The sequence below is a fragment of the Paramormyrops kingsleyae genome, chromosome 25, assembly GCF_048594095.1.
Source record: "Paramormyrops kingsleyae isolate MSU_618 chromosome 25, PKINGS_0.4, whole genome shotgun sequence".
Taxonomy (NCBI): domain Eukaryota; kingdom Metazoa; phylum Chordata; class Actinopteri; order Osteoglossiformes; family Mormyridae; genus Paramormyrops; species Paramormyrops kingsleyae.
In genome coordinates, this window is record NC_132821.1 from 2,493,535 (window position 1) to 2,637,713 (window position 144,179).

The following is a 144,179-nucleotide window of genomic DNA, read 5'->3' on the forward strand; positions in this document are numbered from 1 at the left end:
TGAGGTGATGTGCCATTCCGATTGGTTCATTGCATGTTACACCCACAACACACCTCTGAATAATTAAGAGAGTTTGGACAACCTTTTGTCTGGCTTTTCCATCGTCAAAATAGGTAAATGGATCTGGACTTGCCCACAAATGTTAGTTGCACTTTGTGCTTTACGTTTTGCATTAGATTGTCAAAAGAGAGCCCATTATGTTTTTATACCTAAGGAGAGAATTCTGCTTAACCAGCTTTTACATTTTCAAGTTTCACTTTACGACTCTGACAATATTTACCTTTCATAAAAATATATAGGAAAGTGTTTGTGTGAAATACATGTTTGGTTATTCACATCCTTGTTTCACATCCTTCTGCAGTTTCACTAGTGTGCTGATTTTCCAGTGTTTCTTTCAAGAAGAAGTTATCTGATTAAAAAAAAACTACCACTGACCACAGTGCTGTTCAGAATTGCAGAAGTGTTCCTTCTACTCTGTATTTCTAAATCATACACCTGGTCAAACACTTCAAGAACACAGACACTTGCAAAATGCCATAATTTCCCTATTCAAACTGTGTTAGTTTAGCTCATAATGGGTATTGTCTTGCTCTCAGGATAAAATGAAAATGTGGTATGATAGAGAAGTGGTGCCACGAGTTATTGCTCCTGCTGACAAGGTTCTCATGCTGCTACCTGCCTTAGGGTTTTGCTGGTTTTTACCCTTTTGAAAGCAAAATTAATTTCTTCAGTCCAACTCTGTCCTGATGGATGGAGAAAGTTTAGGCTTGGGTTGTATTACTTCTCCATTGTGACATAAACCTGGTAGGAAAGCCAACAGTACTGTAAAAATAGAGGATCGGATCTGATTATTATCAACAGCCAACAGGAACAGATGAGATTGGAAAATAAATCTATAATTTACAATATTTTACTACTTAAGCAAAACATAATAAAATGAAACAACAGGAACTTAAAAGGAGAACTAAAGAAATACTGATTGGAAGATCTCAAAATTCACCTTCCCTAGAAATTAAATTGAATTTACTCTCATGCGTAAATCAGTAGTCAACATTCAAAATCCATGAGCATGGTAACTATAATAACTGTAATAATGAGGATTGTGCACACAATGCTGCAGGAATAAAATTGTTAAAGAGCTGGAATGATGCCGGGTACTCTGGAAGGACGCTTTGGGTGTGCGAGAAGCTTAGTGCATGCGCACACAGACACACAGACACACACACATGCAGCTTCACAGTACGTCTGTGCTGACACATTGATTACACAGCTACCCAATCAGACATGCGCATGATGTATTTTGATAGTTTCAGACTAATGCAGCATACAGCTGTAGGACAACAACGCAGAAACAATTCAGTTGCCTTCTTATACATGCAGTAGCACATCTGTTTCCCAGCAATTGCAAACAGCTAAAGATAGCTAATCTCATTTACTGCCACTGACATGTGAATTGTGAATGACATGATAACTCATTGGTGTGGTGCAGGTTAATGATAGAAGACTGAAATGATAGGGGATGGGGGAGGGGATTAATAGATGGGATCTGACGGAGGAAGCTCACTCATTGGCCAGATTACCCAGACTGCAAGTCTAATAACCAGCCAATGTAGGCACATTATTGGTTGACTGAATAATTAATTTAAACATTACATTTTTACAAAATATTGGGTAGGCACGTGCCTACCTAAAATGATTGGCACAACGTCACTGCAGACAACGAGACCCAATTAAGACAAATTCTTACCCTGTCCAGAACTGATTTGGTGGGCAATTCCAGCTGTGGTGTTGAACCGATCCCTCACTTAGTCTCCCTATCATTCTGTTCTGTCACATGCTAGTCTTACATGGGCGACCAGCCTTTTATTTTGAGTTGAATGACTTGGTCTCTTGTACAGCTTCAATATTTGAGAAATGACACTCTTGGAATGACTTCTCTTCCAGAGGGTCATCCCATCAGTCTTTATCTAAACAACTTGACGTTACGGGGTTTCAGTCATGTTGGAAGGGCTCACCATCCAGCAAAATGCCTACCATTGTATCCTAATATATTGGGGTTGCCAAATATTTAAAAACATTTTGGAAAAGGGTGACCAGATTATCTATATCAGGAGGACACTTTGAGCTACTTCATGTTTACTAATTACGTTAGAACTGAAAGGCACCTGTGCTTTGATAAATAATTCAGTTCTCCTGTGTTGACTGTTTTTTTTTCCTAGACTCATCAAGCTCCTTTAATCATTTAATCATGAACGGAGAGGCAGGGCCATTTATGTAAACTGGACTAAATAATGAAGTGATATTTCAATAAATCATTCTGAAAATATCTAAACTGCCCTCTATTCGAACATGATCCCTTGTGATGGAGATATTTGTGTCCTTCTCAAGATCTGAGCCCACAGGGAGACGATGCTACCGACTGACGATAGTGTGGCTTGGGATATCGTGTTTCCTCCTGCTGACGATTGTCGTAGTGCTGCCTGCTTTTTTTTAAATCTAGGAGAAGGTTTAGATGGAGCAAAATGGGTATTTTTATTGCTGCTTTCTCATCTTTGCCTATATATTGATTGTATGCTACCAAAGTATGTATGCAGTAACAGATGGCAGAAACGAAACTTAATCTCACTTCACACATACGATGCTTTAAATATCATATAGACCACAAAGTGTTGAGCACTGCACATTACAGATAACAAAGCAGTACAGAGAGGAGCACAAGTACAGCTGGTTACTGCACATTGAAAGTAAAGATAGAAATAAAAATTCTAGTGATTGGTCCAGAACAATACAAACTATAATATGGATGAGGATATTTATGCTAATGCAGATATCATTGAAACATATTCAAAATGCACATCCAGCCAATGGGAACAGACTCCAAAGCGGACTCAACATTCAGGTATGGATACACAGATGATGATTAATAAGAGTACTATGAGTTTTTGTCTACCACACTCTAGTCTTTTTCATGTAAATTTAATCATGAGCAGGGAGGAAGGGCAATTTATATAGATCTGACTGAATGCTTAAGTGGTATTTAAATAAAATCACTTGGGAAACATCTCTAAACATCCCTCTACTCTCCCATGATCCCCTGTGATACATGTTTGTTTCCCCTCAGAATCTGAGCCCACAGGGAGACGATGCTACCGACTGGCTATAGTGTGTCTTGGGATATTGTGTTTTCTGCTGCTGATGACTGTCATAGTGCTGTTTACTTACAGTAAGTTTGTTAATAGTATTTTAATACTAGGCCCTACACTGCAAAAAATGAAAATCTAAGCAAGTATAACATTCTTATACCTCTCTGCCAGAACGGTTTCATTACAACCCTCAGTGCTTTCAATTTGCCGCATTCATTATTATTTAATATTATAAAAAATTACCTTTCAAATTTAAGATGAACTGTTTCTGTTTTGAGAAAAGAACTAAAACTAGCAAAATTATCTGCCAGTGCAGTTAGAAAAGAAAATCGTACTAGATAAGATTTCCTAAAATATGACAATATGCCTAAGTGCAAGCAAATTAATCTAATTCATTAGATGTTGGTCAGTTTATTAATAAAATTAGAATTTTGTCTAAATATAGAACAGTATATTTGCTTAGATTTTCATTTTTTCAACTTCCTTAGTGGCGGTCATGTGAATTAAAATAACACTGTTTCTGGGGGCCTGTATATGATTCAGCAAGTTATGACTCTGTACCGGTGAATGGAAACTGGCTGGTTCAGATTCTGTGGTTGGCAGAGATGCCCTTCAAAGCAAGGCCTTTATCCGTGATCGCTCAAGGGACTGGTGGACCCTGTTTTCACGATTGCAAGTCACTTTAGATAAATTCAATTTTATTTTTTCAAAACATTGTCTCAAATACAGCTGTCACAATTACTCAGTTAAACTTGATTACTTGACTATTACAAAGTATCAATTAAAAATTACCTTTTCCATTACTTGCCAATATGGCAGAAGGAAGTCAACACATAGCAGATGAGGTCCAAATAGAGAATGGAAGCATCTGTTGTGTGGAAGCACTTAACATTAAAATCAATGAAAATACAGTCCTATGTCAGTATTGAAAAGCAGAACTTAAATATAACCACAGCACAACTGCAATGCAATGCATCTTAAAGGAAGACATCCAGTTTGACAGACTCAGTAATGCAAGGTTATCACGTGCCATTTAGTCTCTCGGAGTTTCTTAGCCTGTCTTTGCCACCACTTTGACTTAAATTATTTTGCTTAGTTTACTTTCTATAATTCCTGTATGTCAAAATAACTGCTGCTAAAATAAAGGTGACCCCTGTCACTTAGTTGCGTCATGTGACATAATATGGTACATAACAGCCATATAATATTAAGGCAGATGCTATTTGCATTGTTATTATTATTATTATTGTTGTTGTTGTTGTTACTAGTATTATTCTCGTTATACCTTTTATATTTGTATCCCACTTTGGTGCCTTTAGCCATTGAAGTAACTTGCAACATGAAAGCAGCACAGCGTTGACATTTTTAGTGGGGTCAGGGGGCAGCGACTGAGGAGATGCTGGGTGTAAATAGCCAGACAGATGGACAAATAGGGTGCAAATAGCTACTCCGTAATATTAATTACAGAGTTATGAACAGACATAAAGCAGTGGCGACAAATCACTTGTTATTGCTCAACATCGTCTCTGTGGAATACAAAATATTTCCATGCAGTGGAAGATGAATGTCTTTTCATAACTAGTTCCTGTTCACTTTTCCTCTTCTTTACTTATTTTTATTTATTTTCTCACAAATGTGCCACACGGTCCATGATTGAGTCCAACAGCAAGGACGAGAATGATTATGATTGTCTCAGAGTACATGCAGAGCTCATGCAAAAGCAGTGGCAGTTAACTTAAGACTGATTTTTATTTAACATATACTAGGTAATGTTGAAAAGGATCCTTCATTACAATGACAAAGCTTGCTAAGTTTTGTTTCTTATGACTAAGTAAAAAGTTTTCGCGCAACTTACTGATGGTTTGAACCAAGCAGACTGTCACTGTCTTTGTGATGTGACAATTGTATGGGCATGAAATGCCGTGTCAATCTTGACAACATATCGTACAAGCCTTTAAAGTGAGGGCAGCACAGTGGCTTTTCGGCAGGTCCTCCAGCTTCCTTCTACTGTACAAAACATGCAACTTACATGGAGTGCCTAAACTGGCCATATATGTGACTGACTGTGCACCTTGCAGTAGTTGGTTAGTTTCTGCCTTGTGCCAGTTTATTTTAAATTATATGATATAAAAACGATTACTCAATTAATCATCAGATTAATTAATAGATTGCTCGATTATTGATATAATTGATAGTGACAGCTCTTGTCTCAAAGCCAGAGGTGACAGAGGCAAGGAAAAACTCCCTAACAGGAAGAAACCTTGGGAGGAACTATAGGCTCAAAGGGGGAGCCCATTTTCCTCAGGCTGGCAGAGGAAGTAAAATTAACAAAACAGGTGCTTGCTAAATTAATTTTTGAGTGTGCTGTGTGGCTTGACTCATCCGGTTAGTACAGTGTGTCTGTGATTAGAAAGTTGAACATTCAATGTTCCTCACTTAGGGTAAAAAATATCAGTGAAGTAAATAAAAAAGTGAAATGTTACTTACAGTGCCATCTGAGCTGCTAGTAGTGTGATTCTCTTTCCTTTTTTTTACAGATAATGGACTCAGAGAAGAAGCTAAGAGGAACAGAGCTGAAATGGCTCAGATATCTTCAAATCTCTCCTCCAATTACAGTGAGAAACTCAAGCTGCAAACCAGCTACAGCACCCTCACTGCAGAGAAAGAACAGCTACAAACCAGCTACAGCACCTGCACTGCAGAGAAAGAACAGCTGCAAATGAATTACAACACCTACACTGAAAATTACAGAAAAATTCTAAGTGAGTAATATATTAATAAAAAAGGCTTACAGAGAGCAATACTTAAGGTAATGTTTAGGGGTGCACCGATTGCAGTTTTCTGGCCGATCAACGATCACCGATCCTTAGGCAACCTTACCTGCCGATCTCGATTTTTTTTTGCCGATCTTGTTTCTTTCATAACTAAAAGACAGTTACTTCAATGTTTCCATTTTTATTGAGTAAATTGATATGAATACTCACAAAACATGAGGTAGTGTCCTCAAATATAAATGAACATATAAATGAGCATTGCTGTTTGAACTACAAAATCATATTTTTTCTTCCAGACTTTAATTTCTCTAATTTTGTAAAAAAAAAAATATATATATAGCTGTTATGACACACTTGTCCAAAAAATAGGGAGGGAGGCAGCCTGCACTGCACCTCTCTCGGGAATGGGAGAAAAGGCTGATTTAACCCTCTGGGGCCTAGGGGTAGGAAACACACTTTCACTGACTGGGGCATGATCACACATTTCAACACACTTAATTCATGGCAAATAAATTATTTCTTATATATTTGTTTTGCCATTACACTCATCTTTATTTTAATATATATTGTAAATATGTCAGATTTTTGTTAAGTTTGAAATTTGACATCAAAGTATAGACATTGCAAAATGCAGTTTGGAACACTTGCAGAAACATTATAAAAGTACATAGTAAGCAATGCTGGCAGTTTGTTTTGATCCCAGATATCTGATCACCAAAGTCTTGGCTACATGAAGATGACTAAATGGTGTAGATGCAACATTAATTTGGATAAATAAATAAGAAAAACCTAACTCATGTAACTATTTCTGGCTCCTTTCATTGAATATGTAGCAACTTTCATGTGTATGAATGAGCCATTGTCACCTGGCCACGTCCCCAACCCCCTTTTATGGCGCTGAAGGGGATGTATCTGGATCGCGTTTCACCGTTGCGCTGTTAATCAAATTACCATGCGAATGCGATTTGAATACGCGCTAATGCGGCTATTTAGAATGTGAATAGCGATCTTCGGGTGAGAGCGGTACTACACGCCCCCGATGCAGGTAAAACAAAGTAAGATGACATGGTTTACTTTTTTGCCGATTTAACCTAATTAAAAAAACTTTAATACTTCCGACAATGGACGTTTTGAAAAGAAGACAGATTACGGATTTAGCCAGCGTTTTTTTCATGATTATACATTAAGATTTCAGCGAGATATTTATAAACTGAAATAGACGCGAAAAGTACGCGAAAAGTACGCGATGTCGTCGACGACATACTCGACCCCAAAGAGTTAAAAGCATATAACTAAGATCGGTGGATCTCATGGGAATATGGTCGATTTCTGATCCCCTCAAATTAACGTGATCGAGGCCGATCGATCGGTGCGCCGATCGATCGGTGCACCCCTAGTAATGTTATAGCATTAGCTGTCAAGTTGCGTATTTTAAAGAATAAAAATGCAAAAGGTCTTCAGTTATAAAATCAAAAAATCAGAATTATTTTACCCCAAGAAATAAACACAATATGATCAACGTGTAAGCTCTCCTTGTCACGCCCCGCTCCGTCCGCTCCCGATGTGTGCCACGCCCACCTCGTTACCTCGTGTGATTTCCTGATTGTTCTCAGCTGTGATTCGTTACCCTTAGCCTGTCTCTTGTATTTAGTCCGTGTCTAAGTCAGTGTACCCCAGATCTGTCATTGTATTGTCCGTGGATGTCTCTGCGTGCTTGTCTTTTGCCAATTAAAACCCCGTTACCTGACTTCCTGGCTGCTGTCGCCTGCTTCCCGGCTCGCCTACCGTCCGATCGTGACAGAATGACGGATCTCGCATACATGGGGAGACGCGGACTCATATACACAGGACAAGGCAAAAGAAACAGGAAACAGCTGGGCACGTGACGGCGGCGCCCGCCGAGGTGCCCCCTGCTGGCCGCATGCTCGAGGTGACCGCGGCTGCGCCCCCTGCTGGCCGCGTGATGGCGGCGCCTGCCGAGGCGCCCCCTGCTGGCCACGCGCCCGAGGTGCCCGCAGAGGCGCCCCCTGCTGGCCACGTGACGGTGGCGCCCACAGAGGCGCCCCCTGCTGGCCACACACCCGCGGCCCTGCCTGAGGCCGCCGCTCCAGTCCTGCCCTGCTCATCGGTCCAGCCGGCTCCTGACCTGCCTGTTCCCGTCCTGCCCGCAGCTCCAGCTGCACCGCTTCCTGCAGCTGCTACCACTCTGCCTGCGGCCCTGCCCGAGGTGGCCACGGATGCGCCCCCTGCTGGCCGCGTGCTGGCGGCGCCTGTCGCGGCGCCCCCTGCTGGCCAGGAACTGAGGGTACCCGCTGCAGCTCCGCCCAAGGGCCTGGCTTCGCCTCTGCCTGCAGCGGAGGAAGCCGCTCTGCCCGTGGCACCCCCTACTGGCCGCACGGCCGAGGCGCCTGTTGAGGCGCCCCCTCCTGATCTGCCTGTCTCGCCTGTCCTGCCGGCGCCTGAACTGCCTGTCTCGCCTGTCCTGCCGGCGCCTGAACTGCCTGTCTCGCCTGTCCTGCCGGCGCTTGAACTGCCTGTCTCGCCTGTCCTGCCCGCAGCCCTGCCTGAAGCCGCTCCTCCTGTCCTGCCCGGCCCGCCTGCTGCACCGCCCGCGGCTCCGGCTGCACCGCCTGCGGCCACGCCCGCGGCTCCGGTTGCATCCCCTGCAGCCACGCCCCCTGCTCTGCCCGAGCCTACACCCTCGGGCACCTCCCTCCTGACTCCCTCGCCCTTGCCCCGACAAGGCCAACGCCACCCGGGACCCCGCCTTTCAGTGTCCCGTAAGGGAAGGGGACACAGGCGTCGGGCCCGGGTCCCGCCCGCCCTGCCCCCTGGCTCACCCGTTCGGCCCCTGGCTGTGGCTCGGTGGCTGCCTGCGGGTCCTGCGCCTCGGGGTCGGCGGTCTCCGCCGGGTCCCCCCCTGGATCCTCGGTGCCGGTCCTCGGTCCCGCCTCCGGCTCCGTGTCGGCCGCCTCCGGGCCCCCCTGCTCCGTCTTGGCGTCGGACGGCGCCTGCCCCGGCTCCGGCTGCGCCTCCGCCTGCCGCGGCTTCCCCCTCCTGCCTGCACTGGTGTTCCCTTCTGCTCCCTCCGTGTCCCCTCCGTCACTCCCTCGTCCCGTTCCCTTGGCCCCTGGGTGGTCCCCTTCAGCTCCCTTCTCCCTCTCGCCTGCGGCCCCTCCGGCTGCTGCCCGTCGCCCGCCTGGGCTCCCTCGGGCTCCCCTTTGTCCCCCTTCCGTTCCGCTCTGGTCTCCCCTGTCTGCTCCTCCTCCCTTCGTCCCGCCTGTGTCTGTTCCTCATCCCCCTCTGGTTCCTCTGTTCACTCCTGGCCCTTTCATGTCGCCTGTGGGTGTTCCTTCCGTGTCACCCTTTTCTGTCTGCCTGTCTGCGTTCCCTGTTCTCTGTCAGGTCTTGTCGTTTTTCTCATCTTTGTTCCTGTTCTGTGTCTTTGTCCTGTTTCCCTGGTCTCGTTGATGGTTTTGTTCTTGTCTTCCAGGTCCTGTTCCCCGGTCCCGTCCGTCGCCTCCTCTCGGGCTCGCCCGGTGTGCGCGCCTTTGGGGGGGGGGTTCTGTCACACCCCGCTCCCGATGTGTGCCACGCCCACCTCGTTACCTCGTGTGATTCCCTGATTGTTCTCAGCTGTGATTCGTTACCCTTAGCCTGTCTCTTGTATTTAGTCCGTGTCTAAGTCAGTGTACCCCAGATCTGTCATTGTATTGTCCGTGGATGTCTCTGCGTGCTTGTCTTTTGCCAATTAAAACCCCATTACCTGACTTCCTGGCTGCTGTCGCCTGCTTCCCGGCTCGCCTACCGTCCGATCGTGACACTCCTCAGATGACTGAATTAAAATCTGACCAAACTGACTAGCTCAAGGTCTTCAATCGTTATGCTAATGCAAACCGATTAACCAAACTCTGCCTTTGCCATCGTTGTGTCTCCTGTGTCCTCATAGAGCTGACATTCACTTCTTTCTTTTCCTTCAGCCCAACTCTGTCCTAAGGGATGGACAAGGTTTGGGACACGGTTGTACTACATCTCCACTGAGAAAAAAACCTGGCAGGAAAGCCGACAGGACTGTAAAAATAGAGGAGCAGATCTGATTGGCATCAACAGTCGACAGGAACAGGTGGGAGAGGAAAGTAGAACCAAGTGATACATCTGCATCATGGAAACTGTAATATTTTACAACTTTAGCTAAAAAAAAGTAACACATGTCCGAAGCTGCTGAAAAAGGAACTAAATAAGAATTATTTGGAGAGACATCAAACTCTCCTTCCCAAGAAACAAAATGCAGTTGTAATACCTAAATCTATGGTTATCTTTCAAAATCATTGATTGGTGTAACTGACTGCTGAATGTTCCATTTAAACATTTTCTCTTGAATATCTCCCACTCCAGAAAATAATAAAATTAGAGAGTGTAGGAATTATTAGCTCAGGTAAATTTTAAGATCTCCACCAATATGTTTGAAATTAATTAAAGTTTAATTAATTATTATTTAATGCTGATTATTAACCAATCGTTATGCCGAATGGTCGGCTCCTCCAAACTCAATTGTGGTATCCCTGTGAGCCTGTTAATGTGAGACTTAAATGGGATTCACTAATTACCAGTATCGCTTAGTAACCTGGGTTAGAAGGCTCGTCCAGCGAGCTGCATCACCAGGTAATGTAAATGATTGGTAGCAAAGCTCCCCTCACGGCCAATGAGAGAGAGTCTTGTGATATTTCAGGCGAGTTTGAGGTTTCAGAGCATGTAGCAAGATTGCACAAAGGCAGGGACTATTGTGAGCGAAGCTCCCCTCACGGCCGATGACAGAGTCTCACGATGTTTCAGGCGAGTTTGAGGTTCAGAGCGTGTAGCAAGATCGCACAGAGGCAGGGACTTTATTGCGAGACACTCAATGACGGAGGCTGAAGTTGTGTAAAAGACATGCATTTATTCCTAGCTAACACTACAACTAACATAACACAGATATTACACTTCACACAAACAACAAACATGAAATAACGGAATGGTAACAAACAATGTAATTATGGAAATGCAATGACCGGATTTAAATGAGTAACCTTAAAAGGAAATACTGCTCTGCAAAGCAAGCCCCGTTTGTGGAAACACGACCCTAAAGTCTTTTAGCAGGTTAACAGAACAGCTTAGGTTGTTAGAATGAAAGGAAGTTGGTTTACTTGGTTGCAGAGTGGGGGGGGGGGGTCTTTTGTAGTTGGTTGCGGAGTCTGGTGAGATGATGGCACTCAGGAAGGTGCGGTGTTTGGAGCAGTGGAGTGGAGCCCCTTGGATTCTCTCTCCTGGTGAAGCTTTGTCTTGGTTGCAGTTCTCTGTTCAGCTGGGCCTTGTTGGAGCACGGCGTCTCCACCGGGTCCGTGGATGAGAAGAGATTCACAGCTGACACGGGGAGAAGTTGCAAATCACCGGTTTATTGTCTTGACTGATTATAATCAGGGAGCGGCCGTCTGACATACATTCAGCATGTACAGGAGGAGGCTCTGCCATATGTATCAGCTGTATCCCTTTTAAAACCCTTTGCGCATCTCCCCCTTTCTCGGTACCTTCCGTGTACGTGACAACCACATGTGTGATTCCAGCCGGCTCGTAGTTCTCCTTCTGGAAGGCTAAAAGATAAGTAGGGGCCGCTGATATTCTCTGTCGCCCTCCCTATCTGTTCCGATTAGGTAGCCTTGCCTTGCCGGCACGCCAGTCAGTTCTCGTTTTGATTAGTTACAGCATTATAGAATCATTCCCTTTATTTTATTAATTATTCCCTCAATTCCCCCTTTTGATCTCCGCAAGGAGATCACCCTGATTATGCTGATTAGTAATATTTTCCCTTATTTATGAAATTTTGCATTCCCCTTTTGGTCTCCGCAAGGAGATCACCCTATTGGCGGGGGAGTCGTAGCTCAAAGCTGTCCAAATGACCTTTGCCCCTCTCCGGCCCGACAGGCAGGAGAGGCATCATCCGCGCATAGGTGCCATCCCGCTTCTCTATCATGGTAGTGATGAGACGAACTGACAGTGCATGCAGGCAGGGAATACAACACCCGCAAGCAACTAAAATCGCAGCAAAAGTAGCAAAGGATAATAAAAGCGAGCCCATTAAGCCTTTCCACTGTCCGAACGCTGAGGTCAGCCAAGCATCCCAGATGTTATTGATCCCTGAGTGTGCATGCATCGTTCTGGAGAGGGTCCGGAGACCCTTGAGTGCCCTGGTCACTGAGCCGTCTGGTGCTGTGTTATTGGGAATGTAAGTACAGCATACTTCCCCAAACATAGCGCACACTCCCCCCTTTAGGACTCCAAAGAGTTCCACACACAATCCTGTCCATCCAGCCTAGGAAGGAGGGCAAAAACCCTGAGCTTCAGGGAAATTCCACTCCCAGCCCGCCACAGGCGCGGCCCCCCTTCGGGGTCCATGGCTGGCATGGCTCACAAACCACTAATCATTAACACTTTAAGCATTTTAAGCATCACACAACACACTTATTTCCCCCAACATTCCCCTTTTTATCTTGATCTTCATCCTGGTCCTAGTGTTGTCTGGCAGTGGATGAGGTGCTTTTGTTCTTTCTGGTCGTTGGAGCAGGGGTGGACTACCCTGCTCTGGTTGCTCAGGTCAGGGGATTATTCTGCCCCTTCTGTTGAGACCTGAGTTGCATCTAGTTCAGCCGAACTGACGCTCTGGATTCCTTCCCTCAGGGCCTCCTGGATCTCTGCTGTGGTTCTCCCTGGCACCTCCGCAGCCGTGCACTGGCTCCAGTGAAACCACGTGTCGCCTTTGCCTTTCAGACGAGCCGCGTGTGACGTCCTCTCAGTGACCTGGAAGGGGCCCGTCCACCTGGGCTCTGACCACTTCCGTTTGATGACTTTCAGGAGGACCCACTCCGCCGTGTGTGGTTTGGCTGGCTGGTTCTCTGGTCTCGCCTCCTGGATCTGTTTAGAGAAATCTGCAACAAGACCTTGCAAACAATCATAATATGCCCTAGGATTTTGCTCCCCCTTCTCGTCGGGGGTCCAGGTTAACCCTTTCTGGGGTCCTGGGAACTGCCTGCCTGTCTGGAGCTCAAAGGGGGTGAACCCGGTCCCCCTGTTTATGGAACACCTCACTGACATCATTGCCAGTGGTAAAGCGTCAACCCAATTCATTTTGGTCTGCGCGCAGAGTTTTGCCAATTTTTGTTTTATTGTACAGCATAGGGTCTGTAAGATAGTTTGGCGAAGGCCTGGGGGAAGGGCTGGCTTCCCTTCCTTACTCTGCCATAGTCCCTCCTTTTTGTGCCCCCCTTTCTCTCTCCACATCGTTTTCTCCTCTGGGGAGGCCTTGTCCTGTTCGTGCTTAACTTTCTCCAGGGTCAGTCGGTAATTCTGGTGAACCTCCTCCTCTACCGTGATCATCTGTTTGGACACCACGTACCCTGCGACCCTCTTTGCTTCCTCATCTGCGGCCTGATTTCCTTTCGCTACCATTGTTCCTGACCCTTCATGTCCCTTGCACTTGACCACTGCCACTCTTTTGGGAAGCATCAAGGTCTTTGCCAATTCCCTCATTTCTGCTTCGTGTTTTATTGGCTTGTTTCCCGCGGTCAAGAATCCTGCCCTCAGCCATTGGCTGAGTTCCACATGCACTGCGCCTACAGCATATGCTGAGTCTGAGTATATGGTAACTTCTTTCCCTTCTGCTAATTTCAGGGCCTCGATAACCGCTATCACCTCGGCTCTCTGGGCTGACTGGGCTCCCCCCAGCCTGTCTGCCTTCAAGGTTACATAATCCTGGCCTTGTCTGGCCACCACTGCATACCCTGCCTGCAAACCTCCTGTGTCTGTTCTAAAACAACACCCATCTGTAAACCAATCGTCTGTTTTCTCTATTTTTTCTGCCCCTAAGTCTGGTCTGACTTTCTCCTCCTTCTGAACTCGGTACTCACACTCGTGTGGTTCTCCCCCGCTCATGTGGTCTGCCATGTTGATCCTTTCGTGAGAAAAATTCAGATTAGGTGCCTCTAGTATTTTACTAAGTCTCTGTTGCCTGAGTGATGTCATGGTAAACGTCTGTGAATTCACATAAGCCACCACACTGTGCGAGGTCAGAATGTGCAGCGGATGTCCCATCACTATGTGTGCTGTTTTCTGAATAATTTTGGCCACTCCCGCCACGTACCTTGTGCATGCGGGGTGTCTTTTTTCTGTAGTATTGAGTTTTACGCTGACGTACATCAGCACTCTCCTCTCCCCCCCTTTTTTCTGAAACAGGATGCCGTTGACGACCTCTCCTGTTTCCGAAACATCCAAGTGAAACGGGAGAGAGTAATCTGGGACGGCTAGGTCCGCGGCCTGTGCTAGCCTCTGCTTTAAGGTGATAAACGCCTCCTCAGATGCTTGGTCCCAGTTAAGGGGCATCCTGAGGTTACGTAGGCCGTGTTCTCGGACAATCGCCCTCAGAGGCTGTGTAAGTCCCGTGTAATCTGGAATGTAGGTGCGGCTGTAACCTGTGAGCCCTAGGAAAGATAACATGTCTTATACTGTGATGGGCTTTGGGTAATGCAAGATAGCCGACCGATGAGCTGGGGAGAGGCCTGTTCCTGCCCCCGACAACACTCATCCTAGGAAGGTCACAGCTGTCCTAGCAATCTGCAATTTGTCTTTACTGACCTTAAAGCCTTTTTCTGACAGAAGGCGCAGCACTGACTGGGTGGCCTGTAGGGCCGCCTCCGCTGTTGGGGCCGCGATCAAAAGATCGTCCACGTATTGGACAAGGGTGACACCGTCCGGGAGAGGACACCCCTGCAAAGCCTGCTTCAGGACCTGGTTAAAGATACCTGGAGAAAGGGCAAACCCTTGAGGCAGGCGGGTGTACCGCAGCTGGCAGCCCCTGTAAGTGAATGAGAATATGTCCCTACACTCCTCTGCTAGGGGCAAACAGAAAAAAGCATTTGCTAGATCAATGCATGTGAACCATTTTTGTTGCGGGGTCAGATTAGATAGGGCAACATATGGGTTTGGAACTGGAACAGTAGGGGTCAGCAGGAGGTTGTTTATGGCGCGTAAGTCGTGGGCTATCCGATATTTGCCTGTGCCGGGTTTTGCCACTGGGAGGATGGGGGTGTTCCACTGAGACGTGGAGGGCTCTAACACCCCGGCCCACAAGAGGCCCTCTATAGTCTCAGCTATCCCTTCCTCCACCGGTGACTTGTGCTGGTACTGTTTGAGCCAGAGGGGACCCTCCCCTGATTGAAGTTGGAACTGCACTGGCGTGCAGGATATTAGACCTACATCTGTGGGGCTGGTGGACCACAGCGAATCTGGCAGAGACGCCAGAAGGGCTGCCGCCTTTGAGTGGTCCATCTTTTCACACCCGTGATCTCTAGCTATCTGCTCATGTTGCAGGAGGGCTGTGTCCTGTGTTGTGACCTGTATGCGATAGGTACTGCAGGAGGGCGAGAAGGAGACCTGTGGGATCTGGGTCTGTACCCAGTCCTCAGTTTCTCTGGCCCGTTTCACCATCGGGCCCAAATCCTTGGCCTGGTGTTTAGGATGGAGGGCCAGAGAGACATGTGGGACAGCTTCCTGTCCCATCATGTACCAGGGCAGCTGTTCTGGGGTAAGCAGTGTGGCTGAGGCTACCCCTTCAGGACCCACATATAAGTTCTCAGAGGCAACTTGCCACTGCTGGCCTTCTAGTTGCTCAACAAACAGTTCCTCATACCAATCAGTACTATCCCTGTTGTAGGAAAGGGTCACATGAGGAGGGTCAGGTGGGGGCACATAGGGCTCTAGGAGCGAGATCCAGGGCCGCCACGCTGAGTAGGCCGCCAGGATGCCAGTCAGGCTGGGTTCTAGTAGGCCCCAATAGATGTCTGCCAGGGCCTGACTCTGGACCGGCTGTACCAGCCACTGTCCCATGCCCGCAGTGCGGGCGTCGCACAGCAGGCGAGTGCCCTCTGGCAGGGTGACCACCAGTCCGTCTGCACTACACAGGATCGAGGCCCCCAGCTTCACCAGCATGTCCCGTCCCAGGAGGTTTACTGGAACGGAAGAAGACACCACGAAGGGGTGGAGAAAGGTCTGTTTTCCCACCGCAACCTTCACCGGTTTAGTCACTGGCAGTCTCTGTTCTTCCCCCGAGAAGTCCACAACGGTCACTGTTGAGGTAGACAGATGATGTTCTTGTGGAACCACGTTAAGAGTGGAACACGTGGCTCCCGTGTCTACCAGAAATGGCAGTTCTTTGTCCATGACCATAAGGGACAGCATAGGGTCTGCCTCCCCTGCATCCCGGGCCACTCGCGGGAACCGTCATGGTGAGGAGGGGTACCAGTCCCACTCCCCTGCCTCCACTGCTGGATATTGTCCTGCTGTGGGAGCTGCTTGGGGGTTGGGGGCCATCACCTGTGGATCGGTTGACAGTCCCTGGACTCCAGGAGGTCCTCCCCTGCCACGTATACTGGCCGGGACAGGTGCTGGGCAATGTCTTGCCCAGTGTCCTTCTGCCCGGCACCTGAAACAGACACCTGACGGTGGTCCTCTTTGCGGCGAGCCCCTTCCCCAGCCCCAGCCCCTGTATCCCCGACCCCAACCGCCTCGGCCCCTTCCCCATTGCTGGCCCCACCCTCCCTGTTGTGGGTGGCCCGTTCCAAGGGCCGGGCGGGTATATGGGTGGTCCCCCTGGGACCATCTGCTTTCCATCTGCTTTCCCTGCTCTTTCCTTTTAGCTTCATTAGCCTTTTGCCTCGCTTCGCCCACCTGCAGCTTCAGTAATTGTGTCTGTAATTCCTTAAGGTTGCTCTTTTCCTTTTCTGCTTCCTCTCGTGCCCTCTGCAGATGGTGTACTACATGCCGGTCCCACACATGGGAGTCTGCTCCCGGGAGTTCCGGGTTGCCCAGTATAGCTGACCTAACTGCCTCTGGGACCCCCTCCATTACTGCCCGCCTAAACCACTCCCGCTGCACCCCTTCCTGCCCCGGGTGGCACCCGGTTCGACGGGTCCAATCCTCTTTACATTTATCCAAATATTCTCTAGGATGAACCTTAGGATCCCATGTAAACTTTGGGACGGCTGCTCCACTAGGGGCGGGGAACATCTCCCGCATGGCGTCACCCAAGCGCATCACCACCATCGTCAGACACATATTGTCTGCATATGTAATAGTCCCTGCTCTGTCTTCTATGCCCTGTAGGGAATGTTTAGTCAAGCAGCGGGCTGCCACCGCCCGGAAATCTCCCAGTGCAAGCGTCATGCCCTGAGTGAGTTGGTCTAACTTCTCCATCCATTGTCCTCCCCCCTCTGCCAGGGGGGGGGGGGGCATTTTATCTGCCAAGGCCTGCACATCTCCTATAGAGAAAGGTTTATACCTTTCCCTTCCATTGCCTGCTCCCCTCAATAGGGGGAGCTGCTTGCCTCTGGAGCGCAGGCCGTATCTATTTCCAGACGGGCCTGGCAGTCCCTCTACTGTATGTATTCCTCGCTGAGTCCGTCTATCTGTAGGGCCACTTCTGTCTCCTCCTCCTCAAGTAACCCTAACAACTGGCCCAGCACCTCTACTTTCTTCTGCGTCCGGCCGCTGAGGCCTAGCTCTCTCCCTGGTGTGACGGGTTTAGCACATCTACCTCCCCCTAGGTTTTCTGCCTGTTCCCTCAATACTCTGTTGCTAAATGCTGGCTGCTCTTGTGCCCTTGTATTTTCACGGACATCTGACCTGTCTCTTTTCACTTGACTAGAGCACTCAGATCCTACGTCTGAGTCCCTATCTGACTCCTCCTCTGTCTTCCCAGACCGGACACAGTCTGAGACTTCCTGAGTATCCTGTGTTCGAATGTGGAGGGTTCCTCCTGTCACATTGATCATGGGGCACATATGGGCCGGGGGCGCTGTTGAGAGCGCCTCCCTACCCTTATACACTGAGGGACAATCCCCATGTTTTACTTGTTGTTCTTTTACGGGAGGGAGTGACTTACACTGCCCCTTTTCCTCACTATGGAGGTGGTCTGTCCCTTGCCAAAATATGGCTAATCTCGCCCACACTCTCCTTTCCTTCTCATGCCTCTCTTCCTCTTTTTTCCACTTCCCTTTCTGCACTATACTGGCTGTCGCCCTCTGCCTTGCTGCTTCGTCCCTTTGGCTAGCATGCTCTCTCTCCTTTTTCCACAGTAATTCTCCCAGTGAGCGCTTATCCTCTACTCGACACCCGGCGCTTCGAACCGCCCAACACATACGCTCCCCGGCATCCGCTACCTCCTTCTCTTTATCTCCTTCACCACTTGCCCCTTCTATGGCTTCCTTCACTACCTGGATCTGCTTTACTAGTGGCTACCACACTGCATTTTCCGGGGGCACCCATCCCCCGTCATCTAGCTCCCATTCAAACTCGCGGTCCATTTTTAATCTGTCCTGACTGTTTAGATCCCTTGTCTAACAGCCCTTCTGCCTCCGGATGTGGGTTCAGCCACCCACACTTAGTACACCTCCTTATCCTAGTCGAATGTCCTACCAACAAACACCACTAATACATAAATCAACAACTTCTAAAATAATAAGACTATATTCAGAGCAGCTCACTGTTGTGTCCCCCCTGAACAGGGCACGTCCCACAAGCTCAATACCAGTCAAACAGGCCCGCCCCCAGCCGAAACCCCCCCCGATCTCCAGCAATGTCAACTTGGAAGGGGGTGTTCTGTACGCACAACTGAGACAACCCAGGTGGGAGTCAGCTTATCGACCGCACTACCGGTGTTCTGACTCGACCAAGGCCGGCAAAATAGCCTTCAGGCGTCACCCACCCTCCCGAGAGTCCAAGCTAGGGGTGTTCTTAGAACTCACCCTAGACGAAGTCCTGCTCAGCAGTGGTAATGAACGCCCAAGGTACCCGTCGGCCCTGCCCGTACTGAGTCAGCGGGTGCGGCCGGGCTGGCACGCTTTTGGGCATCCAATTGCTGAGAACTCCCCTTCGGTTCTGACAAACTGTAAGACCGCAAGCAGTGACAGCAGAGCCACGGGCAGCTCGACAAACAGAGAGCGAGCGGCGAGCACCCTGAACAGGAAGAACCCACAACCCTGCTCACACACAACTCAGCACAACAACACACAAATAGCTTTGAGACTCCTCGTCTCGAGACTCCAACCTGTTTTAGAGAGGGGGACCGTATTCCCTCTGGCCAATCTAGCATTCGGGGGTCTTGAATTCCCCGGGACTCTAACCCAGCTTTTCTACCGCTCGTCAGCAAATAGTGGGGTTGCCACACCAAAGACAATGCGGGGGTCTCGTACCCTCCGCTCCCTAAGGTCCTACTTCCCTGCGGGGTTCCCGTACCTTCCGCTCCTTAAAATTCTATTTCCCTGCGCACAATACCTGGACACAATGCATACACAATACATAGACATACCCAATATACTGTATAAACACAGTGCGTGCAACCTCTCCTCCATCTTAATTTACCGACGGGCCCCTGGACACTTCAAACTGCTCAATTTGACATATCCAATGTGCAGATTTTGATATAACAGGCTCTGCATACCTCTTCTAGTCGGCGCCTCGCAGTTCTCTGTGTCCAAGTAGGCCGCGTCACCTCTTAGCCGAATCTTGCGAATCTCCTGGGGATCCCGGACGAGCCCCCAAATTGTTGGAGCACGGCGTCTCCACCGGGTCCGTGGATGAGAAGAGATTCACAGCTGACACGGGGAGAAGTTGCAAATCACTGGTTTATTGTCTTGACTGATTATAATCAGGGAGCGGCCGTCTGACATACATTCAGCATGTACAGGAGGAGACTCTGCCATATGTATCAGCTGTATCCCTTTTAAAGCCCTTTGGGCATCCCCCCCCCTTTCTCGGTACCTTCCGTGTACGTGACAACCACATGTGTGATTCCAGCCGGCTCGTAGTTGTCCTTCTGGAAGGCTAGGTAGCCTTGCCTTGCCGACGCGCCAGTCAGTTCTCGTTTTGATTAGTTACAGCATTATAGAATCATTCCCTTTATTTTATTAATTATTCCCTCAGCCTTCACCAGAGGGCTTCTTGTGGGCTTCTCTTCTCCTGGGCTGGTGTTCTCTGCCTCTCCTCGGGCTGACGGGCTTTTCTCTGCTCCTTGATGATCTTTTTCTGCCCCTTTGTTCTGAGGTGCCAGGTTTTTATGGTCTAAAGTTCATGAATAGGGATGACCAGGAATTTGACTCCTGGCCCAATGGCTGGCCATCCATTTGGCGGGCTTTCGGAAGGGGGTCTGTATCAGTCCTATTGGGATTTATGACCAGACTGATTCCCCCTTTACTGATGATTTTCATTAACCCCCTGGGGTCGGCGATCCCGCCGGCGGGATCTGACAGAATTCTCGCGAGACTGTTTAAATAACTCCGCGAGTTTTTGTCATATACACATTTTAAAAATACCCTCAGAAACTTTGGACGGTCTACTTTTCAAATATATATAGGTATAAACTAAATATATTTTTACAGCTTCGTGATACGAATAGAAAGAACAAGAGTGACTGACTTAAGCGTCTGCGTCTCGAAGCGGCTCTGATCACCCACCCACTTGCAAATCGCGCTATTCGCATGATAATAACATACATTATTGAAGAAATATGTGAATACGCCCATTGTGACCGAAATAAACAAGAGCACATGTCTGGGTAGTGTTTACACTGATCGGCTACAATATAGCACACGGATACGTCTCTGCCGCTGAAGCTTTGCGCCAGTGTTGCCACTTTCAGCAGCGAAGCTCATACCTGTGTTCATAGCTCAGTGGGCTAAGCCTGTGTGCCTGCAATCACGTGGTCGCCGATTCAAACACAGCGTATTTAGAACGCGAATAGCGATCTTCCGCTGAGAGCGGTCCTACACGCTCTCGACGCAAGTAAAACAAAGAAAGGTGACACGATTTGCTTTTTTGCCTATTTAACCTAATTTTAAAAACTTTAATACTTCTGTTGGAGTCTGAGCTCCGCCGGGTCCGTTGATGAGAAGAGATTCACTGCACAGTCGAGGAGTAGTTGCAAGTCACCAGTTTATTCTCTGACAGATTGCAATCCGGGAGCAACCATCTGACATACATTCAGCATGTACAGGAAGAAGCTCAACCCATAAATATCGGGGCTGTCCCTTTATAGGCCTTCTGGGGTGTCGCCCCCCTTCTCGGTAATTTTCCCTTCGCGTGACGACAACACATCTTGACATTTGCTCTAGTTAGCCAGTGAGTACATGTTCCTAATTGATCAGTAAGGTACGTGTTTCCTTCTTTTGTTAAGCATAAGCAAAAATAAGTATCCGTTCTATGGTGGGTTCCTGTTTTCCTCGTGTCTCGTGCCAGGTCGTCCTGACCTGCTGGCGTACCGTCAGTTCCCAATTTCTCCAAACTGGGTGGGGTGAGATCACCCCGTCCTACCGGGCTAATATCAGTTCCCAAATCTGATGTCTACATTATGTTAGACATATTATTAGAATTAGTAAGTAAATTATGATATGATTAACCCCTCACTTCTGACAATGGAAGTTTTGAAAAGAAGACAGATAACGGATTTAGTCAGTGTTTTTTTCATGATTCTACATAATGATTTCAGCGAGATATAAACTGAAATACACGAGAAAGATATGCGGTCGATGATGCCCTCGTCCCCAGAGCGTCAATAATAGTCACTGCATCATATTTATCGCTTTCTATATTTATATAGTCACAGTATTTCATTTTTCATTCCATCTATCAATAAACTGTGAAAGGGATTTTATTGTTGCTACTTTTCTTGCGTTTCAAACTGCCTTTCCAAAATGATGGGTGTGGGGTGCAGTGACATTCCAGACTGATGGGCCATTGACAGTATGCAAACTACTACAGGTGTGAGGATACCTATCTCATCAATATTCATTGTGAAGACCACTGACTTTGAGAAAAAGAGTTCTAACACTTTAGTAATCAAACCATATAAAATTTCTGAATGTCACTTTCACCTATGTGTAGCCAACCCCTGTGTCTATAAGCTTCAGAGCTCAAAAGTCTTACCTAGAAATGTCTATAATGTGATTTTTTACAATTTCTCAGCATGTCTGAAAATAGGTTTTTGAAAAGTATATGTTTAAAGTTGATTTTAACAAAAAATAGAATAATAACATTCTAAGAGGTCTCAGATTATTGGTGCTGAGTTTGTGCTGAATAAAAGCAAATGTATCACTTTGGGATAAATGTTTTTTAGAGAGGTGAAATATTTTAAAATGTCAAGGCATGTCAGACTACCTCGAAAGTGGAAAAAAGGCCTCAGGCCCCTGGGGGTTAAGCTGGTATAACTTTTGATACATCCACTTTCATGGTAACCACTGACCAGATTTGGAATCAGGAGTGATTGTCCATCAGTTTGACACCAAACATGCCATACCAGCTTCACAGGTTCACGTCTCATACCATCTGTATTAATTGATTAATAATTACTTATATTATGTATGTGACTGACTCACATCAGTATATGATACAGGTGTTTTGGGTTGCACCTCAACAGATGTTACACTTTGTGCAGACATTACATCAAATATTCATATTACAAACAGCACATCTTATCCATAGATAGGCGTGGCCATTAGTTTGTGGTAATATCAAGATAAGTTGCACATCTGGGCACAACATATCTTGGTTGGTGTAGGTTATTCCAATTGATCTTCTCCAGAATGGATAAGGTACACCTTAATTCAGTTCTTTTAACATAGCATGTTAGAACAAAGAAACTTGGTAACGGTCCATCAAGATCAGATAAGGACCGGGTACACAAAAACCAACCTTAAATGAAACTTTCTTTAGGGTGTTGGTCTGTTCGGTGAGTGGTATGTAAGACAGGATGTATGGGGAGGGGGTTGTGTGCCACGTCGAGGAACCCTGTCCATTAGGTCCACTCTGCTGTCTGTAGGTTCCTAAATCTTTAGGCAATAAAAGTTGGAGTGCTGGCCTCCCTTGTTATCTGTGTGTGTGTTTATGTGTGTAACCCCCCTTTGGTGCCTCTCGTACCAGGCTCGGCCTTGTCTCAGGCCACCTGGAATTTAAGCTCTGTGATATGTGCATGTGTGATCCTACAAAAGGAAAGATAAAAAATGAAAGGATTGACCTGTACACTTTATAATTGTCCTCACCTGATTCTGTTCTATTTTAAGAAAATATAAGTTAATATTTTGATGATGTATTATTCCACTCAAGGACATTATTCTTCATATGGATGTCTGGATCGGTCTGACAGATAGTGACCGTGAAGGAACCTGGAAATGGGTGGATGGGACACCACTGACCACAAGGTAAGAGAGGTTATATATGCAACATCATTATAGACACAGAGAAGGAGATGCAGTGATGCTCATGCAGCAGAGTTGTAGTATGCTTCTCCTATTCATTTTGTATTTACATTTATTTATTTAGTAGATGTCTTATTTAAAGTGACATACAGCTGATAAAGCAGGGTTGGCCAGTCTTCATATTAATTACGGTTAAGGGTCTTGCTGAAAGGACCCAACAGTGAAATCACTAGGCCTAACCCACAGAGCCACACAGCACCCCCTTAAAATGAGTAACATGACCAAAATAATAAGCAGCAGTAAATCCCTCAGTAACATACACATATGCAACTGCTGTTTTGAGACATTTTAATTTAATAATGTGTGTTGTTGTAAAATGAATCACCTTAAAAAATATTAGTTGGTACCTTGGGCGGGGCCTATTTTGTGGGCGGAGCTTACATGGGGCTCTGTTTATGACATCATAAGCGGGAGGGGGGCGTGTCCCTTATTCTGACTGATGGAGACCTTATGTTCATAAATGGTATCATACATGCTTATGCCATGGGTTGCGGATATGGGGATTATATATGGTATCATGAAGTGAAGTGAAGTGAAACTTTATTGTCATTCACGCCATACAACAGTACAAAGACGGATGCAGGCAGAACGAAATTGCATTTCTCCAAGGCTCAATGTGCGGACGTAAGGGACAAGTGCACTCAAGACAACATACATACATACAACATGCAGACATTTCACTTTACAGGTAGTTAAGACAGCATGGCAACAAAAAGCAGCAAAGTACAAACAATAAATATATATACACGAATATATTCTGTGGGTGATATATAGTATGAAAAATTATTGCACTACGTTTCACAGTGAATTAGTTATTGCACTATATAAGTAGAATGAAAACTTGAGACCTATCAGTGATTATAAAGTGCACAATAGGTAGGAGAGTAAAAGGTCAAAAGGTTATTTAACAGAGTTTAGTATTCTGATGGCCTGGGGGTAGAAACTCCTGTTAAATCTGGCTGTTCTGCAGTGTATACTGCGGTGGCGTTTTCCAGACGGCAGAAGTTCAAACAGTCCATGTGCTGGGTGTGTAGGATCTTTTATGATCTTAATGGATCTGCTATGGCAACGTGAGTGGTATAGTTCTTGAACAGATGGGAGCGATGACCCGATGATGTTCTCCGCCGTCCGCACCACTCTACGAAGTATCTTCTGTTCAGTGGCAGTGCAGCTACCATACTAAATTGAGATACTGCTGGTCAGTATACTTTCTATAGTGCCTCTATAGAAAGTTGTGAGGACAGGGGAGGTGAGGTTTGCTCTTTTCAACCTTCGGAGAAAATGAAGTCGCTGTTGTGCCTTCTTGACCACAGAAGAGGTATTAGTGGACCATGACAGGTCATCAGTGATATGCACTCCCAGAAACTTGGTGCTTTTCACTGTCTCCAGACTGTTTCCATGTATAGTAAGTGGCCGGTGTGGGATGTGCTTTCTTCTGAAGTCGACAACGAACTCCTTTGTCATGTTGACATTCAGCGCCAGGTTGTTTTTACCACACCTGTAAATTAGTTGATCAACTTTGTAGGAATTATTAGCTCAGGTAAATTTTAATATCTCCACCAATATGTTTGAATTAATGAAAGTTTAATTAATTATTATTTAATGCTGATTATTAATCAATTGTTATGCCGAATGGTCGGCTCCTCCAAACTCGATTGCTGTATCCCTGTGAGTCTGTTAATGTGACACTTAAATGGGATTCACTAATTACCAGTATCGCTTAGTAACCTGGGTTAGAAGGCTCGTCCAGCGAGCTGCATTACCAGGTAATGTAAACGATTGGTAGCGAAGCTCCCCTCACGGCCGATGAGAGAGTCTCACGATGTTTCAGGCGAGTTTGAGGTTCAGAGCATGTAGCAAGATCGCACAGAGGCAGGGACTTTATTGCGAGACACTCAATGACGGAGGCTAAAGTTGTGTAAAAGACATGCATTTATTCCTAGCTAACACTACAACTAACATAAGACAGACATTACACCTAACACAAACAACAAACCCGAAATAACGGAATAAAACAAACGATGTAATTATGAAAATGCAATGACCGTATTTTAAATGAGTAACCTTAAATGGGAAATACTGTTCTGCAAACAAGCATAGTTTGTGGAAACATGACCCTAAAGTCTTATAGCAGGTTAACAGAACAGCTTAAGTTGTTAGAATGAAAGGAAGTTGGTTTACTTGGTTGAAGAGTGGGGGGGGGGGTCTTGGCAGTTGATGGCAGAGCTGCTGAGCTGATGGCACTCAGGAAGGCGCGGCGTTTGGAGCAGTGGAGTGGAGTCCCTTTAGATTCTCTCTCCTGGTGAAGCTTTGTCTTGGGTGCTGTTCTCTGTTCAGCTGGGCCTTCACCGGAGGGTTCTTGTGGGCTTCTCTTCTCCCGGGATGATGATCTTTTCTGCGCTTGATGATCTGTTTGCCCCGGCTGATGTTCTCCTTCGGGCTGGCGGTTATTCTCTGTGCCCCTTTGTTCTGAGGTGCTAGATTTTTATGGTCTAAAGTTCATGAATAGGGATGACCAGGAATTCGACTCCTGGCCCAATGGCTGGCCATCCACTTGGCGGGCTTTCGGAAGGGGGTCTGTATCAGTCCTTTAGGGATTTATGGCCCGACTGATTCTCCCTTTACTGATGATTTTCATTAAGCTGTTATAACTTTTGATACATCCACTTTTATGGTAATCACTGACCAGATTTGGAATCAGGGGTGATTAACAATCAGTTTGACACCAAATATGCCATACCAGCTTCACAGGTACATACCTCATACCATCTGTATTAATTGATTAAACAATTAATTATTTTATCTATGTGACTGATTCACATCAGTATAGGATACAGGTGTTTTGGGTTGCACCTCAACAGATGTTACACTTTGTGCAGATATTACATCAAATATTCATATTACAAACAGCACATCTTATCCATAGATAGGCGTGGCCATTAGTTTGTGGTAATGTAAGTTGCACATCTGGAAACAACATATTTTGTTTGGTGTGGCTTATGCTAATTCATCTTCTCCAGAATGGATAAGATACACTTTAATTCAGTTCTTTTTAATATAGTATGTTAGAACACAGAAACTTGGTGACGGTCCACCAAGATCAGATAAGGACCACAAAGGAATGTTGGAAGAGAAGGGGGGGGTTTAATAAAGAAGACTCTCTAAAAGTTAGGACACATTGGTTACACTCACTTTCCAGATTCTTCTGGTATACCATTGAGGACATATATAGAATGGTAGCTATACATATCCATTTATTTAAATTTTTATGTGTTCAAGTGCAAAGGGGTAAAATAGGTGATACTCCGTGAACATGGTTATAAGGGTGGCACACAAAACACTAAGATTGTCTAAGGACACATACAAACATAACCTATCTGTATATTGAGACTAGTAGTCGTGAGTAAATCAATATACAGGGTATACAAAAGCCAAACTTAAATGAAATTTCCTTTAGGGTGTTCGTCTGTTGGGTGAGTGAGATGTAAGGCAGAGTGTATGTGGAGGGGGGTTGTGTGCCAAGTCGAGGGCAATAAAAGTTGGAGTGCTAGCCTCCCTGGTTATCTGTGTGTGTGTGTTTGTGTGTGTAACCCCCCTTTGGTGCCTCTCGTACCAGGCTCGGCCTTGTCTCAGGCCACCTGGAATTTAGGCCCTGTGATATGTGCATGTATGATCCTACAACTTCCTCTCTGTATGCGGAGTCGTTGTCATTTCTGATGAGGCCCACTACTGTTGTGTCATCTGCAAATTTTATGATGTGATTCGAGTTGTGATTGGCACAGCAGTCGTGAGTCAACAGGGTGAAGAGTAGGGGGCTTAGAACACAGCCCTGGGGAACTCCAGTGTTCATGATGATAATCTCAGAGGTGTTTTTTCCAAGACGTACTGTCTGGGGTCTGTTCGTGAGAAAGTCTAACAACCAGTTACATAGAGAGGTGCTGATGCCTAGTGACTCCAGTTTTTTTTACCAGGTGCTGTGGGATGACCGTATTGAAGGCGGAGCTGAAGTCAATAAAAAGCATCCTCACATGACTGTTCGTATTTTCCAGATGAGCCAAAATCAGATGGAGTGCAGTTGCTATGGCATCATCAGTGGAGCGATTTGGGCGGTATGCAAATTGAAGTTGATCAAACGTGGCAGGCAGACTGGATGAGATGTGGTTTTTGAGTAACCCTTCGAAGCACTTCATCATGATTGGTGTAAGTGCTATTGGGCGATAGTCGTTCAGTGATGATGTTGGTGATTTCTTTTGCAGTGGAATAATGTTCGTGGCTTTGAAGCACTGAGGAACGATGGCTTGTCTTAGGGAGATGTTGTAGATGTCAGTGAGAACAACTGCAAGTTGGTCAGCACAACCTCTAAGTACACACCCTGGTATGTTGTCGGGACCCGCGGCTTTCCGGGGATTGACCCTGCTCAGGGTCCTCCGAACATCACTGTGGTCGACACATAGTATTGCATCGTCCATAGTGAGAGTGGCTTTTTTTGCCGTTGTGTTGTTTTCCTCAAACCGGCTAAAATGTGTGTTAAGTGCGTTGAGGAAGTCTGTGTTATAATCACAGGGTGGTGGGGAGGGTTTGTAGTCTGTAACTGCCTGAATGCCTTTCCATAGGCGCTTGGAATCTTTTGAATCAGTGAAGTGACTCTGAATTTTATGTCCATAAGCACGTTTTGCTGCTCTCACGCCACGGTTCAAGTTAGCTCTAGCTGACCTACACTGGAAAAAGTGTTTCATTGGATCAAAGTAAAAATTTTGCGTCAGCTTGTTACATGTAATTACTTTGCTTTTTATCAACTTCAAATTTTTACTTTGATAAGAATGAACTATCCATTACTTAGCCAAAGCAAAAAGTATATTTGAATCAAATAAAGTTTTTAAGTTTAATGAAATCTCAAATTATACTTTGTCATAATGTTTTCTCTTTGTATTAATCTAATTATTTTACTTTACATATATCCAAATATCCAACCAAATACAATTTAAAATAGTAATGTAATATTAAGGAATTTATTTACTTTCATAATGTGTAATTTTATGATATAAGATGAATGACTTCAAGCATCAAACTTGACAATTTATTTTGTCATAATACAAAATTTTGTACAATGTGTACAGTATCCTCAAATACACATTGTTTAACAATGTAAACATCGTAAACTTGACAATTTTTGTCAAAACATTTCCACAATGTGTATTGTTCTAAAAACATACTGTATAACAGTTTTTAGTATCCATATACATACACACTGGATACAATGTAAATTCACCATAAGAATCAGTTATGGTTTTGAAGAGAAACATGTAATCTTTCCATGAACAGTCACTTAGAACTGACTACACAATCAAATTAAAATTCTTCAAAACAAGTTTGGCACCAAAAACTGCTTTAAAATGGGCAGTGTACAACCAAGCACTTTTAAAACATACCAAATTAGCCAATGGTAGGAGAAAAATAAATAAAAATTCTCTCCTTCATGAAAAAGTATACCCAAAAATGAGACTTCTCATAATTGTCATAAAATGTCTGTTAACCAAATTTAATTAAAGTTGAATACTTAAATAGTTTAAGGATAAGTAAACAACGTAAGAATGTTCATTTTTGGGTAAACTATTTAACCCTATAAAACTATAAAACACATCTTAGCCAAGATAAAACAAACCAGGTTTAGTAAACAGTAGTTAACTTTGAAGATGTAGGACTTGTATAGAACCTTTTATACTAAGAAATTTACCATCAGCAGAACATTGTAGCTGGGTCAAAGAAAACAAACTTACTCCAGCAGCTTTGAAGAGAGGTTCTGCACCCTTCGGCTCATCTGCTTACTCTCTATATCCATGATTATTTTTTGAAAAGCCTCAAATGTATATTTGAGTCCTTCAGGATATTTTAAGTTCAGTGCATAAATGAGTCCAAACATCATGGCACAGGCACATGCAACAGAGGGCAACTCATTTAGTACTTCCACACCATCAATGACAATGGAAATGTCTAGTACACGACTAAGAGCATCACTTTTACGTACCACAAAAAAATGCCATGGTGGTCTTTTCAAATTCTCTCTCCGCTTCCTCCCTTTGGTCAGCCTAAAAACATACAAGAACAGAGAGCAATTAAACTGTGTAAGGGGGAGGAGGAAAAAAAAAAAACACCCCATCTGAAAATTACAAAATTTAGTTAGCCGTCCTATTCTGAAGGTCAATGTAGAGCCCAAACATCTGTGCCAACTTCCTTTAAAATATTTTCATTTGTGTTCAGCATAATTTGTACGTTTTATTACAAGAGTAAGTGCTAACAATTTTCGTTTTTGGGTGAAGACATACTTTTACACTCTTTGTCAACAATGGTCAACACATGGGAGCATTTAATTGTGCAAGTGTTTAAAAGCATTTTCATAGCCAATCACAGATATTTTTGTTGAGTGCAGTTCAAAATGCATGTTTGGGTGAACCAACCCCCTTTAACGGAGTAGTTCACATTAAAAATTTACACGCCCTCTTGTAATTTCAAACCTGTATGAATTACTGTCCTTTTGAACAATGTTGGTAACAGAACAGCATAGCACCCTTTCACTATTATTGTATGGACACAAAACCAATGCAAGTGAATAGGGGGCTCTTTTTTCAAAATATATTCTTTTGTGTTCTGTGGAAGAAAGTCACACAGGCAAGTACTTGAACTACTTTAAAGCAATAGGTCATTACCAAATCAAAATTTCCCCACATTTCACTCACCCTCAAGGCTTGAGAAGACCATTTTTTTAGACCACAGAGCATTGTAGAGCAGTTCTTTGCTCGATGGATGCACTATTTGAAGCTTTAAAAAGTCAACAATTCACTTCCATTCTACTGCTTGGAAGTAAAACATTAAGTAGGATTATAACTTTGCCTGTATTGTTCAAGAATATAACTAAATTCAGTTAGGATGACTTGAGGGAAATTCGATTTGGTAGTGAAATATAACTTTAAAGACAAACATGGTTGGACAAAATTTCAGTAGTTTGCTTTGCCTACATTACCTGGTATTCTTTGATCAGACAGCTTGCATCTTCACCAATATACATGATCAGGCACTTTAGCAGGCACTCTCTTCTGATGTCTATTTCCAGATTCTACAAAATGTTCAAGATGTATTGCTTTTAATGGACCAAAACACTACCAAATTGATTGCAACAAGCAATTTTGTTTGCATCCAACAAATACCTGATCCATAACTTGAATAGTGTCCTTAGTTTTTTCACGGAGGACTCCACCTTTGCTCCTAATAACCTGGAAAAGCTGAGAGCTTTTGAGAGCTCTGTCTGTCCAAAGAAGCCATAAATCTCGGTAGTAAAGGTAAGGTCGTGATGCGCAAAAATTCCGCATTAATCTGTCAGGAAGAGAAAAAGAAAATAGACTTCTAAAAAAAATAATTTCACTTTGAGAACTAGTTGTAAAAATACATATACACACACAAAGCATTAAACAAAAAAAGGTATAATTCGGGCATCCAGGACATTTTCAAAAACACTCCCATGGTAAAAAATGTTATATTCAGGATTAGTCATTTACATTTTAATATTTTGCAATAAAATAAATGCTTTTACCTCCTCTTGTTGAAACAGAGCTGGCCATCTTTCTTGCAGTTCTTGAACACTAGGTTGGTTTTCCACAATCTCTTGTCTGCGTATGGCAAACGTCTTTGTCATTTTTTCTCTGATTGTCAATGCATTGTTTCTTTTCTTCACTTCCTTTAAAAGTGCCAGGCGCTCAATTTCAAGGTTTGCTGATGTCTCTCCAGCAGGAAGGGATGGGATATGATTGGCCTCACCACGTTTAGGTCGTTTAACATTTTTTGCTGGAAAAACCTGGTCTGTAGCTTTGGTTTTCAGAGAATTTACCAAATACTCAGGGCATCAATAAAAATATTCATAATAATTAAGCTTTATAACAATGTTAAGTCCATACAAAGCGTGCGTGTACTGTATACATGCTGGCGCCGTAAAGACATGCATGCTGATGGCGCCGTAAAGACATGCACGCTGATGGCGCCGTAAAGACATGCACGCTGATGCCGCCGTAAAGACATGCACGCTGATGCCGCCGTAAAGACATGCACGCTGATGGCGCCGTAAAGTCTCGCGCTCCAGCACAGCCGAAACAGTCTTTATCATACGTTTCAGTATCAATCCATCTCACCTCAAGCAGTTTACTTGTATTATTCTTATTTTATTTCCACTCAGTTTAACATCGTGATGAGGGAATCTTGTAAAGCTTCTAGCCGAGTTAGCGCCATCAAACTAGTAATACCTGTATGTAACCGTATGTAACCGTATGTAAACAGTACAACATAATATTTTATGAAATCACACATGTATAATGTTAATAATATGCCCAAACGTATGTTTAAAATTACTTACCAACTTTCTTGATTCCCGTTTCACCACGCCGAGTTCTTCCATGCAGTGTATCAAGATGGCGGAAAGGTGAACGTTGGCATGCACGACCACGGATGACGTTTTAAGTCACGTGACAATGGGAACCAAAATGTTTAATTTAATTTAAAGAAATTAATTTACTTTATATAAACAAGACTTACTTTTAATTTAAAATCAACCAAACCTTTTACATAACACTGATGACTAAAACGAAACTTAAATGTTTTGAGTTAGATCAAGTATAACAACTTCTTTAGATTAATGAAATGCCTTGTGCACTTTTTTCAGTGTAAGAGCGTCTCTGTCCCTGGATTTGAAGGCTGTATTTCGTGCTCTCAGGAGGGCATGCACCTCCCTGGTAAGCCACGGTTTCTGGTTGGCACGTGTGGTGATGTTCCTAGTCACTGTCACATCTTAAATGAAACTTAAATGAAATTTCCTTTAGGGTGTTCGTCTGTTGGGTGAGTGATATGTAAGGCAGAATGTATGGGGAGGGGGTTGTGTGCCAAGTCGAGGGACCCCTGTCCATTAGGTCCACTCTGCTTGTCTGTAGGTCCCTAAATCTTTGCGCAATAAAAGTTGGAGTGCTGGCCTCCCTTGTTGTCTCTGTGTGTGTGTTTATGTGTGTAACCCCCCTTTGGTGCCTCTCGTACCAGGCTCGGCCTTGTCTCAGGCCACCTGGAATTTAGGCCCTGTGATATGTGCATGTGTGATCCTACAATCTGAATGGTAAATGGGAAGTAGGATTAGCGGAAATCCATTACCCGCACACATGGAACACATTAGTAGAAGAAGACACTATATTTAATGTGGCAGTATTTTTAACGGCTGCACTTACCCAGCAATACAAACTAAAGGCTGGCTATTACAGGAATATTGAAAACCTAATCAATGAAATGATTGAGGCTCTAGGAATGGCAAATCTAAAACTTGACTATAGCGTGATAAAAAGAAAGTGTATATGGTCGGACCACCGAACATCGGCTTAAAGGAGGTCTGGCCCGAATGCTGGGATTCACGCTTGATGTATTTTATAAGATTGTGAAGACCCGCATCTGGCAGACATATGCGGTGGTTTTTACACGATTTACGTGTATTCAGACATTGTCAAGCATCAAAGAGTGGGAGACAGCCACATGTCCCTTTACATACATATAGCAGGGACTCACAACTCGATGGTCACAATATCGTATGATAGGAGTCATTATGTGTCGCTCTGCAAGAATCACATTGATAATATAGTCATCGAGTTACAGTCTGACCAGAACAAGGCTATACCCTTCTGATACGGGAAAACAATCATAAAGCTGCATTTCAGACCGACTAAGCAGTACTACCCCCAATAATGTACAGCGCATACGGCTTTTCAGATCCACATAGATATGTGGAATACTACAGAAACCAAGCTGGTAACGGACTCCCCGGATACAACGTAGCACCCGTCATGTACGGAGGGGGTCTGGGGGGTCTTTTTCAAGGACTCCTCAGAATGGCAGTACCATTTCTGAAAAAGACTTCAATATGGCAAAGCTGCATTTAAAATTGGCCACGCAAAATGGAAGATGTGCTTACCGCAGAGATAACAGGACAATTAACTGCACGACCGCAGGAGGGCTCGGGGTTCATGGTGTTGGCACATGGTAAGTGTCAAAGACCCCCTGGGGATCGAATTCCCATCGCTAAAAAATGCAGAGTAACACCCAAGAGAGGTGCAGTAGTCAAAAAGAAGTGAGAGAAGAAGGTGGCCAAAAAAGTACAGAGAAGAAGATACATTTTCTAAAACTATGGCCCTCATACACAACATGACAGAGGAGTGTATGAAATCAGAATTGGATATTTTTGCATTACCATACACACAAGCAAGCATTGATTATATGTGGAAGTGCCGCTACTCTCAGCCTTAACAGATAATGGACCCCTGGAGTCTTTTATCGCTGGTAATGGGGCCGATTACCTTGACCTCAACAACATGCTACTGCATCTCCGGTGTCGAATCACAAGAGCTAACGGGACAAACATTGACCCTGCTGCAAAAGTGGGGATCATAAATTTCCCGATCGCGTGAATTTTCTCACAAGTGGACGTATCATTGGGCGACAGGCTAGTAAGCCAGTCTAGCAACACATACCCTTAGAGAGCCATGATAGAGTGCCTGCTGAATTACAGCGTCGGAACGCTATCCAGGCAGTTTACCTGCGGGCTGTTTTATAAAGACAGTTCCGGGGCTATGGACGATACTGACCCTGACGGCGATAACAAGGGCTTAGAGAAAAGAGCAGCATTTTCAGCAAGAAGCGGTGCTTTCGATTTGATTGGCCCCATACACTCTGACATATTTTTTCAAGAGAGGTTAATGCTAAATGGGGTCGATGCCAAAATTAAAATGGTTCGAAACAAAGATGAGTTTTGCCTCATGAGTGGAGATGCTGAACAGTACTCGCTCAAAATCGTATCGGCTTCCCTGTTTGTTAAAAACGTTTCTGTGTCGACGGCTGTCAAACTGGGGCACGCCAGCGCCTTGCTGACAGCCAATGCGAAATACCCGATCGAGAGAGTCTGCATGAAAACATTCAGCGTGGCTGCGGGCAACCAGGTCTGCATGCAAGAAAATGTATTTCTAGGGCAGCTGCCTAAAACTATTGTCATCGGACTTGTAGATAACATGGGTTTTATGAGGGCGTACGATCGAAACCCTTTCAATTTTCAACATTATGATGCTGAATTTGTAGCGCTTTATGTCGATGGCCAGCAGTATCCCGCAAAGCCCTTTCAACTGGATTTTACACGAGGAAACGTGGCTCCTGAGTATTGCAGCTTGGTTCTGGCCACGGGGAGACATTTGAAAAACGAGGCTGTCGCTGTTGACAGAAACGAGTACATTTCCTTTTCGTGGTCTGCGACATCTGTTCTTGATACAATGTTGCGTATTGCAATGTCCAGTTTGCTTTCGGCAGTCTGCCTTATTGTATCTTTAGGAGTTGTGGCATTATGCAGGTTTTCAAGCTGCGCCTTATGAACCAGATACATTTTCCTAGCGTGCTCCATTTACTTATCCCCGCTGAAAAAGACCGGTGAGAAAAGATATGGTGACGCTTAGCAGGGGTGGAATGAAGCCCCCACCGGTTTGGTTAATAGCCTTCTTCTTTCTTTTTATCGAGGCCCATTTATTTGCCAGCAGTTTAATACCGCTTTTTTGCTTTTTTAGTCTTACAATCTGTGCTTTGGTAACGGGATGTTACCGCACAGTACGTTCAAAGCTATTTCACAAAGGGTGTTCAGCAAATCCTGCGATTCCGTCTTTAAAATTTCCAGTTTCTTTTTATAGTTTGCGCTCTATCTGCGTGCTCTGCTCCTCGCCTGTCGCATCATTTTCAGTGACAATGTGATATTTTCCTGCTAGGTGAGCATTATTATTTCATATATGAGGCTTTTGATGTAATCTTTTGTGGGGTATGTTACAAAAAGCTAATTAATGCTATTGACAGGCTTGTCGCCTTATACCCATTATAAGTATTGTTTCGGTTCACATCCTGTGTTTAAAATGTTATTTCTAACTTAAAAGTCCAATGTTTCAGTCTTATCGCACATAACATTTTTTTTTCCATTTGCCGATGGTATTCTGTATTTTATTGCCTTGTTACATTATGCTCTGCAGTTAGGTTTTCTTGTTCTGCGTGCTCTGCTCCTCGCCTGTCGCATTTTCAGTGACAATGTGATATTTTCCTGCTAGCAAAAGAAGAGGATTGTCTTGGCCATTGTCAGTGGGGTTCTTGGACCATTCCAAGGCAAAACATATACATTTCCCTCCCGCTTCTTCCCATTTCATATGAGGTAATCTGCAACTCACAGTTATATATTTTTTTGCTGGCCAGCTTCCTGCGCAATTTTTTTTGTTGAAGGACAGTTCCTGGATCTGAATTATATATATATATTTTTACATTCTCTATTCTTCAGGCAGGTCACTAACTGCTCTTTACAAGGTCAACTGAGGTGAATGATAATGTCTAACAATCTTTATTTTACATATGTACAAATTCCAAATTGAAATTTAAACCTTTGCATTTGCTTGTAATTGTATCCAAGCATATTACTTTACAGGTAAAATAAGTGCTATTTCGAGTGTTATTTTATTTTATTTTGGTTTTATTGTCACCTTTTATAGTGAGAAAGAAGATGCATTTCAGTCCAGAATCTATTTGTTTCTTTTAATAAATCTGGAACTGGTAGTAAACTGCTATCGCGACCCTGAATTAACTTTGTTCAATGATTACACTTCCACAAATTTAATGTTCTTTATTTTGCACAGGAATTCATCACACAGCGGTTGCCAGCAAGAATAACACCATACAAAATTTTCAGGCACTCTGGACAATGCACAGTCCACATTTTCCAACAGTCTTTTAATGAAATGCGACTTGCCATAGTTGCTCAGTCCCGATATAATACATGAGAATGTGTGTAGAAGTCTATTGTCGAACCCGTCACTAGAAGCCATAAGGTAAAGTCGTGTAGTAAGGCTGAAGGTACCGCTTAGTGTACACAACCTTGAAACACACTTATTTTTCAAAAGGAAGCCCCTTTTATCCCGCACTATCTGCTGCGTGTATGTCCTGATCTCTCTAGGGGGATCACGTGGACCACGTGAAGTCGTGGACCAAGTCTGTGAGGGATGCAATGTTAACCACTTTTGAATTGGTGTTATGCAACGTGATCCCCTTCACTTTCATGCTCGTTTTGCCCTTTGCTGTTCTGTACCCATAAGTTTTGGGTCCCCCTGAGACAAATTCCATAATGTGATCATCTGGGTCCTTCCCCAAGAAAGTAGTCTAAAGGGGGAGCGTACTTGTGTCAAAACATTATGGGGACCCCACCAACAAAACAGGCCATACTATGGATAGTCGCTAAACACATTTTTTTATTATTTTGTTACATGTAAGTAAAATAAAATAAAAACATTCACATAACCTTTAGAATAGCATTTGAAAGACAATTAAACAGCATGTACATATCAGACGTCTGTAGTTATTTCGCCATTCATGCCTGTTGGGGTCTGCTTGAGCCGATCCATATGCCAGTAAGCCAGAACTGTTGCATATACATCACTCATGTGATCTATAGGGTCTATAGCACCGTACATTACTCCATCCAGCGTGCTCATATATTTCAACTTATTTAAAACTGTATCAATAACCCTTTGAACAATTGTGGCAGGGGGTGGATTTAGGTTAAACACCGTGATACCATTCACTATTACATCCACCAGCCATGGTGTACACAGTTTTTTTGTGCCCGGTTCTGGTCCGTTGTAACACATGGGCCAGCGTAAGTTGGTGCAGTATGCTGCTCCCGCTGCCGCTGCATCCTCGGAGTCTTCCGCTGCCGCTGCATCCTCCATAAATCCCCCACTAACAAGCTTATCAATACGTGCAGCCATTTCTTCGGTTTGCCATCCATCACCTCAACCTGTGTAGATAAACACATGCTGTCTTTCCACATTTTTAAATAGTAAATCCATTGCTATGTCTGAAAACTTACCGAAATGCCAGTCACTTTCTTCACCAGCCTTACACAGCATCCTTAATTCACTTGATAACATAAAAAAAAAAAAGTTTTGGTCAAGAATAATCGTAATGTTTTCACAGTATTGCCAATTATAACAACTTTAAAATACATTTAAATGAAAATGTAACATTGTAAGTTGATCGTCGATATATGTCGGGGCTGTTTCAAGCGTTCAGATGTCGGCTGTATTTTTGCTTTCCCAGTTGGGTCTGAAAGGGAAACTTTTGGGGGGGGGGGGGGGGGTGTTAAGAACATAAGAAATTTACAAACGAGAGGAGGCCATTCGGCCCATCAAGCTCGTTTGGGGAGAACTTAGCTAATAGCTCAGAGTTGTTAAAATCTTATCTAGCTCTGATTTAAAGGAACCCATGGTTTTAGCTTCCACTACAATAGCAGGAAGACTATTCCATACTCTGACTACACGCTGTGTAACGAAGTGCTTCCTCAAATTTGTTTTAAAATGTTCTCCCGCTGATTTCCACTTATGGCCACGAGTTCTAGTATTTAGACTAATATTGAAATAGTCATTTGGCTGAACAGCATCCAGACCCGTTAGAATCTTATAGACCTGAATCATATCCCCCCTTAGTCTCCTTTGCTCAAGGCTGAACAGATTCAGTTCCGCTAACCTCTCCTCGTAAGACATTCCTCTAAGACCAGGAATCATTCTCGTAGCTCTTCGTTGCACCTTTTCTAAGGCAGCAATGTCCTTCTTGAGGTATGGTGACCAAACCTGCACACAGTATTCTAGGTGGGGTCTTACCAAGGAATTATATAAGTGTAACATCACCTCCCTTGACTTAAACTCCACACATCTAGAGATATAACCCAACATTCTGTTCGCCTTTTTTATTGCTTCCCCACATTGGCGAGAGTGGGACATGGAAGCATCAACATACATACCGAGATCTTTCTCGTAATCAGCTACCTTTATTTCAGTGGAACCCATAAAATATCTGTACTGTATATTTCTGCTCCCTGCATGGATTACCTTACATTTATCTGTGTTAAATTTCATCTGCCAAGTATCAGCCCATTCGCTAATTAAATCCAGATCCCGTTGAAGCCTCTCTGCTGCTAGATTAGTATCTGCTACCCCGCCCACCTTAGTGTCGTCTGCAAATTTAACCAGTTTACTGTATGTATTCGTGTCAATATCATTAATGTAAATTAGGAACAATAGTGGTCCTAAAATTGAACCCTGCGGTACCCCACTATAAACGGAGGCCCACTGTGACATAGTGCCTCTAATAACTACTCGCTGCTTCCTATCAGTTAGCCAGTTTTTGATCCAAGCTGCCACAGTTCCTAAAATTCCTGCAGCTTTAAGCTTTAACAAGAGCCGTTTGTGGGGGACAACATCAAAGGCTTTCTGGAAATCTAAGTAAATCACATCATAGGCCTTTTTGTGATCAATTTCACTTGTAGCTTCCTCAAAGAACTCAAGCAGATTCGTTAAGCAGGATCTACCTCTCCTAAATCCATGTTGGCTATCCTTTATAATGTTATTTGCATCTAGGTAATCTACCATTTTCACTTGAATTATAGCTTCCATTATTTTTCCAGTAATGCTATTTAAACTGATTGGCCTATAGTTTGCTGGATTACTTCTATCCCCTTTTTTGAATATGGGTGTTATATTAGCATGCTTCCAATCTGATGGTACCACACCCGCAGATAACGATTTCTGGAATATTAAAGTCAAAGGTTGGCTAATAATATCCCTCATCTCTTTCAAGACTAAAGGTAAGATGCCATCAGGCCCCTGCGATTTATTTATTTTGAGTTTAGCTAGGCTTAGTATCACATCAACCTCAGTTATACATATATTGGTCATAGACGATGCTGTATTCGTATTAATTGGTGGTAAGTTACTTGTGTTCTCTATTGTAAACACCCTTGAAAAATAATCATTAAACTCGTTTACCATATCAATTTCGTTATCAATTATAAGGCCCTTACTATCCTGCAAATTAGTGATTTCAGCTTTTAGTGCTCTCTTGGAGTTAAAATATTGGAAGAAACCTTTACTGTCATGCTTAGCCTCCAATGCAATTTTTCTTTCTACATCCCTCTTTGATAGCCTAATGTCATTTTTTAACTCTGCCTGTAGACTTAGATACTCCTGCTTGATTTTGAAATCATTAGTTATTTTCCAGTTGTGGAACAGAGCCCTTTTCCTCCTGACTTTATTCTTAATTTCCTTAGTAAACCACCTTGGTTGTCGTTTCCTAGATTTAGTTTTGCTGGAAACAGGTATGAAGTCCTCTTGCACTTGCAACAATGTGCTTTTGAAAAATTCCCATGCCTCTTCAACTGTTTTGCTATTTAACTCTGTCCAGTTTACAGTTTCTAATTTCCGTCTCATACCATTAAAGTTAGCCTTCCTAACATTGTATACTTTTAATTTCGACTTCGGACACTAAAATTAACCTCGAATTTAACCATGTTATGATCACTACCGTACAATGGGTCTAAAACCTCTAATTTTCCAATCCTATCCTGGTTATTACAGAAAACCAGATCAAGAAGGGCTTCTCCCCTGGTAGGAGTATTAACAAACTGAGTAAAAAAACAATCCTGTACTAATTCAACCATCTCAAGTTCACACATTGTTTTACACATTGTGGATACACTCACCCTCAGGGTGGCGCTAGCAACCCATCTTTACCACCAGGAGAGCTATGACCCGTTTTTTTTTTCAAATATGCTTTTGACACTATCTCTTATATTAAATAATCATGTACATCTTCTTTAAAATAACGAAATAACTGTTAAACTCTTTTATTCCTTAAACTTATATTTTATTCCTTGTTTTATGGCATTAGTGGAGCAGCTGTTTGCAGTGTGCTTTATTCCTTAAACTTTTTATATGTTTTATACTGAATTATTAAAACCAGGGTTTTTATTCCTTGTTTACGGCATTAGTGTCGAACCATTACAGAGGCTGATACACATGTGTTTGGACTCTTCCTCATTTCTTATCTAACCTCCTGAGACCCCACCCATTCATTTATGTCCATTGTAGTGGACATTTTATTTTTGCATCTATCTTTTCACTGATGTAAGGAAATGTATTTATTAAATGTAATTAAATAATGCAGTGCATATTATTTAAAATAAAGCTAACAAAATACACCTAAATTGTTTTATTCCTTAAATTTATACTAATTTGTCATACAACCGCTTAAGTTATAGCACTTTATTCTGCTTATTAAACAACTGTAGTTAGATACTTTATCCAACTCCCAGGCTTGCAGCGGGGCGTCCGGGACTATGCCAGAGCCCCAGAGCTGTGGTGCGACTTTTATTTAAATTAGAAATAGATTATTTTATACTATTTACAAATAAGTCAGATTAACAAATGAAGTTAATGTGCTTTCTGTCAGGATGGGCGCCTGCTGGCGGGGGGCATGCTTCTCACACCCATTGGCCATCGGTTAGCGTTGCAACAACAATTTCCGCTGGTAGCCATTTTGTTTCCAATTTGACAGCCGCGAGTCGACTCTTTAAAGAAAATACTGTGTGTCTCTACGCGCATACGTTACAGGAGAGAGAGAGAGCGCATGCGCTCATTTTAACATGGATCACCCACGTTATTACTTGCTTCTTGTTGTCGAAATGCTTAGGGTGCTCTACTTTATTATTCACATTGGCAGAAAAGTGCTTGTAAAACTACGTGCTTTTTATTAATTGGTTTCGCTCAGGACTTGTGCTTGTTTAAACTCAGCATTTGCTCTTCTGACAGTGTTTCATTCGGGCATGTTTGTACTTGTTTAAATTCTGCCTGCCCTTGGCTTTTCTTTCTTTTAAAAATAACGCTAAAGTTTTTCTTCTTCTTCTTTAAACATTTTGGTTAAATATAATAAGTTTAAGTGCTTTCTTCTTTTAAAATACATCGGGGCGCTTGTGTCTACTGCGGATGGAACCCCCCGATGGCCGTGTACACGCTAGCTTACATTCTTCCTGCTATATGTTTCAGTATTCCTTAAAACGTAATTAAAAATAACACATTAATAATTACATGCAATGTATTTTTATTCTATTAAAGTTTAACGGCAACCCAAACCATATGACCCCATATCACGTAGCATAAACATGTATGATACAATATATGGACATAATTCCCATATCCGCAACCCATGGCATAAGCATGTATGATACCATATATGAACATAACCCCTCGACCGATCAGAATAAGGGGTATGCCCCCCTCCCACTTATGATGTCATAAATGGAACCCCATTTAAGCTATGCCCACAAAATAGGCCCCGCCCAAGGTACCAACTAATATTTTTTCACCTTTGTCTGATGATAATGATTATTCTTGTTATTAATGTTGTGTATTCTTGTTTGTTGTTCAGTTACTGGAGGAAGGGAGAACCTAATGACATTAATAATGAGGACTGTGTATATAACGTGGCAGGAACAAACCCTCCGATTGGCTGGAATGATGCAGACTGCACTATAACAATGTTCTGGGTGTGTGAGAAGGAAGCTTAATGCACTAACACAGACATAGAGAGAGACACACACACACGTTTGTAATTATATCTTTGTAGAGACTCTCTATTCATTTCTATGGGGAAAACGTTAATCCCAACATGACGACCTTAACCCCAATCTAGACTTAACCTTAACCAAACAAAATAAAATTAAAAATGGTCCCCATAACATCAAAATAAAAGGTTTTTTTTATCACATTGTGGAGTAGATTTGGTTCCCACAATGTAATATAAATATAATCCACACACACACACATACACATAAATCATCATGGAACCATGTATATGCGTAACTGCCAAAATAAAGGAAAAATAAAGAAACTTGTGATACAAAGCATACCGAGCAGGTGTTTCTGCAATGGTGTGGTTAATGATTAATTAAGCACCTAACCTCACATCAGGCTTTACATGATGTACAGTATAAGCAGGCCAAAAGGGCACAATTATCATTTTCGATAGCATGGTCGGAAGAAGGGACTTTGAGGGAAGAGTGATAGTTGGGACACTTTTGCCAAGAAGCCCCAGTGATTGAGATTGTTTGGGGTTCCATAAACCCCTTCTTACACCTAAAAATGTACTTCGCCTTTGAGTAAAGTGGTACAAAGAGCACAAACAGCAGGCTACCTAGTAGTGGATTACTGGGTTCAGATGAGTCATCCTCTGCCCTCTTCTCAACTAGCAGACAAGGAGACGTTGGTAGATGCTGAAGCTGTTCAGTTAGTTTTTTTTTCTCCCTACGTTAAGACTGATATCTACAGATCTGCCCACTAAAAATGCGTCTATTTTCACGCGGCATCCTGCAATTCGGCACGCGTGATCACGCGTCTCCCTGCAAGCGCTTTTTCAGATTTTTTTAAAACGTTGTTGCGCTTCATATAATATCCACCAGGTGGCGCAAGGAACAACATTCTGTAGCCAAACACCATGGCCAGCTCTAGGGGGCGCCAGCGCGGGATCTGACAGAATTCTCGCGAGACCATTTAAATAACTCGGCAAGTTTTTGTCATATACACATTTAAAAAACACCCTTAGAAACCTTCTACTTTCCAAATATATATATAGGTAGAAACTAAATATATTTTTACAGCTTCGTGATACGAATAGAAAGAACAAGAGTGACTGACTTAAGCGCCTGCGTCTCGAAGCAGCTCTGATCAATTTTTTTTAGGTCTTCTTAAACTACTGCAAGATTGCAGCACACTTGACAGGATGCCAACATCTTGAAAAGATGTTACAATAAATGTTATTAACAAAAGATTAAAAGTGGAATAATAAATACACCAGAATCCTGATGTATAACATTGCTACTTTGTGGTCCGAGTTCATTTGGAACAAATAAAAATATCAATTGGAATATACCCAGATAGCAGGCGACTCAGAAACGGACCCGCCTTCAATCTGGCAGATCCGCGTAACCTCCTCCTCCGTTTTACTGCTGTGATGGAGACACTGGCCCGGAATCAGGCACCAGTGGGCGGGAAGCACAGTCAAATCTGATACGGCCTGGCATCGTTGGAACGGGCGTGCATTTTACCTCAGGATTTCAACAGAACGTTAACGGCGGTTGTGCTAGTGATCCGTGTATTTTACAGTGAAACTTCAGTAAGGTAAGCCAAACTTGGTTGAACCGTGTTATAAATAAATTAATTTACTTTCGTAACATTAGTGGGTCTTGCTGAAGTTTAGACTGCCACAGTGAGCTTCACACGGCAACAGTTCACACGTTACATGTGAAACATTGCATAGTTACGAGCACACAAAATACTACTCAATAAATCAAGTATTAATAGATTGTTCTCTAATTTCAATCTCCATTGTGGATTCAAGACAATGTGGTGGTTAGATACTTTCATATATAGCAGGGGTCTCAAACGCCAGTCCTGGGGGGCCGGAGCCCTGTGTAGCTTAGTTCTTTCCCTGTTCCACCACAAATGATTCAGCTCAAGAGCTGTGTGGTAATTAGCACAAGGAGTTGAATCAGGTGTGTTAAATGAGGGTGAACCAAAAACTGTGTAGGGCTCCGGCCCCTCAGGACTGGATTTTGAGACCCCTGATATATAGGTACTTTATGGAAAAAACACTTTTATAACTGAATAACACATTTCTGCAACAGTTTTAATACTTTAACTCTTTTTGTAGCTGCTCAGCTGCACATCTTTACTCTACTGGAACACATTAAGGAACAGCAAATGCAGCTTGCTGTTTCCGTTAATAACCTTGCAGCACGGATAGGAACCGAAACACCTATGGCTGAAATGCCCCACAGCATCAACCTCCCATTGGACACCTTGTCAGAAGTTGATGAGTTTGAGGAGTGGCTGAAAGATTCGAGAAATTCCCATGCCAAACAAAACATGGTATGTATTGTCAGTTAAAAAAAATAGAATCAAGTCTTGGCACATTTTTATCTATATTTCATATGGATATACCAAATCCTGATTTTTGGGGTTCTGCCAAATCCCAGATCCACTGTTTAAAATTGGGCAACACTGAATCCTACTCCCATCATCAGTCCATTAATACAGCAAACACATTGTAAATTCAGTAAACATAATTTTTGTAAGCTTGCGAGATTATTTTCCACCTGGTCACTTTTGTGCCAGAGTGTGATGATCAGCAGCGCATTCTTCACGCCATGTGCAAAAGTTTTGAAAATAAATGATTTTGCGTTCATTTCTGCCTGGAGTGTTGTCGGCTTCGCTGTTATAAGGCATAAAAATTACATTGAGCTTTTGACCAAAAAAAAACACGTAAAAAATCAGTGGCATATTATTAAACTAAATTTAAGCGGTATGTTTTAGAAAATGTGGGTCCGCGATGCTCATTATGCTATGCTTGAAGTGCACTGATGTTTTTTATTAACTTATTTTACATCACAAAACATATATAATTTATTTAAGTACCCCAAGTTAAAGGTGTTTGTAAGAAATTTTTATAGCTAGAAAAACATATGGGCAAATATGAGAATTGATTGGGTGGACGACACTCTGGTAAGTTATGTGCAGTTTTTAATATTATGCACAAGCAGGTCCATTTCCTCTGCCGAAAAACAAAATGTTAGTTTCTCTTTTACTATACATGTACAGCTGCGCAAAACACATACTGGTAGTGTTTTGTCTCTTTTGTGAGCATTGTTCGCAGAGCAAACGCGAGATCACGCTGCTCAATTAGGTACATCTGCGATTGGGTATTCATCCGTCTCACTACACTTAGTCTTCTCAGTCTCGTCGCCGGATCACCTGCTGTTCCTGACATGCGTATGGCAAGCGTAGAGTAAGCATAGGGTTTGGTTCTTTCAATGTTCTAAGGTTCAGCAGAACCCGAACTCCGTCAAAAAAGCCCAATATTTGGCCGAATCTGAAACAGAATCCTGGATCCCAAATTTAAATTATTTAAATTGACAAAACATGAATAAATAGGTTTAATGTTTAATAATATAATTCAGTGCTTATTTAGGAACCCTTACCTTTAATTTGTGTTTATTGTTTTTCTCTCATATTTATACATATTTTTGTCTTTTCAGATTTCTGTTCTAGGTGCTGTGGGTGGACAGAACGCTAAAAAAGTAACATGGAACATACTGTCAAGGATTTTCTCGGATGCAGTTGCAAAACAAATAAATTGGAAGGGAGCTAATGGAAAGAAGTGCTTTAAAGAGATGGTGACAAGAAGTTTGTTGATCAGTAAGTGTAGTGTAATAAACAAAGGATTACCTTTCATGCAAGGCTTTTGTAAAAACAAGCTTCTTATAGGCCCTCTCCATGACCTCTATTGTATTTATAGCTAATATATTACTATTTTAAATATTTTTTCTTTTCTCACGCATTAAAAAATATTCTCAACTTACATGGGCTCAAAACTAATTGGACACTTGACCTGTGATATACACTTGGTGGTTGAATCACTTAGGAACCAATCACAACAGCTTACCCAGCATAGGGTAAACTTTATTCACAACCAGAAAAGGCATCTGTATTAATGTATAGGGTTGGACATGTATTTTCCTTCAAATTAGGTAAACAACTGCAATTAGAAAGTCATTTTCTAATTCATCATGAATTTCTAATAACATCATGAATGATTCGTTTGCTGCACTAGCAAAGAGTTTGGTAAGAGTTAAAATTTTTAATTTAACTTCAGATGCTGGTTAAACCTCTGATGGTTGACAGCGGGCAATTATATTGAGATACTGTATGTACCCAGATAGCAAAAATCATTTGGCCCAGATCTGGCCCAGGTCCTTCGTAAGTTCTGGGCCAGATCCGCACAACGGACTTGGGCCGGTGTCCTTTGGCACAACGGGCCAATACCGGCGTGGATCCGGTTTCCTTTATCTGGACCAGAACTGGGCCAGCTCCAGACCAGATGAGGATTCTTTTATAGTGATTTGGCCCAAATCTGGGCCAGATCGGGACCAGTTCTGTACTGAATCTGGTCCACATTTGGGACAGATCAGGGCAAGTCTGGCCCAGATCCGTATTGGATCTGGACCAGCTCATTTTGTGGATTTAAAAAATACTTAATATTACTAATAAATCAAGACGTAGCATACATTTGTTGAACATCAAAATTATTTTCTTATGCTACTAATTCAAATGAGTAACAAACCCCTTCACCACAATAAAGTGGCAATTCTGGAAATTTAGCAACATGACAGCACCACCTAAAATAAAAATAGACTAGCATTTTTGGCATTATGAAATATGACTCAGGACATTTGAAATTTATTAGAAACAAAACTATACAAAATTACATCGACAACCACAAGTACTGACTGGATATTTATAACTTCTTTATTTTTAACATACAAAAATACATTATGAAAAATTAACTTAAGGTATATAAGCAAATTAACTTACTGAACTTCATTAACGTTTAAACGTTTTTCCCCTAATTTGTATAATTATCAGACAACAGTTTTAAACGGTGATATTTCTATTTTTTCCAGACAGCTAGAATTATAGAAGAATAAAAAACACTTACCCTTGAATATGTGGCCGAACCTAAAATGGACACAGAATATGCTATTGAATGTCAAATGTTTCTGCACATTTTCTCGATTAATCTACTAAATTCACCTGAAGAATACAATTAATTAAAATAAAAACATATTTCAGGGTATTATAACTCTCATTATTGCCTTTTATTACCCGACCCACGCTTATTTTAGTACGAGCTATAGCTAACACAGACTCAGTTGCCAGCTAGCAAACTAGTTATAAGTCCAAACATTTTAAGATTAACTTAACAATTAACAGCCCACCAAAATCAAAAAGGTACTAATTTACTTCTAGCACAGTTTGACCGCATTATGTGACTAAATTGCACATACCTCAATAAAGCGGCTTCCTAGAACTTTATCTGCACGCTCCGGTGATCCTGTCAGAAAATGAAAATTTGCGCGCTCGTCCCCCGGATCCGGCCCGTAGCTGCTTTGATTCTGCTGACATTATTGCGTTCCCGCCACGGAAGCCTGGGCCCGGGCCATGTCCGTATCGCAGCTGTAAAACGGATGTGACTGTAACGCGGATCTGCCGGACTAGAGGCGGATCCGTATCGGAGTCAGCTGCTATCTGGGTACTGTCACGCCCCGCTCCGTCCGCTCCTAGTGTGTCCCACGCCCCCTCATTATCCACGTGTGCTTCCCCGATCGTGCCCAGCTGTTTCCTGTTTCTTTTGCCTTGTCCTGTGTATATGAGTCCGCGTCTCCCCATGTATGGGAGATCCGTCATTGTAGTGTTACGTATTGTTCGTGCTTGTCCGTTTTTGGTTAATTAAACCCAGTTTACCTGAAGTCCTGGCTTGCTCTCCTGTTTCCCTGCTTGCTTCCTTCGCTGAACGTGACAGAATGACGGATCTCTCCGAAATCACGGCGCGGCAGACCGAACACCAGAGGCTCGGTCTGCTGCAAGAGGCTGTGTACTGGCGCTCCCAACCCGAAGTGCTGGAGGATCCTGTGGCCCTGGAGCTGGCCACCCGGGGCGCGGACCTCCTCACCGAGGAGCGCCCGCCCGGACAGCAGTACCCACTCAAGCGGGTACGCAAATGCTTACGCCGCCTGCACGAGCGTCTCACGCGGCGGAGAGACGAATGCGTTGCCCGGAGCATGGCCGATGTGTTCGCAACGGCTCCGCCTTCCGCCGCCCGCGGAGAGAAGAAGCGGGGAAAGAAGGCTGAAACACTGCAGGAAGAGACCCCGACTCTCTTCCTGGGAGCCTGTACTCTGCTCCCCGCCTGGGAGTTAGGAAGGGAGCATGAGGGCTCACCGCTCCCCTGGGAGGACTTCGCCGCTACCCGCCTGCTCGGTCTCCACGGTGAGATGCCGCCTCCGCTGGAGGTATATCCATACCGGCCGGAGCGTCTGGGGCACGGCGGCATACGCGCCGTAAGAGACGCTATACCACGGGTCTCTAAAGCCCTTAAAGGGGCAGCGCCTAGTCGCTCGGCTCCCCTCCTGACACCCACTCCGGACCTGCCTGTCCTGCCTGCTGCAGCTGCCGCCTCTCTGCCCGCGGCACCGCCTGCTGCAGCTGCCGCCTCTCTGCCCGCGGCACCGCCCGACCCGCCTGTCCTGCCTGCTCCGGACCTGCCGGCCACGCCGCCTGCTGCCTCCGCCGATCTGCCCGCGGCTGCGCTGCCTGCAGCTGCCGCCGATCTGCCCGCGGCTGCACTGCCTGCTGATGCCGCCGCTCTGCCCGCGGCACCGCCTGCTGCTGATGCCGCCGCTCTGCCCGCGGCACTGCCTGCTGCAGCTTCCGCCGCATTGCCAGCGGCACCGCCTGTCCTGCCTGACCCACCTGTCCTGCCTGCTCTGCCTGCAGTCCCTGCAGCTGCCACCACTCTGTCTGCGGCACTGCCAGAGGTGGCCGCGAATGCGCCCCCTACTGGCCGCATGATGGCGGCACCCGCCATGGTGCCCCCTGCTGGCCGCACGCCTAAGGTGCTCCCACCTGAACTGCCTGTCTCGCCTGTCCTGCCGGCACTTGATCTGCCTGTCTCACCTGTCCTGCCTGCGCCTGAACTGCCCGAGGTGGCCGCGGTTGCGCCCCCTGCTGGCCGCGTGATGGCGGCGCCCCCTGCTGGCCAGGAGGTGGTGGCGCACGCTGCAGCCCTGCCCCAGGTCCTGGCTTCACCTCAGCCTGCAGCTGAGGACACCGCTCTGCCTGCGGCACCCACCGAGGCGCCCCCTGCTGGCCAAGTAATGGCGGCCCTGCCTGAGGCCGTCTCTCCCGTCCTGCCCGCGGCCCTGCCTGAGGCCGTCTCTCCCGTCCTGCCCGCGGCCCTGCCTGAGGCCGTCTCTCCCGTCCTGCCCGCGGCCCTGCCTGAGGCTGCCCCGCCTGCGGCCACGCCCGCGGCTCTGGCTGCCCCGCCTGCGGCCACACCCGAGGCTCTGGCTGCCCCACCTGCGGCCACGCTCGAGGCTCCGGCTGCCCCGCCTGTTGCCTCCTTAGAGGCCCTGACACTTGTCTGCCCGGCTCTGTCCTCCCTCCTGACTCCCTTGCCCTTAACCCGGCAAGGCCGACGCCCCCCAGGACCCCGCCTTTCAGTGTCCCGCAAGGGACGGGGACATAGTCGGGCCCTGGTCCTTCCCGCCCTGCCCCCTGGCTCGCCCGTTCGGCCCCTGGCTGTGGCTCGGTGGCTGCCTGCGGGTCCTCCGGCTCGGGGTCTCCTCCGTGTCCCCTCCGTCACTCCCTCGTCCCGTTCCCTTGGCCCCTGGGTGGTCCCCTCCTGCTCCCTCCTCCCTCTCCCCTGCAGCCCCTCCGGCCGCTGCCCGTCGCCCGCCTGGGCTCCCTTGGGCTCCCCTTTTTCCTCCTCCCTTTCCCTTTGTCCCGCCTGTCTCTGCTCCTCATCCCTTTGTTCCTCCTCCGTTCACTCCTGGCCCTTTTGTTCCGCCTGTCTCCCCTTCTGTGTCTCCCTTCTTGGTCTGTCTGCCTGCGTTCCCCGTCCTCTGTCAGGTCCTGTCTTTCTTTTGGTCCTTGTTCTTGTTTTGTGTCTCTGTCCTGTTCCCTGTCCCTCGTTGATGTTTTGCTTTTTGTCTTTCAGGTCCTGTTCCCCGGTTTCGTCCCGTCCGTCGCCTCCTCTCGGGCGCGCCTGGTGTGTGCGCCTTTGGGGGGGGGGTTATGTCACGCCCCGCTCCGTCCGCTCCTAGTGTGTGCCACGCCCCCTCATTATCCACGTGTGCTTCCCCGATCGTGCCCAGCTGTTTCCTGTTTCTTTTGCCTTGTCCTGTGTATATGAGTCCACGTCTCCCCATGTATGGGAGATCCGTCATTGTAGTGTTATGTATTGTCCGTGCTTGTCCGTTTTTGGTTAATTAAACCCAGTTTACCTGAAGTCCTGGCTTGCTCTCCTGTTTCCCTGCTTGCCTCCTTCGCTGAACGTGACATGTACAGTGTTTAGGTTTTTTTTCTTTTTCTTGCCAATTAACAAATCTTGAATTATTCCTGACATTGTCAAATCTACACAACCCCATCTTATTGTAAATGGCCACTGTCAACCTTCGGTCAAGACATGTTAACAAGGGGCTTATTAGCTAAGGAATGTCATGTATGCTGATTAAGTGTTGTATTTTCTGTCTCAACAGGAGCTGTAAGAAAGAACCATTCAACTGGAGGTGCTACAGACACAGAAATTGATTCCTTCACCATCCGCTGGTTCAACCTTGCCTGCGATCGAGGAGGAGGTCGCAAAGAACGGGGGAAAGACAGGTGTCAACAAGAGGCATGAACTTAAGAGTTTTGGTAAGAGTTTAATGCCCCAGTATAACTTCAAATGTCATGCTGGTTACACCCCTGATGGTTGACAAAGGCATATTACATTGTGAGATACGTAGATGTGTTGGTTTTTTTTCTTGCCAACAAACCCTGGATTACTCCTTAACAGTCTTCTCAAATCAACAACTCCATCTCAATGTAAATGGCCACTGTCAACCTTCGGTCAAGACATGTCAACAAGGGGCTTATTAGCTAAGGGATATCATGTACTATATGCTGATCAAGTGTTGCATTTTCTGTCTCAACAGGAGCTGTGGTTGTAAAGAGCCAGGCATCAGTTTGAGTTCAAAGCTGTTTTCTTTTCTGTTACTTTAGGTATTATGGCAAATGTTTTGTTCCACTTATTAAAATATTGAATTTTTGCAGGAAATGTAGTTATTGTTTTGAGTGTTTTTAACATGCCTGTTATTCTGTTATATATTATATTCTATTCTATTTATGCACAATAAATATACTAAAATCTTGAATTTGTGAGGTTTTCTTCCAAATATTCTATTTATCAAGGGTACAATATTTAGAATTTTAGATAAATTATCAGTAACACTTTGGAATAAGCCTAATTTACTGAGTTAAACAACCATTATTAGATATAGCATTTGTACTGTTTAAAAAGACAACTTTTTCATCCACTAGTTATCTTTTATACATTTGACCAAACGAGTACTTTTAACCTTTTATAGCTTGAAATTATTACAAAATGAGCTGGTCTAGGTGAGATCTGGTACACATCTGGGCCAATGTAAGCAAGATATGGTGCACATTTGGCCCAAATATGTGGCGGATCCGCCCCCATAAAAAATGCATCTGCTCCGAAGCTGGCCCAGATCATTAAGGTGAGGTGTACATTTGGCCCAAATATGGACCAGATTTGCCCTGCAAAAGATACATCTGGTTCAGAGCTGACCCAGTGCTGGTCCAGATCATGAAAACGGATCCGAAACAGTATTGGCCCATTTTGCCGAAAGACACCGGCCCAGATCCGTTGTGGCCAAATAAATTTTGCTATCTGGGTAGCCTGGACTATGAGTAACAAATATTGGATAAGTACAGTAATAACAATAATAAGTATACTTTTAAAATAAATATATTTTTAAAAATGGCTTCTCAAATGATGAAATTTAGTCATACACTCAGCTGTTTTACTAGTGAAGAACTTTTAAACATGATAAAAATTGAAAGAAGAAAAAAATCATGAGGGAAATTTGTATATATGAAAGTACATGCTGACATTTGCAGATGTGCCTAATTGTTAAGCATGTTTTTAAACCCTGCAACTTCTGTAACATGGTTTCCCACTCCAAATGGAGAATGATCCAACCCCAAAATAATCGGTGTGCATCGTTGTCTGTGTACTTGACAACACGATTCTTAAAAACGCCCCATCTTACTTCCATGAAAAGTCATTAAAGCTAGAAAACTGAATACCGAATATGAGGCTAACTTAACCGCGGTGCAGTACCGTTGTTCGGGCTTGTTTTACTATCAGTACAGTCATTTCCGGGTCACGGCGTTTGTATTAAATGAAAAAAAACAAAATCGGACATGAACGCTCGTTATCCGTTTGTTCCTTTTTTGTTTTGAGAACAAAATGGGAAATCGGAAAACGAGCCATTATCCGTTTTGTCGTTTTGGTTTTGGAAACAAAAACTGATAAATACGAGTGGTTTTCCGTTTTTCTTGTTTTGGTTTCATATTAAAAACGGATGAACGAATGATAGACGGATTCTGCTGCTTTGCCTCTTTTTCTCTACTATGAATGTGGGGATCGGTGGATTGTCATTCCCTGTTTCACTGCCAGGATTAATTGTATAGAGCGAGGGGTTTTATTATTTCTGTGTGTTTTAAGACTGTTTTTGGGTTGGGACGCCATTAGGGAGGAAGGGGACTTTTGTCCCTTTTTGTGGTGGCATTTTGTATTGTGTGCAGCAGCAGGGCGCTGGTATGTGTGCATGGGAGTTGTAGTGTTTTTGTTCCAGGCTGCCATCTTCTGCCTGACTGCTTAACCTTCTACCCTGTGTGGACCAGCCCAGAGGTTTTAATTTGCCGTGTAGATGGTGTTTTATTGTGATTGTTAATAAAAGACTGTAAGTGGAGTCACGTCTCTTGCTGCCTTGTATAACGGACCTGAGTGCCTTTTTCGAGTTTTACTTAGCTTAGGAACTATTTCCCTGGGTGCAATTCCCAGGGTGGCGTAATTGGTGTCTTAAGGGGTGGTTCCCCCAAACTCTGAGCCCAGCGCTGCGACACAACATTCATTTGGATAAATAAATAAGAAATAGCTAACTCGATCTGAATACGCGCTAATGCGGCTATTTAGAATGTGAATAGCGATCTTCGGGTGAGAGCGGTACTACACGCCCCCGATGCCGATTTAACCCAATTTTAAAAACTGTAATACTTCCAACAATGGACGTTTTGAAAAGAAGACAGATTACAGATTTAGCCAGCGTTTTTTTCATGATTGTACAGATGTAAGATTTCAGCGAGATATAAACTGAAATAGACGCGAAAACTCGACGACGATGCACTGGACCCCCAAGAGTTTTGCTGGCCAAGCATGGCTGAAGCTCAATCGGTGGCAAGGCCACTTAACTTGTCAAATGGTACAGTAATTCAAATTTGTTCATTGCCAAAACAACTTGCTCAAATAAAACATCACCTTTGGTATGGCAAGCAATATGGCTTGCAAAGACAGCAATGCCTCGGTCGTTTCAAACTCAGCAGTGATTCCGCGCTCAAAGATGGCTATTTGGGCAGTATTTGTTATGTCTGTTGTTTCACAGCAGGCAGCCAGAGAGAAAAGTGGATTTTTTTCCTGGTGTCATTGTTTCTCGCGCCATATCGTCATTATGTCTCGCGCCATATCAGTAATTCATTCTGTATGTAATGGCAAAGTATTTATAATTTCGTTTCTTTTTTATTAAGTTAATTTAGAAAAAAAAATTTGGAGCATTTTTTTCGTTAAACGTAAGCTTTTTGTTTCTTAAAGTAAAGACCAAGCGGCAGACAGCGAGTTGACCTACTCTGTTTCAATTTGCCTTCTCAAATCACGAATTGGCTAAAATGAAATCTATAGGTGTAAAATAATAGATATAAATAATAATAGATATAAATGTGCGCTATTAGGTGCAGAGAGTGAAAGCTAAAACATGTTTTTCGGACATGACGCAAACGCGATCAGAAATTCATTATAAATTTCAACATTTTAAAGCAACATCAAATGAAGATATGCATGTTTGACAGGTAGCTTGTCTTTTTCAGGGAACAACCCTGGACAGGGGGCCAGCCCATCACAGGGCACACTCGCACACCATTCACTCACACATGCACACCTACAGGCAATTTAGTATCCCCAATTAGCCTCAGCATGTCACAGAGACTCGAACTCGAGTCCCAGAGGTGTGAGGCAACAGTGCTAACCACTGCACCACCATGCCACCCCGATAGCCTACCCTTGTGAAAAACAAATATACTAAAATGTGTTAATAGTATGCTTTGATTACTAGAAGTGTAATAGAAATGCATTTCCCATAGACATATTTTTTTAAAAATACACTTTCATTATGCTTTTTTGTACTTAAAAATAGTATATTTTGCATTTAAGCATGATTTAGTACTCTCACATATGCTTGAATAAAAGTACACTTGTTGTTAATATCACTTTAGTGCATTTTCTAAAAGTTTATCTTACACCAATATGAAGTAAAAGTACTTTAAATGTACTATGGGGCACTTTTTAGAAAGTATATTATTTTAAATGCAGTTTAGTGCAGCTTAATGTTCTACTATAAAAATATGCTTTTTTACATTTACTAAATGTACACTTACAGTAAGTAGTTTATGAGCTATCTCAAGCTATTTTCTGTTTTAAAATACAAATTTTAACAGGCTTAATTTAAAATATGCCTTCGATAAATTTTAATGTTACCAATAAATATAAAAACTTACAAATCACACAAAAACACACAAATCAGTTATTATACTTTTCAGGACTTTTCAGGATTTTATTCAATAGCATATTTCATCAGTTTACTAATAACACCACAGTACATTATAATTAAATGCAATCAAAACAGAGACACGCCCCCAAAAGAAAAAAAATTCCAGCCAATGTTCTTTTAAAACAGCAAGTTAGCTTTTGAAATGCTAAACAATACTGCATTCAGAAATAGTTGTATGAAAATTATTTACAACCGCAATGAATACAAACAAAACACAGGCCACAAGAGAATTTTCTGATCATTTCACTTTTACTGAACATTGTTAGCCTATATTACACTTGCTATTAAAAATGCCAAAAAACATAAGTTATTTTGCAGACCTTGCTTACAATAAAATCTAACTGCTGCCATTTACCATCTGATTTATTGGTTACCCTTATCTTAAATCATCAAAGGTACTTTAGTCCCTCTCTTTGTTATTTGGTAGTGGAATAACAAATAATTTTTCTTTGGCCTTTACCATGACACATATCCTTTTCAAAGAATCAGCATGTATTGCAAAAATATCATTTGACTGAGACACCTCATACAGAAACTTGGATGTGATGTTCAGTTGAACATCTCTGCAAAGTTGCTTTCCTGACTTTACTAGCTTTCTTACCACCACACAGCACTGTCTCTTCCATGTGTGATTTTCACTGGCTGGCTCAAAGGCTACAAGGCTTAGAACTTGGCATAACATTCCATCTTGTAATTCAACAACAGAATTATTTCTCTTCTGCAGCCTGGTGCCACATTCTGCATGATACAAAGTATCATGGACTAGGAAACGAGAGTATGTAGAGCACTTGTCTACTTGTCTTATACCAATCAACTCTTTAATGGCACAAATGTATGATTCAGGCACACTATCTGTAGAAGGGGCACCAAAAATTCTGACATTTCCACTCAAGTGTTCTGACTTTTCATTTAACTTGTTGCTATTCTGAAGTTCAGAAAAAAGACTCCTGATTTCATCATTTGCATTCTTCATGCACTTTTCTGCTTTTTTTGAAAGGCTTTTCCACTTAAGAAATCTCTTTACTATTTGTACAGGAACATGTGTAGTTCCATTGAAGTACCTTTTAAGAGTGCCATTAAATGATTCAAAAGAAAATGTGGATGTGGCCCACAGTGGACCCCAATTCTTTACACTGGCTGCAATGTGTGTGAGCAAGTGAACATTAAATGAGACATTCTGAACACCATACAGGACCTCAAATTGTATAACAAACTTTTTCAGTGCCACTTCTGCTACATTTACATCACACATATTCACACTGTCAGAAATAAGCATGTGAATGGCAAAAACTAACAGAAAAAGATGATTCCAATATTTCTTAAGCAAAACACCATTCAGAACTGGCAATGAATAATAAAGAAGAAATTATCTCCACTCAGATGCTTTCCAAAATATTCTGTCTTGTACCGATCGTGGTGTTCGAGTCACCTCTACAGGGGGCTGGACAGCCAGCAATTCATGGTCAATCATGGTAGCTTTTGTGCCTATGTACCACTCCTTGTCATGGTTAGTGGAATTAAGCCACAGGGAGCATAACTGTCGAGTCACACCAAGACAAATACTATGTTGGTATTCTGGGACAAAACCATTTATCATCTGAAACTTACTTAATCTCATCAGTACAGATGGTCCTTTGATCCCCATGACAGGCTGTTCTGGAGTTGCAGTCATAGCATGTTCATAGTGTTTTGATTCGTTCCTAAGAAGAGGCTCTGGCCTTCTGTAAGGATAAGGCCCTCCACCTCTGTGATAACAAAAATCACAGCCGTGTGCACCATTAAATTGTTTGGTGTTTCTGAGTAGTGGGCGGGCAACCGAGTCTGAACTACATATAAGAGCATACACCTTGGTGTTGCGTATTTGATTTTGCTGGTCAGTCCACGTGATACCATCAGTTTCAAGAGATAAAAGTTCATTCACAAAAGGAGTCAGTAGAGTGGTCATATTTGGTTTCTTCTCACCAAACCAAATACATGGCACACAGATGTTACTTTGCCTGTCTTTGGGCAGTAGCTCAATGACCTGACACTGAATGGGCCAAATCTGGTATTTGGAACTTTTGAAAATGGGAATTCCATCACAATTCCACAGTAAACTTACATCATTTTCTTTCATCTGTCTAGTTTCTCTCACCATTCTATACTCCATTCCAGATTGTATGTCATTAAGGACCCCTTCAATAGCAGTTTTCTGTCTTGTTAAAGGTAAGTAAGCACACTCAAGAATGTCTTTAATCTGCGCAGCCAAACTCATCATAAGAAAAAAATTTCCATTTTTAAGACTACAGTCTGCATCAAAAGAAGTCTGACAGACAATGCACCGTGTTAGACAATTTTCCCTTTCACCCATGTAGTTGGAGCACAAAGAGCAATAAAAATGCGGTTGATAATGACCATACTCTCCATAAGCTTTGTTAAAGAGGTACAGAGTTTCCGGCACTAGACCAGGGAAATGTTCATTGAAAATCTTTAAGAGATGTTCCAGAGCAGTCCCAGTCAGGTTATGTCGTAGAACATATGACATTAACAGCAACAGACTCTGCCCCTTTGTCAGTGGTGCTCCAGGATACAGAAGTTCATCTTCAGGATCTGACTACAGAACATGTACAGAATAATTTAGTTTATGTCAACAAGAAAATGTAGTGTAGAAAATGTACCCTACTTAAAAATATCATTAAACATTAGTTATGGTTTAATAGTAATAACACCGTAAACAATTATGGTCTGAAAATGTCAAGTGACCCATTCCATCTAAATTTTTTATTGGCTCAACACAACACAATTTACTGTTTTTTTACCCTTTCATTAACTAGATGGAACGGGTGACTAGACTTTTTTAAGTTGGGGAAGCCTATTTTTTTTACGTTGTGTAGTCATCACTTTGTTTTTGTTTATTCATACAATGACCTTTTGCCATTTGTCAAATTTTATTTTCAAAAAGTCCACAAATGTGTAGCATGGTTTAACCCAACACACTGGTAATGATAGCATTCCTTTATATGACATGACTGCACATTGTAATAAATATCTTAAGAACCCAATTGTAGTTATTAATTTATTGATATACACTTTACCTGTGACAAACTCTTATTTAGCTGGTCGTCATGTTTTTCTAGCAGTCTGTCTGTCAAGCTCAAAGTATGGGATTCCTGATCTTCAGAATCTGACACCTATAGAACATGTTTAGAATTATTTACATTATGGTAATAAGGTTTATTGTAAAACACTAACACAACTTGAAAAGATCAGTGTCATTGCTGGCATTATAGAGCCAATAATTTGATATTGTATATTCACAAAGCTTATTTTTGTGATTGAGTATTCTGTAAAATATTTTATTAATGCTTTACCTGTGACGAATTCTCTTCATGTGGTCTCTCTTTCAAGCTTGAATGAGTAAAGGATCCCTCATCACCAAACTCTCTTTGAAATGTCTGCTCATATGTGTTTTGAGCAGAGAAAAACACAGCTTTAAGTATAGTATTTCTTCAGTCACTTGTGTTGAATTTATTTTTGATATGTCCACATGGATCTCTAAATGTCCCTGTGTAAAGGTTGTATGAATGGATGATGCTTCAGGACAGTCAAGTTAGATTTGTCTGCTAAATAAATTTTTATTAATGAAAGTTAATTAGTCTTACATCTTCCAAAGTATAACATCTTCCAACTCTATGTACACTGAACATTTAATCACATATTTTACACATGTTAAATATAACAACATACTAATATAATATTGTAAAATTAATCTGAACCAGCAGTTAGGTAACATTACCTGTAAATATGCTTTTCTAGGTCTGCCTTCTTCGGCTGAACGCTCCACTAATTTCTCTGTGTTGTTTGCACACGTTTCTGACTAAAAGGTAACAATATAATAAAAATAAAATACAAATACAATAATATAATACACACTATTGTTACTGTTGTTATTATTATTGTTAAAATAATGATAATCTAAAACTGCATAATTTTATGCAGATTAATTACCGTTTCTACTTCTTTAAGATGTCTTGTAGAACCTTGTGAAAATACATTGCTTCCTTCAGTGAATTTCTTATAGTTCCCTTTTTTATGTACATGCTGGAAAAGACATAATATTTTTTAGTATAATATGTCTGTAATAGTTTTTGATTATTTTGCTGCAATGTCTAAAATAGCAGTTACCATTTTGTGCTGTCGAGCTTTTTTAGTGGATCTCGGTATGTCTTCGTCATTCTGTAAGTATACCTTGTACTTTCTTTTCTTTGTGGACATCATTTCTCCCTGCCTTTACCTGGACCACTCTGAATTAGACGATGCATATGCGATTATACGTATAGGGAGATTTTGGCGCCTAGAATTTGAACTAGCCAATCAGCTGCGTCGTTGGAACTCTTTCCGGAAGTTAGTACTCAGAGAAAGAGAAGATAGTTTTAAAAGTTATCTGCCGTTACACAGAGAACAACGTTTGGAAGAAGTAAAAAGCCGAAACAGAAAAAAGGTATGTAGGAAAAATTTTATTTGGGTAGTGCTCAAGGTTGTTAGGAAGTTAACTATTCTCTTTTGTACATAAACGCTTCGTACGGAGTCAATTGCTGTTCGTGCGATTATATGTGGAAAATAAAATACACAGTGGATAGAATATTTTTGAACAAGGCAATGTACTCTCTATTTTTTGTAAATTAGTTTATTGCACTTTTATTTACTTCACCATGTCACATAGTAGAATATGCAATGAGTGGCGTGTCTCGCCGTTATGAATATCTTTGCTATGGCGCCATTTTGATCAGTAGCTGTTTCCAGGGGCGGTTTTTGATATGGGCCACATGGGCCGTTGCACGGGGCGGCATCGTGCACTCGCCATTTTACTTTATTAATTTCTTTCTTTATTTTTTTTTGCGCGTGCGCCCGTACTGCCCCGACATCATGCCAGCGCATAGTTTTTCTATTGCCCATTTGCGGGGAGTAGGTGCGCCCTCCATTTGCGAGGTGCACCTGCTGCTTGTCACACAGAGGGGCGGGGCGGAGGGGGAGTCTCTGCTGGAGCGGATGTGACTGGTCAATTCATTTAAAGTCCCGCCAATAACTATCTCTGATTGGCTAGATGACATACGGTTAATAGCCAGTCACCACTGAAGCCTCGCTGTCACTCATACACGTCACTCAAGCACAGCATGAAGCCCCAAGGAGAAGAGGAGACTGAAGGTAAAGTCTCTCAAGTTTCTCAAGTGAAAACAATACAATCCTCCACACTGAAAACACCACGGAGCTAGGCCTGTCGCGATAGTCGATAAATCGATTAATCGCACGATAAAAAAAAATGACCTCGATAATTTTTCCGACCGCGATAATTTCATTTGCATACTTGTTTGTTATCCGCGACTGAATGACAACTCTCGTTTCCTTAGCGTAGGAGAAGCGAACCCTCTTGTCAGTTGCATTCAGTGTTGGGTAAGTTACTTTAAAAAAGTAACTAATTACTAATTACTTAATCAATGTTGTATTTAAAATACTTATCTAGTTACTGTGTCTGAAAAGTAACTTAATTACTCAATAAGTAATTTAACTAAATACTTCTTAAAATCCCTATAAACCTTGATGGACAAACAATAGAAATGAAACTCTTTAAATAATAATTAATTTAAAAAAAACATACGAGTCAAACATGAAATAGTTTAGCCTTTTAGCTTTCTGAATCATCTTTATTACATTCTATAAAAACTTTCTATAATAATTACATTTTTTAGTAGGAAATGTAACCTTCTTTAGGTAAGAAACACAATTCCTGAATAACAAAAAAATATTATTCCGCAACATATCTGAATAATAAAAAAGCTTAAGAAATGTTAAACATGACATGTATCAAGCTGTAAACATGAAACTTACTTTAAACATGTTACAGCTGCAAACATTACATATTACTGTAACGTTCTTGTCTGCTTGTTTCAGAAAAGTGAAGTAATGGGAATATTTCCATTTAGTAAAACAGCCACTCGCTTCAGCCGAGTCCGACATCTTCCGCTTTAGAATATGATTATGCGGCAATTTGGCGCGAAATCACGTGCACCTGCACTACAACGATTTTAAAGCAGCAGAGTTTACTTTTACCTTTAGAAGATAAATTAATAAAATTAAATAATGATATTCAGCGAGTTTAATTATTTTACAATCTAACGCAAGTACATTATAAGTAACTGTAATTAAAATACCTAAAAATGAACAGTAATCAGTTGCTCTACTTTTTCAGTGGAAAAGTAATTTAATTACAGTAACGCGTTACTTAGTAACGCGTTACACCCAACACTGGTTGCATTGTCTTTTGTGTGGGGAGGCGGCGCTTGTCAGTCACATGGACTTTGTGTGGGAAGGCGGGAGTGCTTTAAAATGTTTTCCATTTTCAGTGTTAAATAGTCTAAAAATAAACGTTTTTGAATTTTGAAAGGCGTATGTGCATTATTATGCCATTATCATTATTCTAGATGAAAATGGTCTCAGATCGACAATATTATCGTTTATCGCGATAATTTCTTGGACAATTTATCGTCCAGCAAAATTTGTTATCGTGACAGGCCTACACGGAGCTCTTGTGAGCTGTTTCCATAATGAAAAGTCTTCCCGGTTTCCCGGTTATAGCGCTGAAATGTCAGAATAATGAACCTTGTTGCAGAGATGATGTGAGCAGTGAGATGTTCATGTATTGTTAGTACCTGTAATAACGAGTGTTCAGTGAAACCTCAAGTATTTTTGAGAGGAGATATAGGGTTAAGTGAGCTGAGCAGCTTTCTCCTGGAAGTTTTTGCAGGTTGGGATGTCTGTATACATTTTAATCACTTTCATAACATTTTGTTACTTTCATTACAAAGCCATGCTGCTAATTTTGTTTTAACATTAAAATCCAAGTTAATCTATTTTTGTATACAGTAGGTGCAAGTTCCCTTGTTTTGGCCCTTCTGGTTTATAATTACTTTGTTTTTATTTATTTGTTAGTACTTTTGCTATTTATATTTTATTTAAATTTAATGTAAAAAAAAAAAAAGTAATAACGGCAATATTTTGTACTGGAGTTTTCAGAGATTTTCCTTTTTACTCTAAATATAGCCTATATATCGGTCCCAAACATCGGCTATCGGTAATCATTAACTAGCAATAATCAGTATCAGTATCGCCCCTGAAAAATCAATATGGTCAATTCCTAATATAGACTTATAATTTGCACAGATGTGTTTTCTAAATTATATCACATTCATATGCCTGAAGTGAGCGCGAGCCTGTGCACGGTCCTCTGTGCGCCTGTCTGCTGATGTGCCGAAGTCTCACACACAACCTGTGGAAAGGGGAGGGAGGCGGGGTGCTTCCAAATAAAGCACATTTCATTCATAATATTGTCAATCCAAGCCCATTATGTCACAATTCATTTTTCCTGGGTTGTGCGAAATCGCAAGGGGGAAAAAACCTATACAAACCGAATCTGCACACTAAGGTGTAGGTCTATTAGTTTACAACATTGTCGTGATTCTTGGGAGGATGGGTGTTGATACTGGAGTGCAAATTAACAGCAATGGAAGATGAACAAGAGAATGTCAAAGCCTTCAGTCTGTCTTATTTTGACTTCTGTGTATGAGGGGCCATACAAGCCATAATTCATTCTGGGCCTCTCTCACATGCATACATACTCCTTGCACATACATATATTTTTGCTCATGCCATAATTCATTCTGACCCTCTCACACACATAGATTCTTCTTGTGCATACATATATATTTTCACATACATACATACATACATTTTTACATATACATATTTTTTTCTTTCATATGCATATATTTCCACTCTCAATTTAATTCATTTTTACACACTGATGCATTATTATGAACATGTGATATAAATAATAGAGGTGTGTAAGAAGAAAATGCATGTGTATGTAAGAGAGTATAGTGGAAACGGAAGGTGTATAGTAGAAACGGAAGGTGGGTCATTAATCACGCTGTGATTGGCTGTCGGCTGTAAGGCCCGCGTACATTTCACCTTTAGATGTCAATTAGCATGGACGGTGGCGCGGAGACTCGAGTATTACAGGATGCAATTGGGGTGATAAGAACTATATTATCATCTCCTGAACTCGTTACGTCCCTGTCGTCGTCCCTTGAACAGCAGCGGATAGGCGCATCTGCACCTACCGTTGCTCACAGCGCAGTGGAAAGTGAGATGAGGGAACTTTTTAGACCTGCTAATTCTCGAGGTGCTTCAGCAGGCCAAGCTGATGCCGTTACACAGGGTCAAACTGGAAGATTGCGGCAGTCTCTGCGATATCAGACTCAGCAACACTTTGGCAACTGGAAGTCCCGGTCAAGAAAAAGGTGAGAGCATCGTACATGGCATCGTTGTAGATCTGTTTAATCCCAAATATAGGTAAAGACGTGAAACTGCTTATCGGCGACCATATATACTGGTAATAGAGCACATACAATTTCAGAATATATTTTGTAGTCTCCAACGCAGAAATGGAAAACTCGTGTTAGAGAACGCGTAAAAATGTATTTCGCCTGTTAACCTTTAGGTTCTCCGTAGGATCTAGCATTAGTTTTCATGTAAGAGAGACGAAAATTTGCAGAAACATCGTATTTGACCGAGATTTTATTTATTTTATTTTTTTTGGGAACTTGTCGACAGGCGTACACTGTCAGGAATGCATTTATTAAGTGAAATGCCAGACAGTAAAATTATAACGGTTAAACTGTCAACTATTAAACATTGATTTGTATGTAATACATGTAATTATAATGATTATTAAAGTAAATTATTATGGATAAAATGTAAGAAAAGACCGAATTAAGCATGGCGGGGTAGTTACATGTTAGGAAGACCCAATGGGTAGACTGTCAGTTAGCTCATAAGGTAAAGTTTGTAGTACAGTGGTACCTCGGTTCTCGAACTGAAAGTCGAACAAACCAGCTTGACCTAGATCTCGACCTGAAGATCAGAAATCGAACCGTGAACACTGGCCTAATATAAATTGTACGCGCCATTGTACGAGTCATACTACAATGCAATTCTTACTTGAATGCCTTCTTCACAGACTGGACGATTAACCAGATAAAGCAGTGCAACATTACAGTAACTAACAATAAATAAACCACTAACTTTCGTGTACATTGACCTCATTTATGTCATCTATTTAAACTTTATTTTACCAGGTAAATTCACTGAAAACCAGTTCTCACTGCTTTACGTGATATTCGGGAGAAACAGTAGATTATGTATCGGAACTGCCTGGGATACAAACGTCATGCGTGTAACTAAATTCTTCAACCAATAAGGGCAAAGGTGTGTCGTGACGGAGGCGGCTCTAGTTTGTGCAGCCTATAGTGAGAGGTTGCAATGCATCTAACCGTAATGCATTGCGTCAGGATCAGAATGCGTTGCTTTAAGGCTGTAAGCAAGTCGAACGCACCCAATGACCGGACTGGGGAAACAAACTGAAATGCGGACTTAATACAGAGGACTGATGACAACAACCAGAAACAGCTGATCACATGGGGATCCCACACGAGGTTAACACGAGGGGGCGTGGCACACGGAAGGAGCGGACGATCGGGGCAGGACAGGGTTAATGTTGGGATAAGATCTTTATCGTTTTGGAAGCCATTAAGAAAAAAAATGCTCTTCTTGTTTTATCCTGTTCATTTTGTGTTGAAATGCTTAAAACACACACACACACACACACACACACACATATTTAGCAGTAATTTTGGGGGGCCGGGAACCAATTAATTGGTTTTCCATTATTTCTTATGGGAAAAATTCGATCAGAACTCAAACTTTTTAGGATTCGATCTGGAGTCCGGAACGGATTAAGTTCGAGAACCGAGGTACCACTGTATTTAATTTAATTCAATTTTTTACAAGTGTTGTCACAAAGCAGCTTTTTTTTTACGTTTTTACAACAGATGTTGTCATAAATCAGCGGTACATAATTACAACAGCTCCAAACCCCTAATGAGCAAGCCTAGGGCAGCAGTGGCAAGGAAAAACTCTCTTGGTGGTAAATAGGAAGAAACCTTGAGAGGAACCAAGACTCAGAAGGGGACCCCATCCTCCTCTGGGTGATACTGGGATCAATTTATGCACATTTCTTTGCTTCTGAAATGGTAGAGAATTTGGGATGGTGGTGAGGACATTGGGTTAGAGACCAAGAGGTCCCAGGTTCAAATCCTTAGCAAGACCCTTAACCCCAAGTTGCTTCAGGGATTGTTGCCCCCTGTAACTGGGCAATGTACATCACTCTATAGAAGCTAGTACTACACTGCCCCAGATCTGTGTGTGGTGAAATTATTTAGTTCACTAGCTGACAGCTTACTTATTGAAGTTAGATTAATTAATTCTATCAAAATTATGTCTATGTTGTGTCAATCAATTAATCAATCAGTCAATGTACTGTATAGAGCATTCATGGCTGAAACTAAAATGTATTGTAAGTTGTAAGACAATGCACATATTACTACCAGCTGCTTCTAATTTTGCTGTTTACTATAAAATGTGATATAAATATTCCATCTCCTTTTTTGTAGGGCCAAAACACAATATCATGACACTTTCAACAAAGATGTCATCCTTCTTCCACGGCCATCAAGCAGTTGTGTTGTTAAGCATCGCACAAAGCAAAAGTTACATGAGCAAGGACATATATTGAATGCATTTGAATTTCACAAATCCTGGGACCAGAGTACTGTCACTGAACAAATAAGGGATGCTTTTAGAGAAAAACTTTCTGCCGATGTGAGGTAAGAATTGTATTTATAAATCCAAAATGTAATATAATAATCCTAATCAAATGAAGCTATTTCAGCTTTTCCGCTGTGTTTATCAAAAAGAAAATTCAGAAGAAAGAAAGAAAATGAGGTTGTGTACTTGTGCATTTTTGTCGTTTTTTTTCTATGTTTTTCAGCATAGAGTTTCTGATGGCCTGTGGCAACAGGTTGATTTTGCCCAAACTGCGTGCTGGACAGGAGCTGGATGCAAATCTAATACATAAAATATATAAATCGAAAGCCCTATACCTAAGACCATCAAAGCCAATTTTGGTAAGTTATGTCACATTTCAATTGATCATCTGAGCCACTGTAAAACTTTAATATTGTAGTTATAAATATATTGATCTATGTAACTTTTTTTTTTTTTACTAATATGTACTTTACAGGTGACTTTTAAACAGGGTGGGGTGTAATTGAATACATTTACAGGTGATACCTATTCAGAATACAAAAATGAATTGCATTACTGAATATTTTTATGACAATGTATTCAGCCATCACTACTTTTTAAAGTATTCTGCCCAAACATGCTTTTAAAGGACTGACATCAAAATTTATTGTCATGAATATGATCGTGAATAATGTTGTTTCCGGGTACTGTTCAGTTTACAAGTGATCTTTTCTGTCTTTACAAGGATGATGATACAGCAGACAGCAGTGAGGACAACTGTGAGGAGAACATTGGTTCACTAAGGCAGTTGCGTTCCTCATCTGCAACACAACAAGCCGATTTCTCCAGTCCAACAACTGAAGTTCAGCCATGTGCCTCATCACGTGGGTGTGGAGCATTACACACTCAAACTCCTACATTGACCTCTCAAAGCAGTTTCTCCCCCAACCACAGCACCACAAGTGGTTCTTTTAGTCAACTACCAGTATACTCATTGGAAAGCAGCCCGTTCGAAAATCAACCTTCTACCTCGTCATTTGGACGAACATCCTCAGATGATTCAGCTCTTGTCTTAATGTGTCAAAATAACTCAAACTCACCCTGCCAAAGCACTTTTTATCCAAGTACATGTTCTGTATTACCCTCTACCTCAACTACCACAACGATTCATCAACCAGCAAACTATGATAACTACCTTTCAGTAGTGGCTGCACTGTCTGATGTGTCTTCTGGTGACGAGGAACTGAATCATGCCATACTGGCAAGCATCCAGAGCGTAAGGTTAGTACAATATTGAGATATTTAATGGTAGTGCTGGCTGTCACGTTCCTTCATCCATGGAGTGTGCAATGACTCAGAAGCTAATAACAATAAAATGTTTGAGAGGAGGGAGGTTAAATGAATAGCAGATGACAGCAACACAGCTTACAGAAGTTTGATAATTTATTCTGCTTATTGTGTATATATCACAATCTCTTTATAATATAATAAATTTGACAATTGCGTGCTGAAGTTTTGTGTCATTGTCTGTGCAATTATCTGTACCATTAACAACATGCCACATGCTAAACTACCTGTGTTTTGTTTGATCTTGAAGAACAACACAAAGTTCTGTGCCAGCAAGAGATATTTTGCAAGATCTTGCAACCAAAATAAACCATCTGAAGAAATGCAAGTTTAACATTAACCGATCCTCAGTCATGGATGGAGCCATCAGAGGTTTTAAACGCAAAACATATGATCCATGTCACACAATTTCTGTGAGGTTTTCTGATGATCTGGGGGTTCATGAAGAGGCTGTGGACTTGGGTGGACCAAGAAGAGAATTTTTAAGACTTTTAATTGAAGCTTTGCCGAGCTCGTCAATGTTTGAGGGAAAAGAAGGCAAAATGAACTTGGCTCTCGATAGTACTGGTATGTATTGATGGTTATCCCGTCACGGAGGCTGGGCTCTATAATAATTTATTACATCAATATCATTGTTTTACAGTATATGGTGGGACAGGTATTTGTCATAGTTTCATTATTTTCATGCACTGTCAAATTTTTATTTTTTCTAGCCTTGAGAGAGGACAGATATTTCATTGCAGGCAGAGCAATTGCAGTAAGCCTTGTACACGGTGGCCCTACGGCAGGCTTTCTGTCCCCAACTCTCTTCTCTTGCCTTGTTGATGGACCAGATTTCACTAAGCCAGTTTTGGAAGACATTGCAGATTGTGACCTACATGAAAAAATTGAAAAGGTATTTTTTTCCCCACGGTTTTAGATGTTGTGCATACAAGATTGGGGTATAACTGACTGCATATAACAGTGATACATATTCAGAATACAAAAATGAGGGATCTGGAAATGAAGGATTCTGTATTAAGTACATTTTAAAAGGCATTTAGTATAGTTACTTTTATAAAATGTTAAATACTTTTAGAATATATTCACTGTGATAAAAAAAATTTATTGTACTAATCTTTTAAAATATGTTTGTTTTTGTTCTTTGTCTTGAGAGTAAAGTTAGATATGTATTCACAGCTTGCGATTCATTTGGTTTCCTAATCTGCAGCGTCTTACTCTGGGGCTGATGTTAGCTCCTTATTCACCACACCACTAGGAGAGGTGTTCACAGTGGCAAAAACTGCTCAATTTATCATCTTAACATAAGTGATTTTTTTAAATTGACATGTAGAATAAAATGGTGTGAGGAAGGCAAAGCATCTTTACCCAAAGTTTAAAATTTAATTTAAAATTATTCATTACAAGATATATTTTTTGGAAGTAAATTTTCAACGGTAATGTTACTAGTCCTAAAAACACTATATCTCCAGGAATAACTTGGTCACCTAATTGGTACTGGACCAAACTTTTCAACATACCTCAGGTATCCTGACCCTGATTCAATTAATATATTTTATATAAGATGGAAATGATATATAATGTAAAATTATATAATGATGCTGTGCACATTTATTTGAATAAAAAGCCAGGCTTCTCATCTTATTCTAAACCTCTGTGTATCATCAGGTATCCAACTAAAAGGGATCCTGGCTCGGATTGATAAGCTGTAGAGCACATGCAGTCAGAACTGAATATAGTACAACTGTCATTTTTATCATTTTAAAGCTAAAAATTTGAGATTTATTCAGTTTTGTAAGACTCAGTCGACATCAATAATATTGAAATTACACAGTTGCTTTACATGTCTTTCATGAATTTTAAATGTTCTAAAATGATTCTAAATATTACTTTTTATGTATTGTAATGGAATACATTACTGAATACTTGTATGATGTTTTTTCCTACCGAAGTGTTATGTCCAGCCTTGTGTGCATTTATAACAAATATTGAGGGTAATGTCAATTTGTCTCTTGAAAGGTCACAGAGTGTAAAACATTTGAAGATCTGCTAGAGGCGACAGAGCCACTCCTGGAGTATTTGGCCAATGCCGGCTGTCTGCGGCTGCTGCGGAGGTTGGAGGACAAGTATCTCCTTATAGAAGACATCCTAATGTTCCAAGTAATACACAGAGTGCGTGGTCCTTTTGAGAGGTACCGTTTTTCTCTTTAATAAGGACCTAAAAAGCTTTAGGACTGACTTGTTCTCTTGGTTTTCTGTGGGCCTTTTTTTTCTTGTTTGCTAGAACATACCTGCTCTCAACATATAACTATTGACATGATATCAGGTACCTTGAGGAAAAAAAATTATTTTACATACACAATTTACTGTAACTAATGTAAAGTAAATATATGGATTTGAATAAGATTTGGATATTATTTTTTTGATTAATTTGCTACATGTAAAGTTATTAGTAAAGTTATTACACTTATTTTTAGTAAAAACAATAAATAAATGAGGCACTAATGTAATACTTTCTACTCAGATTTTGCGATGGACTGAGAACACTAGGTGTGTTAAACAAAATCCAAGCTCACCCAGAAAGTTTTCGTCCCCTTCTGTGCTGGACTCCTTTAACCCTCACTGCTGACCTGCTTGATGATCTCTTCACCATTCGCCTATCCCCAATTGGCAGCAATAGAAGGCATGCTGAAGAAATCATTGTTCCTTTCTGGAGAGACTACATAACTGATGCAGAAGGTTGTGTTTCTTGTGTGAACTGAATATCTCCCTCAATCGAAATTAAAAGTGCATTCTGTTGCATATTTTGCCTCAATTGGTGTACTTTGACACAGGATGTTATTCCATAAGCAGTGTTTAAACAGTGTTTAAACAGAATATTGATGCATGCAGTGCTTACTTCTATTCTCATTTCTGATGTATTTTTCTCTAGATCAAGAAGGAACAAAGAAGCTTGAGGCAATTCTTGTCTTTGCCACTGGAGCCAAAGCTGTTCCACCAATAGGCTTTTCTCCACCACCATCAATTGAGTTTCTTCACCTGGAACATGATGCAGAAACCACTTCTAGACTTCCCATTGCAAACACCTGCATCAATTGTTTAAAGTTGCCACTACACACCACTTACACAGACTTTCAAGAAAACATGGACTTTGCATTGGGTAATACCTATGGTTTTGGCATTGCTTAATTTGTAGGCAGGCAACCATTTCTAATTCCATGCTGTCTGTGAGAAAAATATAGTTGTTGCTGTGCATGTGTGCATGCATTCTGATGTTTTCTTCTCCTCTGCATGCACTGCCTTTATTCTACTTTTATGCAATGTAATTTTATTGATGTTAGTTGTAATTCTGTCTAATCTAATAGATCAAATGTTAAAATAGAAAAAAAAACCTTTCATGAACCGCAAGCTTTAATAAAACATGGTTTCACGTTTCACTATTTTCTTGTAACAGTTTGTTTGAAAATTAACATAATAGATGTGGAAATCACAAACTCACACTCATGTCTTAATAATCCCATATTCAGCAAACATTTATGAAATTGAATACAATTACATCTGTGAACATAAACCAACATTTTAGTGTTATGCTGCTACCACAATGATTGTGGACAACAATCTAAGTATTTTGGTAGACATTTTCTATTGTGAAATTGCTCTTAATCTGTTTGACAGTCAGCTGTTTTTAGGTTTTGTACTTAATATGGGTACGGCTTTAGGAATGCTGCTCTTCAAGAAAATGCACAAGGCTGCAAAACAAATCTATGCCGTGATTTCCATCATCTGCAAATGGATCAAAAGTCTGCTGAATTCTATTTATTGTTGTGTCACTGAAGGTAATGTTAATTGATGGGACAACAACATTGTTTGTTCCTGAGAGCAGTGGGCCATCATTAATAGCAACATCACTGTCTATATTATAAATACCATTCATGCTTGGGTTATGCATTCCTGCATTGCTGACTATGCCCCATTGCCACAGTTGAAGAGGAGTTTGACCCCCTTGTGTTGAAAGGCCATGGTTATTCCACTGGTTATGAAATTCAGCAGCCGCTGCCCTGATTCGTGGCAAATAAATATAATGAAGACAAAATAAATGAAGCTCATTAAGAGAATCTAAAATACCATGCTGCTCCATGAAGTTGAAAAGATTAACAAAATGAAATGACACAACTCGGTTGAGTTCTGCCCATAACCTTTCAATTCTCTGATTATGCACTGACCTGCCAGTAATAACACTATGTCTGTTTAACCCTCTCCTGTACAGCATGAAACGGGCAACACCAGTGTTTTCCAGTCCATGATCACATCTCACCCTAGACGGCAATCCAAAGTTCTGTACACCTGTAATAAATGCTGACAAAACACTAGAGGCTCTGTTGTTGTCCAGACAAACAAGGTAGATGATGGTTCTACTGAAACCATCAACACATCCGTGGAACACCATCCTCCATCTCACAAGTTTGTGGTTTCCATCAATGTGCCTAAGAGCAAAATGTAAAAATGTGAATACAGAACTTTTAATCAATTGCTTTGACATTTATTAAAAAGATGAACTTTTATCAAGTTTGTTAAAAGAAACTGACTACTGACTTAATTTACTAGGATGCTTTGTAGGGAATTGTCTCACCATAATTTATTAGGGGATGAAACACTGTAAATTCGACGACGTATTGTATGCCGTCTTCTGAAGGACCGACCAACAGGGTCGATTTCTTGCAGACTCTGTCTAACACGCCACCTTTGAATGCGCAACCCACGTGACCTCAAGCTTCCATGTATATATCGTTCACCTGCATTTGTGGTACACTGAAGGATCTCTCTAACAACTCTGTTTAGGTTGTCACTTGATATTGATGAATATGTCATTGGCTGAATGCCAAGCTGGTGTCTGTGCCTATAGAGAGTCCGACAGCTCACCCCTAAACATGTTGCAATGCTTTTCCAGTTCATTCCAAGGGATGCTAAATGAGAGATTTGCTGTCCAGAAATCATGTATCGAGGTCTCCCTTGATATCCAGTTATGACAGGTGGATTCAACAAGACAGTATTCTCAGACCTGGTTCTTTGTCTGGTTTCATAAGCAGTCAGCAAAAAATTAAGATATTCATACAATGTATGTAATAAATTGAAAGCTTCTCTATTTCTCGAATCCTCAAATCTGGAGAATAACAAAATTACAGACAGAGTTTGAAGGTGTCGCCGAAGGTCTGCAAACAGCCTCTCATGAGCAAAACAGTCCGTAGCTTCTCCTTGCATTCGTTCAATACACTGCATGATATTATTTAAAAAATGTCTAATGTCATTTTCATCGCTATTTACTGAGCAAATGAAAAAATGCCCTTGTAAAAAAAACAAGATGAATAAAAACAGCATTGCTGTAATTATCTGCTATTTCAAATCAGGGTTGGGATAAGGTCAGCAAGGTGCCTTTGTATTTCCTTGTCTGAGAGTGACTTCCTGCTTATGGAATAACATCCTGTGTCAAAGTACACCAATTGAGGCAAAATATGCAACAGAATATGCAATTATGTATGAATATGAGATTATATATATATATGTAGTTTTATATATATAAAAATGTATGTGAAAGTACAATGCAGGAAAGAATAATGTATGTATGTGAAAGGAGGATGCAGGAAAAGAAGAATGTATGTATGTGAGAGAGAGCATATATGTATGTAAAAGGAGAATGTATGTATGTGTAAAGAGAATGTATTTATATGAAAGTGAAAGTAAAAGTATGTGCAAAGACAATGTATATAAATAAAAAGAAAATATATGTATATGAAAATGAAAGTATAAGTGTATGCAAGGATAATGTATGTATGTGCAAGGAGTATGTATGCATGTAAGAGGCCCAGAATGAATTATGGCTTGTATGGCCCCTCATATCTGTGTGTGCTTGTTTTATATTTAAAGTTTAATTTATTTCTTCCAATTTATATGTAAGTTATGTTTATGTATATATACAGTGTTTGTGTGTGTGTGTGTATATATATATATATATACACTCACCTAAAGGATTATTAGGAACACCTGTTCAATTTCTCATTAATGCAATTATCTAATCAACCAATCACATGGCAGTTGCTTCAATGCATTTAGGGGTGTGGTCCTGGTCAAGACAATCTCCTGAACTCCAAACTGAATGTCAGAATGGGAAAGAAAGGTGATTTAAGCAATTTTGAGCGTGGCATGGTTGTTGGTGCCAGATGGGCCGGTCTGAGTATTTCACAATCTGCTCAGTTACTGGGATTTTCACGCACAACCATTTCTAGGGTTTACAAAGAATGGTGAGCAAAGGGAAAAACATCCAGTATGCGGCAGTCCTGTGGGCGAAAATGCCTTGTTGATGCTAGAGGTCAGAGGAGAATGGGCCGACTGATTCAAGCTGATAGAAGAGCAACTTTGACTGAAATAACCACTCGTTACAACCGAGGTATGCAGCAAAGCATTTGTGAAGCCACAACACGCACAACCTTGAGGCGGATGGGCTACAACAGCAGAAGACCCCACCGGGTACCACTCATCTCCACTACAAATAGGAAAAAGAGGCTACAGTTTGCACGAGCTCACCAAAATTGGACAGTTGAAGACTGGAAAAATGTTGCCTGGTCTGATGAGTCTCGATTTCTGTTGAGACATTCAAATGGTAGAGTCAGAATTTGGCGTAAACAGAATGAGAACATGGATCCATCATGCCTTGTTACCACTGTGCAGGCTGGTGGTGGTGTAATGGTGTGGGGGATGTTTTCTTGGCACACTTTAGGCCCCTTATTGCCAATTGGGCATCGTTTAAATGCCACGGCCTACCTGAGCATTGTTTCTGACCATGTCCATCCCTTTATGACCACCATGTACCCATCCTCTGATGGCTACTTCCAGCAGGATAATGCACCATGTCACAAAGCTCGAATCATTTCAAATTGGTTTCTTGAACATGACAATGAGTTCACTGTACTACAATGGCCCCCACAGTCACCAGATCTCAACCCAATAGAGCATCTTTGGGATGTGGTGGAACGGGAGCTTCATGCCCTGGATGTGCATCCCACAAATCTCCATCAACTGCAAGATGCTATCCTATCGATATGGGCCAACATTTCTAAAGAATGCTTTCAGCACCTTGTTGAATCAATGCCACGTAGAATTAAGGCAGTTCTGAAGGCGAAAGGGGGTCAAACACCGTATTAGTATGGTGTTCCTAATAATCCTTTAGGTGAGTGTATATATATATATATACACACATATATATATGTATGTGTATATATATATATATATATATATATATATATATATATATATATAGTGTGTGTGTGTTGGGGGGCAGAGGGGGTGTTTGCCCAGGGCACCAAACAGGCTAGGACCGCCCCTAATTCCATTAATGTGGAATTCTTGGTACTTCACAGTGTCAAAGTTTGTAAGGAATTGGTTTGAGAAATTTTATCCCAATTGTGGAAGCTAAGTCATAATCAAACAATTGACTTTTCCATATGCAGATGATCTCGCTCCATTTGAGTGTTGTATGTTATTTGTTGAGTTACATAGCTCCACTTGTTTAATACACTTGCTGAAATTATATCACTTCTTCTGGACAGAGCCTCTGTATATAGAGAACATGGAAGCGGTGAGAGCAGCGAGTACCAGGAAGGAAAAGGTCGGTAAAAATGCTCATCCTGAGAAAGGAAATTGTGGTTATAACCATTATATTTTATTTTATTGCAATTATTTAATGCTGAAAATATTTAAAGGACAACAATGTGAAGAAACTCAAAACGCAACAATTCTTTCTCTTGTGTTTACAACACTACCATTTCCAACCAAAAGTTTCTTTCTTTTTTGTACTACGGTTCCATATAAGAGGTCTACAAAAGCTGTGCTGCATCCCAACCCAAGAAAAAGTATCAAGGTACTGAAAGAAACTGAGTGCTTTATTTATTTGTAAGCTTCAAAATTGTTCTTAAAAAATAATTGAAAGTGACTGGATTCTGAATATCAAAGGAAGATGAGAGGCTTTTGTTTTTCATGTTGTGTATTGTTGCGCTTATATAATGTTGTTATTCAGTGTGTTGTTATTACATCCAGCATGTCATTACAAGATACATTTTGATGTTTTTATGAGACTACATTTGAAACTACATTTAGTAGTTGTGACAAGGTCTCGTTTTTATAAGAAGAATGTGCTGTGTTGCAGGACCATACATTTTAAATTTAATATTTTCCTTTTTTTTAACAATGAACATTTGACAGTGTTGGCCATTTTCAAGACATGCAATCTGCTATAATATATACCTATTATTTGCAGCTTTATCAGACATGAAAGTGTTGATTTAGAATTAACCATTCCATCTTGAGAAAATATAGTCAGTGAATTAATGGGGAGAAAATCCTGCAGGTTCAATTAGGATTAGCAGTTAGTAAAGTGCAAGACAAGTGAGTGTTAGTGCTTCTAGATGCAAGGCTTTCAAGGTATTTTCTGGTCTATTTCAGGCACGAGAATTGCTTTCAAAACCTGTACCACAGAAGAAACATCCAACAAAAACGGTACTGGGGTAACACGTTGAGAATTAATAGTGTCATTAAAACTAATAATAATGATATTTAATTTTACATTAAACATTGGCAAAACAGTTTTGTGGTTTGTGTTATCACAAATAATACTATGCAAAGCAAAAAAAAAAAAAAGGTTTGCTGTCTTCCCTGATCATTGTAAAATAAAAAATGTTCTGACATACTTTAGGTAGATCATGAAGTTATTTTCATTTTTAAATTTCACTTTCCATCTTGCTAAGTGGATGGATTCATCAGACATGAATAACAGATATTACTATGTATACTTGGAAGACTTTTTGTATTGTATTGTATTTTTGAAATGCACGTTCACGCAGATGAGCAGGGACCCTGGGCGTCTTTCTTTGGGTGTTTTTCACAGTCGGTAGACAAGTCTCTTTAGTGTCCTGCGTTTTTAGAACTGTGACCTTAAATGCCTACTTTCTGTAAGCTGTTAAGGTCTTAACGACCATTCCACAGGTGCATGTTAATTAATTGATTATGGTTATTTGAATACGCATGGAAAACATTGTTTAAACCCTTTACAATGAAGATCTGTAAAGTTATTTAGATTTTTACAACATTATTGTTGAAATACACAGTCCTGAAAAAGGGACGTTTCTTTTTTTGCTGAGTATATGTACGTTATAACACCTGATAACCGCTTCAAATCTGATAGAAGGTATATAAAACTTTTTGTGACATTAAACATGAGGGTATTGGTATTGTTCTATCTATGAGCCATAAATAGCCAAAAATTACCTCTGATCAAGATTTATCTTTGGATTGTTGAATACTGTATTTTTCAGAATGGTGGATTTATCAGTTTTTCAGGTAACTAAAAATCTATCCAATAGAAGATGATGATATGGCCACTTCTAATTGGACATTTTTGACCTTTCGTTGAAGTTATCTGGGTAACTGAGAATTCTGGCTTTCTGTAATAACTCCCATGGCATCAACGTATTTACTGTAGTTTGACTTGTTCTTGGACAGGCTTCAGCCGATCTAGAATTTGAGGATATTGGCCATTTGCAACCTCCAAAAAAAAAGAAGGTTAACATTGATGAAGATGTACTCGCAGCACTGAAAGGTATGTGAATTGCTATTGTGGTGGATAAAGTTAGCTTTACAGTTTGTGGCTAGTGTTCAAAAGCTTTATCAAATCCAGTCAATTTATCCAGTCAATTGGCAGGAGGTGTATGGTATGTTTTTGTCTTAACAGAGTTGCCAAATGTGGTGAAGACACTGAAGGATTTGGTAGAAGCAGTTAAGACTTGTCCTCTACCATCACCTTCATTGAGTAGTTCTTCCAGTGATGTTCAGCCTTCAGCTGTGGTTTCAAGACCAGCAGAAATGGTAAGGACACCAACAGGTCAGGACTAAACAAATTTTCAGGAAGCTAGATGAAATTTGTATGGAAGCTTGTTCCCACCACGTGAATAAAAAAATTCAAGTCATAATAACGACAAACTTTCTCAATTTTAACGTTGTATCTCATAATAACGAAAAACTTTCTTATTATTATGACTTAGTATCTTATAATAATGTAATACTTTCTCATTATTTTGATTTAGTATCTCATAACAATGAGAAACTTTCTCACTATTATGACTTAGTTTCCCTTAGTTTTTCTTGACATGGTGGAAATGAATAAAACCCAATTGTATGTTGAATTGTTTGGACAGGTAAACCTAGCTGGAGGACTGATGATTCCAAAAAGAACTTTTGATCGTCTTTCAAGAACAAAAATGTCCATTTTTGTTCAAGAGTTGGCAGTTGTACTTTTCGGAAGAGAAACCTTAGCAATGTCAAGACTTACTGGACAAAAGACAAGCAAAACCCCTTTGGATTCTGAAAAGGTCAATGCACTTATGGGTATGTTGGAACATTTTAAAAGAAAGTCTTAGGTTAAAAATACACAATAAATTACTGTGCTTATATCATGCGTATTGTCAATCCAAGTATTTTCAGTTTAATGTGCATTTTATTAGGGTTTGCTTCTTAATTTACCTTTTCTAAATCAGTCAGTTCATTTAGAACTCAACTGATCTATTTTTAAAATGATTTTGCTTACTTTATGAACCTTCACAGTAATTTTTGATGCTGTTTAATTCTATATCATCTACTATGTTGTTATCCAGATGCAGTGATAACACAGTTTCCTGGAACATCACCATCAGAGATCAGGATGATCCTAAGAAGGAAGTGCAACAATGAAGCCTACTCTAGGAGAGCTCAGGAAAGAGAGCAGAATCCTGCTGTTCCAGAGAATCCTGGTGCTGGTAAAGACAATGGTCTGACAGACGGAGAGTAACTGGACAACAGGACATCCGACAGAGATGAAACAAAGACAACCTAAATAAAGACTAAGTGAAGAAAAAGAAAAATTTATGGTTCTTGAAGGTTCAAACTAGAATTACCTTAATTTAATGACTTTGATGTCATGTTTGTTATACCCGTCGTTTGTTTGAAATAATTTGCACTCATATGAACACTTGGAAATTCCCTTGTGGAGGGTTTACTGTTCTAAAATATATCTTACTGGTTGTTTGTTTGGTTTTGGTTATTTTAGATACTTAAGCCTTAATGTCAATTTAAGTAATATTTAAGTTTATTGTGTTTAATAAATATGCGCAAAATGTTTTTGAATATTCAGCATTGGTCTGTTGTTTTGTGTCTGTTCTTGCAATGAATTTTCTGGGCAAAGTGGCTGGCAACTGATTTATGTGACATTCAATAGGTAAAACAATTGCCAGTAACATGCAAACATGCAGCAGTCAGTAGATATGTGTGCATTCAAAAGGCAAAAAACAGTTTTAGTACATTAGAGCATGTCAATTTCATACTTAGAGAACACTTAAAAGATGTTTCAAATATAAGTTGTTTGTTAGCATTACTATAGTGAATCCCAAGTAGTTAAAACACGCAGCTAGCAGCTAGCAGAGATGTATTTTAACATTAAGTGTACATTTAAGTTGTATTAAGATATTTTTAATTTTACAAAAGTATAAGTAAGGTGCCATATTTTATGTAAATACTATATTTATTGGGTTATTACAATTTAAATAGATTTAAGTTCACTTGTAATCTAAATGAAATGGCACTGAAATATGCATGCTTGCCAATGCACTTGTGAGTACATTTAAAATACATTTGGGTGTATTTCGTGTCTTTTCAATCAGTTGTTTTGTAATTCTACTAAATTGCAACTTTAGATGGCCAAAAAAAGCACTCAGAAGTAGCACTTAATGTATTTGTAATAAACTTAATTAGTTCTTAATTGCAATTTAAAAGCATTTAAGTTGTTATAAGACATCCCAAAATAATACACTCAATACACTTTCTTAAAAGCATACTTTCTTGTGCTTAATATACTTTTAAAAACACATACTTTAGTACACTTTTTTTCCACAAGGGTAAACAATCAAGTTTCTATTATATGACTGACAACGAATACAACTGTTAAGTATCAAAAGTGTCACGCCCAGCTCCGTCCGCTCCTTGTGTGTGCCACGCCCACTCATTATCCACGTGTGCTTCCCCAATTGTGCCCAGCTGTTTCCCTGTTATTTTGGCTTGTTTCATGTATATTAGTCCACGTCTTCCTTAGTTGGGTGTCCGTCATTGATGTTAGTCGATGTTGTTTACCGTGTTGGTCCTGTCTATGCCTAGTAAAACCCGTTTGCCTGCACTTTCGGCTTCGCTTGCCTGCCCGCTCCCCCACACGCACGAATCGTAACAAAAAGTGCTCCAGTGAGTTTTTTTTTTTTTACTTTTTTTTTTCCCCCCGGAGCCGTCAAAGTTAACAGAACCTGCCCAGAACAGCGAAACGATCTGCCCTTGGTTTCCCGTCTGGTCCTGTTGAGTCCAGATACAGTTTATTCTCGGTCTCTACTGAAACATGATTTAAAAGTACATCTGGAAGGATTACCCTCAGCATGAGAGACCGGCGAATATGATGATGGTGATGAGAACGGGAGGTGTTTCTTGGTGTTTCAGGCAATCTCAAATGGAATGATGTCATGACGGAAGGATGAGAAAATGCTGAATAATCTTGATTCGGCGAATTTTCACTATGGAGCATCGAATTTGTCACCACTGGGTTGTTGGTTAATCCTACAGATGCTGAGCCCACTAACTGGTTTGTAGGTTGAGAGTCCGGACAGTTAATGGTGTAGAGGCTGAAGAAGGAACACCAAAATCAGCATTACCCAGGTGCGCTGACAGTGAATGGTCTTCGTGAGCAGACTGAGGAGATGACCACATCTCAAAAGACTTGCCAGTCCATTTGAGAATTGAGGGAATAATTAATAAAATAAAGGGAATGATTCTATAATGCTGTAAACTGACTGGCGCGCCGGCAAGGCAAGGCTACCTAATCGGAACAGATAGGGAGGGCGACAGAGAATATCAGCGGCCCCTACTTATCTTTTAGCCTTCCAGAAGGACAACTACGAGCCGGCTGGAATCACACATGTGGTTGTCACGTACACGGAAGGTACCGAGAAAGGGGGGGGGGATGCCCAAAGGGCTTTAAAAGGGATACAGCTGATACATACTGTATGGCAGAGCCTCCTCCTGTACATGCTGAATGTATGTCAGACGGCCGCTCCCTGATTATAATCAGTCAAGACAATAAACCGGTGATTTGCAACTTCTCCCCGTGTCAGCTGTGAATCTCTTCTCATCCACGGACCCGGTGGAGACGCCGTGCTCCAACAGTATCCACAGACGTTGAAGGAACAACGGATGGATCTGTGGATGTGGATTGATCCGCAGTCGGAGGATGAGTTTTCTCACTGAAACGCACCTCCAACAAAGCAATCCTTGCCTCTAAATTCAGAAGCCTTCTTGTGAATTCTGATATCTGTTCCTTGGAAACAGTGACTGCAGCAGGACATCTACGTTCAATTAGAACAGCCTGTAGATGGTAACATTAAAATTAGTTGTGAATATGATGTTCACACCGCAGACAGGCATATGAAGCTATACTGCACATGGCGCTGCTTGCGTAATAATAAATTAGCAAATACCCACTGATTTCTTTTTTACAAGCCGGGTAGTCCCTGTTTTATTTTTGGTCTGTGGGCTCTGCTTGTTCTCTTTGCCAGAATTCTATTGAGACAATATGTATGACACATTTCAGATGATTGTATATTTCTGATCACTTGAATAAATAAGCTTTTTTGGCATTGTTGTTGTTGAGAATATGCTGTTATCAAAAATATATAATAATAACAAAAATAACGTGTCCCGTTGTAAAGTTGTTGCCGTATTGTGTACAAAGTTGTAGCAATATGAGATCCTAATAGTCTATTTTGAGAATAAAGGCATAGCATTATGTGCGTTTGAGTGGCATATTAAAACAAAAATCTAAGAAATAATTGAGAAAACGGTGGTCTATGCTGGTGTATGACGATTGAGATCGCAAAATGGCCTTCAGAAGTTAAATTAAAAACTGCAGAGCATTGTATTTTGTAATTGCATGTTGGCCTATTCTTGTGAATCATAAACTATTACTGCGCAACTAACTAGTAACACAGCGCAGATATTCATTGCTTCTTGGACTTTGCACCCTAGCAATACCTTATGGCTTGTACAACCCTTCAAATTACAAGATCTAACCTCACAAATGTTAATGAGAGGGGGTCGTTCGTGTCACTTTTAAACGTGCCAATTCACCTTCCCCCACCCTATGAATAAAGGTGAGAAGAGCAGGCTTGTGGTGTGTTCCATTTGCCCTGGGAACTCGGATTCCGAGTTTCGAAGCCGGAAGTGATGACATGCGCGCTCCCGTTTCTCGGAGATCCGAGAAATATCTCAGATAACGCAGAGGATCCCGAGTTCAGAATCGAAGATGGCTGCGCTCTTTCTCAACAGAAGGGAAAGTTGTAGCTTTATCCTGTTTAAGCACTACTTCTCATTTGTGGCTCATTAAATCGGTCGCACACACTATATCGTCCAATTTATCTGTGGACGTGTTGCTACGGAGTTTTATACGTGAAGCACCGCGCGTAATGTGTTATCAAGTGATATTGCTAACAATGGCTACCAATTAACCGTTCTAGAATTGGATTTCATGATTAGTCGGATTATTTGTCGGATTTAAGGTAGTTCGGGCTAATTGTAAGTGAACGAAGATAAAGGCCATTTAAACTGAGGTACCTTAAATCCGACAAGTTGTCTGGCTAAGCAAAAAATCTTGCTTTTTCCATATGGATCCATGGTATTGCTACTTCTGGGGCAAATGGAACGCATCCGACTCGGTTTCTCCGAGTTTTTATCGGATGTGACGTAATCTCGGATTCCGAAAATCGGATCCCGAGGCAAATGGAAATCGCCATTGGCTCTGGGGGGGTTAAAATGTAATTCAAGATATTTTAAATTACTGCTGGTTAAAAATACTACTTACAGGCCTAATCACAGTGAGGTGGTGCTCATGCTGAATGGCACAGACTGTATGGACTATTTAAATTGAGCAGTGTTCCTTTAACTATATTTGATTTTGATAATGAACAGGTTGTCAAGTTAGCAAAATATATTGCGTGTACCGGAGCCTGCGTGATCACTGCATTTTTTAGCCTTCTATGAGAAGAGACGGTTACTCTGTAATTTATGGTCATACAGACAGAAGCTAAACATAATTCAAAACTGTAAAATATTTCGCGAAATATATTTTTTTCTGTTTTATACCATTTCATTGATTGATTTGTTGTAAAATAATGCTTACATTGTCCTTGAAATAGGCTACAGGAATTAAAAGAATCCATAAAGGCTTGCTTTATGTTATGTTTGTTTATTAACCCGTGTTTTTTTTTCATCTACAGAAAAAAATAAACAATGTTTGATGGTTAAGCTCCAGCTTATAGCGAATGTTTTAACGGGTTTTCAGCTTTTAAAATGTATGTTTTCTAACAGGAAATAATACACCCCAACATACCCCTTATATTTAACGATCAAAAAGTGCTCCAAACGTTTTTCTAAATTAACTAAAAAAAACTAAACTAAATTAGACTAAATATAATCACTTTGCCAATACATACAAAATTGAACTAATGGGGAAAATATTTTTGTCCCGTCAATTGCTTCGATATCACTGTCAGTCACCGCTCTTTCGAGAATGAACCCAGCATAAATATGCAGATGTAAATATATATATTTAGCATAGCCAAATGTATTGTTTTAAATTACTGCTGGTTAAAAATACTACTTACAGGCCTAATCACAGCCTAATCACTTACAGGCCTAAAGCACAGACTGTATGGACTATTTAAATTGAGCAGTACAACGTTTTATATGTTCCTTTAACTATATTCGATTTTTGATAATGAACAGGTTGCTATGTCAAGTTAAAAAAGTGGAACAGAGCTCTGGAAGCGGAACAGATACCTACGAGATCAAATGCGGATATCGCGTTATTCACGCTCACGTGCTGTGTTGCTGATAAACAAGATATAGTTTCAGTTCTGTTGCTTTTATATGGAAATAAATACGATACACAAGACATGATATTAGATTAAAAAATAAAACATTTTAGAAGAGAATGCAACATCACAGTTGTTTGAACAACTGTGTCCTCAGCCAGTCGTTTCCCATCGATTCCGCGCAGATTTGGCTCATCTCAAACGAGCCTTTTACTGTACAGTAGCTCGCTGCCGCTTCAGTTCAGTGCGTTACATGACTGCCCCCTACTGATCATGTCTTTCCTGTGTCAATGCATTTTCTGTGTTCACGGGAAATACTGCGGTGTCACGCGAGATCACGTTCCTTCCCGCGCGCAATTTGAATGGCCAGATCTGTATGTCAATACTGATATTTGAATCATTTGCTGTCCTTTATTTTGTAATTCACTTCTAATGAACAGGTAAATTGTGTGACCTAATAAAATATGTATGCTGGTTTGGATAGCTATTAAAAATGATAAATGAACCTGAAATGGAAATGTTTTTATAGCTTAGCGCTGAGACGGGAGCGGTGGCAGGAAATTGTGATGGCAGAGGAGGTGATGCTGCCAGACTGAGGAGCAGACACCGGGAAATGAAATGCGAGCAGCCTTATTCTTCCATAAAATTTTTATGAAATCCAATTAAACCTTCAATGTCTGGAACGCGTCTGTTGCATATCATTCTTTTAAAATATGCATTCTGACATCTCTTTTCAGAAGACTATTGACTTAGAAAACCACTGACTCCCACAACCAGGAGCACAAAATATTGTAAGTTCTTTGTCTGTGAATCACTGGCAGGATGAAAGACATTGTCCAAATCATTATTATGACCACCCATGAATACATCATAAGAGATTAAAAGGCATTTGGAAATTTCAATGTCTTTTTTTGATACATTAGCAATACTGTGAAGTGAAGAAGGTAAAATTCAGCAAAAATACCTCAGAAATCCCCAGAGTTTAAGACTGAGGTAAATAACTACTTCACCAATGATAAAGACCATTTTATGACATTACATTCTTACCGTGCCATTAAATTTGATTATAGAAATGGCTCCCCCACTGAAAACTACAGCAGTTTCTGGTAGCATAAAACTAGTTGTAAAAACTGCTACCTAACTGAAAAATATAGGTTATCACTTTCTGGCAGGATAAACCTACATGATATAAACTGCCACCCCCATTAAAAGTATAGCATAGTTATTTTGACAGCATAAATCCGTATACAAATGTCCATTCAAAAGTATGGGTAGGATAATTTGGCAAAGTAGCAAAAACAGACATATAACTGGAAAATTCTAAAACGGTAGCAAATTCTGTCAAGGCAGCACAAAAAGGGGACAATGTCGGTCCACTTCAAGCACTGGGTGCGTTCAGCTTGGGCTGAGATCTGTCTGCAGCTGACGTGAGGTGGAGCGAGATCTGCCGGCGGCTGCACGGGTGGAGTATAAACTGACTGCAGCGAAGTCGGACAGCTACTGCTCGTAGTGTGTGAGACCTGTATCCATGAGGCTCGTAGTGTGTGGCTTGAATATCCAAATTATACCCAAAATAAAACCCATAATCAGTGAGGAGAACCAATTGTCCCAGCTGTACTCAAACAGACCATGCTCTTCATGTATCTCAGCTAATAGGAGATCCAATGCCATACAGTTTTGCAAAAGCTACCTGCTTAACTGTGGATAATTCACCTTTAACGGCCTTTACAGTGTCAAGTGTCTGATTGGCCACTTTTTCAATTGCAGTCTGCAGGGCAGCCACCTCTGTCTGAAGGTCTGCCACACCAAGAGATGGAATAAACCCCAAACCATTGCTCAGTTTGACTAAGAGACCGTCTGCTCCGTGAATAGGCACGCAGTCAGCAGCCCAGCCATAATGGACAAGGGGCTGGAGCATGTTTGATTTAGGACTGCTATATCATGATAGGTGTACAGAATCCAGTAGAAGGGCCATGCTGCAGAAGTGTGGGGCATATAATGACAAACCCAACAGTCTGACACATTCAGCTTGGCAGTCACCGCTCGGGTCAAAAGCTCGACAGCATTGGCATCCATCACCTCCCTTTTCCCTCGATCCAAAACCTGTCATGGCTTTGGCTCTGTTGGAGTCCAGTTGAAGTACAGTGGGTGACACAGCTGGAAAAAGCAGTTCGCCACAACAATATAGCATCGATCCCAAATATAACTGCCACAATAAAAATGGCTATCATGAAAAGGCAACACAGTTGTGACCCTCTCGGGGGCCAGTCTCGAAAGAGCCACCAGGGTCAGACACGCGTCTGCAGTGGACCCAATGGACCCAGGCATCGATTCCCTCCACTTTCACTGTGTGAGGGGTCACCATCAGCACCTGGTGTGGCCCCCACCATCTTGGCGTATTCCATCTTTTCCTCCTCAAGTCAAGAACTAACACCCAGCTCGCAGGTTCGAGCAGTGTCACAGCTTGTAGCGGCTCTCCCTCTGGATTCCCCCAATTGGCACAAACCTGGTCCCAGGCTGCAATTCAATCCTGGTCCCAGGGACAATTTAGCCAGGGTCTCTGCGACAAATGTAGAAGCATTGTCTGTGGTTATTTTAGTTGGAATGCCCCATCGAGGAATCACCTCCTTTAGCAGACATTTAGCCACACTCAGAGCATCAGGGCGACGGCAAGGGAATGCCTCCACCCATCTGGAAAACAGATCAACAATGATGAAACAGTATTTATATCCCTTGCACAGCATTAGCTCAATGAAATCCATCTGCAGGTGATCGAATGGGCTTTGGGGACTCGCGGTCACTGGCAGGTTGGTTGGAATGCCCTTTCCCACATTCAATTTCATGCACACCATACACTTCCCGCAGAATTGGGCAGCAGCTGCGGCTGCTGAGTCACAGCTGCCACCATCCCATCACGAGACACATGATCCTGGCCATGAATGGCTTCGGCCATCCCTGGATACGCGCATCTAGGGAGATAAGGTCAGTTATTGCCAGAATGCCGCCACACACCTCCCCTATCACACCGTGCTCTGTTCCTTTTCCATTTGCGGAGCTCACCCTCCGTTGCACCTGTTTGAATCAAAACAAGGTCATTTTCAGCGCATAGTTTATCAACATCTTTTGCCAGCAAAACCTTATTCCCAAACCCAGTGGAGTCTTTAGCTAAACTTTTATCCCACTGGTCTGCGAGATCATTCCCCTGTCTGATTTCATCAGTCCGCTTTGTGTGGGCCTGGCACTTCTCTATTGCCACCTGTTCGGGTAGCATGAGAGCGTCCAGCAATTGTTCCACTAACTGATGATTGTAGGAATTAGCTCAGGTAATTTTTAATATCTCCACCAATATGTTTGAAATGAATTAAAGTTTAATTAATTATTCTTTAATGCTGATTATTAACCAATCGTTTTGCCGAATGGTCAGCTCCTCCAAACTCAATTGCTGTATCCCTGTAAGTCTGTTAATGTGACACTTAAATGGGATTCACTAATTACCAGTATCGCTTAGTAACCTGGGTTAGAAGGCTCGTCCAGCGAGCTGCTTCACCAGGTAATGTAAACGATTGGTAGCGAAGCTCCCCTAACGGCCAATGAGAGAGAGTCTCGCGATGTTTCAAGCGAGTTTGAGGTTTCAGAGCAGGGACTATTGTGAGCACTCAATGGACGGAGGCTGAAGTTGTGTAAAAGACAATTATTTATTCCTAACTAACACTACAACTAACATAACACAGACATTACACTTAACACAAACAACAAACACGAAATAACGGAATGGTAACAAACAGTGTAATTATGGAAATGCAATGACCGGATTTAAATGAGTAACCTTAAATGGGAAATACTGTTCTGCAAAGCAAGCCCAGTTTGTGAAAACACGACCCTAAAGTCTTATAGCAGGTTAACAGAACAGCTTAAGTTGTTAGAATAAGAGGAAGTTGGTTTACTTGGTTGAAGAGTGGGGGGGAGGGGGGGGGGCGCGGTCTTGGCAGTTGATGGCAGAGCTGTTGAGCTGATGGCACTCAGGAAGGCGCGGCGTTTGGAGCAGTGGAGTGGAGCCCCTTTGGATTCTCTCTCCTGGTGAAGCTTTGTCTTGGGTGCTGTTCTCTGTTCAGCTGGGCCTTCACCGGAGGACTTCTTGTGGACTTCTCTTCTCCCGGGCTGATGGTTTTTTCTGCGCTGCTGATGGTCATTCTGCGCTTGATGATCTGTTTGCCCCGGCTGATGGTTGTTCTCTTCCTTTGTTCTGAGGTGCCAGGGTTTTATGCTCTAAAGTTCATGAATAGGGATGAACAGGAATTCCACTCCTGGCCCAATGGCTGGCCATCCATTTGGCGGGCTTTTGGAAGGGGGTCTGTATCAGTTCTTTTGGGATTTATGACTTGACTGATTCTCCCTTTACTGATGATTTTCATTAAGCTGTTATAACTTTTGATACATCCACTTTTATGGTAATCACTGACCAGATTTGGAATCAGGGGTGATTAACAATCAGTTTGACACCAAACATGCCATACCAGCTTCACAGGTACATACCTCATATCATCTGTATTAATTGATTAAACAATTAATTATTGTATCTATGTGACTGATTCACATCAGTATAGGATACAGGGGTTTTGGGTTGCACCTCAACAGATGTTACACTTTGTGCAGATATTACATAAAATATTCATATTACAAACAGCACATCTTATCCATAGATAGGCGTGGCCGTTAGTTTGTGGTAATATCAATATAAGTTGCACATCTGGAAACAACATATTTTGTTTGGTGTGGCTTATGCCAATTCATCTTCTCCAGAATGGATAAGATACACCTTAATTCAGTTCTTTTAACATAGCATGGTAGAAACAAAGAAACTTGGTAACGGTCCACTAAGATCAGATAAGGACCACAAAGGAATGTTGGAAGAGAAGGGGGGTTGTTAACAAAGAAGACTCTCTAAAAGTTAGGACACATTGGTTACATTCGCCTCAAGGTTGTGCGTGTTGTGGCTTCACAAATGCTTTGCTGCATACCTCGGTTGTAACGAGTGGTTATTTCAGTCAAAGTTGCTCTTCTATCGGCTTGAATCAGTTGGCCCATTCTCCTCTGACCTCTAGCATCAACAAGGCATTTTCGCCCACAGGACTGCCGCATACTGGATGTTTTTCCCTTTGCACACCATTCTTTGTAAACCCTAGAAATGGTTGTGCGTGAAAATCCCAGTAACTCAGCAGATTGTGAAATACTCAGACCGGCCCGTCTGGCACCAACAACCATGCCACGCTCAAAATTGCTTAAATCACCTTTCTTTCCCATTCTGACATTCAGTTTGGAGTTCAGGAGATTGTCTTGACCAGGACCACACCCCTAAATGCATTGAAGCAACTGCCATGTGATTGGTTGATTAGATAATTGCATTAATGAGAAATTGAACAGGTGTCCCTAATAATCCTTTAGGTGAGTGTACAATGGTAGCTATACCTATCTATTTATTTAAATTTATATGTGTTCAAGTGCAAAGGGGTAAAATAGGTGATACTCCGTGAACATGGTTATAAGGGTGGCACACAAAACACTCAGATTGTCTAAGGACACATACAAACATCTGTATATTGAGGCTAGTAGTCGTGAGTAAATCAATATACAGGGTATACAAAAGCCAAACTTAAATGAAACTTTCTTTAGGGTCTGTTCGGTGAGTGGTACAGTATGCAAGGCAGGATGTCTGGGGAGGGGGTTGTGTGCCAAGTCGAGGGACCCCTGTCCATTAGGTCCACTCTGCTGTCTGTAGGTCCCTAAATCTTTGGGCAATACAAGTTGGAGTGCTGGCCTCCATTGTTATCTGTGTGTGTTTATGTGTGTAACCCCCCTTTGGTGCCTCTCGTACCAGGCTCGGCCTTGTCTCAGGCCACCTGGAATTTAGGCCCTGTGATATGTGCATGTGTGATCCTACAGTGTCCTGTTTACAGGACTCACGAGTGTGAGAGCAAAGCAGCAAATCATCCACATACTATACCAGTGTGCTGCCTCCAGGCTCAGTAAACCCCTCCAAATTTTTTTTCCAGCTCCTGCCCATACATGCTAGGTGACTCTGTGTAGCCCTGGGGCATAACTGTCCAGGTCCACCTCTTCCCCTGAAAGGTGAAGGCAAACCAGTACTGGGAATCTGGATCTACCGGGATAGAAAAGAAAGCATTAGCCAAGTCAATGATAGAGACAAAATGAGCGCCAAACTGTGGTAGAAAAATTATAAATCAACCTCTCTGATAACACAGAGACTCACTTAGAATAAAAGTCTGGACCTCTCAGTTTGGTGAGTAAAGAAAATCTCTTTTATTCCAGCAATTCCAGCAAAGCGCTCCCATCACACTCTGGCACTCGGTACCAAGTCACCCCCAGCAGACAGAGCAACCAGTTGATAAACCATAACTCCTAATTCCCAATAAGGACTTCTAAGTCCTGATTGGTTACAAAACATCAACAAACTAAGCTGAAACGTATAACAAACACAATTCTCCTGCTCTATTGGCTCACCTTGGTAGCAAGGTAAAATTCATCCATTTTGCCCATTTTACCGGAATCTGTCTCAGCTTCTAGACTCTACTAGAGATATGTACAGTATATAGATATTGATTATATGACATTGAATCATTGTTAATGTTTGGGTGTTCCATTGATTAATGATTAATACATTGACATATTGTCATTGAATCACTGCAAATTCATGGTTAACATATGATTAGTATGATTAATGTAACAATTACTTATATATCCAATTTTACTTCCACACTTTAGATTATTTTACTTCTTTTAAGAAAATTCATTGCCCTACTTAAATCTGCTCAAAATTAGTTGTATTATCTTAAAATATCCTACATTGGTAAAAGGATTGTGTTAGTAGCTAGACCTTAAGAATATTTTTACTTGTTTCAAGTGGATTAGTCTATCCACAATAACCTGTTTTAAGAATCAAGCCAAATTCATTAAGATATTGAGGCTAATGCTGATGCATTCATTGTAATTACATTGATTACAACATAATTAAAAAGATCTTTCTGAGCCATGACACTTTTGGAAGACTGACAAGTATTAACTCTGAGTGGGGGTGTGTTTTTCCAGCATGAATAACCTATATGTTTCATCTTATGGTTGCTTAAGAATACATATTTGAGTTCTGCCATGAGACCTAAGGCTGCGTGTCTGAGTCATGGCCTATAAAGCATATGCACAGCAATAAACAGTTACAAATGGATTTGTTCGTTAAAGGTGCAATCAGGAAGTTTAATACATTTTATAATATTGAGGTAATAATTCCTCATTATCCACTAGCTCTTTAGCACACTGTAAAAAAACACTACAGTCTTCACATGCAGCCCAGGCTCTGTGAACAAAGTGGGAGAAGCCTGGACTGTGGACAACAAAACAGAGCACTGTTCAGCCCTTAGTCCAAACGTAAACATAACGCAAATATAAACACAAATTCTGCCGTCTGTGCTGATAGAACCTTTATACGTCTTTGAAGAACCTCATTGTGATATATTTACCATTTGAGTTTTGTTATTGGAACCATGGTCGTGCCGTAGTTGTTGGAGCTTGACTAGGGAATGCTGGGATATATGTTGGCTGCCTTGTTCAAGAGTGTCCAGCTGCAGACGCCTGTAGAGTGGAGCTCCACCGGAAATACGTCACCTCCACAGGAAATACGTGATTTTAAGGGGCGTAAAGTGGATCTCATCTTTACGGACGTAAAGTGGAGCTCTACAGGAAACACGTGACCTCTACCGGAAACTATCACTCTGTTAGCGAAAAGAGAGAGTCTGGAGCAAGTCTGCGAATCTGAAGTAAGTAAAGCGAAGCGACAAACATTAAAACAATCTCGTGTGCACACAATATTTGAGTCTAACGTTATGTTGCTTGACGAGCTGTTTTAGCATTTGTTGTCATATAGAACAGGCTTTCCATGAAAATATTTAAAGTTTACTTTAAAAACTTTTTTTTTTGTTCTCGGTTCTTCGGGCATGCTGCAAAGTCTTATTAACCATCTAACAGTTAAGTGTATTCAGTTGGAAGCCGTAGGTGCAGTAATCCTCACACTGTGTATTGTGTTTTACATTTGTCATTACATTAACAGGAACATTGATTTATGAACTTCTGATTGTAAATTAACAATATCAGTATTTCTCCATTATAAGTTATGGGAAGGTTTTTGCACACTGGACAAAGGAATCAGAGGCTGTGCTGAAAGGTGAACATGCACCTGTATTCAGACTAAGAAAGCGCAAGTCTGTGAAACTCAGTCTGGTCAGTGTACACATTAAACCTTACTTTTAACAGTAAATTGTTTTATTTCTGAAAAAGTGTTATAATAATATACATATAATAATGTTTCTTCCTATGCTTCTGACAGAAGCCAGCAATTATCTCTGATCTACACGTTGCTATGGAGTGGATTGAGGGGAATGAGGCTCTATTCAGTGGGCAAATAACCTTTCCCAAATATGTGACCATGACGGAAGAGCACCGCCAGGAGGCCCTAAGGGATGTGCTGGATGGAGACAAGATAGAATCCAAGGAGCCATTCCTCTTTGGTTTTCAGATCCAAGAGGACATGGAATTATTTTTACAGGCCTGTGTTGACCAGCGGGGCCTCCGGGTTAATGCTGTCTGTTATGAGAAAGATTAAATTACTGGCACATGAGTGTGTTGATTGATTTTGTTTTTATTTCATTCTGTTTGTTGTTGCTGTCTAACTAAATTTAGCAGTTGATTGAATATAATTGTTACATGTTGATCATCATTTATACAACACATACAGGGCTGCATATAACTGGTACGCAAGTACGCATTCACCTTTAAAAACGATACGTGCGGCAATCGATTGCTGTGACAGTGTAAATGCGTACGTATTTTATGTGCATTTGCGCTGATATGACAAGAAAATACCGTGCATTTCAACCTATATACCGCAAATGAAGTACGAATTAGCATATACGGGTTAAAATGCACAATAATTTCGTCATATCAGCGCAAATGCACATAAAATACGTACGCATTTGCGCTGTTCCAGCAATCGTATATAGTATATGTTTATAACAGTTATGGCAAGACCAATATATATATTAGTAATGTGTATGGAAAGTAACATAATAGCAATTGCATATGTATGGTATGTTTATAACTGCTCATCTTATGACCAATATATATATTCCACAAACTAGATCAGACCACATATATATGTATATATATGTGTGTGTGTGTATATATATATATATATATATATATATATATATATATATATATATATATATATATATATAATTTCTCTAACGTATAAATGAACAAAAACATACTTTTTGAGAATTTTACAACTGAAATTCCGCTGTAACACACAGTTTGGTCACGTGTTTCCTGTGGAGCTCCACTTTACGTCCATAAAGATGAGATCCACTTTACGCCCCTTAAAATCACGTTTTCCTGTGGAGGTGACGCATTTCCGATGGAGCTCCACTCTACAGGCGTCTGCAGCTGGACCCTTCTCGCCTTGTTTGCAGAGTTAATAAAAGATCAGCGTGCGAGAAAGGTGGCTGTCTTGTGTGTGTCCTTGTGAAATACACCACAGGAAAATTGGCGACGAGGATAAAACGTCATTGTGCTGCAGAACATGGCGCTACTGATTGGGGCGATAGGGGAATTCGTTCCGAAGACAGTCGTGGTCGGCATATATGGAGCGTTTAGAGCAGTTTTAAGTGGCCAACGACATCGATGAATGTAAGCATGTAGCTACTTTGCTAAGCGTCATGAGAGCAGCTGCTTATGGCTTATTAAGAAATTTAGTGCAGAAGGATAAATCTTACAGAGATATTGTGGACATACTGACGAATCATTCTGAGGCCAAGCCCCTGCTAATTGCTGAACGTTTCCGTTTCAACCACTGCAACCAAAAGGCTGATGAGTCTGTGACAAGCTACGCAGCCGAGCTAAAGCAATGTGCAATGAACTGTCAGTTTGGAGCGACGTTGGACGAGGCGCTGCGAGATCGGTTCGTGAGTGGGATCCGTGACGTGGCATGTCAGCAAAGATTGCTTCCTGAATCGAATCTGACTTTTGCTTGCGCATTTGAGATAGCGCTGAACATGGAGACTGCGGAAAGGGATGCACAAGCTTGAAGCCCGATTTTCCAACTCGAAGGGGAAGAAGTGTTACAAATGTAATGGTAAAATCCACGGCCCAGAGACATGTCACTTTAAAGATTCGAAATGTCACAGTTGAGGAAAAATGGGACACATTAAAAGAGTTTGTAGAGGGAAAGTTATAGCTGCAAAAATAGGTACAAAACGCCAGGAACGCTATGAAAACAGCAGAAAATATGTGGAAGCAGAGGAGACAGAATTGCCAATGTTTACGCTAACAAGCAACCGAAATGGCAAGCAAGCATTCAAAGCGAATTTTAGGGTGAACGACAAAGAAATTGAAATGGAAATTAACACCGGAGCTGCAGTGAGTATCATTTCAGAAGAACTACTTCAGGAAAAGTTCCCTGAGCAACCACTAGATGTCAATAGCGTCAAGCTAAAGACTTACACAGCGGAAGTAATGCCTGTGTTAGGGCAATTTGAAGCTGCTGTTAGCTATAAAATGCAAAAAGAACAGCTACCCGTGATAGTAGTAAAAGGTGCTCGGCCAGCATTGCGTGGCAGGAACTGGTTGCAAAAGCTGATTTTGGATTGGAAAGAAATAAAAAATGTTAGGTTGATGCAGCAACCAAAATCCATAGATGAAGTACTAAAGTTGCACTTTGAAGTGTTTAAGGATGAATTGGGCACTCTAGGGGGTGTCAAAGCAAAAATTCTTGTAAACCCTGACATTTTTTAATACCAAAGTTTAGCAAAAGCCACCCACTACCATTTGCCATGAAGTCAAGAGTGGACGCTGAATTAGATAGACTGGAGAAGGCTGGCATAATCTCACCCGTTAAACACAGTGAATGGGCAGCCCCAGTGGTACCTGTAGTAAAGAGAGACAATTCCATTCGCTTATGTGGAGATTATAAATTAATAGTAAATCAGGCTGCAATTACAGAAACATACCCCCTGCCTCGGATTAAGGAGCTGATGGTGAAGCTGAGAGGTGGAACAGTGTTCTCAAAGATTGACCTTGCTTCGGCTTACCAGCAGGTCCTGCTGGATGATGAGTCAAAAAAGCTACTGACCATCAACACACACCGAGGTTAATTTGTGTACCATAGACTGGCTTTCGGGGTTAGTTCAGCACCCTCCATTTTTCAACGGATCATGGAGAATATCATGAAAGATCTAGGGGTAGTAGTGTATTTAGATGATTTGTTAATTGCAGGGAAGACTGAACAAGAGCACTTACAGCAGCTGCAGAAGGTGTTACAGAGACACCAGGAGAGAGGGTTTAGAGTGAAGAAATCAGGTTGAAAAAAAAACAGGTTGAATACTTGGGACATGTTTTGAACAGCCAGGGAATTCACCCATCATCTGACAAAATAAGGGCAATCAGGGAGGCACCGGCACCTTCATGTGTGAGAGAGCTTATAGCATTCTTGGGGCTAGTGAATTATTATGGCCGATTTATGCTGAACCAGAGCACTGTGCTAGCTCCGCTCTATAGACTGTTGAGAGACCAGGTAGAATGGGGGTGGAGCAAGCTGGAGCAAAGAGCCTTTGACAAGTGCAAAGAGCTGTTAACAAGTGACAAAATTCTTGTGCACTACGATTCTAATCTACCCCTCACTCTGGCTTGTGACTTGTCAGCCTATGGCATTGGAGCTGTCATTCAACATGAAATGCCGACAGGAGAAAGTCGTCCAATTGCTGATGCATCACGGATGCTGGCCCCTGCAGAGAAAAAATACTCTCAGATTGAGAAAGAAGGACTGTCGTTGATTTTTGGGGTCAAAAAGTTCCACCAGTATTTATGGGGAAGGAAATTCAAGCTCGTGACTGACTCTTTTTGTAGAGCATAAAAGTTTACCCACAATGGCAGCAGCTTGAATTCAAAGATGGGCAATCATTCTCTCTGCTTATGATTATACCATTGAATACTGTGCCTCAGAAAAACACAGCAATGCAGATGGACTTTTGAGAGTTCCTTTGCCTGACGTGAGTGATGCAGGAACCACAGCTGTATCAGAGAGTGTTCATGCGCTATTGTAGCAGGCCCCCGGACACGGTGGGCGCGCACGCAGATTTTGTCCTGTAAAAAGGATAAAGAAAGACGCGTAGGAGACTTGCTGCCGTTCGCCGGGTCGATCTTGCCAGAATTTATTAAACACTTTACCAATGCTTCCTGTTTTCTTATTCATCTGCTTGATCTCTAAAGCTAACAGATTTACTAAAGTAGTATGATACTTATATATATTTTAGTTTTTAACAGATAAATACATATGCATCCATGCGTACATATACATATATGCATATACAAAATAAACACATAGTACACAAATTAGGAAGCAGGTCCACCTACTACATAAATATCGTGACCCATTATAAAAGATTAAGTTTTCACTCTGCACAGTGGACCAACCCGCTAGTTTTATGTTCCCGGGCAACCTAGAAGCCACTAACAGTGTATTAATGTTCGGATAGTATTAATACGCATGACCTCGGATCGACAGCATATATTTACTAATCAAAATACGCACAAAACCCAAGATTACATTCAATAACCTCTCAATATTGGCCAAATACACTGGAGCAGTAAAAAAAAATAAAGAATAAAACTTTACATTGGTCAGGAAACGGTTAGGCACAAATGGAGAATACTGTCCGCTACTACCCACACTCAAAAGGCCTTAGTAATCCACCTGAACGTGACTAGTTACAGGGCATAACAACCCGCATTTTGTGATCACCAATTAAGAACAGAAGAAACGTGGCTCCGTTGAGCTTTCTTATAGTATTTATATACGTATATTACCCATATTACTAACCTGTAAAAAGGATAAAGAAAGACGCGTAGGAGACTTGCTGCCGTTCGCCGGGTCGATCTTGCCAGAATGGCAAGCTTACGTCCGCTACGTCATACAGCAGTCACGCTACCGCAAACCCCCCCTACCGTTCATCATGGAATATACGGTACTATTTCCTTTTTTTTAAATTTCTCTTAAATACATTTCTAAAACAGAACATCATATTATATTAATTTAACCCAAAAATGTGACCACACATTTCGTGCGAGTCACACTATTAACTGAACACCTTCCTGTGAAGGCTGAACAAGTTGCACGTGCTACGTGCACAGATAGAGTGCTTTCCAAAGTTTTGAAGTACATTATGGATGGGTAGGCCGGCCTGACAGAGTGGACGAAAATCTGAAAGCCTTTCACACACGCAGATGTGAACTGTCAGCGGAGTGTGGATGTGTCCTTTGGGGCACTAGGGTAGTGTTGCCCGAGAAATTGAGAAATTCAGTGTTAACTGAGTTACATTCCGGTTATCTAGGTGTTGTTAAAATGAAAGCTTTTGCCCGCAAGTATGTTTGCTGGCCTAAGATTGATGCAGACGTGGAGCGGGTCTGCAAAATTTGTGAACCTTGCCAGGTGGAACAACGAATGCCCCGTCAGGTACCCTTGTGTCCTTGTGAAATACACCACGCTCATTTTAAACATTTTCATACAACAAAACGTCAGTAAGGTCATGTCTTCTTAAAACACATATCTTGCTATTGAATAATACAGAGTGATGTGCGGTGTAATATCCTCAAATGTACAAACTTTGTTGCCAGAGCAGCATTTGGTACAGCAATTTCATCACAGTAAATCTCTTAAATTCCAATCTATCATACAGTTGATATTCACAGCAAAATAAGGATGAATCAACAACAAATATATCATTTATCAGTCCAAAAATAGGAAGCCCATCATTTGAGTCTGTGGTGAATGTCTGTCCACTTACATAATTCTTACCATTTAGAGAAATCCACTTTACAGAAACTACATGCTGTAATTTGTCAATATTTAAGAAATATATAGTCTTTGAATTCATATATTCCAAATTTGACACTTATGATACAGGACCTAATTCTTTCTCATGTGCAAAAATGTAATTTGTTTGAGTACTTTCTACAATATTGTGGTCTACAAGAGATCTGCAAACATTCTTGTTTAATTTTGAAGACCACTTAAAAAAAAAACGGTGCTTAGACTCGAATATCATACACATGTGCCTTGTTAAGGGACCCAGAGCCTCAATTTGTGAAGGGAAATGTACCATATAATGTTGTTTTGGTGTTATATTTTTGACAGGGGAAAACACCCTGAACTGTTTAAGATGCCGCTCTATCATTGCTTTAAGTTGGAAGGATTTTATAAGGATTCCCCTCTATAAAATAAGAGCAAAAAGGATTTGAGTTGTCAATTAATTCTATGACAAACTGAACATAAATATTATGCTTGATTCTGTACATAATAAATAAATATCTTCAGAAGTATCAGCATCTGCCCAGAAAACTGAGCTTAAGTTTATCATTAGATGCCATTGTACTGACACTGATTGAGCAAGGTTTGTCCTGTACATCAATGGGTGAATAAGTAAAACCTTGTACACCTGAAATTATACAGTCCAATTCAATATTCTCTGACAAAATGAGGTGCTCCAATGCACATTTAATTTCCTGAGGCACAACACCCTCAAGCATGACGTGCATTATATCATGAGGGATTTGCTGGATAAGATCATAGGCTGGAAAATCTATAAGTATATATATCTTCTGTTTATACCATAGGTAGTCATTTTAAAGAAATTCTGTTCTGGCCCTCTCTATTTCTTGGCACTGTCTGATGTGATTTTCTAATGAATCTCAGATTAAAACTCTTTTAATCAAAATAGTTTTGCATAGTCTCAGAATCACACCCGCAGTGCCTACACTTACTGAAGGCAAACCCAACTCCAGATTTAAATCCAGCCAGGCCATGCTGAGCAAGGGTATCACCACATACTGATATTACTACACCATATAGCATAGTGTCATTATTTCCTGCTTTAATTTCAAAACCATTGCACAGCTGCTTCGAATCCTTTACAATTCATTGTAAAATAACATCAACACCAGCTTCTGAGATATCCTTAGCTTTAGCAATAGCAAGCAGTCTTATAGCAGAAAGCTTTGACCAAAACTTGAGGTCTATGTTTTCTAGTGTATAATAAAACAGAAGTAACTTGTTCACAGGCTTGTGCTCCAAGAGGATTACAGATTTTCATTTCATCAGAGTACAAAATCAACCATAAAGCAGTTGGCTTCATGGAAAATAATTGATGGGTTTTGAAAAGGCTCCCATCCACAATGTCATAGAGAAATCCATCTTTGCTGCAATTCCTTGGAGGAGTGCTGACCATACTGAGAATTCTTGGGTTGGACAACAGCTGTTCTAGACTCTTGATGAGGGGAACATAGAAATAAAATCCTTGTTTTTAACTACAAGAACCCTTGAGGAGCTTCTCTTAACTCTACACAGTCTTTGTGATATGACAAAATCCTCTGGTTCCACTGGATTAAAGAGTTCCTTAATGTTTTGATCCTACGTATATGTTGTGGTCAAAGTGGAGAAAGAATCAGGAAAATCATCAAATATTGCCAATGCCTCATTTTGGAGGTGCTCGATGTTGTTTGAAGGGCCATGTCTGTCAAAGACATTCCTCACTCTTTCCCTCAAGGTTTCAACAAGAGTCAATTGAAACTGTTGTACTTCTGCCACAATCTTGTTGACAATGCTCTGTCAAGGGAAAGGGGGAGAACAATCACACTCGTTTAATTAGGCCTACTGTCAGACCGGGGCAGAACACCAGAGATGGAACCCAGATTGCGGGAGATTAGGGGTTTAATAGGGTAACCAAAGTAGACAGGTTTGAAAGGAGAAGCGAGAGGTGTAGAGGGGACATAGCGGGAAGGTCAAATGCTGGGGTGGTCAATCCTGCACGGGCACGTCAGACAGGGGGACAGGCAGGACAGGAGGCAGGAACAAGCAGGACGGGGGTATCGTATATATCTATATAACGAGGCGAAAGCTTACGGCAGGATGGTAGTCTCAAATTGCACGTGGATAGCCGGGGCCGGACGACGACGACGATCCGCAGCCCAACGGTGCCACTGAGAGTGCTGTGTGAGAGCACGATGGGCACCGGACCATACCTCCCGACATTGGGCGTACCATTCCTCGACTACTGGAACCATGGGAACAACGGAGGTTGGTATCCTAAAACATTCTGGAAGGGGGTTAGTTGGGTCACGGTGTTGGGCAAAGAGTTGTGGGCGTACTCTGCCCACGGGAGATAGGGAGCCCATTCTGCGGGTCGCTCTCGGCAGAGGAATCGCAGCATTTTGGACACCTCCTGGTTAGTTCGCTCGGACGTGCTGTTAGACTGGGGATGGTAGCTGGATGACAGACTGAGAGACATGTTTAACTTGGCGCAGATAGCTTTAAACACTTGTGAATTGAACTGTAGCCCACGATCAGAAACAATGTCTTCAGGAATTCACATCCTCGCTGTGTGGTTTGGGGGACATGGTCCCCGGCCCCGGTGTGTCACCTACCATAAACATAAAGTACTAAATTCTCAAGACTACAGACTGCAAAATATGATTACAGTAGCCTACAAATATAAAATGTTTCTCTCTAGTCAGTCTCTGTTAGACTGTAGAATGCAAAGTAGTATTACTGGTTGCAAGTCTTTTTTGCCATATATGAAAGCATCTGCTAAATAACTAAACGCAAATGCAAAATATACATAACCTACCTGGGAAAGACAGCATCTTCCACGAACATCCACAGTGAAAGCAGCTGCACGTCTGGACAAATTCTATTAAAGTAGTATATTCAGCTTATTAATAACTGTAGTCGTGTGAGTTTTGTCTGAAATAAAGGGGAAGATTTTACTGAACTGTAGTGCTTGAATGAGAGTAGGAGCTCCACGTTAGGGTCGCGAGCGCTCATGCACAGGGCATTTACATCGCCAAGAGCCTCACTTATGCCTTTTTTACACAGTTACTTCTGTTTTGTACACAAAATTACTCACAAATACTTTCACATACAGATAAATTGATATAATGTCCTTTAATGAGGGTGAGAGGAGTGGTGAATAGGCTTGGGGGGAAGTGTATGAGTGAGGAAGTGTGGGCTGCCTTGGGGCTGAGGAGAGGGTGGTGAGAGAGTGAAATGGAAGGGTTTTTACCTGTCTGTTATTTATTATTTTTATACATATTTGTTATTTTCAACTATATTAGTTTTGAAGCACTGACCAAGAGTGGCAACTCTAAATTTCATTGTGTTTGATACCATGTATTTTATGCAATGACAAATAAAGCTTCTATTTTTTAATTTTTCCCATAGGAAATAATGGAAAACCAATTAATTGGTTCCCGGCCCCGCAAAATTACACCTAAATATGTTTTTTTTTTTTTAGCATTTAAACACAAAATGAACAGGATAAAACAAGAAGAGCATTTTTTTCTTAATGGCTTCCAAAACGATAAAGATCTTATCCCAACATTACCCCTGTCCTGCCCCGATCGTCCGCTCCTTCCGTGTGCCATGCCCCCTCGATAACCTCGTGTGGGATCCCCATGTGATCAGCTGTTTCTGGTTGTTGTGCTCTGTATTAAGTCCGCGTTTCAGTTTGTTTCCCCAGTCCGGTCATTGGGTGCGTTCGACTTGCTTACAGCGCTGGCTTAAAGCAACACATTCTGATCCTGACGCAATGCATTACGATTAGATCAGTGGTTCTTAACCTTGTTGGAGGTACTGACCCCACCAGTTTCATATGCGCGTTCACCGAACCCTTCTTAATTGGAAAAATAAAATATGATTTTTTCAAATTCATAACATAGGTATACAGTGGGGGGAAAAATAATATCAGTTTTGAAAAAAAATGTTCACCTTTATTTCGAATAACCTCCATCTCCATGCAGCTTAAATTAAGGAAGTGTTCTCTTAGTTTTGCCGGTGCTAGACTAGAATTGCTCAACTTGCCATTGCAAATCATGCAATTAGGACGCTGACTCCCATCACGTTCCGTTATACATGTGAATCCATATTGTACATATTCGTCCGACCACTTTCTTTTTTTGCTCGACATAGTTAGTATGAAGGGATTAAAATATTAAGATAGGTATCACATGACGTACCATCACGACAGTTACAATTCGACTACTGTGCGCACCAAATTCCCCGCAGCACAGATAGGCCAAGCGATGTTGCTTGATCACCTGCAGCCAATGATGGACAAGCGGGGCGTGTCATCACGAATCATATGAGTCGGGTGTGTGTTTTGACCTCCGCCGAACCCGCGAGACTGACTCACCGAACCCCTGGGGTTCGATCGAACCCAGGTTAAGAACCACTGGGTTAGATGCATTGCGACCTCTCACCTGGCTGAACAAACTGGAACCGCCTCCGTGACGACACACCTTTGCCCTTATTGGCTGAAGAGTTTAGTTACATGCATGACATTTGTATCCCAGGCAGTTCTGATGCGTAATCTACTATTTCTCCCGAATATCACGTAAAGCAGTGAGAACTGGTTATCAGTTAATTTACCTGGTAAAATAAAGTCTAAATAAATTACATAAATGCTCTAATAGTACACGTAAGTTAGTGGTTTATTTATTATTTACTGTAATGTTCTGCTTTATTTGGTTAACCCCTTGGGACCGGCGATCCCGCCGGCGGGATCTGACAGAAATTTCGCAAAACCGTTTAAATAACTCCGCGAGTTTTTGTCATATACACATTTTAAAAATACTCTCAGAAACCTTGGACGGTCTACTTTTCAAGTATATATAGGTTGAAACTAAATATATTTTTACAGCTTCGTGATACGAATTGAAAGAACAAGAGTGACTGACTTAAGCGTCTGCGTCTCGAAGCGGCTCTGATCGCCCACCCACTTGCAAATCGCGCTATTCGCATGATAATAACATGATAATCCGACAGTTAGTATTGGGTAAAGAAATATGTGAATACGCCCATTGTGACCGAAATAAACAAGAGCACATGTCTGGGTAGTGTTTACACTGATCGGCTACAATATAGCACACGGATACGTCTCTGCCGCTGAAGCTTTGCGCCAGTGTTGCCACTTTCAGCAGCGAAGCTCATACCTGTGTTCATAGCTCAGTGGGCTAAGCCTGTGTGCCTGCAATCACGTGGTCGCCGATTCAAACGCAGCGTATTTAGAACGTGAATAGCGATCTTCCGCTGAGAGCGGTCCTACACGCTCCCGACGCAAGTAAAACAAAGAAAGATGACACGATTCGCTTTTTTGCCTATTTAACCTAATTTTAAAAACTTTAATACTTCGGACAATGGAAGTTTTGAAGAGAAGACAGATAACGGATTTAGTCAGTGTTTTTTTCATGATTCTACATAATGATTTCAGCGAGATATAAACTGAAATACACGAGAAAGATACGCGGTCGATGATGCCCTTGTCGCCAGAGCGTCAATAATAGTCACTGCATCATATTTATCGCTTTCTATATTTATATAGTCACAGTTTTTCATTTTTCATTCCATCTATCAATAAACTGTGAAAGGGATTTTATTGTTGCTACTTTTCTTGCGTTTCAAACTGCCTTTCCAAAGTGATGGGTGTGGGGTGCAGTGACATTCCAGACTGATGGGCCATTGACAGTATGCAAACTACTACAGGTGTGAGGACACCTATCTCATCAATATTCATTGTGAAGACCACTGACTTTGAGAAAAAGAGTGTCACTCCAAAGTTCTAACACTTTAGTAATCAAACCATATAAAATTTCTGAATGTCACTTTCACCTATGTGTAGCCAACCCCTGTGTCTATAAGCTTCAGAGCTCAAAAGCCTTACCTAGAAATGTCTATAATGTGATTTTTTACAATTTCTCAGCATGTCTGAAAATAGGTTTTCGAAAAGTATATGTTTAAAGTTGATTTTAACAAAAAATAGAATAATAACATTCTAAGAGGTCTCAGATTATTGGTGCTGAGTTTGTGCTGAATAAAAGCAAATGTATCACTTTGGGATAAATGTTTTTTAGATAGGTGAAATATTTTAAAATGTCAAGGCATGTCAGACTACCTCGAAAGTGGAAAAAAGGCCTCAGGCCCCAGGGGGTTAATCATCCAGTCTGTGAAGAAGGCATTCAAGTAAGAATTGCATTGTAGTATGACTCATTTCCTGGTGCGTACAATTTATATTAGGTCAGCGTTCACAGTTTGACTTCTGATATTCAGATCGAGTTCTGGGTCAAACTGGTTTGTTCGACTTTGCTAGAGGGTGGGTTAGGGTTAGGGTTAGGGTTAGCAATACAATGATCCGAAACACAAGGCCAAGGAAACAATGAATTGGTTTCAAAGAAAGAAAATCAAGTTGCTTGAATGGCCCAGTCAATCACCTGACCTAAAGCCCATAGAAAATCTATGGAGAGAACTGAAGATCAAAGTTCATAAAAAAGGCCCAAGGAACCTTCAAGATTTAAAGACCGTTTGTGTGGAATAATGGGTCAGAATCACTCCTGATCGATGCAGACGACTGATCTCTCCATACAAGAGGCGTCTAGAAGCTGTAATCACCAACAAAGGCTTTTCTACAAAGTATTAAAGAAAGTGTGTTCAATATTTATTCCCTGTGTCATTTCAATTTATTTATTATGACTCAACTTGTATACTTAAATGTTCTGATTTCTTTGTATGAATTCAATATTTGGCTTGATGGCAACATCTGGTGGACATTTTGTGTCAATAGCCCACTTAGAAATCCCCTTACTGATAAAAATGCTGATGTGTCAAATACTTATTTTCCCCGCTGTATCTATAATATGATAAAAGTATATATTATATTTCTTAGTATCCATGTATTAGCTATGTAATAAGGTAGTTTTCTAAAACCATAATCATACCAGTTTGTTCATAAAGTCAACATTTCCCAACTGCATTTCGATGTTCTTCAGCTCCTCAATGTCTTGCAGTGGAAGTCCACCATACTGTATGCACACTGAAAAAATAATAGATTCTTATAGAAAGACCTGTTAAAAGTATTTTAAAAATCTCTATAATTGAGTTAATAGTAATTCACTTAGAAATATAATTGGTATGAAATATAAACTTAAATACACCATGAAACTATTATTTAGACTAGGAAAAAAAAAAAACATTTCCAAAATCAATCTAAAATAATTTAATTCAAATAGATCATAAAGGAATTTTGTACAGTGCACTTGCCGTTGTTAATGGTGTGTCTGCAGGACTGTTACCCCAAAAGGAAGGTCTTTGGGTAACAATCTCTGTCAGGTGTTGGACCTGGCTCTGCAACTCCCCCAACATTTGCAGAAGGATCCTCTCTGTTGCTATAAGGTCAGCAATAGAGAATACAGCATTATATATTTAGACATACATCGAGACAGATGTAGATGTAGATTTGTTTTCAACTTACATGTGCATTGACTTGGTATAAGTTGCCCTGTGGGTAACGAAGTTCTCGAAGGAACATCTGTAAGAATAAGCACATGTATTTTGAAAGTGATCTTACGCCATAGTAATACAACTTAAATTAATATAGTAACATACAAACACATCACACAAAAGGTCGAGCATGGTAACGTTAGTATAGCCATAGATGTTAAAATGGTTAAAGTGCAATAAAAAGTTTGTAACAATAAATAATCAACTTATATTATATTAATAATATAAGTTGGTCAGCTGGTCAAGGGATTCATGGAAAGGCAACTCTGCCTGCTCCAGAACTGCCCGCGGCACCACCTGCTGCTGCTGCCGCCGAGGTTCCCACGGCCCTGCCTGATGCCACAGCTCTGCCCGCGGCACCGTCTGAGGTGCCCGCTGTGGCGCCCCCTGCTGGCCACGTGTCGGCGGTGCCCGCCGAGGCGCCCCCTGCTGGCCGCACGCCCGAGGTGCCTGCCGAGGCCGCCCTGCCTGCTCCACCTCCCTCCTTACCTGCGTCGGACTCCCCTCCGACTCCCTCCTCGTCTTCCCTGGTGCCCCCTCCGTCTTCATCCTCAACAACTCCGTTTGTCCCTCGGCCTGTCTCCTTGCCCCCTTCATGGTCCCCTCCTGCTCCCTCTGGCTGCTGCCCGTCGCCCGCCGTGGCTCTCTCGGGCTCCCATTTGTCCCCCGACCATTCCCGTTTGGCCTCCTGTGTTTCTTCCTCATCCGTCTGTGTCTCCTGTCTCGACTCCTCATCCTCCTGTCGTTCCTCTGTTCACTACTGGTCCTTTTGTTCCTCCGTTCTCTGTGCCCTCTGTTTCTCCCTTTCTAGTGTGCCTGTTTGCGTTTCCTGTTTTGTGTCAGGTTTTTTCTTGACTTTTACCCTTGTGCCTGTTCTGTATGTCTGTTCTATTTCCGGTCCCTCGTTGATGTTCTTGCTCTTGTTTTTCAGGTCCCGTATCCCCGGTCTTGTCTCCTCCATTGCCTCCCCTGAGGCACGCCCACAGAGCGCGCCTTTGGGGGGGGGTTCTATCATGACCCGCTCGTTCGATCCTCCTGTGTGCCACGCCCCCCTCATTACCTCGTGTTAATTCCCGATTGTGATCACCTGTTGCCTGTTATTTTCGGCTTGTCCTGTTTATTTGAGTCTACGTCCCAGTTAGTTTCCCCAGATCTGTCATTAATGTTAGTTTGTTGCCGTCTGCCCTGTGTTTCCCCTAATAAAACCCTGTATCCTGCATCCTCGCCTGCCTGCCTCATCCTTCCCCACTTCGTGCCTGTTCGCCGACCAGTGATCACTACACAAACTGTAACTTTATGGCAAGCTAAAATACCACTAAGTTGGACACCAAATCTACTCATATCATTATTTAAAAATTAAGGCTATAAAGGCAATTCTCTGTCTCATACACATACAGTTTGTGCATGAAACTGTAGTTTTATACACAAATGACACATAATTCTATAGGCTAATATTATTATGCTGAATAAAATAAGTCTTCCAATAATTTCCTATGTTGAGCATTTGCACACTTTTGGCCCAGATACTATTTAGTGAAGATGTGTCTCTAATAATTTTTTATCATTTTAAAATTGCATTGTAGCGCCGTCGGGGCGCATGTTCCAGCATGCCCCACGTGCAAGTTGTAAATAGCCCTTGTATTGTTGTTGTTGTCATTGTTAATGGTTATATTCCTTATTGTCACGTGTGTGTTTGCCCGTGTCATGTGTGTACCCTGTCCGATCCTCGTGTGTAATTAGCTTACGTAAATCTCCCACCATGTGTGTATCTTAGAGTTCAGCGTCTGACAACCCTGTGTTTCTCATATGTAATTGTTTCGGTGCTCGTTGGGTGCCTGATGTGGTTCTTTTCAGGACTACTAATAAAGAGTGAGTGTCCGTCTTTCTCTCTGCTCCAGCAATGCCTCGGTCCACCCATCGCCACAGTATTAATTCAAACAAACAACAACAAACAAATTCATTTTTGTATAACGCATTATCACAACATTACATCGTCTCAAAGCACTTTACAGCATCCCCACCCAAAGCCCCCAGTGAGTAAGCCATAGGCGATAGTGGCAAGGAAAAACTCCCGAGAAGGAAGAAACCTTGGGAGGGACCAGACTCAAAGGGGGAGCCCATCCTCCAGGGGCCATCAGGAAGAGTCAAATACAGTAAAATTTCAGACACAAACGGGGAGCAGGGGGGAGATGACAGCCGGTGTCAACGCTCCGTCCAATCGCCAGGTAACCAGAAGGCAGGCAGCGGTCATACATGGAAGATACGGTGCACAGGCAGAACGGTGAGCTGGATGCAAGGACGTCATTGGTAGTGGCAACATCACATGTTGCAGGGTGTGCTGGTCATCTTGATAGATTGAGCTCTCCAGGTAGCACCCCCCATGAGGAGTAGGGGAAATAAAATATACAATTAGTCAAAGTAGGGGAGACTATAGGCAGTGCTAAAAGTTAGATGAGTGCAATATGAAGTGCAATGTGCAAGCTCCAGCAGATATGGCTATGGCAGCATAAGTAGGAGGGAGAGGCAAGTGGGAATGCAGGCATGGGGAGTCCCTGAAATGTCAGCACTCCAATCCCACAAGCGATTGTGAAGCTAGAGTGACAGCACTGTCAATTCAGTTTATCCAAAGCCAATGGCAACGATCCCCACCCAGCTCTACACCTCACTCTATAGGTCTAACTGGGAGTGAGGAGTTAGTTAGAGCTAGAACTAGTGTCCCTATAAGCTAAACTAAACAGGTGTGTTTTTAGTCTAGACTTGAATATTGAGAGTGAGCCTGAAACCCGCACATCCAGTGGAAGACCATTCCACAGCTGAGGAGCTCTATAGGAGAAAGCTCTGCAGCCTGCCGTAGCTCTTTCTACCCTAGGTACTAACAGATATCCCGCGCCTTGAGATCGAAGCAAGCGTGGGGGATTGTATGTGGTCAGCAGATCACTAAGGTATTCTGGTGCAAGGCCATTCATTGCTTTATAGTTTAATAGCAGTATTTTATAGTCAATCCGAGACTTAACTGGTAACCAATGAAGGGAGGATAAGACTGGTGTAATGTGATCAGATTTTTTAGTGTTTGTGAGAACTCTGGCTGCTGCATTCTGTACCAGCTGAAGTTTATGTAAGGATCCAGATGGGCAACCAGACAGGAGGGCATTACAGTAGTCCAGTCTGGAAGTTACAAAGGCATGTATAAATTTTTCTGCATCACGAAGTGAGAGCATCTTACGAAGCTTGGCTATCTTCCGTCGATGATAAAACGCAGTTCTAGTAAGCATCAACACATAGATCTGAATCAACTAGAAGACCAAGATTTTTAACCACCATGTTAGGTTGTGTAGGAAGGTCACTTATTTCTTGCAGCCTTGGGACCAATTAAAAGTACTTCTGTTTTTTCTGTGTTTAACATTAGGAATTTTTTTGCCACCCAGCACCGGATATCTAACAGACAGTCTTCTAACCGGGATAGGAGTGATGTATCATCAGGGTTAACAGATATATATATATATAAAACTGTGTATCATCTGCATACCAATGAAACCCAACACCATGATTTCTAATAATGTTACCAAGAGCATGTATAGGGTAAACAGTAGGGGTGCACCGATCGATCGGCGCACCGATCGATCGGCGCACCGATCGATCGGCCTCGATCACGTTAATTTGAGGGGATCAGAAATCGACCATATTCCCATGAGATCCACCGATCTTAGTTATATGCTTTTAACTCTTTGGGGTCGAGTATGTCGTCGACGACATCGCGTACTTTTCGCGTCTATTTCAGTTTATAAATCTCTCGCTGAAATCTTAATGTATAATCATGAAAAAAACGCTGGCTAAATCCGTAATCTGTCTTCTTTTCAAAACGTCCATTGTCGGAAGTATTAAAGTTTTTTTAATTAGGTTAAATCGGCAAAAAAGTAAACCATGTCATCTTACTTTGTTTTACCTGCATCGGGGGCGTGTAGTACCGCTCTCACCCGAAGATCGCTATTCACATTCTAAATAGCCGCATTAGCGCGTATTCAAATCGCATTCGCATGGTAATTTGATTAACAGCGCAACGGTGAAACGCGATCCAGATACATCCCCTTCAGCGCCATAAAAGGGGGTTGGGGACGTGGCCAGGTGACAATGGCTCATTCATACACATGAAAGTTGCTACATATTCAATGAAAGGAGCCAGAAATAGTTACATGAGTTAGGTTTTTCTTATTTATTTATCCAAATTAATGTTGCATCTACACCATTTAGTCATCTTCATGTAGCCAAGACTTGGGTGATCAGATATCTGGGATCAAAACAAACTGGCAGCATTGCTTACTATGTACTTTTATAATGTTTCTGCAAGTGTTCCAAACTGCATTTTGCAATGTCTATACTTTGATGTCAAATTTCAAACTTAACAAAAATCTGACATATTTACAATATATATTAAAATAAAGATGAGTGTAATGGCAAAACAAATATATAAGAAATAATTTATTTGCCATGAATTAAGTGTGATGAAATGTGTGATCATGCCCCAGTCAGTGAAAGTGTGTTTCCTACCCCTAGGCCCCAGAGGGTTAAATCAGCCTTTTCTCCCATTCCCGAGAGAGGTGCAGTGCAGGCTGCCTCCCTCCCTATTTTTTGGACAAGTGTGTCATAACAGCTATATATATATTTTTTTTTTTTTTACAAAATTAGAGAAATTAAAGTCTGGAAGAAAAAATATGATTTTGTAGTTCAAACAGCAATGCTCATTTATATGTTCATTTATATTTGAGGACACTACCTCATGTTTTGTGAGTATTCATATCAATTTACTCAATAAAAATGTCTTTTAGTTATGAAAGAAACAAGATCGGCAAAAAAAAATCGAGATCGGCAGGTAAGGTTGCCTAAGGATCGGTGATCGTTGATCGGCCAGAAAACTGCAATCGGTGCACCCCTAGTAAACAGTAGTGGGTCCAGTACTGATCCCTGTGGGACACCATATGTGACTTTGGTGGCCTTGGATGATTCATTGTTCACATGGGCATACTGATAGCGATCAGTTAAATATGAGCAGAACTAAGAGAGTGCTGTCCCAGTAATGCCAACTACACCTTCTAACTGGTCCAAGAGGATATTATGGTCCACAGTATCGAATGCTGCAGTTAAATCTAGTAATACCAACAATGATATACAGCCACTGTCACCGGGCACAGAGCACACGGGAGAACGAGACTTCCGTGGAAGAACTTTTATTATCAGGCCAGGCAAACAGAGTTGGAGGGGGCGATCTGAAGACATAATTGGGGCATGGAGCAAGGGGTCGGAGAAGCCGGTGAGGTCAAGCCGAGGGAGTGCACAGGACGTGGGACGGGCGGACACAGGTGGGAGTTGGGGAAGCGGGGAGTAACGGGACCAACACAGGAGGACTGGGCTAGGGCTGTGTTACGTGCCGTAAGTTCTAGGAGGAGCCCTGCCGACTCTCCGGACCTCCCGCCTCAGTCACCATTCGCCGGATACCTCTTGGCTCCGCCTCCTCGGCTGGACCCCGCCCCATCGTTACGTGTCACTTCCTGGTTCCCGGAGTGAAAAGCCGGACAACAAGTTACCTCGGGAGCTCTGCTCATTGATTGATTGTTGGATTGTTTTTGGTTTGTTGGATTATTCTGTGTATGACTGCTTTCTTTCTTGACTACGGCTTTCGCTTTTTCCCCTTCTCGGTACTGTCGCTTTGGTTTGTTTGCTTTACTGGTTTTGATCTCTCGCCCGGCTCTCGACTATTCTCCTTTGCTTGCCCCCTCGGATACCGTGATTTCTTGTCCTTGTGTACTGGCGTTTGTTTGTCTCATTTTGGTGCGTAAGGAGTGATTGCCTTTTGGTTTTGCGGATCGTGGTTATTGTGTGTTTTTGGTTAGGGAGTCAGGCGTAGTATTTGTCGTTTGTTTACTTGTTTTCACTTAGGTATTAGCTTAGTTGGGACGTGTTCGTTTAGCTGTTTTTGTTTGTTGTTTTGGCATAGATCACTACCGAAGTTCGTTGCACCTCGTGTTTGTGAACGTGTTTGTGAAAAATAAAAAAAAACATAAAAAAAGAACCTCTTGTGTCCCTTGTTCCCGTTCCCTTATTCCCTGGTTGTCTTGTCTTCCCCTTTCCCTATCCCTTACCTTTCTGGCGGTCCCTGACCCTAGACCGGGGATCGTAACAGAAATTGGGGGCTCGTCCTTTCTTTTCTTTGCTTCCTTCTGGTGTTTGTCTGGCGGCGGTTGTGGTTGTATTAGTGGTAGTGAAGTGAATATGGCACAGTTCGATCTCATAGCTTTCGCCCTCCAGCCTACGCTTCAGCAATTTGATAAGTGCCGCAAGGATGACTTGCTGAAAATAGGGGACTTTTTTGAGGTGCGTGTCCCCGTTGAAGCGTCCAAACGGGTGATAAAGCAGGCTCTGCAGGACGAGCTGATTACGCAGGGTATCCTACCTGAGTTGGGTGGTTCGCCGGGTGTTGCATCCACTCCCGTGCCGATGTCGCCTGCAGCGGAGGCCAGCGGCGACATTACTGGGCTGGGGATCCGCATGGATCTCGGTGATCCTCACTCAGCTAGGGAGGAACTGCTGCTCACCATTAAGCTGAGGGAGCTGGAGCTGGAGATTAAACGACAGGAGTACCAGGCACAGCTACTCCATGTCCGGACGGTGGAGGTGGAAGCGGAGAAGGAGGTGGCGTTATTCAGGATGAGCTTGGCTGACCAAAAGCCTGTGCCCCTTCCGCGGAAGGTTTGCTCACCAGGTACGTCCCCTCAGGCTGGCCCAACCCCCCGAGACTCTGCTGATGCCCAAGACGCTCCTCGCCCTCGTCCGTGTTCTCCTGTGAGTTCGCCAGCTCCCCGCAGCGTTGAAATTCGACAACCTGGATTTGATGTTAGTCGCCATATTGGGCTTGTTCCTATTTTTTGAGAGAATGAGGTAGACGCCTATTTCTCTATTTTTGAGCGTATTGCTATGACTTTGGACTGGCCCAAGCATCTTTGGTCGTTGCTTTTGCAATGCAAGTTAGTGGGAAAAGCACAGGAAGTGTGTTCGGCTCTAGCGTTAGATCAGAGTCTCGATTATGAGATCGTGAAGGCCACCATATTGAAGGCTTATGAGCTAGTTCCTGAGGCATACCGGCAGAACTTTAGGTCCCTGAGTAAATCCGCCAGCCAAACCTATGTTGAGTTTGCCCGTGAAAAAACTGTGCTGTTCGATAAGTGGTGTGCTGCATGTGGTGTGTCTGATTTCGACCAACTTAAGGAGTTGTTACTGTTAGAAGAATTTAAGAACTGTATCCCTGATCGTGTGGTGGTATATTTGAATGAGCAAAAAGCCGTTTCTTTGTCCGAAGCTGCCACCCTTGCGGATGAGTTTATTCTGACCCATAAGACTGTGTTCACCCCAACCCCTATGCCTCGCAGACTTGGTCTCCATCCTCTGACGCCTCCTTCGTCTTCAGCTGCCACTCCACCTTCTGTGGAGAAACGGGAATGTTACTATTGCCATTAGGTGGGTCATATCATCTCGCTCTGTCCCGCGCTGAAGCGGAAGAACGCTCGGGTTGCTACCCGAAAGGTACAACTCGCTGCTTGTGTCGACCAGGCTGTTTCGCCAGCTCTTACGGTTGACTCCACCTTTCAGCCCTTTGTGTTCCCTGGCACAGTCTCGCTCGGAGAAACCCATGTACAGCATCCTGTAACTATCCTACGGGATACGGGTGCTGCGCAGTCTTTCCTAGTTGAAGGCATTGTTCCTTTAGATGATTCGACGTATTGTGGTACTGATGTATTAGTGCAAGGTATCGCCCTCTGTGTGACCGCGGTTCCCCTGCACACTGTATACCTGAGAACCCCTGATTTCTCAGGATACGTGCGCGTTGCAGTACAAAAACAGTTACCTGTATCCGGTGTCACGCTTGTACTAGGGAACGACATCGCAGGTGGGAGGCTTGTGCCTCTTCCTGAGGTCAACCCAGACCCCGCCGTATGTGAAAATGATGTTGCGGTAGAGCTTCTGACGGTATTCCCTGCCTGTGTACTTACTCGCGCTCAGCGGCGCTGGCTTGCAGACATCGATTTAGCAGACACGTTTATGTCCGACCCCGCTTTGCCAACTCCCTCGTCAGATATTGATCCTTGTGTTCCGACTCCTGTGAAACTTGCTGTCTCCCCTGAGGTTCCCTCCACTGCTGAAGCTTTGATCGCGGCACAGGGGGATGATCCCTCCTTGGAGCCTTGTCGTGTTTCTGCTGTGGAAAAAGGCGAGTTAAAGGACCACCTTACCGCATATTTTCATCGCAACCGCGTGTTGATGCGGAAGTGGACCCCTCCAGACTCCCCTTTTGAGTGGGCTACTCTGTTCCAGGTGGTAGTCCCACAGTTGTACCGTGACTATGTGTTGTCCCTCGCTCACGATCACCCGTGTTCGGGTCACCTTGGGATCAGGAAAACGCTAACCCATCTCCTGACTCATTTCTTTTGGCCCGGTGTCAATTCTGATGTAAAACGTCACTGTAAATCTTGTCATGTTTGCCAGGTAGTGGGTAAGCCTAACCAGACCATCGCCCCGGCTCCACTACGTCCGATACCAGCGATCGGTGAGCCCTTTGAGCACGTGCTTATCGATTGCGTGGGCCCCTTACCAAAGACTCGCTCAGGGAATTGTTATTTGTTTACCCTCATGTGTACCGCTACTCGGTTTCCGGAAGCCATCCCTATACGCAGTCTTCGTACCCCAGTTATAGTCAAGCATTTGATTAAGTTCTTCACCACTTTCGGGCTTCCTAGGCGGGTACAGTCAGATCAGGGTTCGAATTTTATGTCCAAGCTGTTTGCTCAAGTGGTCCGTGAATTGGGGGTGTGCCATACGGTTTCCAGCGCCTATCACCCTGAGAGCCAGGGGGCGTTGGAACGATTTCACCAGTCTTTTAAAAACATGTTGCGTATTTTTTGTTTGGACGCAGGGAAGGAGTGGGATGAGGGGGTGCCCCTTCTATTTGCTATACGTGGTGCAGTGCAAGAAGCCACCGGCTTCAGTCCTGCCGAGCTAGTATTCGGTCGCACTGCTCGGGGTCCCTTAAAAATTGTACAGGAGCAGTGGTTGTCCCCAGATGCGTCGTCCCCATTGCATAACGTGTCCAAATTCGTTACCTCCCTTCGTGACAGAATGTCTACTGTTAGGGAACTAGCCCGTCGGTCTCTTGGAGCCGCGCAGGAAAAGATGAAAGGCAGGTTCGATAAGTCCGCAAGGACACGGTGCTTTCAACCAGGGGATCGTGTTTTAGTCCTTCTGCCGCTGCCCGGATCCTCCCTGCGCACCCGTTTTTCGGGTCCATATGTGATACGGGAAAAACTTAGCCCCACTAATTATGTGTTGGAGACTCCTAACCGCAGGAGGAAAACTCGTGTATGCCATATAAACATGTTAAAACCTTACCTTGATCGCTCGGTCTCTGCCCCCCTCGCCCGTCTCTGCTCCGGTTTCCACTCCTGTAGGCGTCGTGGCCCTTAGCCAGTACTCCCCGGAGAGTGACGATTTACACCTCGGTAGGAACTGTCTTCCCTGTGCTCGCCTCCCTAATTCAGAGGCTCTGAAAAACCTCCCGTCCCGTCTCAGCCATTTGCCTCGGTCCGCCCAAACTGACGTTGCGTCTTTAGTAGGACGTTTCCAGTCCCTGTTCGCTGATGTCCCCTCGCGTACCCCTGTTATCGAACATGACATTGATGTTGGTAATCACGCTCCCATTAAGCAGCACCCCTATCGGGTCAACCCTCAGAAAAGGGCGCTGTTGTCTCAAGAGACCACTTACCTGGTTGAGACCGGTCTCGCTATCCCTAGTAATAGTCCCTGGTGTTCCCCGTGCCTGCTTGTTCCCAAGCCTGATGGCACCTTCCGTTTCTGCACGGATTACCGGAGAGTTAATGCCGTGACTCGACCAGATGCATACCCTCTTCCTCGCATGGAGGACTGTGTTGATCGCATTGGGTCTGCAAAATATGTAACTAAGTTAGACTTGCTAAAAGGCTATTGGCAGGTTCCCCTAACGCCCCGTGCTTCAGAGATCTCTGCATTTGTTACCCCTGACACCTTCCTCCAGTACACCGTGATGGCTTTCGGTCTACGTAATGCCCCGGCTACATTGATGAATAAAGTGCTTGGTGACATCCCTCACTGCGAGGCTTATCTAGATGATGTTGTTATTTATTCGGACTCGTGGGAGCAGCATGTGAGATCACTTGAGCAAGTGTTTGTTCGGCTACAGAATGCTTCGCTAGTGCTCAACTTAGAAAAATGTGAATTTGGTAAGGGTACAGTTAGTTACCTTGGCAAACAGGTCAGCCATGGCAAGGTCAAGCCCCTGGACGTGAAAGTCCAGGCCATCGGCTCATTTCCCGTCCCACAGACACCGCGGGAATTGAAGCGGTTTTTGGGGATGACCGGTTACTACCGCTGCTTCTGCCGGAACTTTTCTGATGTGGTCGCGCCTCTTACCCATTTGCTTCGCAAAGGCATGAAGTTCGTTTGGTCCCCTGCATGCCAGGCCGCATTCGATGCTGTGAAAACATTACTCAGCCATTCCCCTGTGTTGGCTGCGCCAGATTTTGCCAAACCCTTTAAGCTGGAGGTGGACGCTAGCGGCGTGGGTGCCGGTGCAGTCCTCCTGCAGGAAGATCGCCACGGTCTCGATCACCCCGTATGCTATTATTCTAAGAAGTTCGTAAAACACCAATTAGCTTACAGTGCCATCGAGAAAGAGGCCCTAGCCCTCTTGTTGGATCTCCAGCATTTCGAAGTGTACCTCGGAGATAGTGTTCAACCAGTGGTCGTGTACACTGACCATAATCCTTTGGTATTTTTAGAGCGTATGTGCAATGCAAACCAGCGTCTTATGCGCTGGGCTCTGATTGTTCAGTCTTTCAACCTGGCAATTAAGCACAAAAAAGGGGTTGCTAATCTCGTGGCCGACGCTCTTTCCCGTGCTTGACTTTTATCTTTGTTTGCCGAAAGTAGGGTGTCTTGCTTTTTTGAATTTTGTGATTGCGAACACCTGCCGGGTTCGCTCTTGTGTGGGGGGGTGTTACGTGCCGTAAGTTCTAGGAGGAGCCCTGCTGACTCTCCGGACCTCCCGCCTCAGTCACCATTCACCGGATACCTCTTGGGTCCGCCTCCTCGGCTGGACCCCGCCCCATCGTTACATGTCACTTCCTGGTTCACGGAGTGCAAAGCCGGACAACAAGTTACCTCGGGAGCTCTGCTCATTGATTGATTGTTGGATTGTTTTTGGTTTGTTGGATTATTCTGTGTATGACTGCTTTCTTTCTTGACTACGGCTTTCGCTTTTTCCCCTTCTCGGTACTGTCGCTTTGGTTTGTTTGCTTTACTGGTTTTGATCTCTCGCCCGGCTCTCGACTATTCTCCTTTGCTTGCCCCCTCGGATACCGTGATTTCTTGTCCTTGTGTACTGGCATTTGTTTGTCTCATTTTGGTGCGTAAGGAGTGATTGCCTTTTGGTTTTGCGGATCGTGGTTATTGTGTGTTTTTGGTTAGGGAGTCAGGCAAAGTATTTGTCGTTTGTTTACTTGTTTTCACTTAGGTATTAGCTTAGTTGGGACGTGTTCGTTTAGCTGTTTTTGTTTGTTGTTTTGGCATAGATCACTCCCGAAGTTCGTTGCACCTCGTGTTTGTGAACGTGTTTGTGAAAAATAAAAAAAAACATAAAAAAAGAACCTCTTGTGTCCCTTGTTCCCGTTCCCTTATTCCCTGGTTGTCTTGTCTTCCCCTTTCCCTATCCCTTACCTTTCTGGCGGTCCCTGACCCTAGACCGGGGATCGTAACAGGCTGCAAAGAAGACAAAGAGAAACGCTCAGTAAGTCGCATGGAAATCAACAATACCTCGCGCCGAGGAGAGCGAGGTGACTCCTTTTAAAGCCGCTGGTACAGGTGGACAAGATTCCGCAGATTAGGGAGTGCGCTCCATCCATCGGAGGCGTGGTCGTGACGTGACAGCCACAGTCAGAAGCCATAAGTAAATCATTAATTACTTTGACTAGAGCAGTTTCTGTGCTATGGTTTGATCTAAAGCCAGACTGATATAATTCATTAGTATTATTTTTTTGTAAGAAAGAAGACAACTGACGAACTACAACCTTTTCCATGATCTTTGAAATGAAAGGAAGATTTGAGATAGGTCTATAGTTTCCTAAAACACTAGGTTCAAGATTTGGTTTCTTTAGGACGGGTCTAATAACAGCCATTTTAAAAGGTTTTGGAAGATATCCAAGCTTAAGAGATGAGTTTAACACATTTAACAGGGTATTGCTAATCTCCGGTGCAATTTCCTTGAAGAATTTTGTAGGAATTGGGTCTACGAGGCTTGTAGAGGATTTACAGTAGGAAATTTAAGCTCAAGACTTCTGAGTGTTTTATAGGAATGAAAGATTCAAAGGTCTCATTATTGATAGGCATAAGACTGGCAGGAGGCTGGCAGCTGTAGGTAGCTAAGGACGTGCACTGGATGGTCTGTCTAATCTTAGTTATTTTACCATTAAAAAATGTAAAAGTCATCACTCTTTTAACTCTATGGGGTGCACCAGGGGCCCCTTTGCAGGGGGTCCATTGCAGGGGGCATTCCTTCCCTCTTTGGAATAATTACCTTATAACTTCAGATGTAAAAGTCACAGACACATGCCTGATACCTAAAATCAAAGCTGACCCCATTACAATCAATTGTTGGAAGCTCAATAACCAAAATGAATAACTGTGTATAATTTATGGACATGCGAATATAACAAAAACAGCTGGAAAAATACAAAAACCTGTCTTTGTGTCTTGGATTTTTGCAAATATTTTAAAGAAGTCCATGATGGATTAGGTCCAATTTTAAACATATGGTTCCCTAACTTGTTTTCTACATGTGTGCCCAATTTCATGTCATTTGATGTAGCCAAAAAGGTTTTACAGAGGAAAGAACAAATGGTGCACCTGGGAGCCTTTCATATCCAAAACCTATCTGAAACCAATCCAAAATGGCCACAGTGTAACTAGCAGTGTTTTTTGGGAGAGCGTCTCTTTCTAAATGCATTACCACTTATGGGTCATAAGAAACATTTTGTCACACAACATCACCACACATTTGGAGGAAAATCTATATTTTATTCACAGGACTTGTGCCAAATATATCCAAAACCTATCCAAGACCTATCCAAAACCTATCCAAACTGGCCACAGTGTAACTAGCAGTGTTTTTTGGGATAGCGTCTTTCTTTCTAAATTCACTACCACTTACTGGTCATAAGAAACATTTTGTTTCTAACCCTAACCCTAACTCCGCATAACTTTGCCCAAACAAAGCGAGACAAGTGCCCTGCATAACTTAGCCCAAACAAAGCCCGACAAATGCCCCGCATAACTTTGCCCAAAAAAACCCACAAGTACCGTACATAACTTTGCCCAAACAAAGCTGACAAGTACCATACATAACTTTGCCTAAACAAAGCCGACAAGTGCCCCGCATAACTTTGCCCAAACAAAGCCCCGCATAACTTTGTCCAAGTAAAAGTCAAAAGCGCTGCGCATCACACGCAAAGCTTGACAAAGGCGATGTGGAACTTTTCCCTATGTACCATAATACAATTGTTACCAAAGCAGATGTTAATTATAATTTGCTGAATCACGGAATTATAAAAATCTATAGAATAAAAGAGTAAACTGTAAATAAATGTACTTACATGTCGAGGGTTGCATACTCTGCGTACTCGAGACACTCCCACAAAAACTGCACCAGCAGAGAATAATTTGTGTCCCCAGCGCGAAAAACAATGCCCAATCAGCACATCCCATACCATTTTGCAAACCTTAGACATACCTCTATTGGATGAAGCAGATGACACTGTAAGTTGATGTTCATACAAAAAGTTTATTATGGTGAAACATAACCATGGCCAAAGGTTCAGTGTGTAAAAAATGGTATGCTAGCAGGGAATCAGAGCATGTATCTAAAAAAATACTTGACAATGAAAAATGACAGTGATTGAATTATGTACATAAGAGATCAAGCTTTCAAACATGGGTAACTTTGTCATTTTATTCAATGGTTTTCTTATAAAATTCCGAAGATGAAAAACATAGCGCGAATGTAAACAATGCCGATGGACATTTTTCTGCGAAGAGTGAGCAAGCTATTTGAGAGCATGAGAGTCATATTTATGGAAAAATGGGTGTTTTGTCTTAATACTGTGACGGTTTATGAATTGTTGGTCGTGAAGGAAATAGTTTGAAATGCTTAGTTTTCATTTTATTAACACTTATATTTCACTTCCGGACACTCGACCCGTTTAAAGATGGTTGCCATGGTCATTTTGTTTTAACTTGTTACAAAATAACCATGGCACAAAAATTGTGCAACTTTGTACATATATTATAATAAAGGTTTCTTGTACTGTAACAAGCCGTTTTTGGTTGATTTTATACATTTGTTTCTTTTATTGAACGTCATTTTTTTTTGTTATTGAAAACTCGGACGTATGCATCCGAACCACTAGAGGGCGAATTCCAAAAAGGAGCTTGTGGGACTTGCGAGTTTAATGGAGAATTCTGTGTTAACCTAGCCATGGATTCAAATAGGAATTTTGGATTGGTTTTGTTCCCGTCTATTAATTTGGAGAGATGCACAGACCTAGCAGTCACTAGTGCTTGTCTGTATTTAGACAGGCTCTTTCCATGCAGATTTGAAAACTTCTAGTTTAGTTCAGCGCCATTTGCGTTCTAGCTTGCGTGATGCCTGTTTGAGTTCACGTGTATGATCAGAGTACCAGGGGGCATGTTTCTTATCTTTATGCTTTATCTTCTTAAGTGGAGCTACAAGATCTAGTGTGCCACAAAGGGATAATTAAGTATATAAAAGTATTCATGCATGTCATTAAAATGGAAGGCTAACTTTAATGGTATGAGACGGAAATTAGAAACTGTAAACTGGACAGAGTTAAATAGCAAAACAGTTGAAGAGGCATGGGAATTTTTCAAAAGCACATTGTTGCAAGTGCAAGAGGACTTCATACCTGTTTCCAGCAAAACTAAATCTAGGAAACGACAACCAAGGTGGTTTACTAAGGAAATTAAGAATAAAGTCAGGAGGAAAAGGGCTCTGTTCCACAACTGGAAAATAACTAATGATTTCAAAATCAAGCAGGAGTATCTAAGTCTACAGGCAGAGTTAAAAAATGACATTAGGCTATCAAAGAGGGATGTAGAAAGAAAAATTGCATTGGAGGCTAAGCATGACAGTAAAGGTTTCTTCCAATATTTTAACTCCAAGAGAGCACTAAAAGCTGAAATCACTAATTTGCAGGATAGTAAGGGCCTTATAATTGATAACGAAATTGATATGGTAAACGAGTTTAATGATTATTTTTCAAGGGTGTTCACAATAGAGAACACAAGTAACTTACCACCAATTAATACGAATACAGCATCGTCTATGACCAATATATGTATAACTGAGGTTGATGTGATACTAAGCCTAGCTAAGCTCAAAATAAATAAATCGCAGGGGCCTGATGGCATCTTACCTATAGTCTTAAAAGAGATGAGGAATATTATTAGCCAACCTTTAACTTTAATATTCCAGAAATCGTTATCTGCGGGTGTGGTACCATCAGATTGTAAGCATGCTAATATAACACCCATATTCAAAAAAGGGGATAGAAGTAATCCAGAAAACTATAGGCCAATCAGTTTAACTAGCATTACTGGAAAAATAATGGAAGCTATAATTCAAGTGAAAATGGTAGATTACCTAGATGCAAATAACATTATAAAGGATAGCCAACATGGATTTAGGAGAGGTAGATCCTGCTTAACGAATCTGCTTGAGTTCTTTGAGGAAGCTACAAGTGAAATTGATCACAAAAAGGCCTATGATGTGATTTACTTAGATTTCCAGAAGGCCTTTGATGTTGTCCCCCACAAACGGCTCTTGCTAAAGCTTAAAGCTGCAGGGATTTTAGGAACTGTGGCAGCTTGGATCAAAAACTGGCTAACTGACAGGAAGCAGCGAGTAGATATTAGAGGCACAATGTCACAGTGGGCCTCCGTTCATAGTAGGGTTCAATTTTAGGACCACTATTGTTCCTAATTTACATTAATGATATTGACACAAATACATACAGTAAACTGGTTAAATTTGCAGACGACACCAAGGTGGGTGGTGTAGCAGATACTAATCTAGCAGCAGAGAGGCTTCAACGGGATCTGGATTTAATTAGCGAATGGGCTGATACTTGGCAGATGAAATTTAACACAGATAAATGCAAGGTAATCCATGCAGGGAGCAGAAATATAAACTACAGATATTTTATGGGTTCCACTGAAATAAAGGTAGCTGATTACGAGAAAGATCTCGGTATGTATGTTGATGCTTCCATGTCCCACTCTCGCCAGTGTGGGGAAGCAATAAAAAAGGCGAACAGAATGTTGGGTTATATCTCTAGGTGTGTGGAGTTTAAGTCAAGGGAGGTGATGTTACACTTATATAATTCCTTGGTAAGACCCCACCTAGAATACTGTGTGCAGGTTTGCTCACCATACCTCAAGAAGGACATTTCTGCCTTAGAAAAGGTGCAACGAAGAGCTACTTGAGCAAAGGAGACTAAGGGGGGATATGATTCAGGTCTATAAGATTCTAACAGGTCTGGATGCTGTTCAGCCAAATGACTATTTCAATATTAGTCTAAATACTAGAACTCGTGGCCATAAGTGGAAATTAGCGGGAGAACATTTTATAACAAATTTGAGGAAGCACTTCTTTACACAGCGTGTAGTTAGAGTATGGAATAGTCTTCCTGCTTGTGTAGCGGAAGCTAAAACCATGGGTTCCTTTAAATCAGAGCTAGATAAGATTTTAACAACTCTGAGCTATTAGTTAAGTTCTCCCCAAACGAGCTTGATTGGCCGAATGGCTTCCTCTCGTTTGTAAATTTCTTATGTTCTTAACTATCAAGTTTGGTCAACATAATTTTTTTTAACAATAAATAGTGTGTCTCAACAACGTATTCAATACATTATTTTGATTAACTAGATTAAGTACTAGTAACTAATCAACAATTTATCTCAATCTAAAAAATGAAGTATACAATACAAAATACATTGTGGTGTCAGCTTGATTTTATTGTTAAAATTCCTTGAAATTGTAACCTAATTGAACAACAGATGTTAAGTGAAATTGATAAAATATATTAGTGCATTTAACTAAAAACATAAATAGCAAGTAGATTTTTATAGTGCAATTGTTTTGTCCAGCTTCTGATTTAAAACCAGTATCCCTGTATTATTGTTCAGAAAATTCTGCTACACTCAGACATAAGAACATAAGAACATAAGAAATTTACAAACGAGAGGAGGCCATTCGGCCCATCAAGCTCGTTTGGGGAGAACTTAGCTAATATCTCAGAGTTGTTAAAATCTTATCTAGCTCTGATTTAAAGGAACCCATGGTTTTAGCTTCCACTACAATAGCAGGAAGACTATTCCATACTCTGACTACACGCTGTGTAAAGAAGTGCTTCCTCAAATTTGTTTTAAAATGTTCTCCCGCTAATTTCCACTTATGGCCACGAGTTCTAGTATTTAGACTAATATTGAAATAGTCATTTGGCTGAACAGCATCCAGACCCGTTAGAATCTTATAGACCTGAATCATATCCCCCCTTAGTCTCCTTTGCTCAAGGCTGAACAGATTCAGTTCCGCTAACCTCTCCTCGTAAGACATTCCTCTAAGACCAGGAATCATTCTCGTAGCTCTTCGTTGCACCTTTTCTAAGGCAGCAATGTCCTTCTTGAGGTATGGTGACCAAACCTGCACACAGTATTCTAGGTGGGGTCTTACCAAGGAATTATATAAGTGTAACATCACCTCCCTTGACTTAAACTCCACACATCTAGAGATATAACCCAACATTCTGTTCGCCTTTTTTATTGCTTCCCCACATTGGCGAGAGTGGGACATGGAAGCATCAACATACATACCGAGATCTTTCTCGTAATCAGCTACCTTTATTTCAGTGGAACCCATAAAATATCTGTACTGTATATTTCTGCTCCCTGCATGGATTACCTTACATTTATCTGTGTTAAATTTCATCTGCCAAGTATCAGCCCATTCGCTAATTAAATCCAGATCCCGTTGAAGCCTCTCTGCTGCTTGATTAGTATCTGCTACCCCGCCCACCTTAGTGTCGTCTGCAAATTTAACCAGTTTACTGTATGTATTCGTGTCAATATCATTAATGTAAATTAGGAACAATAGTGGTCCTAAAATTGAACCCTGCGGTACCCCACTATAAACGGAGGCCCACTGTGACATAGTGCCTCTAATAACTACTCGCTGCTTCCTATCAGTTAGCCAGTTTTTGATCCAAGCTGCCACAGTTCCTAAAATTCCTGCAGCTTTAAGCTTTAACAAGAGCCGTTTGTGGGGGACAACATCAAAGGCTTTCTGGAAATCTAAGTAAATCACATCATAGGCCTTTTTGTGATCAATTTCACTTGTAGCTTCCTCAAAGAACTCAAGCAGATTCGTTAAGCAGGATCTACCTCTCCTAAATCCATGTTGGCTATCCTTTATAATGTTATTTGCATCTAGGTAATCTACCATTTTCACTTGAATTATAGCTTCCATTATTTTTCCAGTAATGCTAGTTAAACTGATTGGCCTATAGTTTGCTGGATTACTTCTATCCCCTTTTTTGAATATGGGTGTTATATTAGCATGCTTCCAATCTGATGGTACCACACCCGCAGATAACGATTTCTGGAATATTAAAGTCAAAGGTTGGCTAATAATATCCCTCATCTCTTTCAAGACTAAAGGTAAGATGCCATCAGGCCCCTGCGATTTATTTATTTTGAGTTTAGCTAGGCTTAGTATCACATCAACCTCAGTTATACATATATTGGTCATAGACGATGCTGTATTCGTATTAATTGGTGGTAAATTACTTGTGTTCTCTATTGTGAACACCCTTGAAAAATAATCATTAAACTCGTTTACCATATCAATTTCGTTATCAATTATAAGGCCCTTACTATCCTGCAAATTAGTGATTTCAGCTTTTAGTGCTCTCTTAGAGTTAAAATATTGGAAGAAACCTTTACTGTCATGCTTAGCCTCCAATGCAATTTTTCTTTCTACATCCCTCTTTGATAGCCTAATGTCATTTTTTAACTCTGCCTGTAGACTTAGATACTCCTGCTTGATTTTGAAATCATTAGTTATTTTCCAGTTGTGGAACAGAGCCCTTTTCCTCCTGACTTTATTCTTAATTTCCTTAGTAAACCACCTTGGTTGTCGTTTCCTAGATTTAGTTTTGCTGGAAACAGGTATGAAGTCCTCTTGCACTTGCAACAATGTGCTTTTGAAAAATTCCCATGCCTCTTCAACTGTTTTGCTATTTAACTCTGTCCAGTTTACAGTTTCTAATTTCCGTCTCATACCATTAAAGTTAGCCTTCCTAACATTGTATACTTTTAATTTAGACTTTGCTCTTCGGACACTAAAATTAACCTCGAATTTAACCATGTTATGATCACTACCGTACAATGGGTCTAAAACCTCTAATTTTCCAATCCTATCCTGGTTATTACAAAAAACGAGATCAAGAAGGGCTTCTCCCCTGGTAGGAGTATTAACAAACTGAGTAAAAAAACAATCCTGTACTAATTCCACCATCTCAAGTTCATTTACAGAAGAGCCAGAGACTGTGTCCCACTGTATCCCAGGTAAATTAAAATCACCCATAACCACCACATCATTTTTATTACTCATAATCCTGATATCATCATATAATATTCTGCTTTCCTCTACAGCTACATTAGGTGCCCTATAACAAACCCCGACAATTAGGCCATTTGAATCTTTAGCATCAAGTTTGATCCATACAGCTTCTGAATTTTTATTTTTATCAGTGAGTTCCCTTGCCTGCAAGTTTTCTTTTACGTATACTGCAACACCACCTCCCTTCTTGCCTATCCGGTCTCTACGGAACAACGTATAACCATCCATATTATATTCATCACCATCATTGTCACTCATCCATGTTTCAGTTATTCCTATAATGTCGTAATTGTCTGAAGAAATTAAAGCCTCTAAGTCATTAATTTTGTTTCTAATACTCCTAGCATTCAAATACAGACCACTAATGGTAGGCCTTTTACATTGTCTACTTTTAATATTTATTTGGGCTTTCCGTCTCTCCCCACATAAATTCATAACTGACCTCCCTGCCCCCCCAGTCCCTAGTTTAAACATTCCTCAACTATTCTGCACATACGCCTCCCCAATACACTGGTTCCCCTATGGTTCAGATGCAACCCGTCCGGCTTGAACAGGTCCCACCTGTTCCAGAAGGTCTTCCAGTGCCCCATAAACCTGAACCCCTCTTTCCTACACCACCATTTTAGCCACGCATTTAATCCCCTTATCTCAGCTAATTTTGCCTGACTTGCACGTGGCACGGGAAGTATTCCAGAGAATACCACCGTGGATGTTCTGCTTCTAAGCTTATCCGCGACTTCTATAAATTTATCTTGCAGAACAGCCCTTCTGCCCTTTCCTATGTCATTGGTGCCAACATGCACCACGACCACTGGATCCACCCCGGCTGGGGCCAAAAGCCTGTCCACTCGATCTGGAAGGTCCCCTACCTGGGCACCAGGCAGGCAAGACACCGTACGGGACCCTCTATCACGGGTGCACACATAACTATCTACACCTCTTATAATTGAATCCCCTACTACCACAACCTCCCTCCTACTGGGGTTAGGTGGCTCCTTGGTGCCCAAGGGCCCACCTGCCTCCCCAGTCTCTTCCGGCTCTAAAGCTGGAAGCACCTGAAAGCGGTTAGAAACCGTTACTTCAGGTGATGCCGCCTCTGTGAACTGTGTACGCCCTTTTCTACGTCTACGACCTACGTTCACCCAGCTCTCTCGACCTACCTGTTCATCATTCTCCCCCCTCCCCGCTTGTGACGTACACATAGTCTCCCTAGAAGGCGTATTAACTCTCTCCTTTAACTCATTGCTATGCTGGATGAGAGCCAGTCGCTCCTCTAGGTCACGAACCTGGACCATGAGTGAGTCAACTAACCCACATCGCTCGCAGACGAAGTCCGACTGGACGCAAGCATCCAGAAGGGCAAACATCTTGCAAACACAACACTGAGTTGGCCCCATAATTACCTAACTCACTATGTCCCCGTCCTTTACTCCCAGCCCAGTATATTAATAGAGATTATTTAAACTTTTAGTTGATCTAATTAACGTATAGTTAAAACAAAGTGCCGAGTACACTAAAGCACTAAATTAACACTTGCGTTAAATCGGTACTTTATTATAAATTATCCGGCAGCGTCAGCGATAACAACCTTTAAATTTTACTTTTAAAATAACCAAATTTACAATTACTTACCCGAGATTAACTTCCTGCTGAACCACGTTTAGCTAAACTAAAGCGAAGTTGCTCTAGGGAGGCCAAAAAACCACAAAAACCCTCTCAAAGCAGGCTACTGCCGGAGCGGGAAAAAAAGTGGAAAATGTCCTCCCGGCCCCGACCGGCGACCGAGCAAAGCTCCGGAGCAACTGACCTTTTAGAGTTAATGTTACCGATGTTCGATAATATTACCCGCGGGTGTTTGATGCGAAGGACGCAAACAGAAACGCCGCTCGCGCCCGCAGCTGTCGGTAACACTCACAAGGACAGACAAGCACACACGTAAAAATAAGAGTAAAAAATGAAAACAACAACAACCACCCACGTAACCGTGCTGGCACACAAACGCTCAAATATATCTTTACAGATAATTCAAATCAAATCAACCGCTTCAACAGGCACACAACACAACACAAGTGCACACAGCGACTACACCACTCCCGATCAGTACAGCAATCCCAGCAGCCTCTACAGCAATCCCAGCAATCCTCAGCAATCCTCCAGACAATCAGAATTATTTTAAATCAATATCAAAATCTAATTTTGCTACTGAACCATCTAAATAAATCTCATCGTCATATGAATGTATTACTGTTGTGATGGGGTGAAATCAAGCCGAGAATGCAGGCAAACGGGGTTTATTCCGGACAACAGGACCAAGACACCAATAAACATCAATGACGGATCTGGGGTAACGTACTCAGACGCGGACTAAATACAGAAGACAAGCCAAAAGAAACAGGAAACAGCTGGGCACAATCGGGGAAGCACACGTGGATAATGAGGGGGTGTGGCACACATCGGGAGCGGACGGAGCAGGGCGTGACAATTACATTATAAAACATGTAAGATTCAGCATGTTGGGTTCTTTGCAGATCAACATGATGCCAAATTGACATGGCTGACAAAACAAATGCTTTATCTAGTTAGTAAGGTCAGCTCTGATTGTTCTTGAAGATCACGGAAATGTGTTCCTAGGGGCTAAAAAGAAACTTGTTCCTCTTGACTTACTTGTGATTGGCTTTGAGTCAGAGAAAGATTCTTGGAGACTTATGAAACAAGTTTCCAGAGTGGTAGAGGAGATTTACTTAGAGGAGATTATCCTTTCATAGTAGTAGGTATTCTGTCTCTCTTCCCAAGAACAACACATCACTGCTCATACTAACCCTGATGTACACTGTCCAGTTCTTCAGGATTCTTTAGAGTTCCACACCAATACGTATCACTACAGTACCAAAGGGAGCCACTTGAAATACACCTAGTAACTCAGGCAACCGAAAGGACTCTAAATGATAAAGAGTAGAATGTGATAGAGAATGTAATACCCATGATATACCACATTCAATTACAGTGGATTTCTAAATATTAAGGTTGGGTTTATATAAAATAAGCCTGATAAAATCTTGACATTACATTGGAATGACAAATCAAATCATTTTGTATTTCAAACTGAGGTCTAAAAACAATGAGGCCGCCACCCATCATGTCTCCTAGGGAAATGCATTCTTATCGCCACTAGGGGAGCTCTCGCCTTCTTTCAGCCCTGCTAAATAATTAATTATGTTACACTGTGTAGCAATCTTTATAATCTGTGTCAAAGATCACTGCCTTTGCACTGACACCCCTGCTGAAGGGCTATTAAGATTGCCATTTAGATGTATTCATTTTAATGTTACAGGTGATTGTGAGGTGGTCAAATTTAATTTAACGTAAAATTTTTAATCAGTGCGGTAACCAATTTCTTTAAAGCTGAAGCATTTCTCTTTTTTTACAGTGCTATGAAACAAAAGTTAGATATTTTATATTGCTGGCTGTATGCTACATGTTAACATGGATGAGTAGGGTGTTTTACCTTTTGGCTAATATGCAGTCAATCTCTGTGGGAGTGATATTACAACATGCTTTCCTGTAATGGGTAAAAAATTATGTTTTGTGCAAAATAGATGGAAATAATTCATTCACTACACATGTAATGTACTGTATATTATAGAATGACACACATAAGAAATAAGTTCAAAGTAGTTTGCAAAGTAACATTGGTCTTCCTGATTTATATTTAACAGTTCTCATGTCATTTCAGTACAATATGAAAAGAGGCAGAAAAAGAAGAGAGGAATCCCGCAAGGACCTATGGGCATTAGCAGGTGGATTGGAAGTTGTGGTGAGAGAATTTTCCAAAGTGGGCTTATCTAAGTCAACTTCATATACATCTGACATTTGGTCTACAATCTCTTTTTCAATTTTTGGAAATGATATAAAGTCGAATCAACATTGGTTGTGGGTCATTTGGAACTACAACAGGAAACAGCTCAGAGAAACAGTTTTACAAGAAGCTACCTCAAAGGATAAAGTTATGGCAGGTGCCACCATGACTCTGGCAATATTAGACACTTCATTGGAGGACACAAATTCAGAACCAGAGGTCATGCAGGATACTGTAACCATGGATGGATTACAAAGTTCTGAAATAATACATACGCATTATGAACAGGATATCAAGTCAGGAAAGAAGAAAAGGGAAGAGTCAGCAAAAAAATGTCAAATGGACAATGAATGGCAAGGGGTATTGTCACTGGAGATAAATTCAAATGCTGGAGTTGGAGTGGAGAGAACATCAAGCCATCCAGACATTGCTATTCATGTGTTGGAAAATACATCAGAGGAAGCTGCTAGTGTAACAGAAACATCATCTTTGGAACAAAAGATGATTGATCATGCTGCTACAGTCACTGAGGACAGTGGTCAAAGTGATGCATCTGATGAAGAATTCAGACAGCAAGGAGAATCAGACCACCATATGGACAGATCCAGCACTGAAGATGGTGGTTTGAATCAAACTGAAGTACTGCTCAGTGAAAGTAATAGCAAAGGAAGGCACACACCTGATGTTCAATCCATTGAGGAAAGTTAAAAATCTCTGGATCAAGAAGAAGATGTTTTTGAAGGAAACATCTCACAGCTCAAGGAAAAGTGTATGAAATTGAGAAAGGTCTGTGCTGTTCCTAAGAAATTCAAAATTTCATTAAACTATGACAAATGGAGAGCCATTCAACCTCAGAAAGCTTCAAATAAACTAAGAAAACCATGGGAACACTATTATATGACAGTTTCAACCAAAAAAATCCTAGCTGCGTACTTGCTTTTAAATATCAACATGCAAGAACGGATCAAAGCAGGAAAAGGAATTCTCCATATTTACGCATTCGTGCAGTTTGCAAATTTCCAAAGTGCAAAGCAAGATACACTTTCATATTAAAGAAAAAGCCCCCAATGGTGCGAAAAAGAATTATTTTGACACTTTACCGCAATGAAGAAATCTGCCATTTAAAAAGAGACACCAGAAAAACCTTTGAAGAGGTAAAATCGCCAGAATAATAAATCAAGGAGTAAGCCAACATTATTATCAACAGTTGAGGTCTACTCCTGTTGAAGAAATAATGGCTGGAAATTCGACAAGACCTCTTACCAGAGACGTCTTAAAAGTTATTTCATGAGGTCAGGAAAGCTTGAAAACTGCATGAAAATGTATTGTTAGAGATGCACCTAACACAGAAAATAATTAAAGAAAGCGATACAAATTTCTAGTTCACCAGGGTATATTCAGAATTTCCAGGTGGATCCTTTTGGCGCACACATGTACACTGAAACGGGGATATGAATACTTGTAAGACATCTCAGGAAAAAGTCACCAGTGAACCTATATCTGGATGCAACTGGGTCGGTTGTGTCAAAAGTACCTGACCAAAAGAAGCGCATGCTGTACTATGCCCTTGTTTTGGCTGGACAGGGTTGCAACACACCACCTCTTCCTGTTGCAGAGATGGTCACCAATGAGCACACAGTCCCATCTATATGTTTTTGGCTCATGCATTTTGTGCTACAACTGTCAAAGTTTACTAAACTTACAGTCTATCAAGTGGAAACAGACTACAGCTGGGCATTAATGCAAGCTGTTCATCTTGCATTTAACAAGGAGAGCATCCTATGCTACCTTGAAAGGTGCTTTGCCATTTTCCAATGTGGAGTGGGCTAATGTTGCAGACATTGAGGTGGAGGAATACATGAGGAACGAAAGACAGTCTTGTGAGAAAACAAGAGACACCAATTGTCATGTTGAAGGATGGTTTGGAATTCTTAAACAAAATATGTTAATGAAGAGAAAACAAATGCGACCCGGAAAGTTTATTAGAGTAATGGATACATCCCTGCAAGGCAGATACATCGAACATATAATGCAGCATGGCTTTCCGGATCGTCTCCATATCAAGCCCCTGAAATCTAAGGATATAAAATTTTCTGAAACGATGTGGGCCAAAAAAAGAAGAATCAACAAAGAAGACTGTACAATCAAAGTTCTTCTCCATTCCAAAATCAATACCTGTCCCTACTGTAGAGCTGCGGTGCAGCAGCGAAAAGGAAAGAGGCAGTCAAGACCGGCTGAGCGCCAAAAACCTGTGTGTTTATTAAAACGTGCCTAAAACCAGCAGAGAGAACCCGCGCTCTCTCCTTGGGCATGCGTCACCAACTCCCACACCCTGCACGCATGAGCAAAAGGTAAGACAATGAATTCTGTCTAAATAGTAGGAGCCCCTACACACGCCCCCCCCAGAATTCACAAACACGGACAAGTCCAACTTGCGGGGAGGTCGGGCTACCCGACCGGAACGGGTCACAACAGGCTGGGAGGCTGGGTGCCCAGCCGTCGCCGGAGCAGGCCCCCGCACACGCACAACAGCAGGGGTGGGGGCTGCACGTCCAAATGAGCAGGTTTCAGACGGTCCACCGAAACCCGGTCCGGCTTGCCCCTAATGTCCAGTGTGAAAAACTTGTCACCTGATTGTAGGACACGGAAGGGCCCATCATAGGGCGGCTGCAGCGGACCCCGATGAGCATCATGGCGGACAAAGACATATGCGGCCCCGGCCAAATCCTCCGGAACATGTGACTGGGGCACCCCATGTTGAGTCGTGGGTGGGCGACAGAGCAGACTTGGTAGCTACAAAAGCCTGGGTCTGCTCAGCAGTCCACTCAAGAACCTGCTTGGCCGTCCTACCCCTGAGAGCCTCATACAGCGGCCGCATCAGCTGGGCGGCCCGTGGAATAAAGCGATGGTAAAAAGTAACCATGCCCAAGAACTCCTGAAGGGCCCTGGCTGTAGCAGGCTGCGGAAACGCAGAGATGGCCTCCACTTTGGCAGGCAGAGGAACTGCCCCGTCGCCCGTGATGCGGTGGCCGAGGAAATCAATGGAGGATAAACCAAACTGACACTTTTGTGGGTTGATAATTAACTCATGACCACTCAGACGCTCAAAAAGGGTGCGAAGGTGAGCTATATGTTCAGACCTGGAGTTGCTGGCTACCAAAATGTCATCTAAATAGACAAACAAGAATGGAAGGTCCTTCAGGACACTGTCCATGAGCCACTGGAAAGACTGGGCAGCGTTTTTAAGCCCAAAGGGTATCCGAAGAAACTCAAAAAGTCCAAACGGGGTGATGACCGCAGTCTTCGCAATGTCCTCTGAATGTACTGGGACCTGGTGGTAGCCACGCACCAGGTCAACCTTTGAAAAAATGGATGCCCCCGCCAACCGGGAGGAAAAGTCCTGGATGTGTGGGATCGGGTAGCGATCCGGGGTTGTGGCGTCATTAAGCCGGCGGTAATCGCCACACGGGCGCCAACCCCCACCAGGCTTGGGTACCATGTGTAGAGGGGAGGCCCAGGCGCTGTTGGAACGGCGAACAATACCAAGGCTCTCCAATACAGCAAACTCCGCCTTAGCGATGGCCAATTTACCGGCATCGAGGCGTCGGGCTCGGGCATAGACCGGCTTCCCTGTTGTAAGAATGTGGTGTTCAACGCCGTGCTTGGCCGTGACTGATGTAAAGGTGGGCCGGGTGAGGTCTGGGAACTCCGCCAGCAGGCGGGCGAAAGTGTCATTTGCCGCCAAGGCGCTAGACAGCTGAGACGAACCAGCCCTGCTTTGCGAGCACCGCACCGAATGGAAAGTCCTGGCATGAACCAGGCGCTGGTGTTTTATGTCCACCAGCAGGTTGTTGGCACATAAAAAATCAGCGCCCAGCAGGGGGGTGGACACCTTCGCCACCACAAAACGCCACCGGAACCGCTGGCCACCAAAACAGACTGCCTCGACACGAGTGCCATAAGTCACAATACTGCTGCCATTAGCAGCCTCCAACGTCGGCCCCTTCGTACCAGAGCGCGTATCCGCCACCGACGCAGGCAAAACACTGACTTGCGCGCCCGTGTCACAGAGGAAACGGCGGCCAGACACAGCATCCGTGACGAAGAGCAGGCTGCCGGAACTGCCGACGCTCGCTGCCACTAACGAGCGCCGGCCCGTGCGTTTCCCGTCCCCTTAAAACGGCAAGGGGTGTGCATTTTTTTGCTTTGTCACCGAAACGTGCATTGTAGAAACAGAGACCTGGTATACCGCTCCGCTGTGCGGCAGAAACAGTAGCTTCGGCGAGCGGCGGGGAGCTATCCGAGCTCCGAGCACACACGGCTGCACAAGCTGCCAGCCTGGCGGTGTGTACTTTGTCAGCCTCCCTAGCAAGCTCCCTACAGTCCTTAAGCGGGAGGTTAGCTAACGCCCCCTGCACGTCTGCGGGCAGCTGTTGCATGAAAAGCTCTCTGAAAATAAAGCAGGGCTGATGGTCACCTAGGAGAGCTAGCATGTGATCCATCAGCTCCGAAGGCCGTGAATCACCCAGCCCGGGTAGCGCGAGCAAGCGGCGCGCGCGCTCTGTCTCAGAGAGCTCGTAAGTGCCCAGCAACAGAGACTTTAAGGCGCCGTACTTGTCTGCCTCTGGAGGGTTCTGCAGCAGACTCACCACTCTAGCCGGCGTGGAGCTGTTAAGCGCCGCAACGACGTAGTAATATTTCGTTGCGTCCTCCGTGATCCCGCGCAAGGCGAACTGAGCCTCCGCCTGCACGAACCAGACCGCCGCCTGGCCGCACCAGAACTCCGGGAGCTTGAGCGCAACAGCATTAGCGAGCATGGTCGGAGCGAAAAACAAACGCACCGAAACGTCGGGGTCACCACTGTAGAGCTGCGGTGCAGCAGCGAAAAGGAAAGAGGCAGTCAAGACCGGCTGAGCGCCAAAAACCTGTGTGTTTATTAAAACGTGCCTAAAACCAGCAGAGAGAACCCGCGCTCTCTCTTTGGGCATGTGTCACCAACTCCCACACCCTGCACTCATGAGCAAAAGGTAAGACAATGAATTCTGTCTAAATAGTAGGAGCCCCTACACTACAAAGAGAAGGGGCACTGACAAGATTAAAAAAGAAGGCAACGGTTTGGAATTTGGAAAATCCAGCTCATCTTCAATCCCTGACAAAATATCTGCTTCTCAGGAAAAAGCAATAAGGGAGAGAGTGTTAGATTCCACAACAAGAAAAAAGAACTTTGAAGGTCTTACATCAAGTGCAGAGCATGACAGGTCATATATAGAAGTAAATGATATATTCCTTAATTTTTTTTGGTTTGCCTCCATAATTTAAAGTGAATTCTCTAGATTAGTAAAAAAAGATGACAGTTGTTATTTTTTATTAAAACAATACTGCTTTATCTCATGTGCAGGCAACTGACTTGTGGAAGAGCAGTGGCAGCGAAATGGTAGTTGCTGCAATTGATTCTGAAGATTATTCTGCTGGCCTGTGTCACAATGATTTCATCACGCTGAAGCCCCACAATCTTCTGAATGGCGAGGTTGTGAGAATCTAAGTACTTCTTTAGATAAACCACTTTAAATGTACAAAACCATAGAACGAAGTCTAAGATATACATAAACATTATATTTTCTTTTATGTCTTTTAGATGATTAAGTTTTACATTAGTGTAATTTTAAGAAGACAGCGAATAAAAACAGGCTGTATCAACTCAACCATTTCACAACTGGTTTCATTCTGTTTGGACAAAGACAACAGGTTACCCGTCAAACTTTAAAGAATGTAAGTTTACTTTAAATAGCAAATACAGGACCAAATTTATGCACCCCTTTTTTTCAACATATTACTGACGAATTTCACATGTCTTTAACAGGTGAACTTTGACAATTATGATGGTGCAGTTGGATTTGTAAATATTCACGGCAAGCATTGGAAGTTTGTGGTAAGTAGTATGACCATATTTTTGCAAATGACATTATCATTATTATCTTAACCATTCTGAAGGCATATCTTTATTTTATTAATATTTCTAACATTGTATGGAATGGCTAAAATACTGACATGTAAATAAAGGTGGGCACTGCACTGTCAGCACAGCATCCAGGAATGTAATACAAGATAGAGCAAAACTAGTGATGGCAATATTATGGCTCATGAGCCATTTGCTGTATTTTCTGACCCCACTACTTGGTGCTCTCTGTTCAAAAATGGGTTCACAGGATGCCGTAAAGCAAACCAAGTGTGCCAACTAATGAGGTGAAAAAATACCGCAGATGGTTTATGAAGCGTTAGTTGATGGATGGATGGATGGATACACTAATTGATGGATGGATGGATGGATGAATGATGAATTAACTATAAAGCATATTAGGGAACTAAGGATTGTAATGTTCTTCCAAATAAAAATGATGAATGAATGAATTATTGTGTAGCAGAGGGGAAACTCATTCATGGAGGGCTGGTAGTGAAGAATTTAAGCAAAACAGTTCACCCTTGTTCATCTTTTTTTCTATTGCTTATATGTGGAATCTTCACTGGAAATGGGTGGATAGTACTGACACGCACTCTCCAGACAGATTGTTGTGGTTGATCCAGCTAATGAGAACAATGACCTTGAGGGCTCAAGGGAAGCTGCCCAGTGTTTTCGGTAATATATATTTAACATCTATAAAGACTATTTAAGATAAGTAGATAAAATCATTTTTGAGAATTTCAAGAGACAAAACTTGTATACTTTTGTCATGCCCCGCTCCGTCCACTCCTGATGTGTGCCACGCCCACTTCATTACCTCCTGTTTCACCCTGATTGTTCTCACCTGTGGCTTGTTACCTGTGGCTTGTCTTTTGTATTTAGTCCTCGTCTGAGTCCGTCTTCCCCAGACTCGTCATTGATGTTGCTTGTCGTGATTCCCCGGTCCCAGTCCTTTGAATAAATCCCCGTTTTACCCTGCTTCCTGGCTCCGATTGCCTGCTTTCCGGCTCGCTTGCCCTGCGATCGTGACAGAATGACGAGTCTCGGCGAAAGCACGAAGCAGCAGTCCGAGCACCACCGGCTCGGGCTGCTGCAGGACTTCGTGTATTGGCAATCCCAGCCCGAGGTCCAGGAGGACCCTATAGCCCTGGAGCTGGCTAACCAGGGCACGGACCTGCTCGGGAGGGAACGCCCAGCCGGGCAGGAATACCCGCTGACGAGGGCACGGAAATGCCTTCGCCGCCTGAGCCAGCGCCTAACGAGCAGCTGGGAGAAGCGGAGCAGAGAGCTGGCGGAAGCAGCCCCAACGCTCTACCTAGGAGCCTGCTCTCTGCTCCCCGCCTGGGACGACACCGCCACTACCCACCTGCTCGGTCCCAACGGAGAGCAGCCGCCACCGTTGGAGGGATACCCTTACCGGCCGGAGCGCTTGCACGTTAAAGGGATCAGCGCCGTAAGAGACGCAATTCCCCGGGTACCGAGAGCCCGTAAAGGAGCAGCGCCTATTCGCTCGGCGCCTCTTCTGCCGCTGGTGCCGGACCTGCATGTTCCGGATCTGCCCGCGGCACCGCCTGCTGCTGCTGCCGCCGCTCTGCCCGCGGCACCGCCTGCTACTGCTGCCGCCGCACTGCCCGCGGCACCGCCTGACCCACCGGTCCTGCCTGTCTCGTCTGTCCTGCCGCCGCCTATCCTGCCTGTCTCGCCTGTCCTACCGGCGCCTGTCCTGCCTGACTCGCCCGTCCTACCGGCGCTTGAACTGCCCGAGGTCGCCACGGTTGCGCCCCCTGGCCGCGTGATGGCGACGCACGCTGCGGCGCCCCCTGCTGGCCAGGAGGTGGTGGCGCACGCTGCAGCCTTGCCCCAGGTCCTGGCTTCGCCTCTGCCTGCAGCTGAGGCCACCGCTCTGCCTGCGGCACCCGCCGAGGCGTGCCCTGTTGATCGCACGCCCGAGGTGCCCGCAGAGGCGCCCCCTGCTGGCCACGTGATGGCGGCGCCCGCCGAGGTGCCCCCTGCTGGCCGCACGCCCGAGGCGCCTGCCCAGGCGGCCCCTGCTGACTATGTGATGGCGGCGCCCGCAGAGGCGCCCCCTGTTGGCCACGTGATGGCGGCGCCCGCCGAGGCGCCCCCTGCTGGCCACACGCTCGCGGCCCTACCTGAGGCCGCCTCTCCCGTCCTGCCCGCGGCCCTGCCTGAGGCCACCTCTCCCGTCCAGCCCGCGGCCCTGCCTGAGGCCGTCTCTCCCGTCCAGCCCGCGGCCCTGCCTGAGGCCGTCCTTCCCATCCAGCCTGTCCTTCCCGTCCAGCCTGGTTCTCCCGTCCAGCTCGTGGCTCCGGCTGCACCAGAGGCCCTGCCTCGAGTTCCCCCAGCCCTAATGACTCCTTTGCCCTTCCCCCGACAAGGCCGACGCCCCACAGGACCCCGCCTTTCAGTGTCCCACAAGGGACGGGGACATAGGCTCCGGGCTCGGGTCCCACCCGCCCTGCCCCCTGGCTCGCCCGTTCGGCCCCTGGCTGTGGCACCTGTTTTGTGGTAATGTGTTCCATTGTTGTATAGCTACACTTGAAAACTCTGATTTGCCAAAAGAGGTTCTGCATCTGGGAGCCCTACACTCCCCTCGATCAGTTGACCGAGAGGCTCACAATGTTTTTTCAGAGCTTAGAAATATAAATTTCTTCAGAGGAGGGACAGCAATACCATGGATTTTCTTGAAGAGAAGAAATACTAATATAATAATTTAATACTAATATTAAAATACTATATTTAGTTAGAATATGACAATGGTGAAACAAACGTGTTTTCTTGTCATGAAACTTGAGAGAACATTTGTATAATGACTCCAAGGGCCTTAAGACAGTTTTACATCCCTGAGACCAACTTGTCATAGTGGAGAAAATGTGGAATTATCATTGCATTTAGATACATATTAGATGTCTCTATGGTGAGTGTCACGTTCGGTAAGCGAGCTGGGGGTCAAGTAGGCACGCAAAGCCGTGACTCAGGACAGACGGGGTTTATTCCACAACAGGCAGGCAGGAACACATTGGCAAGACATAAAACATGACACTACATCAATGACGAATCTGGCAAGACTGACTAAGACTAGGACTAAATACATAAGACAAGGCAAACGGAATAGGGAACAGGTGACGACAATCAGGATTTGACATGAGGTAATGAGGGGGTGTGGCACACACGAGGAGCGTTCTGAGCTGAACGTGACAGTGAGTGAGTTTCTTATGTATCTAAAATTTGCTAAATTGAATTTTAATGTGTTTGATAATTTTTTAATGTGTTTTTTAAAGCTTAAATTTGGGTCTAATGTAACACCTAAATATTTGAATTCACTGACATTTTTTATTTTCTGACATTCAATCAAGATATCAGGACAATTTGCAAATCTGTGACGATTCGTAAAAAACATTGAGACAGTCATCAATATTAAAAGTTAGACAGGTGTTTTTTTATCCATATGGATACCTTCTGCATTTCCTCTGTTAACTTTTGCGCAACTTCTTCTGCTGTTTTACCATGAACATATAAAACAGTGTCATCAGCATACATAATTGTATTAACATTAGACACAGATGGGAGGTCATTGATGTAAAGAGAAAAAATAATGGCCCTAAAATTGAGCCCTGTGGCACCACCATAGAACATGCTTTAAAAGAAGATGTTACATTGTTAACCATAACACACTGCTGTCTGTCACTGAGATAAGACTTTATCCAATTCTGTGTATCAATATTAAAGGAAAATCGTTTTAGTTTGCTTAATAATAACTCATGGTTTACGGTAACAAAAGCCCTGCGCAGGTCAAGGAAGACCACCCCCACCACTCCTCCCCCATCTAAGCTAGATTTAATTTCTTCTATAAGGTAGCTGCAAGCAGTTTCAGTTGAGTGTCTTTTCCTAAACCCAAACTAAAAAGGATTTAGAGCTACAATAGATTCAAGATGCTCCAAAGCTGCTACGCTACAACTTTTTCGAAGACTTTAGAAATGGTGGGGAGGATACTAATTGGTCGATAGTTTGTGACCTGGAGTTTGTCCCCTGACTTGTGCACAGGCTTGACTATAGCTGTTTTTAGAGCCTTAGGAAATATGCTCTCATTTATGGATTTATTTATGACTTTTGTTAACACTGAAGTTAGGATTTGTTTGTGTTCTTTAAAAAAGACGGTGTCCATGCCAAAAATATCCTTAGCTTTACTATTATTTAGGTTTGAGATAACTTTTAAGATCTGCAGTTTTAAGCACCGATCTGAGCGGATCGGCAGCAGGGAGGTCAGACGCAGACTCGGGAGTAGTGGTGGCTGACGACCCGGGTGTGACAAACACCGCCGGGTCGAGTACCGCGAGTACCACTTCTTTTTACCTGCAGCTTTAGTCAGAGCCAGGGATGGTTCAGGCAGTTCTAACAGAGAACAAGGCAGTCCACAGTCCAGGGATACCTGCCTGATCATTGTCTCTGCTACTCCACTGCTTAGCTGCAGAAGGCTTTCTCGCACCTCCTCCACACGGTGCGGGTCTTTGGACGAGGAGATCTCTTCCAGGTTATCCCTCGACTGTATAGCAAGGGCTCGAGTTGTGGGGTCCTCCTGGACTGTCTGAGCCAGTATATCACCTCATCGACTAGACTGAGGTACGCCACCTCAGTAAGATGAGGTGTCTTCTTGTTGAGTCTGGTCATTCTGTCACGAATTGCAGGCACAGAGCACGACTGGGATGTGACACTTATTGTCATTCTTGATATTATATACACTGAACAAAAATATAAACACAACACTCTTGTTTTTGCTCCCATTTTTCATGAGCTGAACTCAAACATCGGAAATTTTTTCTACATACACAAAAGACCCATTTCTCTCAAATATTGTTCACAAATCTGTCTAAATCTGTGTTAGTGAGCACTTCTCCTTTGCCAAGACAATCCATCCCACCTCACAGGTGTGGCATGTCAAGGTGCTGATTAGACAGCATCAATATTGCACAGGTGTGCCTTAGACTGCCCACAATAAAAGGCCACTCTGAAATGTGCAGTTTGATCAAACAGCACAATGCCACAGATGTCGCAACCTTTGAGGGAGCGTGCAATTGGCATGCTGACTGCAGGAATGTCTACCAGAGCTGTTGCCCGTGAAATGAATGTTCATTTCTCTACCATAAGCCGTCTCCAAAGGCGTTTCAGAGAATTTGGCAGTACATCCAACCAGCCTCACAACCGCAGACCACGTGTAACCACACCAAATTAAACTTCCTTGATGATATGGGATTCTGAACCACACTTCTGTCTCAAGGTCATTTCTGTGACACACTACTTTTTTCTAATTTATCCATTTTGGACATTGATTTTATTTGCCACTACCCTTATTGTTTTGCTTTTAGGCCCACTATTCTATCCTGACTGTGGCTCGGTGGCTGCCTGCGGGTCCTCCAGCTCGGGGTCGGCGGTCCTCCCCTGGTTCCTCGGTGCCGGTCCTCGGTCCTGCCTCCGGGCCCCCCTGCTCCGGCTTGGCGTCGGACGGCGCCTTCCCCGGCTCCGGCTGCCCCTCCGCCTGCCGCGGCTTCCCCCTCCTGCCTGCCTGCACCGGTGTTCCCTCCTGCTCCCTCCATGTCTCCTCCTTCACTCCCTCGACCCGTCCCCTTGGCCCCTGTGTGGTTCCCTCCAGCTCCCTCTTGCCTGCGGCCCCTCTGGCCGCTGCCAGTCGCCCGCCTGGGCTCCCTCAGGCTCCCCTTTGTCCCCCTTCCATTCCTGTCTGGTCTCCGCTGTCTGGTCCTCCTCCTTTCGTCCCGCCTGTGTTTGCTCCTCATCCCTATGTTCCTCCTCTGTTCACTCCTGGCCCCTTCGTGTCGCCTGTGGGTGTTCCCTCTGTGTCTCCCTTCTCTGTCTGCCTGTCTGCATTTCCTGTTCTTTGTCGGGTCCTGTCTTTCTTTTCATCCTTGTTCCTGTTTTGTGTCTCTGTCCTGTTCCCGGTCCCTTGTTGATGTCTTGGTTTTTGTCTTCCAGGTCCCGTTCCCCGGTCTCGTCTCGTCCGTTGCCTCCACTCGGGCGCGCCCAGTGTGCGCGCCTTTGGGGGGGGGGGTTATGTCACGCCCCGCTCCGTCCGATCCTAATGTGTGCCACGCCCACCTCATTACCTCGTGTTCATCCCTGGTTGTGATCACCTGTGTCCTGTTATGTCTGGCTAGTCTTTTGTATTCAGTCCGTGTCTCAGTTAGTTTCCCCAGATCCGTCATTGTAGTGTCCGTTGATTCGCCTGCTTTCCTGCTCGCCTGCCCTCGGAACGTGACAATTCTCACCTTGAACAACCATTTGAAGTCTCCCCAAATCAGTAATTTTTCCATTCTCTGTTACAGTTAAGACAACTGGTTAGATATTTTATCCTGTTCATTTCAGAGTTCATCATCTGGTCAATTTATGGCCTAATTTGCAAGATCATTTCAGTATTGAATTACTGTTCACTTGACATGAGAAATTTATGTGAAATTCCACCTGTAGTAAGTCAGGGAGCACCTCTGGCAACTACTACAACCTTTGAAGTGGGAGAAATTCATTTGTGTGGTTTACAGTAATTTTCCAAAAAACATATTGAATTACTGTACACTCGTGTTTGGATATTTCTGAGAAATTCCACCTGTAGTAAGTCAGGGAGCACCTCTGGCAACTACTACAACCTTTGTAGTAAGAGAAGTTTGTTTGTCTGGTTTACAGTAATTTTTCAATAAACGTATTAAATTACTGTAAACTCATGGTTGGATATTTCTGAGAAATTCCACCTGTAGTAAGTCAGGGAGCACCTCTGGCAAGTATTACAACCTTTGAAGTGAGAGAAATTCATTTAGAATGAATGTGAATTTATTGCAATTTCACAGATATTTGTATTAGAAAATCTTAGCAGAAATGCTCCAGTAGCAATGCTTCATTCTCCAGAATGCACTTTGTAGACGGTCCCTAGCAAAAGGCTGTGCAGCCTGCGCTTCCAACGCTGGCCAGAAAGTGTGACTTTTGTGATTTTTGGTGGTGTCGTTTCAAAGATATAGGGGAGGCAAATCCGAATATCAAACGAATATCGAATATAAAACCAACTTTACCACGCTCACTGTGTGTGTGTGGGGCTCTCTCAAACACCGCAGCGTGTGTGAGAGTTGTGTTACTCTGCCCCGATCACAGACAGCACTGTCCTCGGAGACACAGAGCTGTTAAGAACAGTGCATGGCGGAGAAAATTTTTGTTCGAAAGCGTGGTTACGATTCACTTGAGCTGATGCTGACAAAGATTCTTCTGTGCAACTTTTTTGCATTTGAGAGCGGAGATTCGAACAATTTGTCAGACGTCTAGATAAAAAGTGCATGACTTTGCGCAGTTAGTTTCCTCATTAAACATGTCTATCCTTTATATGGGCTTATCCATCTACAATGTCACAATCACTAGGGCAGTGTTTTTCAACCTTGGGGTCGCGACCCCACATGGGGTCCCCTGAAATGTCTAGTAATTGATATAAAAAACTGATAAAAAAATTTTTTTCAACTAATTATTATTCTTTAAAAAAAACTATTAAAACACCACATACAATCTTAAACAACTGTATTCTTTCACGTTCATAAATATCAATAAATATTAGATGCACCGATCCGAATCGGCGCCGATCCAGACCTATTTGACGGATCGGGTATCGGCCATGCATGACCGATCCACGTCCTATATTTACTTATTTAGTTTTTGGCAATCTGTAAAAAGTTAAAGTCTATGTTAAATCTATTTGTAAAATCAATCGCAGGACAGCTCTTTCCCATTTTACGTATTTTTTTTTTGCGGCATTCAAATCGAACGCTACCTCTGCCCCTCAGTCGTTTTTGCTACTCAGTGGGTGTGAGTACAGTGACTTCGCTTGCTGTGACGTCACGTGCATACCCTTCGCAGTACGAGGAGCGTAAGATAAGACGTGACCATCTGTGAGTATTTTACTCTTTTAACAAATTTGGGAGTCGCTAACCTGGACTGTCTTGCAAACTTGCTGCAGCTTATGATACAAGAGTGGCTGCCATCGCAACAAAGTGTAACTTAGTTGACGCCAATGGAAGAAAAATTGTGTTAAAATTTTAAGCATTCACCACTTGTGTATACTTCTTTTGAAGATATTCATATTGAACTGCAAATGCCTCAAAAACGCTTAAAACAAGATGTACAAATGAGGTGGGACAGTACGTTATGTATGTTTGTAGTAGCCTAATTGAATTTTTTTTTTGTCATACATTTTTTCCATCTGTATTTACTAGCTTAAAAAATTAATATATAAAGTATAACAAAGTAAAAAGAGCTCTTGTATCGGAATCTGTATCGGCAGTTGTGTATCGGAATCGGATTGGAACTGAAAAAAATGTGGATCGGCCCATCTCTAAAAAATATAAATGAGTTCAAATAAAATGATCACGATCACTTTCAGCATTGTAAAGACAAACTCGCCTAACTGTACATGTGATCAGGGAAAATAAAATGTGACTTTGTGCACTAATCTGGCTACTCTGTATTTGCAACACGGTATAACAAACATGATCAAAAACTAATTCTAGAAATTTGTGATGTCAAAATGGGGTCACAGGCCAAAAAAGGTTGGGAACCACTGCACCAGGGGCTTACGTTGTCCTTGCATACAAAACTGTGTAATACAACAAAGTTATTTTATGTTCTGTGATCGCTAGATCCTGATTCTGAATTTGGCTTGCAAGCTATCTGTCTACTAACAACATAAACACCATGTTAGTGAAAGGTTTTGGGCCTTGTATACTACTCATCATAACATGATGCACTGTCACGTACGGCATGCATGCGAATGGGGAAGCAGGAAAGTGGAGTCGTGAAGTCCAATAAACGGGGATTTAATGGTCACAGACGGGCAGAACAGGACAGGATCAGGCACTACGCAAAACAACATCAATACTAGAACTGGGGACACTAACCAAGACGTGGACTAAATACACAAGACAAGCTAAGGGTAACGAGCAACAGGTGATAACAATCAGGCAGAAACAGGAGGTAATGAGGTGGGCGTGGCACACATGAGGATCGGACGGAGCTGGACGTGACAATGCACTTAGTTACTAGTGTTTTTTTTTCTTTCAAAATGTATTAGAGTGTAATTGTTTCATTGTGTATGGAATACTGGAAGTGTAGAATGAACTGAAGATGAAGGCACTATAATAAAAATGCTAACCTTGCATTTTTATTTTTGTTTTAGTAATTGCTGTCTGATGGCTGTGAGGGATGGGTGGGACGAGGAAGACTCCGGGACTGGAAGTGGGATTAAAACTGAAGATAACATGCTCATTCCTTTTTGTATTGTTTACAAATTTTCCTTCCCTCAGAAATGAGGAGTTTGCTGCTATGTTGGGCACTAAAAGAGATTCTGATGCTCCTATTTTTTTTGTTTATAAGTTTGTTATTGTTTACAAGTTGTATTGTGTTTTTGTTATTTAAGTTTATATTTAAATTTACACAAGTCAGTATTCAATAAATACTAAGTTCAGAAATTTTTTGTATCGTTTGTTATTATTAGTGTGGTATTTTACCATGCAAATAGAGGGGAAAACGTCCAATTATCGGCCATCGGCTGACCCTGACTCCTGTTGCGGGAGAAGGGAAATAGGAGTTGCCGCTTTAAGACGGCTATTTACGGGAGTTGTAGTCCAAAGCGAGATGCAATGTTGAAAAACGTAGTCGAGTGACGTGGGTGCGGTGTGTCAATCAATCTCTGTGTGTGTGCTGTGCAGGTGAAATGGAAAAGAGGTTCTTATTCTGTTTGTGCTTTATGTTCACTTAAGTCAGTCCACCCGGGAGCTGTTTGCACTGTGAATCTGACAACACGAAAAGGGTAAAAATACGGCATGTATCGGCAACTTTGTCCGTCTCATCTTTTGCACAAACATGAATCAATGAGCTGTTATGCTGCTGCCGGGAATTACTGAAGTGGAGGAAGTAACACTGGGGGCTCGTCCGGGATTTGTTCGTCGCAGGTGGTGAGTTATACGGACATTTTAGACAGTTTAAACCGAACCAGACGTCGGAGAGAAAGTGGAAATGGCGGATATTCGGGAGAGAACACAAGTGAAGAAGCATTCTCATTTAAATACGAGCGGCCTGCGGGACCCTGCAATGTCGGAAAAGATAGAGAATAAGGAAAAACGAACAGATATATCATTTGTTGACTGGCTAAATGAAATTGATGCTAAAGTGGCAAAGACTGATAATAATACCAATCCATTTAAATGCGGCCCTACCCTGTGTCCACAATCAGTTTCAATGAGCAGGCCCACATGTTGCTTTGAGCCACACACCTCACCACAAACAGCCAGAGCATCCAATCCATTTATTAGTGTGGTGGAAAATGAGCATGTACACAACAGTGGAATCAATACACAGTGCTACACACAAAGTATTCCAGCAAATTTAAACTTCACACACTCCATGTGCACTGATTTAACAGCCAAACGGATGTTTCAAAACACACCCACATTAAATCGCCAGCCCTGTAAACATGATGTCTGTGCAGCTCAGCATAGTATTCGCGAAGATGAAGATAACGCTG

The 144,179-nt window shown here is 42.5% G+C and overlaps 3 protein-coding genes and 2 long non-coding RNA genes across 6 annotated transcripts; 4 read left to right on the top strand and 1 right to left on the bottom strand.

Moving 5' to 3' along the window:
* Positions 1–2,694: 2,694 nt before the first annotated feature.
* On the top strand, positions 2,695–35,535 carry LOC111838217 (uncharacterized). Its single transcript, XM_072707367.1, has 6 exons — positions 2,695–2,899; positions 3,122–3,223; positions 5,681–5,905; positions 9,898–10,040; positions 23,096–23,190; positions 35,394–35,535. The coding sequence occupies exons 1-6, from the start codon at positions 2,800–2,802 to the stop codon at positions 35,491–35,493; spliced, it is 765 nt and encodes a 254-aa protein (XP_072563468.1). The 5' UTR covers positions 2,695–2,799; the 3' UTR covers positions 35,494–35,535.
* LOC111842468 (uncharacterized) lies at positions 30,456–31,441 on the bottom strand. The gene is made up of 3 exons (XR_011985708.1): positions 31,425–31,441; positions 30,833–31,083; positions 30,456–30,615 (listed from the first exon to the last, which is right to left on the bottom strand). It is a non-coding gene; the product is annotated as an uncharacterized lncRNA (long non-coding RNA).
* A 6,189-nt stretch (positions 35,536–41,724) lies between the features above and the next one.
* LOC140582899 (uncharacterized) lies at positions 41,725–50,971 on the top strand. Of its 2 annotated transcripts, XM_072707368.1 has the most exons (6): positions 41,725–44,087; positions 45,254–45,413; positions 47,578–48,044; positions 49,774–49,824; positions 50,315–50,471; positions 50,753–50,971. In XM_072707368.1, exons 3-5 carry the CDS (start codon positions 47,579–47,581, stop codon positions 50,455–50,457), a joined length of 660 nt encoding a protein of 219 aa, XP_072563469.1. In that variant the 5' UTR covers positions 41,725–44,087; positions 45,254–45,413; position 47,578; the 3' UTR covers positions 50,458–50,471; positions 50,753–50,971. The 2 variants fall into 2 exon arrangements, with proteins under 2 accessions (XP_072563469.1, XP_072563470.1); XM_072707369.1 differs by lacking the exon at positions 49,774–49,824.
* An 11,486-nt stretch (positions 50,972–62,457) lies between these two features.
* Positions 62,458–69,935, top strand: LOC140583058 (uncharacterized). The gene is made up of 9 exons (XM_072707632.1): positions 62,458–62,841; positions 65,053–65,265; positions 65,430–65,565; positions 65,931–66,466; positions 66,783–67,099; positions 67,246–67,427; positions 68,552–68,724; positions 69,057–69,271; positions 69,465–69,935. Exons 1-9 carry the CDS (start codon positions 62,516–62,518, stop codon positions 69,719–69,721), a joined length of 2,355 nt encoding a protein of 784 aa, XP_072563733.1. The 5' UTR covers positions 62,458–62,515; the 3' UTR covers positions 69,722–69,935.
* Positions 69,936–90,268: 20,333 nt separating this feature from the next.
* LOC140583047 (uncharacterized) lies at positions 90,269–91,195 on the top strand. Its single transcript, XR_011985842.1, has 3 exons — positions 90,269–90,338; positions 90,690–90,798; positions 90,905–91,195. It is a non-coding gene; the product is annotated as an uncharacterized lncRNA (long non-coding RNA).
* Positions 91,196–144,179: the final 52,984 nt, after the last annotated feature.

Excerpts from the sequence above, each read along its gene's own strand:
- LOC140583058 (XM_072707632.1), top strand. The coding sequence starts at position 62,516 with ATGTCAATTAGCATGGACGGTGGCGCGGAGACTCGAGTATTACAGGAT. Across the intron at positions 65,266-65,429 it reads AAACTTTCTGCCGATGTGAG|CATAGAGTTTCTGATGGCCT; the intron begins GTAAGAATTGTA and ends TATGTTTTTCAG. Across the intron at positions 67,100-67,245 it reads CTTGGCTCTCGATAGTACTG|CCTTGAGAGAGGACAGATAT; the intron begins GTATGTATTGAT and ends TATTTTTTCTAG.
- LOC140582899 (XM_072707368.1), top strand. The coding sequence starts at position 47,579 with ATGACGGATCTCTCCGAAATCACGGCGCGGCAGACCGAACACCAGAGG. Across the intron at positions 48,045-49,773 it reads CCGCCTGCTCGGTCTCCACG|GTCCTGTTCCCCGGTTTCGT; the intron begins GTGAGATGCCGC and ends TTTGTCTTTCAG. Across the intron at positions 49,825-50,314 it reads CCTCCTCTCGGGCGCGCCTG|GAGCTGTAAGAAAGAACCAT; the intron begins GTGTGTGCGCCT and ends CTGTCTCAACAG.
- LOC111838217 (XM_072707367.1), top strand. The coding sequence starts at position 2,800 with ATGGATGAGGATATTTATGCTAATGCAGATATCATTGAAACATATTCA. Across the intron at positions 2,900-3,121 it reads AAAGCGGACTCAACATTCAG|AATCTGAGCCCACAGGGAGA; the intron begins GTATGGATACAC and ends GTTTCCCCTCAG. Across the intron at positions 23,191-35,393 it reads GGGACACCACTGACCACAAG|CAAAAGAAGAGGATTGTCTT; the intron begins GTAAGAGAGGTT and ends TTTTCCTGCTAG.